Raw genomic sequence first — 108,079 nt, forward strand, 5'->3', positions numbered from 1 at the left:
ATATAAAAAAAGGATTTTCTTTGAATTATTGAATTCCACTTGAATTCCTCTTCCTGCTTTTCCTAATTTTCCTTATCTGTGCATGTGTCAAGCAATCAGCCAATCAGAGCAAAGGTCGTCATGTTTATTTTTCTTTTTAATTTCATTTTTCTCCATGGATACAGATCATTTCAGTCAAAGGAATTTAAGTGGGAGTCCCATTGCACCACCATTGCACTAAAAATCAATATGGATAAAAACATACATTTGCATTGCGGCATACGTTTTGTCAAAGAATATACACCATAAAAGTATTGTATATACAATCAGGCAATATTTTCATCACTACTTACGCCTATGAGGTAAAAATATAAAATCTTCAATAATCGATTAATTGAATCGATACTACAACAAAGCATTCAGCAATGAATGGCCGTCCTTAGCTAATGATTGACTTCGAATTGACGTTTTTATTTAAAAAAAAAACTACAACCACTCATGTTATTGCTTTCCATGTTGATCTAAATAAATAATCTTAAAAATATATATATTTTCTCGAATAAGCAAATCGTGTAGCTGTACAATGACGAAGCGGTCTAACCCATTTATTGAGGACTTCGTGCAGCAGAGCAAAGTTCACGTTGGAATGAAACAATTCAACAATAACGAAGACAGACTTCAGAAAGTGTACGGTAGGTTGTAAAATCATTTATTAAATTGGTCGCATCGACACGGATGATATCGGTATCTAGATTCTAGATGAAGTTACTTAGAGAAAGTTGGTACATTGCCTTTAGTCAGTAAGCCTATTGTTTTGATTTTTATAACGGTTTTAGAGTACCCCTACGTTGTGTGTGGGTAGTCTCGCCAGAGTAGAGTTGTGCCGTTCTCGAACGTTTTCCGTTTCCTGTGCGAAATATTTTCTAGCGAGAACATTTCCCATACAAAACGGAGAAAATTCTTGAGAAAGGCACAACTCTATGCCCGAGTGATCTATTGAGTTATCGAATATTTTCTAACACTAGAAACGTACAGTCAGCTGCAGAGAAAAGGTACCACCGCAGCATACAAACTTCTATGCAGGGGTGGTACCTTTTCTTTGCAGCTGACTGTACGTATAGATATTGCCATGCGTAAAAATTATGCATGTATTAACCGTTGATCACATTCTCTTTCAGAGAAAACCCTTAAACTACTGTTCCGAGGCGCAAAGATGCCCACAAAGACTGTTAGCGAGATACCAACAGAGAATGAAGGCAGAAAAGATGGTTTTAAGCAGTTGTTCCTTGGGAAAAATGGTCATCTCCAACAGACTGGTGCTGTGGTTGGTTCTAATAGCAATAACCAGTGATTGTTCATTTTCCGGCAATTTTGGTGCAGTATTGTTGGTTAAAAGGATCTGTATGCCCTACTCTATAGTTCATTTTTTTAGCATTAGAAATAAGGTAAACAATCTTGATGTGTCTTTTAATTGAAAAAAAAAAGCGTTTTTCAATTAAAAGTCATGTCAAGATTGCTTACCTTCTTTCAAGTTCTTTCTAATGCTAAAGAAAACGAACTATAGGTGGAATAGATAATAAAATTAGGGTTAATAACAGTAATATTAACCTTAACCAATCCTCTGCCTAGAATTTTTTTTAAGAAAATCCTTTATTTTTACTATGCTGCACCAAAATTTGCTGGAAAATTAATGATCACTGGCAATAACACCCTATACATATATGTGATGTTACTGTCATACAAAGTATATGAAAGATAGTAACAGAATGGAAATTCATGGGATACTTTGTTTCTCCTGTAAGGATTGAAAACATGCATGATTCTGAGTAGAAATAACATACTCCCTATGGTCATGTTTTAACCTTTTGGATGCCAATGACTGATATATCGGCACCGTAGGTTTAATACCAAAGACCGATTAATCGGTCACAGAGCACAGAGCAACATAGACCTACGTGCATGTGCATTAAATTCAATTTCAGTTTTGACATTTCAATGACGTAGCGTGTGAGTGACAGCTTTTGTGTTTGACAAGGCGTCGAAAAGGTTAATTTATCACCACTTGTTGCGAATTTCCTACTTTCCGCACTTGTATCGTAATGTACTATTATTGCACACCTCACACAGTTTCACCTGGTGGTCTAGCATGAGTTGTGTTCTCGCGCGCGAGTCCATACTTGAAGTCGCGCCGGAAAGTAATTTTTATAATTTTAGTTGACTTTATTTTAAGTTCTTTTTTATGTCTGTATCTATGTTTATTTTTTCTCTATATCTAGACAAAGCCCATGATCCAGAAGTGTCTGTGCGGGGCCGTGTCGGAGGACCGCTGCTCGTACTGTGAGAAGGTGCTTTGCGGGGCCTGCCAGCATTCCTGCGAGCGCTGCCAACTCGGCTACTGCAACCACTGCTGTCTTACAGGGTAATATAAGACCAGTATTGATAAGAAAAAAAGAACTAGGGGCCTATATATTAGTATTTATTTAATATTTGATAAGTAATAAAACAAATAATAAAATAAAAGTTACAAACTGGACAGCTTTTGTTTGAAAGGGACTTCCACTTGTATTACAAGTTACAAGCTTTTGAGAAATGGGCCCCTGACAGCGAACAAGTTAACTAGGAAAAATTAAGTGAAAATGATTGGACACAAGAATCTAAATTTGACCCGTGTTTGGTCTCTTTTGGTCTCTTACACTGGGTACACTACATTAGGGAACATACCCATACTTTGTGGCCCTTTATAAATTAAAATAAATACACTGATGCAAATTAATTAAATTGCGTTAGTGTTGCCACTTGCCACCCGCGAGTTTAAAAAGCGCTAAACGCGAGCGTTATTTGAATACGCCTCGAAAAAGCGCGAGATTTCCCTAGCTATAGTCAATTTTTTTATTCGGTAGACTAAAATGACATTTCATATTATGAAATGTTATTTTATCTTCATATTATGAAATGTCATTTTAGTCTACCAAATAAAAAAAATGACTTTAGAGGATATTGACTACGTGACCAGGCGTGGCTCACTCCGCGATTTCGTCGTACATGCATGCATACAAGTACCTACAAGTACATGCGGCCCATACCAATTTTGGTGTCTAGCCATAGTAATTGCCGCGTACCGCTACGGAACGGACGCCTGCTCGCGCTTGCGCCACCTAGCGGTCATATCTGTCGTAACAGACGCGTTTTGCTAGAGAGTGAATCTTCTGTACCTAGTACTATTATTTATTCTGTGACGCGACTAAAACCTAAGCCCTCCCTCGCTTTAGTGACCAAACGTGGTATTTTGACGACCCTCCCGATGATATATTATAACCTTGGAGCTACCGATTTGACCCGCCTGTATGTTCAGCATCAGCAAAAATAATGGCTTCAGGCCTATACTTTATGTAGTTACCGTGTATATACTTTAGTAATTTTTATTATTGTTTCAGATCTGAAGGCTCGGAGATATGTGTGTCCTGTTATAATTAATTTATTTCTGTTGGTTTTTGACTTGATTTAGAAGCTGAAGATACGTTTAATGTTTAATATTTTATTTTGTTACCGACATATGATTAGAAGAGACGAAAATATTTTAAGTTCAATTAGTATTAAGATGTTTAAAAAAGAAGGTTGTGTCTTGGCCGACATACAATAAACAGCATTTTTGTCATTATAAATTAGCATGGGCAAATTACTAAGCACTTGAAGGGCCGATGATTATGTAGTTTACCCTAATTAGTGACTTTCATTGAGCATGTCTCTATTATGCTATAGAAAAATAAGTAGAGTCAAGGAGGAAACAGTGACTCAAAAAAATAATAGCCGGGTTCAGTGGCTCACTCAACCTAATTCCAACATTAGAGAGGCTTTTCTAATAATAAAACTTCCGTGAGACACAGACATTTTAGATATATTAAAAACGGGTCACTCACGTTTTTTAAGTCGAAAACGCTCGACATGTTTCACTCCGTACCGAGAAGTGTCATCGGGAGCTTGCGTTAACGGTGACGGACCGGCGCAGACTGCGGGACGCAGCGCGCCGGTGACCCGTTACACGCGGGGGGGTGAGTGACCCGTTTTTAAAATATCTAACATGAGAGATGCTTCCCTGGTAATACAGCAGAAACATTCAGTAATCGAACAAATTAAAATGGCCGAGCAATGGTTATTCTAACACGCAAGGGTGCTACAGTGTAAAGCGATATTTGGGGATTGAGCCACTGTTTGCGTTGAGCCACTCTTCCCGGATTGACCCTAAGCTTAGATTGCTCACTCCATACTTCAGTGACATTAATTATTATATTAGTATGACTCTAGGAAGATGACGATGGATGACTATTTTTAATTAACATTCGGGTAATTTAGCAAAATATACAAAAGATACTTTAAATTGACCAATAAGAACTGCGGGCACAGCATGGTTCCATTTTTATCGCCTATCACTATGCCCGTCACTTTCGCACTTACCCACTTGTGAGAACGTGACAGGCATGGTGACAAGCGATAAAAATTCGACCGTACTTGCTCGACTGGATGCTAGATAACACAAATTAAAATTAATGCATGTGACTTTGAAATACATTTCTATTATTACAAACTTTGTTTTATTTTTGGAACACACTTCTATAGATAATACAAACTATCAGATAAATAAAAGCTGGTGCCATTCATTTATTACGTAAGACGGAGGGAGGGCGGTCGACCCAATACCGTCTTTATCATAAGGGCGCAGGGGCCCGTGCCCAATTGCCGAACTTGAGAAAAATCAAAATTAAATTTTATCCCATACAATAAGTTACATTCCGTCACATTTTCTGGGGACAAAAAACAAGACAACGAAAATAATTTTGACCTAAGTAGGTACTAACTTGGTAGTTGGTACTTAGGATGGTGGGACGCTAGGCTAGAGGGTAACTTCTATTTAGTTTCACCTGTCCCGTTGTCGGTCTGTAATCAAATCTTGCAAGTTAAATTTGATCCACTTCCCGGTTTCCGATTGAGCTGAAATTTTGCATGCATGTATAAATCGGATGACAATGCAGTATGTATTATTATGACAAAGCTGATCTGATGATGGAGACAGGAGGTGGCCATAGGAACTCTGAGATGAAACAACGCAACCTAATTGTGTTAGGGATTTTTAGAATTGTCTCGATGAGTATTAGTTGTCTGTCGTAAGAAGCGATAAAAGCTTGTACCAAAAATGAAAATTTTGCCAAAAACTTATTTACATCATGGAGTCTCATAACAAAGGAAAAAGGAATACTGATTTGGTATAATACTTTTATTATCTTATTGTATTATGATGTAATTTGTTTTTACTGTATCATATAACAATAATACCAATTTATGTATCTATACATATAACATTAGGTATTTTATCTTATAAAGTCACAACAAAACCAAAATATAAAACGATCAAGATAAAGTATTTCGAAAAATACTTAAAAGTTACCAATAATTATCCCTTTGAGTTATATGTAATTTATTAAAAAAATAACATTATGCCTTAGACGATATTATTAATTATTATAGTTAAATTATTAACCTTTTCGACGCCGTGTCAAACACAAAAGCTGTCTCAGACGCCACGTTACCGAAGTGTCAAAACTGAAATTGAACTTTATGCATATGCACCTAGGTCTATGTTGCTCTGTGGTCTATGACCGATTAATACGTCTTTGGCGTTGGATCTGCGGTGCTTATATATATGTCATTGGCGTCCAAAAGGTTAATTACGCAGCTTAAAATTAGCATAAGCATTTTCTGTCGTATAATCTGCCCTGTATAGCATTTTATTTATTAAAAACAACTACTAAATCATTATAGAGTCGGACCAAGCTAATCTGCATTGCATTTGAACGTAAGTGTATAGTAATCTCATCATTAATGTACTTATAATTTATTTGAAAATATGACGTTCTATCAAAGTCGGTGCAAAGTTCGCTTAGACGGACTCTAATTACGTTGAAAAATGCACTTAGTCATGTGGACAAAAGGACCGTAGTGAAAATCCAATACCAACACAAGAAAAAATGATAAAAACGCAAAAAGGGCCTAAGGGCGTCCGATAGCGTGTGCGGATGCACGGAGCGGGCGCACGCACGCGGGTGCCTTTGTAGGTAAAATCGGGTTATTCCCACTAGTTACCACCACGTTGTTTCCAGTGGTAACTACTGGGATTTTTTATTCCCAGTAGTTATTAACACTGGTAATAGGTGAGTTTTTTTCCAGTAGGTAGTTATGTACCACCAAAATTTTGTTAGAGTTAAATACTAATAAGAACAGTATACCGCCGCACGCACCCGCGCCATTAAGCAACGCTCATACTAGTCATACTACCCATTTTTCGTTAACCCGCTCCGTGCAACCGCGCCAGCTAGCGGATGCTCTAAAGCCGCACGAAGCACATTTTCATTAAATTGTCCAATCAACCTTACAGTCTACCTAGGGATCGAGCTGAAGATAATCAGGATACTTTTGAAAATTAACCCTATTAAATATGACGCGCCATTTTAAACCTTATTGAAATCCATGATGGTCTATATTACGCTGCAACCGTGCGCGTCAGTTGACGTCTTTGGCGGTCTAAGGGTAAATACCGTATCATTCACTTATACACACTTCATAAGATCTTTTAAACGTTTGCAAAAAAGTAACTGACTTAATAAGCCAGCCCGATCCCCTTTAATAAAAAGAATGACCCATAAAACATTCTTGCTTAATAAATAACTATCAAATCGAACCCAACCCAAGTAACCCAACAAACTTACGAAGTAAAATGCGAATAATTACAATTTGGCTGGTTGAACGCACTTGTGCGTTCTCTGCTTGTGTCTCTAATAAGTTGCAACGTAAAGCCATTGGCATTGCATTTCCTTTGTGTTGTAAATAAATATGTTTTGTCTTATATTTATATGACAAAATTATCTGAGCTGATAGACGTTTACACTTTGTTTGCCGATTTATATAAAACATGACTAAAAAATGTTTGTGAGATTCACAAATTCATAATTGAGATGATACAATACTTATAACCTGTCTGAAATATATATTATACATATATAAAAAATAATATTGAACTTTGGGACAAAAAAAAATGTCATTTTCCCTATCAATTCAGCCAGTAATTTTTCCAGCCAGGTGTTTCATCGCCATACGGTGATGTTGCGCTTATAGTCTGTTCGGAAAGAAGAGAAGACTCTTATCTTTCCGCACAGTCTCTATATATATTATGTACAATATAGGGACCTACTACCCACCAAATTTTATCGAAAACCGACAAAAAAAATCAACAAAGTTCAAATTTAAAATCGGCCCGTGTCCCGATACATTATTTTATTACTTTTCGATTGTCGACAAATGATTGTCAATTTCATTATGGTCAGCTCAGATAATTTCGTTCGTCGGACGCCTATGGGCGTTTTCGGCGGATGGTTACGCGAACAGATAGCGGTAGAGGATGGTGGCCGCGACGCCCAGCAGAAGAGGCGCCAGCCATGAGGTCCACGCACTGAAAAAAAATAAGAAAAGAGAGATAAGTGGTGTAGATATTAAAATAATTACAATGTAGAAAATTTATGTACGACGACATCGACAAATTTATAGACTGTTTAGTTATTTAGTCATTTATTCAATATTGCATTGTCATGTACATAATAAGGTGTTACAATTTAAGAGGCCAGTTCATGACACATGAACTGGCATGAGTGATATTAAAAAATATAACACTGATAACTACTCCACTCTAGTCCTGTTCCTTATGTCATTTGCGTGACGTCAACTCTGCTGCCAACTTGTGGTCTATTTATCCCGTATATTCTTAACCCTTTGAACGCCACGCCTATCGTGCGCGGCGCGTCATCGTGAGCCTTGTCGTAATGCACGAGGGTTGATATTGGGCTGTAGCTGCGCGCGTCATTTGACGTCTTTGGCGGTCAAAGGGTTTAATTTCCGCTGTCGCTTGTTGTTGACCTCTAACTTCAGTATTGCTATCTTTCATTCAGTGTTAATATTTTGTTTTGGGTAATTTCTTTATTCGTATAATTTTCCACTACACAAAAAAAATGTAGTTTCTCTACCCAAAATAGATCCTAGTAATTTCTATGAACAGCAATGTTATATTTCCTTATTTTGCATCCATTTCTGCTTTAATGCCAACCAACCAACTATTTAAGCTACGACGCGCGTCGTATACTTGCCACGTCAATATTTCAATATTGATTTGACCCACCCCTTTCATTTACTATTAGATTAACTGATAACGCTGTGGCTTTTGATAATCAACTGTAGTCCTTATATGCAGCGATCAGAGCGCCTACCGCGAACCACGTTCGACGTGTTGCCTCTCTGTCGCACTTGTAGATTCGTACGTAAGTGTGACAGGGAGGTAACACGTCGAACGTGGTTCGCGGTAGGCCCTCAGAATATGAAACGAGAACGAGACAGTCGAATGTTATCAAAGTAGGTACTCACGAGTGTTTTCATTCGATAGCGTGACGTGACGGCATTTGCGTTAATTCTCATTTTGTATGAGATTTCGGTTTCGAAAACGTCCCGCTTGGCGCGCTGTTGAAAATCAAATTTCCATACAAAATGACACAACGCAAACGCGTGTGTCCGTCACGTTATCAAATGAAATTTACACTAGGGGTTCTGTTACTCTGACACGGCCAACAGCTTAGCAAGAACGGATTTCAACATACCTAATACCTACTATTATGGTCTGTTTTTTATTAACAACATACATTTGAAGTATCACGCCATACGTTATCTATGCATCAAGAAGCAAATGAGCGTTCCATACTGTTTCCTATTCATACCATCTATCCATATCCATACCATCCCATCCATTCAGCACCTACTTCATAGTAAAAAAAACCGACAGGTAAATGCAGGTATTAATATTAACGCCCCCCTTAGGGCAATTTCAGAATCGACCATAGTTTTTAAGTATACCTACAGGTTGCCCTCAAATATACTTTTCAATTTTTATACGCTAATATTATGTTTATAGAAGTTAATTATAGTTACTTAATATACCAAAATAAAGTATTATTATGTAAACATTAATTTATAAAGTTACGGAGTCGATTGTTACTATTCTTCTTCTTCTTCCAGTGCCATCTACCGGAGGTTGGCTATCATGAGGGCTATACGAACTTTAGACACAGCTGCGCGGAATAATGGGCGTGTGCTCTGTTTGAACCATGTACGGAGATTTTTGAGCCATGAGTTACGTCTTCGTCCGGATGATCTTTTCCCTTGGATCTTTCCTTGGATAATGAGTTTAAGGAGTTCATACTTCTCGTTTCGCATGATATGACCAAGGTACTGTAGCTTGCGTTTTTTGACTGTCTTTAAAACCTCGACCTCTTTATTTACTAACTGCAGCACTCTTTCGTTAGTTACTCTATCCGTCCATGATATTTTCAGGATTCTTCTGTACACCCACATTTACTATTGCCGACTCATAATAATGGCTGTTAAGTTATTAAATTATATATCTATGATCGGTAATAGCTTTCTTATGGTTACTATTACCGATTCCTCTGAGCCGGTGATAAAATAAGTACGATATATATATATATATATATATATATTTTAAATTGACCTTGTGACTACAAACTAGTTTGTAATTATGTAACATAATAAAATACATATATACACGCAGTTTCAAGTAGCAAAGCAACGCAGCGCAGCGCAGTTCAAAGTTTTTCATGAATGTTGTTACTACAAAACATCGGTCCTCCAAAATATCATAACTGTGGTTAATTTTTTTTGTGGTTTTTTTACAGCGTTAAAATAAGAAATCTAGATAATAACTTGTACTTATTTCAGTAATAGATTTTTAAAAAGACTAATTGTTTGAGTTTAAACGGGTCCATAAAAATTCTTGTGTTGGTATGTTATAATAATTTTTTTTTTAAAGAATGAAAAATTCAACATTACATTGTGGCCGTTACCGACTTACGGATCGTTGATAGATGCTACAAATAAAAGTGGTGACGCTATCACCGTCCTATATTAATTTAAAGTTTTATGGTTTTAAATGTCTTTTTTTTAGATAGAGAATGTCTTGAATAGATCGGTAATACCTGCAGGTTTTCGAGGGGTCGTTGATAACTGCATTTACCTTGTCTTAGATTTATAGGTGCTATGAAAATATGAATGGCGTTTAAATAACACTTGCAGTGTCTGGGCTATCACAATTTCTGCCAACTTAGCTTGATCTAACTCTATCTGTGTTTGTCATACATTTAAAGGCTTTACTGGCAGTGTTGTGGGGTATTCTGAAACACGATGACTCCTAATACTTACAATACTGCACGTGTAGAAATTCACATTTCCTCAAAACTGGCGATGGCGACAACTGTTATTTTTTGTACTTTAACACATTCACTGCCAGCGACCCGCTAGGCGGGTTCTCTGTACTTTACAGACAAAAGCGGACAGCAAAATAACGGTTTCTAAAGTGCTTAATTTAACAGGCACCGGAAGAGGATTACCAGGGGGTGAAATATTATCTTTAACCTTTTCGACGCCGTGTCAAACACAAAAGCTGTCACGCTGACGCCATGTCACCAAAGTGTCAAAACTGAAATTGAACTTTATGCATAGGTATCCACTTAGGTCTATCTTGCTCTGTGGTATGTGACCGATTAATCGGTCTTTGGCGTTGAACCTACGGTGCGGATATATCGGTCATTGGCGTCCAAAAGGTTAAATACATGTAAAAGGGGCATCGCGAAAACCCACGACAATTCGCCAAGGATTGAATAAGAAACAAGTAAAAAAAGAAAGATAATTGTAATAAATATCTATGTGATAACTAAAAATCGCTGAGTATACATGGGGGTAAGGGGACACATTTTTGAATATTTATTGGTCATAGGCTCATAGGGATAATTAGTAAAAAAATTGGTTAAACAAAGTACGTGTAAAGTGTAAAAACAGAATGCCCCGAAAACCACTCTCTCGGTGCCCATTATTTTTTAAAGCGTACTTTATATAAATTAATTTAAAAATGTAGCAAAAAGTTAACAAAAAATGCCAATTTCAAACATACAACATAACTAAACAACCTAAAAAATAAAGCCAAATTAGAAAATAAATTTTGAGCAACTTTCTAAAAAAGCTAACAGATTATTACTGGCAAAAGATCATAAACATGTGCGTATGATTGATGATTCCGAAAATAAGAAACACAGTCTGTTCCTGCCAAAGCTAATTAGTAATTCTCAAATTGAAAAAAGAAAAATGCATAAAAAAAATAAAAAAGGTACCTAGCTTGGGTGCGGATTTAAACTCAATAAATGATTACACAGTTTATTATAACGTTTACAATATTTTTCTATTTTTGTATATATTATATGTAAACAAAAAAAACTCTATTAAACTATAAAGTAATTAAAAACAAAGCACCAAAACTTTACTCACTATGATTACATTTTGTGACATAGACACGATATAATGACATTTATTAGGTATAATACATTATAGTTTACTAAAATATATATCTCTGGCTGGGCTCTGAATAAAGAAGCAGCGGCTATATTTGACTAAAACTTTCAAAAAATTATATTCTAGATATGATTTGACCACTTTATCACCAACTTGACAATTATTGAGTCTTGATATTAAACTAATTGTTAATTTTATAATACATTTAAATCTAGTTATATTAATTTAAAATGAGAAAACCATAATGACAAAGTAAAAATCAAAAATTATAATCAGTAGATATTGCATACCTTAAACTTTGATTATTTAACATCAAAAAGTGAATGAAATTGCCACTTGTATATGTTAGTAGGGGGCGTATCGAAATTCAGTACATATATATGAATGTTGTTATTTGCAATCATTTCAGACTTTCGTACTGTTTGTTTGAACGCTTTTGGTCCCATGTGCCTCATAAATTTAAAATAACAATCGGCACTAAAAAGTTGTCGTAATAACGGTCAAGTTGGTAAAATAAAGTTCTGATAACATGTGGTGCAATGTGAATAGCTGCTTATAACACTAAAATTCGAGATGATGATGATTGTTGGCAGAACACATTTATAAGGGCACTCTAGTGGCTATAAAAGCGAACAAAATACATTATTTGTGCTAATGTTTTACCTAGACACATAATTTGACGACCATTGATGTCAAAAGCAGAAAAAACTTTCGATATGTCCTGCCGGGCTAGCACATGATTGGCGCGTCAGTATCTCGCGGCGAGATAGAGTACCCGTCCCTCTTTTATTAACATAGTTGGAGAAGGACGGTTAGTCTATCTCGCCACGAGATACTGTCGCGCCAATCATATGCTAGGCCTACTGGCCGTCATCAGTAGATGAGATGTGATAGTAATCACCCCCTAAATCTACTTTTAAGCATCTATCACCAAATATATAGACAGCTACTAAATATATGTAAATTATTCATACATTATAGAAAGCTGCGCAAAACAGATCTATATTGATCACAGTTTTTTGGAATAAGTAGTTAAGTACAATAAAATGAGCAATCGTTTACTAAAAATAAGTATGCTTATTGCAAAAACATGTGTAAAGTGCATTAGGTATTGCAATGGAAGCTAGAATGTGTATGTTTGAAACCAGCAGTGCAATAAAACTATGTAAACGCCAAAAGACGTCAATACACGTCAAACGCGTAACTTTAAACATTCAAATCGTATAAGGATAGTATCTACTTAACAAAATATAGATTCTGTTTACCTATGTTCCCAAATCTTTAAAACCACCGAATATTTTGCTTAAGACAGGTTTACTGCGACGTCAGTACCCCTTGTGTAAATTTCATTCGATAGCGTGATGTGACAAACGCGTTTGCGTTAAGTGTCATTTTGTATGGGATTTCGAGTTTCCAAAACTTCCCAACGGCTTGGCGCGCTGTTCAAAATCCCATACAAAAATAGACATAACGCAAACGCGAACGATCGTTACGCCTCGAATGAAATTTACACTGCATATCGCCTTAAAACTATTTTTGATGAATTTTTATCGAACTCATCGATTACTTTTTTAATGTATAAACAAAGGAACCTAAGTTAAAAACCAACTAGGTCCACTATGTGTATTCACTTATACAGATAGGTACTGGGGTTAGAAGGGGGTCAGTGACCTTAATCTAAATACGGGGAGGGGGTGACGTACCGCCCTATTTAGGGCGATCGTCCGAAATCTGACAGTTTTTCTATCTATATACTTATGTATTAGCGGTTTGTAAAACATGAATGGATAGTATATTTTCATCACACTTGCTCGTATGTTTATAATTATTTACGATGTACGAATGTTACAAAATACGAGTATGTCAAAAATTACACTATGTAAAAATAAAAATAAATAAATAAATATTGGGGGACATCTTACACAGATCAACCTAGCCCCAAACTAAGCAAAGCTTGTACTATGGGTGCTAGGCGACGATATACATACTTATATAGATAAATACATACTTATATACATAGAAAACATCCATGACTCCGGAACAAATATTAGTGTTTATCACACAAATAAATGCCCTTACCGGGATTCGAACCCAGGACCATCGGCTTAGCAGGCAGGGTCACTACCCACTAGGCCAGACCGGTCGTCAAAATGTAAAATGTCAAAATGTAGGTCATAGAGGTATATAACAAGAGACGACATCTCGAACAAAATGTTTCCGCACCTCAGAGAAGTGCATGCACTTCTTTGCTTTTAGTACGTCACCGACCACTGACGAGATGCCACACATGTACAGAAAAAAAATGAAAATTAAAAAATGCCTTCGTGCGTGTTAAAAAGTTGCAACAATAGCACAAGAAAATATAATAAAAGGGATGGAATAACATTTCACCGCTAAGCAATGGAATAACTGTTGATTTACTATTATTTAGTTTTCAAAGTAAATGTTTGGTCGTAGAAAAAGTATTGTATGCAACGTTGTTTAACTGACTCAAAAAATACTCGTGGCGTCTTTATTAACAATTTTCGGCTTCGCATGCATGCATGCACTTCTCTGAGGTGCGGAAACATTTTGTTCGAGATGTCGTCTCTTGTTATATACCTCAATGATGTAGGTAGGTAAGTATTTGAAATAGGTCTTGAATTTTTATAGTGACGCTTTGATTCTCTAGGATCGATTATTATGTCACAAAGTAATACCTACGTATAGTCAACCTTACAAAGATGCTTATAATTTCCATCGCCCCATTTCAATGTACACATTAAATTGAAACATGCGTAACTTAGTAACATCATAACTGTATTAATTAATGTATATTTCAAAATTTATTTCGTTTCGTTGCAAGTGTGATAAAAACAATGTGTTACGGAATAAGGTGATGTTATTGAAACCTTTCGTCTGTGTTTTATTAGGACGATCTCATTTTTCAATCAGTTTTTTGCATTAACCCTTTTAACGCCACGCCTATCAAAAATATTCAATATTTTCTCTTAAATGTCTCATGATTGGTGCCGTGCTCATAGCCGCGCGCGTCTTTTTACGTCTTTGGCGTTCAAAAGGATAGCCAAAATTTAGAGCGCGTTTTGAATATCCTAAGCACACACGAAAGGTTAAGCACCACCCCACACTAGCGTCTCCCGAGCGTCGGCGCCTAGTCAGCGCTTTGGACAATGGCGTCGCTGCGCAGTTGCGCCGACGTTGCGCTCAGCAGCCATAGAGTTGGCTAGACGCCGACGCTCGTGTGGGTGGCTCTAACACGGATACAGTGTCTTTAGGGTACAGTGTCTTTAGAGTACGGAGGGTACAGTGTCTTTAGGGTACGGAAGGTACAGTGTGTTTGGGTACGGAAGGTACAGTGTGTTTAGGGTACGGAGGGTACAGTGATGGCGTGATAGGGTGAACTACGCGATGACGCACTTGCCCTGCTCCTGCGGCTGGTCGTTGCTCCACTGCGGCGCGTACGCGCCCTTCGTCTGCGTCCGGTCCGCCTCCACCAGCTCGCCGATCTTGTATTTCTTCATTAGGGCTCTGGGGACAAAGGGGAGATTTCATTTTGGGAACAGATCAAATTATGTATTTCATTCAATATTTAGATGTGTTGCAAACGGATTGAGTAGTTTGAAGCTAGGCGACGCTCAGAACTCGACACGAGCTAAATGCCAGACCACCTGTGGCCATCAGCATCACATATAATTACGTCGGAGGGGTGCTGACCAGCAGCGAGTGTGGCCGCACATTTGCTGCAAAGATTGGCTACGTCAGTCACCTGAGAGCGCACCAGCGACGCTCTCAGCAGTAGAAAGCAGTCGCTGTGGCCGAAAACGGCTAGATGATGATGATGAGTAAGTGGTTGGGCAATGGAACTGTCAATTAAGTATTTTGGGATACAAAAATCGGCCAAGTGCGAGTCCGAATCGCGTTCCAAGCTTCCAAGGGTTCCGTACATTAAGTCCAAATCACGCTTGACAGCACATTTCTAACAGGTTTTCCTTTCATCTATAGGTAAAGAACTATTTAGTGTATTTTTTCAAAATTTTAGGGGGGGGGGGGTCGGACAGACAGACACACGAGTGATCCTATAAGGGTTCCGTTTTTTTTCCTTTTGAGGTACGGAACCCTAAAAAGTAGTAAGATGACAAAATAGCAATGAGAAGAGCAAAATCGATACGTTATGTTCAACCATGTGTTACATCATATCATCGACATGATTACCGCAATAAAAGTACTAAGCTGTATAAGCAACCCACTCATTTGAGTGGTGGTTAGGTTATTTAACCTAAGGGTCCTAAAGTGAACTTTATGCTTTTGTAAATACGATTCACGAATGGTGAACTGTGTGTCAACGATGGCGCATTTATTAATCAGGTAAACATGATTATGTTAATGGGTATAACCAGAGATGCGATTTATTTGAAATACTTCTATTTAAAATGCAAATACAAAATGCAAAATACCTATTTTGTATTTTGCATTTAAATGCCTTTTAGTAAAAACCATTTTGTATTTTATTTGAAATACTTTTCGAGACGTATTTTGCATTTTTAATATTCATTTCAAAATGCAAAATACTTTGTGATTAAGTTTAGCCAACATTACCAGTCAAACAAAATGAAATGAACGAATGACGCTTGTATTGCCGAATTTGACCGATAGAGGCGCCTGCTAGCGCCTGGCGCCAGCGGTATTGTTAAAAAGCGTAATAAATAAAAACTGATGTTTTTTTCACTTTTTAACAATACCAGTCCAGTTGTTAATTAATAAAAGAAAAGTGTAATAATAATAAAATAAGAACTAGATGCACAATCAACCGAAATAAATGGCCACACAAGTCACAAAATGGAGCCATGGCTCTCTTTTCGTTAGTCTAGTTTTTTACATTATTTTAAGTGAGTATTATTTCCTTTATTTATTTCTCTTCTTAGGTTGGTTTTTTACAATATGTATATAAAATTTAAATATAAAAACACTTACAAAAATAATATAAAAAAATATTATAAACACATTATAAAAAACCTAACCTAGGGTGCCGCCAGCAGCGGGGCAGGGCCCAAGCTGCCGGTGGTCAGGGCCGCAGAGAGAGGAACCGACGGACTATTATTAATACCATAACAGAATTTATTGATACGCGTACTGATAAATATGACCAAAATGTCATGCATAAGGCGCCATGCCATGATATTAGACGTTTTTGTTCGGCTCGGCATTGTGTCTCTATTTCTCATGATAAATACCTAAAATAAATAAAAATATCTGAGATTTGCTCAAAAGGTATTTTATTTTGAAAAAGTATTTTGAAAATACCTATTTTGCATTTAGCATTTGAAATACAAAACGCAAAACTATTTGGTATTTTGCATTTGAAATAGTAAATCTGAAAAGTATTTTGCATTTTGTATTTAAATGCTTTTTTAAAACCATTTTGTACATCTCTGGGTATAACAATAGCTTAATTAGGTTTGTTTATAAGAGTAACTATCCCAACTTCCCTATTAATATTATAATACGAAAGTAATATTGTAATGCTTAAAACGCTGTACCGATTTAGATTTGGTATTAAGATAGTTCGAATATCGGAAAATAATGTAAGTATATAAGGACGTTCGCGTCGCGTGGGCGTGTGCACGGAGCGAACGCCCGCACGCGGGTGCTATTGTAATAGCAACGCTCATACTATTTTTCGTTAACCCGCTCACCCGCCCCATGCAACCGCGCCAGCTAGCGGACGCCCTGAGTTTTTCCTTACAGTTCCTTATGTATGTAGGGATACGGAATACCGTAAAATTTGCCTACTTTACTCTAGAATATTCTCCAAAATTACTTTTGCTTTGGGTTGCTAAGTTTCACTATCACTACATAGTATAAAACAAAGTCGCTTCCCGCTGTCTGTCTGTCCCTATGTATGCTTAGATCTTGAAAACTACGCAACGGATTTTGATGCGTTTTTTTAATAGATAGAGTGATTCAAGAGGAAGGTTTATGTATAAATTATTAACCCGTGCGAAGCCGGGGCGGGTCGCTAGTAAAATAAATAAATAGTTCACCTGGCATCCGAGCTGTGGCTGACATCTTCGAAGGGCTCCGTGGCGTCATTCCCCGCCTGCTCCAGCAGCACCTCCTCTCCTCCCGGGTGCTGACAACAAAACACCATTTTGAAGTTGTAACATAACAATGTAACAAATTTAACACGCTCATTGCCTCCCAGCAGCCAAACAAGACATACGCGCCAGGCCACAAAAAATCGTCATGTAAAGCTGTAGTACTAGTACCACGATCCCGACTATGGGGTCGACCGGCCTGGGAACGAAATCAGAAAATACCCGATAGACGGGTTTTCGGCACTGAATGTGTTAATTTATTTTAGGGTTAACTAGAAACACACTAGAAATGATCGTTTAACCCTTTGGGCCACCCCAGACTATAGCCTCATCCCCAACGTCAACGTCTAGTCAGCGCTATGGAAAATGGCGTTATTACTACGTTAATAAAGCTAAGATTGCACGGGTGAACGACCTCTGATAACGTGTATAAATAGACTTTAGACTAAGCTGAACTCCAAGAACAGATACGTGTTAGAGTGCGTGTTCAGATATTTGTGAGCACCTTGGCCGCTCCGATATTTCGGATGGCGGCAGCTCAGAATTAACGTAACGTAACGTTAATTCTGTGCTAACTTGTGTGCTGTAACGTAACGAGAAGTAGCGTTGCAAAATGCCGGGATAAAGCTAGGAAGAAGATTGTGACCTCGCTAAGGATCTCTAAAATGGGTCAAGACTGACTCTACATAAAAGAATAGATAACACAACTCATAGACTACTAACTAGAGACACCGTTTGAGAACGGTTCCTGCATTTAAATCGTAAGAGGACGACCGCTTCTCCATACAAATGTAGTTATACATATTAACATTATAGAAAATATTTGCACGCAATATGATGTATACATATTAGTTCCATCCCAGTGTCTTTACAACGTCGACGTCTAGTCAGCGCTATGGAAAATGGCCTCGCTGCGCAGTTGCGCCGACGTTGCGTCGAGCAGCAGCCATAGAGTTGACTACCCATTATACTTTCTTTACTCTTTGGAGTTGACTATGACTAGACGCCGACGCTCGGGAGAAACTAGTGCCTTTAACCATAGATATGCCCCTATTATATTGTCTCCTGATTTTTTTTTACAATCAAAATAACCTAGATTAAACATTCGTCGATATTTTTGTTAAAGTCCTGCATCGGGGCTATAGCAGTAGACCTTAGAGTATGTGCTTTTTATGTGCAAGTAAATGATTATGATTATGATGATTATTCCCATCTGTCCCCACCTCATATATGGCGGAGGCCACGCGTAGCGGGGACAAATGGGAATACGAGGCAAGTGATCTGTGACCTGTAATGTAACCCAACAGACATAGACATCCTCATCTCACAAAGCGAGCACGGAGTCTCGGAATTTCATTTCGCCGGCAGCTAAGGAATGTCGGGGCATTGATGGCTATATTATAGCTTAGCTTAGAGTTAAACTCAATCTGTGTCCTATATATGTGACGTTATCTATGAAAAGGGACCTTATTGTCGATGACGCTTCCTCCATTATTAACGATGCTTCGACATAAATATAACGTAAGCGCCATCGACAATACCTACCTTTTCATAGATAATGCCCCATATTATACTACTCTTTGGCCCCTGCCCTAGTGTAAATTTCATTCGATAGCGTGACGTGACATACGCGTTTGCGTTAAGTCTAATTTTGTATGAGATTTTGAGTTTCCAAAAGGTCCCGCTTGCCGCGCTGATCAAAAAATATTATTAGAAATGCGAATGTAACTCTATCTGTCTGTTATCTCTTCACCGCTGAATCGATTTAAGTAGATGCAATTCGGTATTTATATAGTTTACGGCCCGGAAAAGGACATAGGATAGTTTTTGTCTATCATCATTATCATTATTTTACGCAGACGAATACGCAGGCAGAACTAGTCTACCTAATATACGATTAAATGGGGCAGTACCACACTATAATATTTTCCTGTTTTGCTGTACTTTATTAACTTTACATTATTGTATTATATATTCACTTTTCGTATGATTATTTATGAATCTCAATGTTCATCCCTAAGGTCCCAAGGTCCATTTTCACCACAGAATAATTTATTTCTCATAGAATATAATAGCGGTAGGTACTCAAGAGGCCATGACACCCAATAAGCAAGATTACAAGCTAATTTAAACTTTATCACAAAAGAATATGGTCTGAATTAGACATTCATCATCTTATGCTCTTCTACAGGCAACACAGACACCGCATCATGAAGCGTTTACATACAGCACGATGATACCACACACACACACACACACACACTTAGGTGCATCTTTACTTGTAAAATGCTACGATTTGATCATGAGGGGCCCGTTTCTCAAAAGCTTGCAACTTGTAATACAAGTGGAAGTCCCTTTCTAACAACAGCTGTCAAAAAGTGACATCCGCTTGTATTACAAGTTACAAGTTTTTGATAAACGCACTGGGGCCGATTGCATAACAACTTGTAACTAATAATATTAGGTCGTAATTGTGGGCGCAACTTGCCGTGTTCCCATACTAAATTAGAACGGGAGCGCTTATATATGTGCGATGAGCGCGATTGTCTTATATTCTCCGTGTAGTATGTTTTAGTTGAGGTATTCTGTGCTCTTTACCAACCATCCATTATGTCTTTAATTTAAGGTTCAATAATTGACCGCATATTTTCTACACAACGTTTAATGGCTATTGTAAAACCTATCATAGAGAAATATAGTAAGACAAGAGTGCTCACTCCATACATCAGTTCAGACTATTAATTTCAGTGCCTACATCTAGCATCGAGTAGCCGAACTATCAGTACTGCTACTTGACAATAGATGTAGCTCCTACCGGAAAGTCTTATCTCAACAGCATAAGACTTTCCGGTCGGTGCTACATCTATTGTCAAGTAGCAGTACTGGTAGTTCCGCTACTCGATGCTAGATGCTAATAGTCTTTTTGATACTAAAACTGATGTATGGAGTGAGCACTCTATGTATTTTTTTCTCTATGACCCTATTGAAATGGAATAAAGTTTAGAATAGATACGTTTATGCGAACGTATGGAGTGTATGTATGACGTTATATTCAGTGTGCGTGTTAACTTTGTAATAAATACGAATTTAGATGCACGTGCCATGTTTTGTTCGAGACAGAATGTTGGCGTAGTTTTTACAATGCATATCGACGGTGGAAATTTCAAATGTCGTAAGGGACATGTTGTCGTATGTCCCTTACGACATTTGAAATTTCCATCGTCGATATGCTCTGCTCTGACAGTATTTTTTAACCGACTTCATAATTCAAAAGGAGGAGGTTCCAAATTCAATTGATGTTTTATAATATGTTTGTTACGGCGTGGTTACGGCTATTTATTGACTAAAGAAAACTACCAAAAAAATGAAACGTATTTCATAACTTCCTGTTTAGGGGAAAACCGTAACACAGGGAAACAAACACGTCTGTAGCATATTTTATTTTTACACACTATTATTTAGCTTTATATCCCTTTGTATATATGGTGCTTCAAATCTTGTAACTTATATTTGAACTTGAACCACTTCTCATGTCTCATTGAGCTGAAATTTCGCATACTTCCGTATTTGCGATGACAATGCAATAATATGCTAACACGGAGCTGATCTGATGATGCAATCGGAAGGTAGCCAAAGGAACTCTTCGTTGGGAAGACATAAACACATTGAGTTTAGGCTAATTTGAAAGATCTCGAGACCTACTTGATAGACATGCAAAGTATTATAGTCTCGCAATAAAAATGTGTATCTAAAAAAAATTTTCACTGTTACTTGTTACAAGGTTTTACTTAACTTGCATTGTATGTATGTAATTACGGGTCAAATCTTGCAAGTTAAATTTGACCCAATTGCCGGTTTCTGATGAAGCTGAAAATTTGCATACGTGTGTAAGTCGGGTGACAATGCAATGTTATGGTACCATGGAGCTGATCTGATGATGGAGACAGGAGATTGCCATAGGATATTTTTGATAAAACAACGCAACCTAATTGTGTTTGGGGTTTTTAGAAATGTCTCGATGAGTTAATACTAATTGTCCGTGGAAAGAAAGAAAGATAAGATAAAATAAAAGATAGTTTATTAAAGTAGGCATATTACATTACAATGCGCTTATGAACGACAAATAAAGTTAACAAAAGTACAGTCAGCGATAAAAGCTTACTAGCTTTTGGTACTCCAAAAATGTAATTTTTGCATAAAACTTATTGCACATATTCAAGATATGGATATTGAGTCAATGATGTTTTCTTTGTTATAACAATATACCTACGTGACGTCAACAAGTCAATGAGATGAAGGTTGTGTGGTGACCTTCGACCTTTTGACGAACAGTTAACGATGTCATATTTTCTGTTGTCATTGGTTAAGAGCAAAGACAAATGTAACTCCGTATAACTCGTATAATATGAATAAAGTCTAAGGAAAAAACGTGTCTCGGATCGGAGATCAAGAAAAAGTCATTCAGTCAGTCATTCTCGGATAGTGAAGTCATTCACCTTTGACCTATGCTCGGCTAGATGGCGCTGACGACGCCGTTCAAGCAACGAATCGATGAAACGATGAAGCGATGAAATATAATTTTAACAGTGAAAGAACATGGGTCAAAGAATCGCCGCCCCAGCCAAAAGTTTTGGAAAATGGAACACACAATGAAATGATAGTCCATAAACCTTATTACAAAAGGCATAAGGTCCACCGATGGACAGTTAAGACTTAAGTGTTGCTGTTTGTACACTCGGCCAAAAATGTGGTATACCACCCTATGGTTGAGGTTCGTTTGAACGTCATGAGACAACAAGGTCGATTTAATATTATGTCAGTGACAATTGTCAACCTTAGCGATCGTTAGATCTCGCAGAAACTCTTGTCAAAACTGGTAGACCACTTTCTTGGCCCACTGTACCCCACTTCGGCATTTGGATTAAACAGTGTGTCATCATAGATCCGTCATAGATCAGCTGCAAGTTTTATTGTTTTGTGTTTCTTTATATTATGACATAAATTAATGATTAATGACAAAAACACTTTAAAAAAGCTCAAGTCATTTATCTTACTTTATATAATATGTTGTAATATTTGGGACATAAAAGTCTATCATTAGGGCTCATTTAGACGATGCGAGAACTCGCATGCGAGTTACATTACATTGCGGGTTTTGATCGGTTGGTTGAATTGGACGTAACCAACAGGCCGCTGAGGCCGCAATGTAACGAAAATCGCATGCGAGTTCGCGCGCCGTCTAAATCAGCCCTTAATCCTACACCATAAAATGTGCCTTCTGGGCTCCAAAACTAGTTTTTTTTTAAATGATTAAATTTTATTTATGTTGTAGTATGTTGATATATGTATATAACGATTTAAAGTACACCATCCCTACTATGATGTTGTAAAACTTGAATGAGGTAGTCATATAGTTTCAGTCTATGTATACCACATGTATACATATATAAATACCGGACAAATGCAAGTTGGACTTGCCTACCGAGGGTTCCATACTTTTTAGTATTTGTTGTTATAGTGGCAACAGATCTATCCCGGTTCATGAGATACAGCCTGGTGACAAACAGATGACCTGTGAGTATTAATAGGGTCCCGTTTTTACGCTTTGGGTACGGAACCTTAAAAACTGATATATTGTTAAGGTATTTATAAAGTTAGTACAGTTGAACTGAAGTTTTGTAGGTCATATTTTAATAGGTCAATTACTTTATATTGTAATTACATATTATGAAATAAATAAATATAAATCATTTTAGTATTTAAAAAATATTTATAGCAAATGGGCAAATCTGTACTTTTTTCTATCATAAAATCATAATGTGCAGTAATAGTAACATAAAGTATTGCAAATAGGGACATTTTGTGAATATTTAAACACATTACTCTCTTTTGCATCATGTAAAAAGGTGACTGAAAGGATTGTGCAAATGATATTTAATTATGCAAAACCATTAATATTGGTGCATACTATACTAATCTTGAAAAATAAAAACTAGATAAAGATATGTCTTATAGAATAGAATAGAATATAATTTATTCGTAAGCACAGACAATACATAATATGAAAGAAAACACAAAATAAGATTAAAGTGCCACGAAATGGCCTCATGCAGCATGTTGCTGGTGGCTTCCAGCGCTATGACTTATGAGCATGACTATAACAGTTGCATATGCGAAACTTAGTTTAACTTGTTTAAGTATCCACAAATAACAAAGTAAAACAATACTGATAAGATAAGACTCGCAATTTACTGAACACTTGCAAGTAACGAAACTTATTGAAATCAAAGAGCATATAATCGCTACATTATTGAAATGGACTTTGCCCTAAAATTACACATATGTTATATATAGTTTTTTTTAAGCAAACAAGTTCTTGAATATGCATACTGATGATTTCGCACGCCTACTCGCCTGCTAGTAAAAAAAAACTTAAAAGTTCATTCACTCACCTCATCCAGGAAATGCGTGACATCATAGACACCGTTGTGAATGATCATGACTGCATCTTCACGAGTGTTTCGGGATTTCAGCTCCTCCCTGGTAAATAATTTCACATCTTCGCTGCTCATCGTGGTTTAGGCCCTTTTGATTCAGCTAAAGACTTTAAAGTAACTAGATTTGAAATGGTCGCGCGATAGCGTCTCGTTAATAAAAAATATGATGCGGGTGAGAATTTTAAGTAAATAAATTAATATTGCAGGAATATCCGCACCACGCGTGCACTGTAGCCTGCGTTCGTTTGACACTTCAACTTCACTTGGTTTGACAATGACACCACTTTCTCGAGTGACGTGTAAATTTGATTAGTAGGGTACCGCAGTAAACGAACTAAAACCTTTGGAGGAACGTTGTAATTTATTTATTTATTTCTTATTTTATTAAGAGAAACATGAACGTTGATCAGTATCCTTTTACTGGCTGGCGCAATTTTGATCTTTTATTAGGCCAAAAACTATATTAATCAAGAAATATCCGGCAACCTAACTAAGTACAGCCTAATTTTAATTTTTTGTACGTTTTTAGGCCACATCTGTACAAACGGTGTTGTGTTGTTTTTAGGGTTCCGTAGCCAAATGGCAAAAAACGGAACCCTTATGGATTTGTCATGTCTGTCTGTCCGTCCATATGTCACAGCCACTTTTTCCCGAAACTATAAGAACTATACTGTTGAAACTTGGTAAGTAGATGTATTCTGTGAACCGCATTAAGATTTTCACACAAAAATAGAAAATAAAAACAATAAATTTTGGGGGTTCCCATACTTAGAACTGAAACTCAAAAATTTTGTTTTCATCAAACCCATACGTGTGGGATATCTATAATAGGTCTAGGATAGGTCTTCAAAAATGATATTGAGGTTTCTAATATAATTTTTTTCTAAGCTTATAGTTTGCGCGAGAGACATTTCCAAAGTGGTAAAATGTGTCCCCCCCCCTGTAACTTCTAAAATAAGAGAATGATAAAACTAAAAAATATATATGATGTATATTACCATGCAAACTTCCACCGAAAATTGGTTTGAACGAGATCTATAGTTCGTTTTTTTAGCATTAGAAAGAAGGTAAGCGTCTAAGCGATCTTGACGTGTCTTTTAATTGGAAAACGCTATTTAAAAATCAGTAACTATTACTTATGAAACCAGAAGAATATTTGCCATTATTTATTTAAAAAACGTGCTTTTCAATAAAAAGACACGTCAAGATTGTTTACCTTATTTCTAATGCTAAAAAAACGAACTATAGTAAGTAGTTTTTTTTTTATACGTCATAAATCCCCTAAATACGGAACCCTTCATGGGCGAGTCCGACTCGCACTTGGCCGCTTTTTCTTTTAAGAGACATGAGTGAAATGACACAGAGGAACTGACAAATTCAAAAACAGCAGTGGTGTACCGTATTTTTGTACAGAACCACAATATTAAAAATAATTTTAGCTTGACAAGTACTGGTGTTGCTATGAACAATATTTTTGATTTTTGCTGAGGTCTCGTTGGGATTGCCATGTGTGTTGAATGACTTTGAAAAATTAAATGATGGTAAATTTTTTATCGTTATTTTGAGTTTGCGCATTGCTATTTGTGCATTCTCACTCAATGAATTTGTCAATAAATAAACTTAAAAATAAATGTTGTTCTCGATTAACGACTGGCACTCTTTGTTATTTTTCCGCCGTTCATATCCAACCCTAATTTATCTGTGCACTTTCGTTCTCTCCATTCACCGCTCTCAACGTTCTCGTTCAATCCATTCCTCTCCTTCTGTCACTGCTTGCGCTGTAGTGGGACTGTCCGGTTAGATTTTCTCATCGGCCGACATTTAAAGCCAATTAACTAGTAACGGATAACTGTTTACTACGTATTCATGTTTGATATAAATGTATATAGTGAATTGAGACGGGATTATAGGTTTCTGTAACTGTGCGCGGCGTTAAATCGATTCTAGTGACTGTGGTTGCACCCGGTTAGAGTGCGTGTTGTGTTACAGTCTTTTGGACGCATTTTTTTGCTTTCCTCTAGCGCTGGTACTTTCGTTTTCGCTAGATGACACCTAGGTAAGGCGATCGCTGTACTTCTGGAGAATCGATGGGAATTTAAAAGGTAAAAATAACTGACTACCTTGTATTTTGTTTGTTAGTATTTTTAGTGGTCGCCGGTCGGTCAACCGACTTGAAATGGAGTACAGTTAGTCGGGACGGTCGACGACGCTAAGTTAATTTTGAGCTTATTAATTGTTTGCGAATCAGCTGTTGATATATTTTTGCCGTTTTTGCGTGCTATGCCAACTGCCTGCCTTAATTTTTAAGCTGCATTTTATGAGAAAGTAACTAAAAAACCTGTTTTATTTTACTTGTTGTAACTTTAAAGCTATGTATAATATTTTTTCTATGCAGCTTATATTCGTATTCTGTATAAGTACTTCTGATAATATATTCAAAACCATAACAGTATACCATCTCTAATATTTCATTAACTAAAGTCTATTTTTTTATTCGGTAGACTGAAATGACAGTTAATAGTATGAACATGAAATGTCATTTCATACTATTAACTGTCATTTCAGTCTACCGAATAAAAAAATAGACTTTATTTACATATATTATACTAAAACTAGCGACCCGCCCCGGCTTCGCACGGGTTAATAATTATACATAAACCTTCCTCTTGAATCACACTATCTATAAAAAAAAACCGCATCAAAATCCGTTGCATAGTTTAAAAGATCTAAGCATACAGACAGACAGACAGCGGGAAGCGACTTTGTTTTATACTATGTAGTGATGCTCACAAGTTATAAGAAGGGTGTTCTATAGTTTTTACAAAGACAAGCTCAATCACAAAAGTTACATTAGAATGAAGGCTCAATACAGTGCCGGCCCGAGCCCTTGATTAGGGTAGAGCGAAATCGGGTTTTGCCGCCCTTCATTGAAGTTATCAAGCATATTTTCCACCCCCCCTCCCCCCCCTTTCACGCCACACTCGCGTCTTTAAAAACTTTTTTTTTCTCATTTGCCATTTTGGCGCCCCCCATGCCATACGGCGCCTAGAGCAGCCGCTCCACTTGCTCTACCCTAGATCCGGCCCTGGCTCAATAGCAACATTTTCTTGGTTCTCGGATTGTTTCTGTGCAACTCCCAAGTAACAAATTGACATACAAACTTATGTATATTGTGGATCCTCTTGTTTAATAAAATGATGGGGCCTGACAAAAAAAATACCTAATGTGCTCAGCGAATTCTAGCGCTTAGATTTTCTGACAAGACAAGCCATTTCTTATCGGCAGTGGTTTGGTATTTATACTGTTATGCTGTATAACTTATCTTCATTCTTTAGCAGGCTAACTTCACACACCTTACTTAATTCAGTAACTGACGACAGAAACACAGCTATAGCTCTTCACACCTTACTTAATTCAGTAACTGACGACAGAAACACAGCTATAGCTCTTCACACCTTACTTAAATCAGTAACTGACGACAGAAACACAGCTATAGCTCTTCACACCTTACTTAATTCAGTAACTGACGACAGAAACAAAGCTATAGTTCTTCACATCTTACTTAAATCAGTAACTGACGACAGAAACACAGCTATAGCTCTTCACACCTTACTTAATTCAGTAACTGACGACAGAAACACAGCTATAGCTCTTCACACCTTACTTAAATCAGTAACTGACGTCAGAAACACAGCTATAGCTCATCACACCTTACTTAATTCAGTAACTGACGACAGAGACACAGCTATAGCTCTTCACACCTTACTTAAATCAGTAACTGACGACAGAAACACAGCTATAGCTCTTCACACCTTACTTAATTCAGTAACTGACGACAGAAACACAGCTATCGGTTAGACATGGTAGAGATATCAGCATCTCACTGTTACATGAATTTAAACCACATAAATTATAAATAACATTATGGAAAATATTTTTATTTTTACACAATGTACTAGCTCGGTATATCAAAAGCGCTGGTGGCCTAGCGGTAAGAGCGTGCGACTTGCAATGCGGAGGTTGCGGGTTCGAACCCCGGCTCGTACCAATGAGTTTTTCGGGACTTATGTATGAAGTATCATTTGATATTTACCAGTCGCTTTTCGGTGAAGAAAAACATCGTGAGGAAACCAGACTATTCCCAATAAGGCCTAGTTTCCCCTCTGGGTTGGAAGGTCAGATGGCAGTCGCTTTCGTAAAAACTAGGGCCCATGCCAATTCCTGGGATTAGTTGCCAAGCGGGCCCCAGGCTCCCATGAGCCGTGGCAAAAATGCCGGGACAACGCGAGGAAGATGATGAAATTATAAATACGATGATAGAATTGCATTTAAACAACCTTGTTATTATTCACACAAAATATACCCTATGTTCTTGCTCGGGGCATAAACTATCTCCATACAAAGTTTTGTCCAAATTGGTTTAGCGGTTTAAGCGTGAAGAGGTAACCGATAGACAAACTTTCGCATTTATATTTGTAGGTATATATAGTATGGATATTAGTCGGGATTTTTTTACAAAGTGGCCCATTTTCATTGATCTCAAGTGTACTACAGTTTTCAGTATTGTCATTATACCAGGAAAATCTATATAATTATTAACCACATTAAAATGCCTGTTGTGCTTGTTTGGTCTATAAATACACTGTAACAGGATACACTCATCATTTAATACTCGTTTATGGAGCATTGTTACATCCACTTATACCTTCCTAGTCCCAATGTCCTTTAAAAAGGACAAAATCAAATAAAATTTCATCTTAATCGGTTCAGTGGTTAAAGTGTAAAGAGGTAACAGACAAACAGAGTTACTGGTCGCATTTATAATATTATTAATACCTATGGAAATAACACACTTTCTTATTACTATATCACTCTCTCACGCTCGAAGCGGAGCGATCGGCGGGGCGTGCAGTGTGGCGTCGGGCTCAGGAGTCATTTGAGCAGCGTGCACTAAGGCCACTACTATACGTTTGCATTTGTTTAACATGCACGCCGCACGCCCCGCCCCGTTGCACGCCCAACTCGAGCGTCCACTCAGGCCTTACACTAAGACAGGCAAGGCTAAGTAAAGAAAATGCAAGATAATGTGTAAAGAAAGGACGCTTAGCACGAGTAATTTCGTACATCGACCCGCCTGTTCCTATCTCTCCGTGCCCATGATGCCAACGGTCAATGCCTCTGTGCGAGCGAGACAGCAATACGACTATGCGCGTGAGATAGAGATAGTTACAGGCGCTATATACTACATACATACCTTGTCCGTACGAAGTTCATCGTGCTCATAGCGTCCTTATTTTAGTTACCAATCCTTATTTTCAACGAACTGCAACCCCATTAAGGTTCCGTCACGCAGGCGCGTTTTCCGGGCGGGGCGTGAGCGTTTTATATGTAAAAGCGGCGCGCTCCGCTCACGCCCCGCCTGTGTGACGGAACCTTTAGGGTTATGCACGTAGTTCGGATGAATTCGGCCACTTTTTTCGCTGCGTTATTTTATTTGCAACATGGCGCTTATATTTCTTTTCGCTTGTCACCCAGCCGCGTAGCCGGGGCCGTGTCAAGATGATGGTGGAGACCATTTTGGACTCCTCGCAGGACTTTGGTGAGTCTCCCAGCCCCATGCCCCATCCGCCATAAGATTTGACCACGCACCTTACTTTCTAACTGGACGTTCGTCAACTTAGAGGATATAATATAACCTAACGGAGTAGCCATTAACAAGTCTTCCTCTCTGTCGAAAATAGGCGGCCAATGGTCATACACAATGTATGGACTTACGTTTATCTGACATGGCTATTTTTACGGTACAGTACATAAATTACAGAAAAGGCGTCTCCGTTTGGTTATATCCTCCAAGTTCGTCAAGGCCATGCGGTCAGCAAACTTTTAGGGCCCACTATCGTCTTTTGAGCGTCGGCGTCTCGTCAGGGCTATGGAAAATGGTGTCGCTGCGCAGTTGCGCCAACGTTGCGTCGAGCACTGCACCTTAAATAGTTAACTTTACAACTATAGTGCGTCAAGCAAATCTTGTCAGTAGCAATGTACTGCAAATTAAAGTAGGGTAACACCATGTAACACTCAAAGGGCAGAATTGCGCTAAGAAAAGCAGCAATGTACATCGAACCAAAACGTGTTTATTTTTCCGCCCTTCATACGTCAGTTCGTGTGAATTATCATAACCTCAAATTTTAGTAATGTTTACCGTCAACGAGTATAATTGTACATTGTGGGCACCTTAGCTTTGCTTGAGGTCATGCATAATCTTGGTATTTAATGGTGACAGCAGAAATTTCTCTTGAAATAGAAACGATTCAGAATGTAAACAATAAGATGATGGCTGTCATTCACGATCCACATTCCACAGATAACACACAGATGACACGCGATTTTGGAATTATTCGAACACAGTGTTGCTAACCCGCGATTTTTCAAATTTGCCGCCTTTTACTACTGACAAGATTTGGTTGATCCAGTATATGTTGTACTTACAAGTTTAACATGTCTCTATGAACTGGCATTCGCTAAAGCTTTCTTTTGTCACCGTAAAATCAATTAACATGTTGTCGTCAACAATATTCGCTTTCAACTATTAGTAGAGTTAAACCAAGATAAGTCTGCGACGATTTTGATAGCACTGAGAGACACATGTGAGACACATGACACATGAGTTCTGTGTAGGTATTCGCACATTAGCTAAAGATCATCACTCAGAGACTGATTTCTGATTGCTTAGTAAACATCTTAAAACTTTTGTTAGTATGCTAATAGTGAGAGTCGTTAGTTTATTCAGCTGATATACGGGATGTATTTCTTTAGGTGTACTCGTCATCGGTGATCGATGCCGGTCGGGCACCTGTCATAATGACCCATTTTACGCAATCTTTTGATTTTGATATAACCTCTCCCAGGCATGTCCAACGGGGTGCTGCCACAATGGAAGCGCGAGCTCCTCCAGCGGCGCGCGGCGCGCGCCCGCCCCGCGCCGCCCTCCGCCCCCGCACCCCCGCCCGCGCCTCCACCGGAAGAAGACGAGGAGCTCCGCTACGGGCCTGGCATCGTCAAGCGACTCAAATCCCGATACCTGTCGCTTGCGCTCAGAGACGCCCCGAGGCGCAGACCATCAGTACTTAGGCGAGCTGCCTCCCTCGAGCATTTGTTAGATGAACGTCCCCCGCCCGCGCCCCGCCCGCAGCGACAGCGCCCCGTGTCGCTAGCACCCGCTTGCCCCGCCGCGATACCGCCGCGTCGCGATTCGGTTAAACGCGCCCGCTCAGTTGACGCTCTGAGCCGCTTGGAGCGCGAGGAACCGCCTCCGTCCCCGCCTCCGCCACCGCCTATCGCTCCGCGTCCGCCGGCTGTGCGGAACGCGCGCCCGCCGCGCCGCCCCGCTCCTTTACTACGCGAAACCGAACGCCCTCCGCCCGATGTCGTCAAATCTACACTCAGGAAGTTCGAATCCGCCCCGACTCGGCGAACAGCCCCCGCGGCGCGGGTGTCGGCTGTATTGCGGGGCTTCACGATTTCCACTTCAGAGCCAAATGACCGCTCGCCTAGCCCGATTACTGACGTGTCAATTATCGAGGACCCAGAGAGCCCTCAAGAGACTAAAACGGTCTCTAGAGCCGCTTTAGACGGGATAGCACAAGCCGGTTCAACAGTCAGGTATTCTTTCGAGGCTCCCAAGCGCGGATCGCATTTACCCTTAGTGTCCGCTTCAAATCCAGTGCTGCTAGGTCGAGCGAGGCTGTCGCCTTCTCCTCGCCGCGTTGGCGTCATCAGACCCATGCCAGCGCCGACGCTCGAGCGCTCCGTCTCCACTCCCGCCCCTCTGCCAGAAGACATTGACAAAATAGAAGTTCCCCGCATCGTGACTCCTCCACCTTCACCCATAGTGGAACCTGAAACGCCTAAAGAGAAGAAAGAAACGCCCTCAGCCTTGATCGAGCCTATACCTCGCTCTCCGCCCGAAGAAATAAAAGAAGTCATAAGCTTTACGCCCCCCCGCGTGATTACCCCGGAGCCTAAAATCGAAGAGATCGAAATCAAAACCCCTGAGCTCAAGACTCCCGAGCTGAACGGTCACGTAGAAAGGAAAACCCTTAAGACGTGGAAGAGTTTGGACGTGGAGAAAAAGGAGCCAAAGGAGAATGGAGACGTGAAGTCCTGGATAAGGGGGGGTAGTCCCGCGGCCGCGAGGAGGGGGCGGGTGCCGCCGCCCGCCGCCACCTCGGTGGTCTTCAACTTCTCTGGGAGGAAGGAGGTGCCGGATTACATTGAGAACGATGGAATCATTCTTCGGAATAAGCGGGACAAGATTAAGGTAAGATCTTTTTAAATGAGATTAAGGGTGATCGTCCATCTGACATAAACATAGCCTATAATAGAATTTACTCAAGTTAAACGCTCATAGATATCAGGTGGGCGCTTACCTTTAATGCTGAAATGGACTTCATAAGGCGGATCTCCATATCGGATGCGGATTCTCCGGCGTGCGAGCAGGGCATCGCTATATTCGCGATAGCGCTGTCACGCTCCAACACCGAAGTGTGATTTCGCATTAGTGTGATAAACCCCGTAAGTCATTTGAGAAAAGCACTCACGGACTGTGGGGTCTCAAACAAGCTGTTATGAGTCTGTTTCGACATATATATGATGACTGCAATGCGAGTTCGCACGTTTGTTTTTTAAAGTGTTCATTTTCAGGATTGATTAATCATAATCAGTTATTTCAAGATAAGAATTAAATTTGAATTAATCAACACATTATAACATTTATAGATATAACAAGCGTACAATTAAATAAACAACTACTGTAAAATAAGCTAAAAGTAAATCTATTTACCTATAAAAACCCCGTAGCATAAAAGTAACCAATTCACCTTTGTTTTGAAGAACAACTAATAATTGAATGTATAAAAAAGCCACTTCTTACTTCGTTGCAGTCGTATCCGATATCGGATCGGACAAACTGAACGCGATACACTGTATAAAAAAATGTAAATATTCAAATATATTTGGTCAAACCAACTTGTCAGACAGCAAGAACCAGGAAAACTATACTCATCCTTTTCTTTTGGGTGCTAGTACTAGTGTAAGACAAAGATAGTATGATTCTCTCTGTCTATGTTTGAAATGAGACAGTCCTTTGACAAACTATACCTATTCGCATTTCGCTTTCAACATTTATTAAAATGTAATTAGATCTGCCTCATGCTTTATCATTAGCTTCCGTGGCGACCTAGTAACGATATTGCCGCTGAATCATTATTGCATTGTTACGAGTGTTATAATTTATAAACTTGAGATATTGTTTATTCGACTCCATAAGTTTATAGCTAAAGAAGAGGCTTTCCATGTAGATTTTCGTACGTTGATGCCTGTTCCTATCTATGAGTTTGTATTTATTTATTCTATTTATTTTGTTTTTTATTTTTTTTATTACACAGAAGTTACAACTGGACTGTCATTTTACAACTTTATTGTTAAGGACAAAGCTCCACAAAACTACATTTGTTTGAATGTGGAGTCTTTCTAAATATACTTAAATTTATATTATCAGTAATAGGCTTACATTGGGACTTGGGAGTTATAATACATAAGTAGGTATGTCATGAATAGTCTATGGGGTAACCTTCTCTTATAGAGCTATAGAGTATTCAAGAGGTACCTTTTAAGTAGGGATGTAACGATACATGATTTTGCCGATACGATACCGATATTTAAAGTAAATAATCGGCGATACCGATATCGATAGCCTGGTAGTTAGTTAATAAATGAAATAAATAAATAATTATACCCTTTTTATGCATGAAACATACTTATGGTTAATAGACACTCGATTTTAAGAAGTGTGAAAAACTGAAAAATAAAAATAAGGATAAATATACAATTCCTATTAGCAAAATAGCACGATTATAGTAGCTTCACTGTTACGTTGAGTAACTAATATATCGTAGTAAACCTTACGTAAGTTTTGACACATCAAGTTAAAATGGAGGTAAAAAATTTCTTGCCCAATAAAATATCTTACTGGGGGTTGTTTACATTTTGTTATGATATCGGGTGTATTTAAATCGGCGATGCCGATATATCGGTCTGCCGATTATATCGGCCGATATATCGTATCGGTATCGTTACATCCCTACTTTTAAGACTGTTTTTATATCTACTGTATGTCGAGAACCGGGAATTTCCGGTTCCGGTACTGTATTTGTATAGAAAACCAGTACCGGGAGCACTCCCAGTAATCAAACATAAGGCAAAACGATTCGGCCAGTAAACTTTTCTTCTTAAATCTACGTTAAAAGATCGGTATAGACGGTATAACATTATAATTTAATTTATAGCTGATAGTTTGACATCGACTTTCGTAACACCACTTTCTTTGAATCGAAATATACATATCAATATTTATGTGTAGGAGTTATATAATGGACATGTTTTACTACATTTTTGTATAATAATTATAACTGTAATTTTCTAGTCAATTTCAAGACTACGATAATATCTGGTTTTATTTATTTAACATTTAAAATCATTCAATCGTTTTGCTGAGTATGATCTAGTTAACTGTAATAAATAACCTAATAATAAATTAAAGTGACGAATAAAACCATTCCAATTGTCCACGAAAACTGTGAGTAAAATGATGATTCTATTCTCATCATTTTTCGAAGAATAAAGCGAACCTTTGCGAACTGGTGTGGTGAAAAAGGGAATATCCTTTGGTCTGCTTGAATCATAATGACCTTTACTGGCTTAGTCAGGTGATCATATGTTCGACATTAAGTCGAATAACGGCACAAGTCGTGACATCGCCGTTCCGTGACGTCACAACGAGACTTGTGCTCAAGCAATGAGCGGAAAGATGGCAGATCTAACTGCTATTTCATGTCATAATCCTGGGGGCCAGTTTGACTCGTGAACCATCAGGTTGACATGGCCTAAGGCTAAGTAAAATACATTGCGTGCTGAATTATTTAGAAAGGAAGAAATAGAATGGGTAATAAAGTACAGATGTAGTGAATAATTGTATCCATCGTATTTTTCGGAAACGTTAAAATGAAAGATAATTCATTTGGGCCTATACTATTTAACTACCCGTAGAATATGTGCTTCTATCAAATGTGTACAGTGTATAATTTTGAGACTATTTCCCTATGCGAGTAAAAGTGAGCTAGGTATAGCAACCCCGATACCGTCGGGCGATCTCGGTCAAGTGTATACACTTGCATATAAACATTGGATAACTATATTACGCAAATGCTGACCGCGCGTTTACTAAAACAACTCTTAAGTGAACCTAGACCTTAAGTCAATGCAATAAGATTTATTGTCACTCAACGGTGTTGACGTATCTAGGGTATCGTCTTGGGTCGTCCCATTCGTTTTTCGTCAAGTTCTTAAATTAGTCCTATTCTGCTTTAGTCACCCATTCTACATTCGTCACAATCGTCAGTGGTTTTCAATGTAGAATGAGTGACGAAAGCAGAATAGGACTAATTTAAGAACTTGACGAAAAATGAATGGGACGACCCAAGACGATACCGTATCTAGAACGCGGATTTCAGGCAGGTAGATGCAATTATTTTATTTTCTTCACAATTGGTCATAATCATAAAGGTGTTATTAATTTATTATTTATTATAGGTAATATACCACTTAATTCGGGTGGTTGCCAAAGTAGGAACACGGTGGTTTTTAGGGTTCCGTACCCAAAGGGTAGACACAGGACCCTATTGCTAAGACTCCGCTGTCCGTCTATACTTTTTGTGCCGAAACTGACTGAAATAGCAAGACACGTTCGAACGTTTCCGTTAAAATACGAAGGAACATAATTATGCACTACATCTGTACATACATACATGTTTCCATTCTACAAATCGATGGCACCCAGTTAAGCCTTCAGCCAGTCTCTATTAATATCTTCCCTATTGAAAATGAAATTATACAATTCATGTTTTGACCCATTTGTTTTTCAAAACAACTACTCGTATGGATTTATTGTTAAACTGTGTTATCAAACACGTGTCTCGAGCTCACGAGGTGTGTTGACACAACACACACATTTTAAAAACAAACACAGATGGGTCATAACCAATATTTAAAACAATACATCGATACTTAACACATTCAGTGCCAAAAACCCGACTACAATCGGGTATTTTATGATTTCGTTCCCAGGCCGGACGACCCGATAGTCGGGATCGTGGTACTACAGCTTTATATGACGAAATTTTTGTGGTGTAGCGCGGGTGTCTTGTTTGGCTGGGTGGCAATGAATGTGTTAAAGCAGGCGTGGCTCACTCCGCGATTTCGTCGTGTCGCTACAAGTACATGCAGCCCACACCAATTTTGGTGTTTAGGCATAGTAGTTGCCGCGCACCGCAACGGAACGGACGTCTGTCGTAATAGACGCGTTTTATTAGATAGTGAACCTTCTGTACCTAGTACTATTCTTTATTCTGTGCTTAAAGTAAGCTAGCTAAGCATGAAGTAATTTGTACATTGGACCCGCTCTATCTCTGTCGCTCGCACGTAATTATGTTGCTGTCCCGCCCATTGATGACGGCGGTCAATGACTCTGTGCGAGCGGTACAGCAATATTACGCCCGTGCCCGTGCGATAGAGAGAAGAACAGTCGGGTCAATGTACGATAATCTTCGTGCTACTTTAGTTAGTTTGCTACACTATACGTAATTATGTTAGATCTGGGCGCCTGGCAGCTGTTCATCGGTGGATTGTATTCTTTTGCTTCTTAACGAATTACTAAAACGGTCTGGTGTCAGGTGTCGGAGAGAATCATACTGTGAAGTCTTACGCTATTACTAGCATCCAAAAGAAAGGGATGAGTATAGTTTTGTTCATATTTACTGACAAATTGAGTTTGCCATACTATAGATAAAGTATTTTCCGCTCCGCACCGCGCCGTCTTTACCGAATTGCAATTCGCCGCGCGCGCAGGGCCAATTTCTCCGATACCTAAACTTTCACCCGATAGAAAACTACGTATCCGTTGCGCAACCGATATGTGCGTGTCAAAAGTCAGGTGTAACTATTATGGCGGTGTTAACTTGTTTTGACGATGTTTTATTAATTCATGATTTTTTATGAAAAAATACTTTTTATTATATAAAATACAAATAAAATTAACCGGGGTTAAAGGACAAGCATTCCGCCGCTGAACTGCTATAGAGACCTGTTGGACCTGGTACGGTCAAGGAATTTAGCGTCAGTACCATTTCGTACCTGGTCACAGCGACAGTAGTATGAGGTCCCTAGCTACTTTCGTATTGAATGCCACTGTGACAAGGTAGGAAATGGCACGGAAATAAAATTCTTGACCTATAATAGCCTCCTAAGGCCCAAGGTCCTACATATAGTACTTCTTCAGTTCGATGAAATTTAAACCATATTCAATTGGAACCGAGTTGCATTTTTTTGTTTTGTTAAATTTTCAATCAAATAAGAATCTCTATTCCCCGCACTATATACGTTCAAATTTCAGTGGCAAATTTTGGGATTTCATTTGTATTGTTGGGCCTCAGGAGGATAGAACGGACGCCCTCCCATTGACTCAACAACTCAACGGTAAGCGTTAGACCCATGAATCTAGTATTTTAGCTGGATCAGGCATGAGGGGTGGGGGGAAATGACCGAACGGGATAGTCTTATGTATCTTTCAGTAGGAGTAGCAGCGAAAGCGCTATTATTGTTTGGCCTTAGGATTCTACCATCTATGGTTAGACCAATGAACGGGTATTTTGACCCCGACATTTTTCCCACGCACCAAATAAAAGGAAAATAATTAGATGTGAAGTTCATGAACGTACAATTACAATTCTCGAAGGGAAAATGGAGCGAGATTGAACTTGCGATCCAACCGGTTTATATAACTGAGATCGCTAGTTAATAGGGTGGGGGGGGGGGGGGGGGCTAAGGAACAATTATACTACATTTTCATAGATAAGATATTTGTTGTGACTTTATCCTGACCATAATTTGCTGTTTTTCAGCGCATCGTAGTGTTTTATGATTTATGATATGTGTAGATAAATTTCGTTATCAATATTATCATTGACTTGCAAGATTATATTAAATTGTTACGGCGTTATTCATAAACGTCTACCAAATCCAACCTAAATGACAGTTGACAGAAGCCATTGGCAATCGTTTGTCCCTATCTGTTCTAACATTTGTGTCTCATAGAAAAATACTGAATTTGACAGAGATTTGCTTTTGTATACTTTTATCATAATATCATTGGTAGAAAATGCATATTCTACGGAATGTTCAGTACCTACCCCTAGTGTAAATTTCATTCGATAGTGCGACATGCATGACGTACGCGTTTGCGTTAAGTGTCATTTTGAATGGGATTTTGATTTACCAAAACGTCCGCGCTGTTCAAAATCCCATACAAAAAAAGACATATCGCAAACACGAACCCTCGTCACGCTATCGAATGAAATTTACACCAGGGGTTCTTAAAAAAAATGATGTTAGCTCGAATGTTGTGAGATTATACTAACATTGAAACATTAACATTAATTATTGATTATTAACATTGATTGATTCTTGTATTTTCAATGTTTTGATGTTAGCTGTCAGGAAAGTAGATGACGTCACTCGCGTTTGTCAGAGCGTGTCACTGCCGCTGTCGTGATTTATGTGATTTTGAGCGAGACAGGCGGCCGGCAGAGCGAGAAATTAATATTTAACCCTTTCGGCGACTAAAATGTGCCCTATCGCGAATAATACAAGCAAATAAGTACGTATTCTTCATTCTTTATTGCACCATGGTAATTACAGTCAGCAGCGGAAGTTGCTAAGCGGGCGAGGTGTTCAAAATGATCTTGACGAGACTTTATTGTTAAGAGAATAAGAGCGTAACAAGAAGTTAAAACCGTATAAAAAAGTATCTCATGGACCCGGAACGAGTATGGCAATTATTGATTGTAGAAAGGTTCAAGAGTCTGTCTAACTTGAACAGAACGAAGTGTCATTGCAATAATTCTGTCTCAGCTAATTCTGAATATACTTCTTCATACATAATTCGTTTATAATCATGTGTTACAAAAGGTCTTACAAAGACCTTTTTACGGCTAGTGTTCACATGAACCCTGTGTAGCAATATACTTTACGTCACCCTAGGCCCGTAGAAAATCTCACTTCCTGGACAAGGCAAGACGTAAAACTTTAGACAAACCACGGGCGGTAATTCGTAAAGCCCCAGATCGCATATTTATTACAAACTGCGAACTGGAGCTTTCACGAATTCACCTCCGTAGGTATGTAGTGTACTATAACCATTATTATGCTAAACATTAAATGTAAACTATTTTTTATATAGCATGCAATGCAACATGACGCGGCCCGTCCAAGTATAATACATAAAAATTCACTTAAATAGTATTGAGACCCGCAAATCAAACATACCATTAAACATGTCAAAGAACTCTATAATATTTATGAAAATCAAGACACATATAGCCAGAGAACTTTCTCAAATAAATATATTACATTGATTGATTGTACCTACTACGAAACGTAACATGCGTCCCGCCCACTCGTTGTGTGTCCAATAGCTTGACGAGTACCGGAGATCCACAAAAATACTAGGACTATAGGGGGGAACATAAACTGTAGGGGGTAGCACTGGTGCCCCCTGATTATTGGCGCGAAGTTTATGCTTCTAATGTAGCCCACAAGATGGTAGAATTTACAATGCACAAGAAAACGTACATGATCAATAGAGGGCAACTGCTTTGGCTTGAAGTGTCAATGTATAGTTTATGTTTCCGATTCAGGCCACAAGATGGCTCCAACCCGCACGGGCCTTCCTCTCGCGTCGAATGCTCTATCTCTATAGTATTAAAATAAAAATCGGCCTTTTCAAGTTCGAAGGGTCGATCTTCGAATTTTAAACTTCACGCCATTTTCAAGTGACAAATTGGTTTGCCAGATTTTGTGGCTTTCTATAGAGAAGGGTCCTTATGCTTCATATGGTCAAGAAAAGGGTCCTAACTGGTGTATACATTCGTTACGAGAGCCCACTACTCGTGTCCGCCTTCAGAGAACGTCCCGCACTTGACCCCCATCGCCTTTCGCTTTCGATCGACGCGCGCGCATTCTTGGACATCTTTCTCCGAAAACTTGAACTCCACGGCGGAAAATCGACCCCGTCGCGTTGGCTGTAGGGTTGAAATTTGATTAGTGATAATTGTACCATCTGTCGACGTTAACTGATGGGGTTTAATGTATAAAGATATATCAGGTGTTAGCTTTGAGTGTTGAAGTTAGTACTTATATATGTATAGCTTATAGCAAAGCAAGTAGACATAATACACTATGTGTAAAGTAAAAAAATCACCTTGGTTGCTGCGTTTGAAGAGTCCATTTAGTCAAATGAGGAACCTCTTAAATTGTTTATACGGAACACAAATGTGGCTTTCCAGTAGAGAAGGGTCCTTATGTTTCATCCCACCCATGCTTACCCTTTTCTGTTCGAAACGTCCTTATGCACACTCAGCAGCAGAAGTTGCTAAGCGGGCGAGGTGTTCAAAATGATCTTGACGCGACTTTATTGTTAAGAATATAAGAGCGTGCCAAGGTAATTTTGAACACCTAGTCCGCTTAGCAATTTCTGCTGCTGACTGCACATGAGACATACTTAGCCCTGCTCTGACGGTTAGCCACAAATAACGAAAGCGCATTATATTTAGATTTATTATTAATTTATTATTATACATTTCTCCAAAGTCATCGAGAGATATTCAAATTCAAAGTTACGTAAAATGCCGTTCCTACACACGATTAGGTTCAATGACATGTGTATTTATTATCCGACTGTCGAAGGAACGAAAGTTATGATTTGAATAGGTGGGTGTACACTTTTTTCTACTATTAGGATCGAAAGAGCTCGTGATTCTGAGTAGAAATACCTAACATAAAAAATCCTAAATCTAAAAGAAAGTGTGTTAAAAACTTTAATTAAAATGGCCCAGGCCCAGGCCCAATTGTTAATTACAGTGGAACCTCAATTTTAAACAGGATCAAATAATGCAACAAATAGGGTCATTGCGCTAGTTTTCGTCCACTTGACGAAATTTGAATATAAACCTACATTGCTGCATAAATTTGGACTTATTGCAATCCTTAATGTCTAAACTACATACCTATCTACATAAAAATTATATTTCGTAAGTAGAAAATTAAAATAAAATATATTATTTGCTAATCCGTCAAGTGGACGAAAACTAGAGCATGGACGGAAACTAGCGTTGAGTAAAGTTAAATTAAATCGAGTAAAAATACTCCCGGCATATCAAGGATACGACTCCGCGACAGATGCATTTAAAAAAAAATACTCGTCAAGCGGGCCTTGCACCTGCCGCGCTAACCATTCACTTCGTGGTTTATTATCGCTTGTATCCTGGGTGGTATCTTCCATACTGTAGGACGAAAGGGGACGAACATTTTTCCATACAAACATAATCCCAATTTTCCTCTCTGGATATTGACATTATGGAAAATATTTTTTACATGTTTGAAAAAAGCAACTAAAAAAAAACTACATATATTTTTTTTATATAATTTGATATAATATAAGGTTTTTACCGACAAAAACAAACTGTGTTTTCTTATTATCATAAGAATTTGGGGCGAAAAAAAAAACCGTACAAAATGTTACATGCTGCTAACTAATAAAAATTAAATACTCGAAAAAAATCCATCGAAGGGGCATAGCTGTGGTTAATGTAGGTATATCTTAATATCTGAAACACTCTGTCCTTGAACTTTAAAAAAACTTGATAGTATTTATCTTGCATTTATAATCGCGCTATATAAGAACCATGTCGCATTAAATCGTGTGTAATATCGTACACCGTATCATTAACCAAGTTAAAGCGACAAGGTGCCGATTGATAATCTAAAATGGCGCCTGCGCAAGTGACATTCTCTCATAATTATCAACAAAAAAGTCTGCGCCATTCTCCGGGAAAAGGAACCTTAATTATAATTATAACAGGCGATTTAAGCGAATAATTTAGTTTATATTAAGGCCAATGTGGGCAAAACAGTCTATTAGAGAAGAAGAAGAAAACCTTAACAAATTATGTTAAATAAACCTTCCTCAATAATCACTCTATTTATAGGTGAAAGGTGAAAACCGCATGACAATCCGTTCAGCAGTCAAACATCAAACAACATCAACATCAAACATCAACATTTATTCAGCAAATAGGCCACAAGGGCACTTTTACACGTCAACATGGAATTTACATACAGCAAAAAAAACACACATCAACAATTATAAAATACAACTAAGCCGCAAATATCAGATCAAACTATAGTATTACATAGAGATGTATACCTAAAGTCTCTAAATTTCAAATTACAAAAAACGCTATAACAATAGTATAGAAAAAAACACAAAGATACAAAAACTATAATCTAAAATTATTTTTCTACTCCAGCACTTAAATGTGTCAATTAAATGACTGACAGTGATATCTAAAGCAATGTCATTTGAATGCTTTGTCTATAGGCTCATAAGATGACTGCTAGCAGTCATCTTATGAGTATAATACAACTGCTTTATTTTTTTTAAAGATACAAGTTCCGATCATCTTGATTGAAAGAGGTATGTTTTCATTTACAATAATGACTCTTTTTTTTTTTAAATAATAACTCTTTTTTTTTTAAATAATAACTCAATTTTTTTTAAATAATAACTCTTTTTTTTAATAATAACTCTTTTTTTTTAATAATAACTCCAGCTGTCATAGAAAAAGTAATGTATGCAACAGCTCATAATTGGTTCTTAAAATTCTCGGGTCTTATTTTACAAAACTCGAATACGTCTCGTTTTGTAACTTCGACCCTTGAATTTTAAGAACCCTTATTATATCACTGTTGCATAAACTACTATTAGAGATGTAAATGTCTCTAAGTGTCAGCATAACTAAAAGATTACAAATATATAATATCAAATTATCCTTAGAGGTGTATAGGGTCTCCAAGAGTCAAAATCCTGTATACCTAATTAAAACATTCATTAAGAAAGAAAATGATAATAAAAATAGCATACAAGAACCGAATGAGGTGTGTCCATGTAATCATCCTCAAAAATAAAGTTACTAAATATAATAGCTCGTGTTAGCTTAAATAGACCAGTCTCCACAAACAGCACCCGTTCACGAGTATGACGCGTATCTCAGCCATCGCCTCTCTCAACCTTCATTTGGGAAAGTGGCGACAGTTTTTGAGTTTATCGCGACCATACAAACACACAAACAGACAGACGCGGCGGGGGACTTGGTTTAATAAAGTCGAGTGAAACAGATAATTACCAAAGTGGTAAACGCACCCTTGACTTTCAAATGCGGTTTCAATGCAATTATTAGTATTAATGAATGACACGTAACAGAATTACTGTTCCGGTCTACGATACACAGTAATTGTGCTTGTACTTAAATTTAATTTTACTAAGGAATGTCTACGGAATAAGAAAGACGTTTGCCAACTGCCACAGTAACCTACATATTAAATAGTACTTATACTGAAATGTAATGTACCTATTGTGTTATCTGGCTACCTCATACTGATGATTGACACGCAACGCTCGGGGCTAAGAGGGTACCTTAATGTAGATCATTTCACCAAGAAATCTGATTTGCGCACATGCCATTGGATCGTTGACCATTTTTAAACGTAGAATTAGTTTCTGCCCGCGACTTCGTGTGCGTGGAAATCTATGGCGTGGAATGATGATGATGATGATGATAAAAACTATCCTATGTTACCCGGTCACTACACATACAGTGCCAAAAGTTCAAAACCTAAACCCCGAAGCAGTGGCGTAGCTAGGCGTGGGCGAATGGGGCCTTCGCCCACGGCCTCGCACTTAGGGGGGCCTCGCAAAGCCAAGCTTTTTATTAATGGGAAAACACATTGAAAAGGGCCTCGCAGATGTAGTTTTCGCCCACGGTTAGATTGGTTTACGCTACGCCCCTACCTCGAAGTGGAGCAGTTACTGCTCCACTTAGTACCTATCCGCTGGAAATCACGTGAAACCCCACAATTCTGTTACCATCTGCCTAAGCCCGTTGAAATATTGATCAACTCGCAACTAGGGCGTCCAATCTCGAACGGTTCTCGATACCGGCAGTGAAATACGATATTGGCCCTCAGTACCGGATTTTTGGAATTAAGAGGAAACGAGACGTAGTCACGTGACCGCTTCTCAAAACACTTACTTTAATACTTTCTTATATTTTCTCCAAGGCCGCAAACTTTTCAGCCGCTTCAAAATCATCACTTATAAAAGTAAATTCTGCTACGTAACATGAGGACACAACTCGAAAACAACTTTGGGGATAAAATGCAACTTTCTCAATCTCATCAGTATTTGAAGAATACAGAGAACCTTTACGAGCTTGTGTGGTGAAAAATGTGAAAATACTATTAACGGCCTTGTCCTACAGTCGGTTCTTGAGTGGCCTTCCGATTTCAAAAGATAAGGTTTATCTCATCGGTATCGACATCTGAAGTTGTTCGCTAACCTCTAAATTGCTATGAAGCTAGTATAGGTAAGAAGTTTCGTCACTCGTGTGAAGAAATTTTGATCACGGCATGTTGTGACATTGCGTTGTGTGTCTTGCTAACTTCACTGACTAACTTTGGACAGGCCTAACTCCTTAAATGCCCCTCTTTTGTCGATATCACTAGTTACTGTTATAAAGAAAGAAAAGGGACTTAAGGGACGTACTTTATTGTAATTATAAATATGTGAGACCAAGAAAGGAGTGCTGAGGTGTCGAAAGATAGAGAATAACATGCTGTGCCGACCCCACATAACGTAGGATAAGGGCAGGGAGAAGAAGAAGAGGTGAGACCAAATCACATCGTCTCCGCTGGCTTGGCCACCTAGAAACATATGGAAGAAGATCGGGCAGTCAAAAGAGCATACTTGGGTCGGCCAACTTGACGGTCGTCCTGTGGGTAGGTCATCCTAAGTGTCGGTGGGCGAAAAGAGTGAAGGTAGATGTCCGCACAAAATGGCGAAGACTCATTATGGGTCATCGCGCCAGCCAAATAAGTAATAAAATTGTATTGTGGCTTAGCTTATGTTCTCTTTGTGATATTTGCTATAAAATTTGCTTGCATCCTTTGGCTATAAAAGTATGGCCCTAGACTATGGGCTTCAGTTTTTATGACCATTTAATTCGGAGGTAGACATAAGTTGGAATACGCGTGTTGTTTTTGTTGTCGACGTTTGATAATGTAGCAGTAATGTTTTGATTGTGATATCCGGCTTCGATAACGGCGGTCGGAAAAACCGATACATTTATTGAGATTTAAATTTGAAAAATAAAAAGCATTACATTCGTTCTTCTTCTTATTCGCTTAAGTAGTAGTAAATGAAATCGCGCTCTACAAGACTTTTCATTGTGTATTTACGTAAATCTATGGATTACCATCAAATACGAAAGATGACATAAAAATACAACATAACAAGTATAGACAATATGTGAAGTACCAATTAATAATCTAAATAGAATACCTTTACCCAACATTTCGCGATATTGTCTGCGCTTGTCCCGTATATTAACGCGAATTTTCTGAAGATTTGCAGGTATAAGAGATTTTTCTGTCACAACGGATGTGAAATGAAAACTACTCAGTAAAATAATGATAGAAAAACATTGAAAAAATGTAGGCAATCTACCTACGATATAAAATGCGTTTGTAGGGGACATATCATGGAATGTCCCCTTACTCAAAGTAAATATGGAGATCTTGCAAATGTGTACCGAAGGGGCGTCACAAACAGGTGCCGTGACCAGGATATCGCAATCCTAAACCTGCCGCGCGGCCTTGTATCGAGCGAATTATGAGCCAGAAGTACATTAATTGATAATATATCTGGTGATAGCTTATCGGTGATAAGGCCGACATTGAGCAAGCTGTCGCGCGTGAGTCGAGAATGAAAGAAAATATAAATAACTGAATAAGCGCTTTAGCGCCACTTGCACCATTCCACTAACCCGGGGTTAACCCGTGAAACCTGGAGTTACCATGGTTACCATGGTTACCAGTAGAATATGACACTGGGTTAACGGTTTAACTGCTTAACCCCGGGTTAGCGGGATGGTGCAAGTGGGCCTTAGACTACTAAAACATGTCAAGGAACATTTCACGAGACAGCTACTCCATATAAAAATGAAATGTCATAGGGACCATCATTCGACGTGTACGAGTAACGCGTAAAATTATGGATGTGAGTGCGGGGTGGTACGTATCATTTCAGTTGAGTTAAACATGGGCGGTTATTATGAAATGGTGCAGGGTGCAACTTAGTATTTTCAGTAGCGCTGTTCACGTAATAGAATTTCTAAAAGTAAGTACCATCGCTTTAAGGGCCTTATGCCTTTTGTAATAAGGTACACCGATGTCACAGAATAAGCAAAATTATTATCATACAGAACGGCCACGCACCGCCCCGCCCCGACTCGCATTACCTCGCCCCACGACTGGCCGCGACATGAATCTGGCGGACTTCTGGCGTCCTCTCAGTAAAGCGACTTACCCACACATACAATGACGCGTGTACAGACGTGCTGCGCACACATATAAACGTAAATGATTGTTGATGTATGGCGTGTCCGCCCTGAGGGGCTACCGCGAACCACGTTCGACGTGATGCCTCCCTGTCACACTTACGTACGAACTTACAAGTGTGACAGAGAGGCAATACGTCGAACGTGGTTCGCGGTAGGCCTTCTGTGCCGATGTACAGTTAATACGAGTGTTGCTGTTTGTACTCAGTAGCAGCGCGTCGCACATGCTTATTGGGCAAGTCTGAGTTTATACGGCCTGATTTTTAATTATACCTACACTTATAAGAGGCGTTCCTCAGATTAGGAAAGCCGGTGGGAATCGACCTCTGTGTCCGAATGTCCGCCTTCGCGTTATGCGTCCGATACGCCCCCAAAGATCGATCGACATAATCCGTCACGTTCCCGTTATCAGATAGTGCACAAATAGCAAATATTTGTATACTAGCCTCTGCCCGCGACTACGTCGGCGTGAAATGATGATGATGATAAAAACTATTCTATGTCCTTCCCCTTCATTTAATCAGTTCTAACCAGACTGCAAAGTTTAGTTATTTGCCTGTCTATCACTCCAGAGGCAGACAACGAGATTTCGATTTTCTTGTTTCGCGGTAGGTTCTTTGCTACCTCTTCACGCACTCGCATCGTCTACTCAGTTACGGACTTTGAACCCTATAGCGAAGGTCATAAGGCACACCAACAGCCTTAGTAAAACCTTACAACGAAACTCGCACCATTATCCCCAGTGTCATACGCGTAGCCCGTCTCGCTCGCTCGACAGCGAAGCACGCGCGTGCGAGCGGGACACGTGCGCACAATCAGAGCGGAAAGAGATGCGCTCACTCATCCTGCCCCGCCCGTGACAGGGTAAAGGCCACGTTTGTGTATATTACACAGAGGCCAATTCAAACTTACATTGTGACATCAAAATTATATCTAAATGAGCTCAGTCGCCCGTGCGTCTAGCACGCGCCAATACATGTACGGACAAGTAAGAGTGAAATGCAATACCGAAACCGGATTATGTGGCGAAAACCGAAGGTTCGGTTTTCCCCTAGTTTGATTCTTCGGCAGAAACATGGTTTTTATGCCGAAATCTATTACTGAAAATACAGTTTCGTAACCGAAACCGAACCTTCGGCTGAAACATGATGTTTATGCCGAAACCTGTATAAAGCTAACGGACTGTACTCTATTTTCAACTTTCGGATTTTTTTGAAGTGAAAACTTCTTTAGCGGCGCTGGACACTTTTTGAGATGGGGAAAAAATGATAAACTCGAGACAACGTAAGGCGATCACGTGACCGTAAGGGGCGTAAGGCGATCACGTGACCGTAAGCCCCGTAAGGTGGTCACTCATCATTTAAATGGCATTTAAATCAATAAAGAAAAACTCAATGTTAATTGACATTTATGTTGCGGACTCCTTTTGATTTGTTAGCTGTACGTCCAATACGCAGTTCGTCCAAATGATATTTCAATTCGCATTTCGTCCAACACGTATTTGGTCCAACATGCATTTCGTCCAACAGCATTTTGTCCAACGCGTATTACGTCAACACGTATTTCGTCCAACAGCATGTCGTCCAACATGGATTTAGTCCAAAACACATTTTGTCCAGTAGGCATTCCGTCCAACTCCATGTAGAAGTCTTGTCAAGAAATAGTATTTTTCGATACAAGTGCGAAAAAGAGGAAATTCGAAACGAGTGGCGATAAATTAAAACACGACCGAAGGGAGTGTTTTAAATCGACACGAGTTGCGAATTACCTATTCGCACGTGTATCGAACAACGTTTTACAGTACATATGGCACTTTAAAGTTTCGACATACGCACGAAAAGTGCTATTTTACTCACTAGTGCGGAAAAGTAGCCCCATATGTACTGTAAAATAAATTATGCGTCTCTCATTACTGCAGCCACGGTTCATGTATGAAAATTCGAACCGTTTGTCTGAGTTACGTACGCCTTTGTACGACACACCTGTGCGTGAGCGGCGCGTTTTCGTGAACCTTGTAGAAAGGCACGAAGGTTGACATTGGGCTTTGGGCTGTAGCCGCACGCGTTAGTTGACGTATTTGGCGGTCAAGGGGTTGATGGAATGGAAACAAAGATTTATTGATTGTCGAACGAGCGAGCGAAGCGAAGTTCTTCCAATTCCAATCAACTTGGAACATATATACAAAAACTCCATTTTGTAATCCAAATACCAACTCGGAATTGCTAATTAACAAAATTCAAGGTCACGCCGATTTCACGCCGATCATTTATCGGCGGCGGCGGCGTGGCAAAAAAGGCCGGCGGCGGCGGCGCGCCGGCGCGGCGCACACGTCTAGTGCATTAATTAGCACGTGAGAACTATGCAACAGCAAAACAATAACTACCGAGCGGTGCGCCGTCCGCCGCCGCCGGTGTGGCGGCACCGTGCCGCGGCACGGCGCCATGCCGTCGCACCGTACACGGCACCGTACACGGCATCGTGCCGTCGCACCGTGCACGGCACCGTACACGGCACCGTGCTACTTCACGACGCCGTGCCGTTACACGGTGGCCGGCGCCGCACCGTGGACATGTGGCCGGGCCCTAACAACTCGTTAACGGCTCCGACCGTGGGTCCCAGTAGCACCATATCATCGGCGTAGCTGATATTATTGACCATTTTCTCATTTCCCATATCCTCTTAATAGACGAATCACGAAATAGACGAACTCCGTAATGATGAATCGCGAAATGGACGAAATGCAGAGCGACAAATCGCGAAATGGACGAACTGCGTATTAACGAATCACGAAATGGACGCATCACTTATGGACAAACTGCGTAGTAGACGAATGGACGAAATGCGATTTGGACGAACTGCGTATTGGACGTCCAGCTAACAAATCCTCCTTTTCAAGACTCTTTACCTATTCATATATTCCTATATATAAATTATTTGAACATATTCAAATAATTTGACGTTGTCATGGCAGTATGTAAATAAACATGTCAATGAAAAAGTGTGATCTTATTTGAGAATGATAATAAATATAATAAATAAATAGAATACCTCCGCTAAACGTATGTGTCGTGTTACCGGGCGTCGGTAACATAGTGAGGTGAGTTTTCACTTCTATCGGCACTCCCGGAGTGCAACCGTTGTTGCTTGTTTTAGGGCCACCCCACTTGGGCCAAAAAAAAATGCATGGAATTTTCCGATCATATCCATAACAAATCCAGCAGGCCTATTATGGATGGCTTTATCCACGTGACAAAATATTCGTCACTTTTAAACATAGCGCGATTTTCAAAGTGACGCATGCTTACCGTTTTATCACGCTGTCACATCGACAAGAACGACCATCATATCATTCATATCCATACAGATCAATTGCATATCCTGATATTACAACCAGTCACTTTTATGGAAATTGCATATATTTTATGGAAATTGCTTGTATAATTTGTCCTGTACATGTCCCTCCATCAACAATTATACAAAGACTGTTCCAGACATAGCTATATATTATTATACATCTACATATGTGCCGCAAGGGGTGTCTGCCCAAGGGTAGGGGCTGCATGCGATCGGTACTCGTATCCAATACACTTAAATAGTAAGAACGAAATGAAAAATGAAAAGTATAGCAAGCTTTTAGCTTGTATAAAAATTAAATTTATAAACAACTCATTTTTTTGTTATTAATTTGTCTCCTAAAAACTAAACCGACACTCGCCGTTTCTAACTAAAATATAGGCTATCCACCTCGCCTATCCATAGATATCATGATAAATACTATTACAACGATGACACACAATCCTGTTTCTTCCAAGTAAAAGTTAAACTTATGACTCATGCCATTTATCGAAACTTATCGAATATTCGTCACTTTAGCCGTTTCCCGTCGCGTAATTAGCCGATAAATAGATAAAGTGAATCTAAGTATCACAGCCATCACAGCTGACGAAATTTTCTTTATATTTTGTCCCGGTTTTTTGCCACCGCTCGTTAAATTAAATGAGAGGCTATCATGACACATGTTTAATTTTATAACGAAATATATTGAAATAATATAGAAAATGAGCAATTTATCATAATGAATCGGACACAAAAATATATGCAAATGATAAAAAAAGACTTGCAAGCCCTCGAAAACACACGCGCCCTCGGTCACATGAAAATTTGTCAAACACAAACGGTTGGAACATGTAGGCAAGTATGTATGTGTATTTAACACAATTTCCGCAGTGCACCGGAAAACTATCATACACAGTTTCTTTGCCATAGTGTGTTATTAAACTTATTAATCATAACAATGCAGTTTACGTAACCACGTCGAAGCGGGTGATTCCGCGGAAGTTGGTTAGGCTGTGAGCACACTATAGAACATTCCGTAGAATATGGAATTTCTACCAATTATATTGTAACTCCAGCCGGGCTAGCATATGATTGGCAATTTGGCACATGATACTGTCGTGCTAATCATGTGCTAGGGGTGCTGATAGGTTATATTATAGGCGTACAAATTGTACAGTTGCTCTTTAGTCGCGCCTATAGGCAGGCGCGAAATATACACATGCCAATGATTAATACAAAATGTAGTTCACTAAACTTTTAATTCGTGGCACGTTCTCACTTTGAATTGTTCGGGAACTACTTCACTATTTGCAATGGGGACCGTGCGTGTTGGAGGCTTGGAGGATCTGCCATCTTGTGGCCTAAATCGGTAACATTAAGTTGACATTGACACTTCACGTTAATAGCAGGTGCTGCGCCCTTACAGTTCATTCACGCTTGTGCGTTGCAGGTTCTGCCATCTTGTGACGTAAATTAGACCTTTATCCTTGACATTTACATTTCGCGCCGCCGGGGCTCTTGTGCTGCCCCCTACAGTGCATGCACGCTCCCTATACGGAAGAATGTCTGTGGCGGGCCTTATATATATAATTGCGACATGATTAGCTTTCTATGGCTCTGTAAAAACGCGCGCGCACAATATACGCCAAAAAAACCGCTCCCATACATCATCGAGTTATTGTCTGACGACTAACTGATAATCTAGACACGATAGTCGTTTTAGAGTGGAAAACGATTTACTTCCAGCTTAAAACGGGGCTAATTTTGGATTTTGGAATCGGTTTCGGCTTAAGGGCATGTCAACTGCCAATATCCTCTGCGCCTAGAGCGCCCAGACGTCAAAACTTGCCAATAAAAATGCAAGTTTGACTTGTCAAAACAAAGATTCAAATTAGAATGGAACAGGAGACCTTTTTATAGGTCTGTGGGCGGCTAGAGGTTATTAAGCTGCTCATGTTGTCATTCTCATAGGTGTACGAATATTGAGCGAACTATCTATAAATATGCGCTCCCCCGCATAGCGTACTTACATACGGACGGACTACGAAGTGAGTCCTCAAAACATTGACCTGTGCCCCGTTTATCAAAAGCTTGTAACGTAAATTGTAATACAAGCGAATGTCACTTTTTGACAGATTTTGTTAGAAAGGGACTTCCACGTGTATTACGGGTATGCAAATATGAATTGTATTAGAACAAATTAAATTATTTTCAGAATTTTTTTTTATTTCAAGTAGACACACTTACACACTACTATATAAATTATAAACTTTAAATAAATGTCATATACTGAAAAAGTGACCTAGGCCTCTAGTGCCCCAGGCTGGAATCGAACCAGCGTCCTCTGCTATCGCGGCAGGTGCCTGTGCCATTCGGCCACTGGGCCACAGGTCGAATTTTTCCAAGTATATGCACTTCTTACTGAAGGCTTATGGCGCCCCCTGGCCACCTCTAAGGTAGAACAGTATGGTTCGACCTTTCTAACAAAAAGCACAGAATGGCACAGGCACCTGCCGCGATAGCTGAGGACGCTGGTTCGATTCCAGCCTGGGGCACTGGAGGCCTTGGTCACTTTTTCTTAGTATATGACATTTATTTAAAGTTAATATGAATTGTGTCTAAACTACTGTCTACGTTTCTCTATTAATCTTCTGCTGTTTTATTTCATGTATGGTGTAAATTGATTAATTTTAAATAAAGTCAAATATCGTATAGAAGGGATTAGTAGAAATTCATCCGTTTCACAAAAGCTTCAATAATAAGTGTTTTTAGTACATTCAAAGCAACTCATTTGCCTATCGGACATAATCTAAATCCACTAATCCGCGTATAATACGTGCAATTATTTATACGACACGTCCAATCTGACGGCTCAATCACAAACGGTCTTATGTCACACACTACATTCATAAATAAATACACAAATTAGCACTTTATTACAAAGGTGTAAGGTCGAATGTCTATATGCTTATGACGAAGACGGGTAATGTGGCTTACGAATCTTTTAAGTAGAGTTCATTGCTTCTGGTGTTCGATTTTGAATTGACTGCTAAAGTTAGGACGCTTTGCACAAGGAATTTCGTACATTGCCTCTCCATTTCCTATCTTTATCGCACACGCATAATTATAATGCTTCCCCGTTCGCACAGTGGCATTGACCGCCGGCATTATCAATAGAACAAGGCTATAACAGCGAAAATCGAAGTTCGGAAATTGCGGGCATCTTTCTTTGTCACTCTAATTACGCCTTCGTTGGAGTAAAAGAGATAGATCCCCGCAATTTGCGAATTTCGGTTTTCGCAGTAAACCCCCAGCAATAAAATTCTGTCCGGGCTGTGAACTTCGTTCCTCCCGGTCCCTTAAACTAGCAGTAACATTTATTTGTAATTTTTCACCTGCCTTCTAATTTCATCTTTTACGTGTTATAACCGCTCGTTGACACGTGAACAGCTGACTCGTCGTTGTTTGCAATTTCAATAATCGATCATGCATACTTGCGCGTGGCCTTGGATTACCGCGTGCTGATTTGGGGCATTTGATAAATACAGCCAGGATTAAAAGTGCTTCACATTTTTTTTGATAGTAACTTGTGTTTGACTTGTAAGTCTTTAAAAGCGAGTACCTATAGCGTCCGATATATTGCTTTTGCCCCAATAAGAGCTCAGACATGCAAATGTGTGTCGTTTGATAGTATAAAAGGGGACTGTAAATAATCCAGACGGTTTATGTGTGGACACGAAGGGTCGCTAAACTACTAAAGTATACTATCAGAGTGTCGTTTACGAACAACGTACTGTTTGAATACTTTTGAAAATACTACGAATCAATACGAAGAAAATAGAAGTACATTTTTGACTTAGATTATTGCACTGTTCATAATTGTCATCACTTAGTCAAGCCAAAGAGAACTGGTTGTAAATGTTGTAATAGAGAGATAAAGTCTGTCAAACGTCAACTTTTGACAATCAGAGTTACCGCAAAATCTACAGCGCCCCTTCGTTTAGCTGTTAAATTCGAAGCACGAAATTGTCTTACATTTTACGCTTCTTACTCAATCAAATATCTTTGGTCAAGCGTGGTCAAGCTCTTTCTTTCTGACTGTTTCTGATAGACGTAAGTATACAAATATGAGAGTTATTGCCGTATGACGATTTCCCAGCAATACATATGATGTCTTCCACATTGACCATAAGGTCAATGGTCAATGGTTAAGGTAGGTATAAACCTATAAATGTTTATGTACCTATCCATCAAGTGCACTAAGGAAACATGAGCCTGCCGCCGACACATGATACCGTTAGAATCATGTACATTCGTGCGTATAATATATAAGGCTTGTTTTGCAAAAACCACGCACGAGTCATGGAGCGTATGACATGTAAGGTTTTTAAAAATTGACAAATTGAAATACTTTTAAGAGGGGGCTTACGCAGAATTGCAGTTTGTATACTCTTATACGTTTTAATCAAGGGCAAATGCTTTGAAAAAATCACTCGGATACTAAACTATATTAGCAAGGGCAAACTCCGAGCAAAACCTTATTAGGTTAAAGTATGCTCGATAGAAAAAATCACGAAAACATGTATAATTTTCAGTCAGTTGTATATCTTTAATCTGCATATCACATCTATTTAATTTAAGTATAAAATAGCTCGTTATATAGCCGAGGGATATGACTTGACAAGCAAAATTTACAACTGAAGTAGACTATGTGCCGAAAGAGAAGAGTCGTGAAATGTATGGGATCCAATACAATCTCTCTTCTTTTTCCGCATAGACTCTACATAGACGGGTAATTCTGAGTTATTGAGGTAAAACTTAATTCGGATAGAGAGTATATGAGATGAGTACTTGTATATATACGAGTATATACGCCGTGTAACAGCATGAGGGCAAAAACTGAGTGTATTATTTCCCGTTAGTCACGACAAACGGCCTGGCGATAATTGGCCGGCACACTTTGTGTGTGTCATGTTTACTTTGATACGAGACCAAACGGTGGTTCACTGCGCTCTCTATACAGGGTGGCTTGTACTTCTTGTATTACGATTCCATACGGTTGTTTACTGCCCTCTATACATGGTGCTCGGGAGCTGACCCATTCCACAAGAATGTTTGCATGTAAATTATTTCCCACCATGCACGAAATAAAGTTAATAAAGCAACAGAAAATTATCAGAAAAAGAGTAACTCAGCAGTTATTTTTTAACAAAATTTATAGGTATTTAATATACCGGAAAAAACTAAAAAAGTAGGTGACTTGACCGTGACTCATATTGTGCTGTTTCATATAAATTCCTAACATGGTAAAAAAGTAGCCTAAAACGCGTGATTTGTGCACACGCCTATTTAGACCCGATAGTACAAGGTTTTCAGTATGACCTACAACACCTTCATATTCACCCCTCAGGTATGGTCAGACGTCAGACATAAGTGACATAACAATATCACTCTGTATAGGTCAATTATAAGTAAGATCCTTAAAAAACATTTTAAATTATAACGTGAAATAATAATAGAAACATTATCATAACACAACGTATGGGGTTTCCTCCATTAACTTCCTGCTCTATTCGGTAATAAATAATTAATTAAATATTATTCTAGCTCCTATAACAGTACATCCTCACTGTGATGATTAATATTAATAATAACCTACTCATTTACTTAATATCAAAGTCCATTGCGATGACAACGGAATGCGCGTACTCTGTTATATTTCCACTTTAATGTCAATTTGTGAATCACAAATTCTCTACAGACACCTGCTATAATATGTTACACAACAAAGGCCGCAAAAATATCTGACACGATCTTATTTGTAGAGCCATAAGAGCGTGTCACATGTTTTTGCGGCCTTCGAAGAGTAATATATTATTGCTGTAGACTGTACACACGTTATACTTACGGCGTTATTCATTCTGTAGAAGTTTATTTTATATGTATTTTTGTATAACATCGGTGGACCTTATGCCTATTGCAATAACGTTTACGAACTGTCAGTTAACTGTGTGGGCGATGTTACCAGACATAAATATGTATAATTGTCTATGTTACGAAAATATTCATCATCATCATCCTCATATCAGCCCTTTATCGCCCACTGCTGAGCATAGGCCTCTCTTCTAGTACGCCACTTGTCCCGGTCCTGAGCTAATCTTCATATTCATGCTAAGTTTTATGTAATTAAAGCATGTAAGTATATCGTTTGGAAATGAGAGCGAACTTCAAATGTATAATGGCGGCGGGTCCGAAGGGTTTCTTAATCCTTTAACACGTTCACTGCGACTCAAAATAGTGCATTAAGAGGTTATGACAATAGAGGTGTGTTCAGATATTTGTGAGTACCTTTTCCGCTCCGATATATCTGGCGGCGACAGTGCATCACGCGCAACGGAAACATTCTTACATTTCTCGCAGCCACAGATCCAAGGATCGGGGCGATCGGCGATAAAGGTGCACGTGCCGCGTTATCGCATGCGTGGGCGCACGATTAGGAGCATTCATCGAAACACAATGTACTTGGAATTTTCTGAAGTGATTTTTGAGCTGACCCTTAAGGCGTGCGTGAGCGAAATGACTGAGGCACACGCGCGGATATCATGTTTTTTTAATTTAAATTTACCTCTTAAGACCCAGCGTACAATTTTTTGTACATACCTATTCCAAAAAAAAATTTGAACTTTCATTGAGTAACTGGAGGGTTCCAAATTCAAAAACAAAACAAATATTTCTGGGTCTCAGGAGGTAAATAGATGAGTTTGATCAAAAGTAAAAGTGCGCATTTTTAGCTTTTGTGCAATAATTATTACAAGTTTTTAAGGTGTATATTAGACCTGACCCTATGATCGTGATTTTTTTCTAACGAGTCAAAGTCAAGAAATCAGGTTACGAATCGATGTAGTTACTGGAGACAGGCCTCAAGATTGCTACTTAAATTATTGGTATTATGATTTAAAAATTAAAGCGGTACGATTTTCAATAACTTCTCTGAACCTACGGCATCTTAATCTGTTAAACAAATGGTATTGTTTCTTTAATGCTACGGTTTGCTATGCTACTGTTCCGTGATGAGTGATTTAGAAAGCCTATTTTAAAAGCAATTTTACCATCCTATTATAAAAATGGTTTGAGGCCCGTGGAAGGCCATATGATAGATAGTTTTTATTATCAATCATAGTCATTATCATTCCACGCGGACGAAGTTGCGGGCGGAACCTTGAGATTTCTATGGACAATTAAATATAAAAAACAAAATGTTTTTCGAGTCATTCAGTTTGACAAATGAAGTGTAGGCGAGATCCAATTTCATTACACAAATACCAACCACTCACCGCAACTATCTAAACATCATATCTTGCACAGTCGTACTATTGCAAAAGTGATCTTAGCGGTAACCAAATTAAGTACACTCTCCAACGGGCGTTAGACTACTATAGGGTATTTGCACAAAACTATGTCTCACCACGCGTATAAGTTACATGGAAACGTTTAAGAAAGTACGCGGAATCACCAAGGGCATTTCAATATGGCTTTAAGAAAGTTCGATTTTCATATGTCGTCCGATCGTTTTTCCACTCATCCTCCATCAGATATATCGGTGCGGCCAAGGTGCTCACAAATATCAGAATACGCCTCTATTGTCAAGGCGTTAGAGTGCGTGTTCAGATATTTTTGGGCACCTCAGCCGCTCCGATATATCTGATGGCGAGTGTAGAAGCGGTCCGACCGGTCGAGACCGGGCATTCTTTGTCAAAAAAAGTAGAATCGTTCTCGACATTGCCTCTCTTAGCTCTTGTCCACCGTTCCATTTTAGACCTAACCTAAACTGGTTTAAGGTCGTTTTTACTGTTGATTATTTCAGTGTTTATGGTCATAGACAGCTAGAAATGCGACTTGAAATTGATACACTTGTATAGGTACTTTACTTATAAATCTTATAATTAGCTGAGCTTTCTTACAAACATGTTTGTGGGTTGATGCGTGGTCTGATTACTGTTGACATGTTGTTGGCACTAGTTACTACTAGTGCTAATGACTACTGTCATTGGCACCTTTTGCTGCAAAAAGTCACCACTGCCATAAAAATGAGACTTTGTCCGTACACGTATTAATGCGAGCGAGACGCCCGTGCGAATGACAGAACTGATATGATTCCAATATCATTCAAATATCGTGTTGATGTCAGGTGCACGTGCACGAATTGGCTTGTTAGTGTAATCAAGTAATCAATTACGATTGTATTTGACACGCTAATGCATTGAATCATAAATATTTGCATTAAACTACGATATTTAATAATAATTATGCTTTAATAAAAACAATTACATTAAAAACTTAGCAACGACAAAATTGAGCTAATACCTAATTTCGATTAGATATCCTCAATATAACCATTTTAGTGTTCATCAATAAATAAGCAGATGCGCTGGCAACACTTGAGTTCTCATCATGGCGGCTGTTGCGGGCGCGCTGTGTGGACCGAATAATGAATTGTTTTATTTACCTACAAACAATAGAATTCCACTAAGAGTAACCTAGATTGTGATGGAAAGTAAACATCACAACCATTTTATTTAAAATTGCACACAACACTTTTTTTCAAATTTGTTTTTTTTTATTATCTTTTATATCTCATGAGATTTTTCGATCTTATTAATAGGAGAAATAAAGTTTCCCGCAATTTCCATACATTTTACGTTATTCCATTCCGTTACCTTTATACAAAGTATATGAAAAATGGTAACGGAATGGAAATAAAATTCTTATTTTATATTACTAAATTAAATCCTTTTTTACTTCCGTCTTGTCTGATACGGATCTCCACAGTCTCCAATTCTCCCTCAATTGCTCAAAGGTTAAGTGGAAGAGTTCCCTTCAAGCGATAAGTTCGCCTTTGTAGTTTGTACTAATGACGTGCGTTATTTTCCTGTTTTTTTACAATAAAGTAGTATACTACTACTATTTCACGTTCTAACAAAGTATTTTAATGTTTCCAGGCGTCCGACCCAGGCGTGGTGGTGCTCCGCCCCGAAGCCCTGACCCGCGACTCGGACTCGGACGAGACCGACGACTGCGGCCCCCCGTCCCCGCTCGCCGTGCGTTTCATCAACGACAACGTGTTGATCAACGGCCGCTCGTCCATGCCAGGCAAGGTCGACCGCTGCCGCGCCGCCCGGGTGAGTAGTACCCCCAGCGCCGAGAACGACAACGTGTCGTCATTGATAACTAACTGCGGCCCCCGTCCCCGCTCGCCGTGCGTTTCATCAACGACAACGTGTTGATCAACGGCCGCTCGTCCATGCCAGGCAAGGTCGACCGCTGCCGCGCCGCCCGGGTGAGTAGTACCCCCAGCGCCGAGAACGACAACGTGTCGTCATTGATAACTAACTGCGGCCCCCGTCCCCGCTCGCCGTGCGTTTCATCAACGACAACGTGTTGATCAACGGCCGCTCGTCCATGCCAGGCAAGGTCGACCGCTGCCGCGCCGCCCGGGTGAGTAGTACCCCCAGCGCCGAGAACGACAACGTGTCGTCATTGATAACTAACTGCGGCCCCCGTCCCCGCTCGCCGTGCGTTTCATCAACGACAACGTGTTGATCAACGGCCGCTCGTCCATGCCAGGCAAGGTCGACCGCTGCCGCGCCGCCCGGGTGAGTAGTACCCCCAGCGCCGAGAACGACAACGTGTCGTCATTGATAACTAACTGCGGCCCCCGTCCCCGCTCGCCGTGCGTTTCATCAACGACAACGTGTTGATCAACGGCCGCTCGTCCATGCCAGGCAAGGTCGACCGCTGCCGCGCCGCCCGGGTGAGTAGTACCCCCAGCGCCGAGAACGACAACGTGTCGTCATTGATAACTAACTGCGGCCCCCGTCCCCGCTCGCCGTGCGTTTCATCAACGACAACGTGTTGATCAACGGCCGCTCGTCCATGCCAGGCAAGGTCGACCGCTGCCGCGCCGCCCGGGTGAGTAGTACCCCCAGCGCCGAGAACGACAACGTGTCGTCATTGATAACTAACTGCGGCCCCCGTCCCCGCTCGCCGTGCGTTTCATCAACGACAACGTGTTGATCAACGGCCGCTCGTCCATGCCAGGCAAGGTCGACCGCTGCCGCGCCGCCCGGGTGAGTAGTACCCCCAGCGCCGAGAACGACAACGTGTCGTCATTGATAACTAACTGCGGCCCCCGTCCCCGCTCGCCGTGCGTTTCATCAACGACAACGTGTTGATCAACGGCCGCTCGTCCATGCCAGGCAAGGTCGACCGCTGCCGCGCCGCCCGGGTGAGTAGTACCCCCAGCGCCGAGAACGACAACGTGTCGTCATTGATAACTAACTGCGGCCCCCGTCCCCGCTCGCCGTGCGTTTCATCAACGACAACGTGTTGATCAACGGCCGCTCGTCCATGCCAGGCAAGGTCGACCGCTGCCGCGCCGCCCGGGTGAGTAGTACCCCCAGCGCCGAGAACGACAACGTGTCGTCATTGATAACTAACTGCGGCCCCCGTCCCCGCTCGCCGTGCGTTTCATCAACGACAACGTGTTGATCAACGGCCGCTCGTCCATGCCAGGCAAGGTCGACCGCTGCCGCGCCGCCCGGGTGAGTAGTACCCCCAGCGCCGAGAACGACAACGTGTCGTCATTGATAACTAACTGCGGCCCCCGTCCCCGCTCGCCGTGCGTTTCATCAACGACAACGTGTTGATCAACGGCCGCTCGTCCATGCCAGGCAAGGTCGACCGCTGCCGCGCCGCCCGGGTGAGTAGTACCCCCAGCGCCGAGAACGACAACGTGTCGTCATTGATAACTAACTGCGGCCCCCGTCCCCGCTCGCCGTGCGTTTCATCAACGACAACGTGTTGATCAACGGCCGCTCGTCCATGCCAGGCAAGGTCGACCGCTGCCGCGCCGCCCGGGTGAGTAGTACCCCCAGCGCCGAGAACGACAACGTGTCGTCATTGATAACTAACTGCGGCCCCCGTCCCCGCTCGCCGTGCGTTTCATCAACGACAACGTGTTGATCAACGGCCGCTCGTCCATGCCCGGCAAGGTCGACCGCTGCCGCGCCGCCCGGGTGAGTAGTACCCCCAGCGCCGAGAACGACAACGTGTCGTCAATGAAAAATTTTATACCTACTAAAATTACACTGCTATGGTATGCAGTGATGACGATATACAACTGAAAATTAAACATGTTTTCGTGAATTTTTTTATCGAACCAACTGTATTTTTTAAAGTTTTGGTTGGAGTCCGCCCTTGCAAATATAGTCTAGTTTCCGTGTGATTTATTTCATGTCAATCGCCCCTGATTAAAATGCGTAAAACTTCAACATAAAACTGCAATTTGGCGTTAGCCTAATAGTTTCCTCTTAATCGTAGTTACAAGTGGAATGAAATGTCGATATAATACCTTCACAATATATAGAAAGGTAAACGAACCTAATAATGACCCTTACACCATATATTTAACGCATCCGTTATTTCACTTCTACATACCTTTACATTAGTAACCCGAAACGTTCTTAGTTCATTTAAACGCTCACATAGTTTTCATCAATAAGCATCACAATTGTTTGCATACAATTATCTACTTTAGTCATTCTTGCTCCGTAAGAGAAAAGAGTCCAATTTGAAAACGACATTAAATACATGCTCTCATGATAAAGCTATAGTATTTAGGGTTCCGTACCCAAAAGTAGCCGTTTATCCCGTACCCAAAAGTAATATCATGAACCGTTGTTATTTCTGTTGCCGTTATAACAACGAGTACTAAGAACAGAATAAAATAAATATTTAAGTGGGGCTCCCATACAACAAACGTGTTTTTTTTTGGCATTTTTGTTCGTTATGGTATGGAACCCTTCGTGCGCGAGTCTGAGTCGCACTTGGCCGGTTTTAATCTCTTCTATGTACTGTATAGTGTTTAATTACACTAATATCTATATATCAAAATGTCATATACGAAAGTAAACTTACATGTACATGATACCTTTTTCTTCTGTGTCAAAAATACGGGCCTACCGACCCGTGAAACGTGCGAACAACGCATGGGACCGTGCCGAATTAACAAATAGTAGGAGATCACTTACGTTTTGAATCGTAATCTCACGCTGACATAGTTCTATCTTGGGCTGGAGTTCTGTTTGGAGAAACAGTGTGGTTTATAAAGGGCCGTCGTTTGAAATTGATCTTTAATTGTCTGTTGATAAGTTTTAGTTTTGATCAGCCGCTAAAAGTGCTTTTGAAGTAAATTGACCTGGCAATTGTTTTGATACGATGCTATCCAGAGGTTGCCAACGATTTAGAAAAATGCCTTGGATTTTTGTATTTCGTTTTAGAAGTTTTTTTCCTTTTTTTATTTAGGACGGATAGGGACAAACGATTACCAACGGTTTGTTAATTTACTTTATAACACATCGGTGGCAAACACCTATGGAAGCCTGCAACTACACCTATAGGATGTTACGTGCGCGTTGCCGACCTTTAATTATTATTATTATTAGAGATGCCACGAATATTCAGCAACTATTCGGTATTCGGCCTATTCGGCCACTTTGCCGAATATTCGGTATTCGGCCGAATGTTGCCTACTATTCGGCCGAATACCGAATAACTGTTGCACCTACTTAAAAAGAAAAATTGCACAATAAAAATAACCAAAAACTGTGTAGGTATATTAAGAATGTGTTCTTGGTAAGTTGTTAAATACAAAGACCCTTTTTTGAGCATTTGTTGATTAATAAACATTTTATTTGTTATGAGTCTGTTTTGTTTCACTCTATTCATTAATGCTGTTCAATAAAATTATATCTTAGCTAACGTCATCTAACGTTGAGCTTTGTTAGCGATCAGTTTTCATAATAATTGTGACTCAAAATGTTCGCATGTCATGCCGAATATTCGGCATTCGGCCGAGAGAGGGGCCGAATATTCGATATTCGGTATTCGGCCAAAACCACTATTCGGGGCATCTCTAATTATTATGTTGTTTTGTGTTGAATTTGACAAACGATCATGAATAACAATAACAATATCTTTATTTAACAATAAAAGTTTCACAGGTTCATTGCAGTGAACCTCGCACTAGGCATGGCCTGTATTAAGCATTAGCAAAGGAATGAAAGGGGAGTGTGTACTTGTATGTGCGTAAATAAACTTGTTGTGAGGAGGTAGTGAAAAGTGTGTGAATGAAATCTAAAAATGTAATGAATGTAAAAGTTGGTTTAGATTGAAGTGTTCTAATAACGACTTTAAACGTATCTGTTCCAACAACACCGTCCTCGAAACGTCGGAGGTAAATCTTAAAACTTAGATACGCTATTAAGTCCCGTTGTATAATTTAATAATGTGTAAAAATCGTGAATGTTTAAATCAGTGTGTCTGTTCCAGCTCAAAATACAGTTCGATGACTCGCTGACGCGCACGTTCGAGTACCCGTCCGAGACGTCGCTGTGCGAGGACTCGCCGCCGCCGCCCCAGCCCGCCCACCAGGCCGCCCTGGCCTCCAACACGCATATAGGTACGAGCACTGATAATCCAACCTCTAGACTGAGCTTAGGCCAATTCTTTCATGAAACCGATGCTGCCAAAAATACGGGGGTGCGGGGGGACGAGGTGAGCGAATCCCGTGCCGTGATTGGTCCGTTCAAAGACACGGACCAATCACGGCACGGGATTGACTCGAAGATGGAGTAACGCTACCGTATGTGTGGCAGAGGGGGTAGCGCGACTATGCTATGTCTAGAGGTTGGATTGTCTGTGGGTACGAGTAACAATACATGTAGGGCCACACGCATATAGGGCCATCAGACCAATAGGGAATTTTCGCGAAAGTCTGCATAGGGGGCGCCACTCCCACAATACGTCACAATCTAAGGCTCTACCGCAAACAAGAGAGTCGATTTTTTTATCGAATCTCTCTATTACTCTTTCATATTCGAGCGATAAAGAGGCAGATAGCTGAGTTTCGATTTCGCGTTTCCCGGTAGGCCCTTTGTAAACAAACCGCCTTGATGTATCAATGTCATATTTGACTGTCTGTGAAAACTTGTCAAAAAACAGTTTAAGGTACAGTATGTATAAGTTACTCTATGGTATACTTAAGTCACTAGTGCTGCACTCTGGCGGTTAAAACGTTGCAGTAATACTCCCTATGACATTCGACTGGCCAATTAAAGTTGACATTCTGAACGTTAGCTCCACTTGCAACACAGTTAAACCGTTAACACTGTCAGATTGTACTGGTAACCAAGGGTACTCCAGGTTTAACCGGTTAAACCCGGGTTAGTGGATGGTGCAAGTGGCCCTTAGAGCATTTAATAACCGGAGTCACCTTAAGAGCTTACCTCTCTGCCGTAAACCTTGCACAATCGTGCATACTTTTGTATGGACTGACGTTTATCTAACACTAGTGACCCTTCCTCTTGAATCACTCTATGTATTGAAAAGAACCGCATCACAATCCGTTGCGTAGTAGTAAAGATCTAAGCATGCATAGGGATAGACAAAGGAAAGCGACTTTGATTTATACTAGCTAGTGATGGCTATTTGTACGTTACGTACAAATAGCCATACATTTGACGTGCCACTCCCCCGCTAAAATCGGCAGACTGTTTTGTACAGAAAATGACAGACAAGGCCTCTCCAGTTACTATATGCTCTAAGTTTTGAACACATTCTGACATTGTAATAACACTAATAACGATTGTTTTAGTTTAAATTTACACCAGTGGAAATCGTGTTAGTTTAAATGAACATACGTCAGTAAAATTTATACAAATAACGTTTTTTATTTGCATTGCGAGTTTTTAATTTGGCAAGTGAGTTTTTTGCTTTTTCACATTTTACATTAAGGATAATTCTGCCAATTCCATCGGCGGGGAACTTCGTACACGAACGTATCATTTTTTAACAGTCATCGGTTGAAGAAAGCTTTAAAATACTTAAAGGCAGAGAAAAAGGGGCACTTTCTTTGGATTTTTGCGTAAAGTGTCATTCTATGGAACTTGCTATGTAAACAAAAGTCACTCGCAAATTCATATTTTTTAACAGTTTCAATATTTACATAGTAAGTTCCATAGAATGACACTTTACGTCTTCATTGCTCTAGAATGTATGTACCTATAATTATTAATTTATAAGTGCTATCATAACATAGGTATATTAACACGGAAATGTGCAAAAAGTTTTTAATATTATTTATGTATAGTGCTGCCAGCCATGCGAACAAAATGCCAAGCGAATCTGTGTTTTTTATAAAGTGCACTCGCCATCAGATATATCGGAGCGGCCGAGGTGCTCAAAAATATTTGGACACGCATTCTAACGCCTTGATAATAGAGGCGTGTTCAGATATTAGTGTGCACCTTGGCCGCTCCGATATATCTGATGGCGGGCAACTGTACAATAATGTTATGTACCCACGCAAAGTTGTTTATTATTAAGTTTCACGCCAGTATTGTGAATCAATATAGTGATACCTTTTGCTTGAAAAAGTCACATGGGCCATAAGATTTTTTATGCCGAATGGGTTTACATACATGCACGAAACATATTTTAACACTATCACTGCCAAGAACCCGCTAGGTGGGTTCATATTGCATTGGGATTAATAAATAAATGTTATATTTTATATAACACGAACATTTGCAAACGAGTAGGTACGTTTTGCACAGGGCGCACGCTTTTTAGGGTCCCGTAGCCAAATGGCAAAAAACGAAACCCTTATTATGGATTCGTCATGTCTGTCTGTCTGTCTGTCCGTCTGTCCGTCCGTATGTCACAGCCACTTTTTTCCGAAACTATAAGAACTATACTGTTGAAACTTAGTTAGTAGATGTATTCGATGAACTGAATTAAGAACAAAAACAATAAATTTTGGGGGTTCCCCATACTTAGAACTGAAACTCAAAAAATTTTTTTTCTTCAAACTCATACGTGTGGGGTGTCTATATGGATAGGTCTTCAAAAATGATATTGAGGTTTCTAATATAATTTTTTTCTAAACTGAATAAGTTGCGCGAGAGACACTTCCAAAGTGGTAAAATGTGTCCTCCCCCCCCCTGTAACTTCTACAATAAGAGAATGATAAAACTAAAAAAGATATATGATGTACATTACCATGCAAACTTCCACCGAAAATTGGTTTGAACGAGATCTAGTAAGTAATTTTTTTTAATACGTCATAAATCCCCTAAATACGGAACCCTTCATGGGCGAGTCCGACTCGCACTTGGCCGCTTTTTTGTATGGTGTGTTTTTACTCGGGGTGCGCGCGCTACAATTTTATTCGCGTTTTGGAAGTTTCTGGTCTGGGGTACAATAATTAGAAGATTTATTAGACACAGTTGAATCTTAAAAAAATCACGCACCCAACTAATAATTATGGAGGAGAATACATTTTTTATCACTGACCGACCAAACTCTTACACTGATTTTGTTTTCGCGATTTCGGGGTTGGCCCCATAGTAAAAGTTGTTCAGAGTCAGTGTGACTTACACATTCACCCCTCAGAATATGATTAATGATAACAAAAGCACCATGTAATGTTACGGTACGGTTTCGAAGTGCCTTGGTGAATTTAGTATTCACTAATTATTTCAGTTAAAAATAATCTATGTATCTTAGTATCCACAAGCCTTATTGAGCTTACTGTGAAACTAGGTCGATTAGAAGATTGTTCCATAATATTTATATATTTACATTTATTCTTTAGTGTACTCGCGGCGCGTGGTGGTGCTCCGCCTGGCGCCCGCCATCCCCGACGAGACGTTCGTGTGACCGACGCTTTACACCCCCCCCCCCCCCCTACCCCCCACCTGTTAGCTAGAGGACCAAAGTAGTCTACTCTAAATAAATATCAATGCAAGGACTATTTACAACTTTAAGGATTACAGGCTGGCCGTAAAAACGTTGACTAAATATTTTTAGGCATAAATACTTTTCTTACTTACAAGTTACAAAACTTTCAAAAAGTGTCATTAAAAATAAAACTACAATCATTTACTGAAGCCTAATAGGTACGTTTGTATTATATTTAAAATAGTCTCCTTTTTCTTTCATACATAGGCGCAAACGTTTGTTAAAATTATCAACAATATGCCACAGTAAAAAATCTTTGTCAATGTATTTTCGATCCATCCTGTACTTTGCGAATTTACTTTGCTGTATATACTTGTATGTAAAATGAAAGTATCTGCGTGAATTCGGCTGCTAATTGTATAATATTAGATAGTGTGCTTTTAAAAACCGTAGGTATTTGCCATATCATACCGTACCTGCTTTTTAGGGTTCCGTAGCCAAATGGCAAAAAACGGAACCCTTATAGATTCGTCATGTCTGTCTGTCTGTCTGTCTGTCCGTCTGTCCGTCTGTCTGTCCGTCCGTATGTCACAGCCACTTTTCTCCGAAACTATAAGAACTATACTGTTGAAACTTGGTAAGTAGATGTATTCTGTGAACCGCATTAAGATTTTCACACAAAAATAGACAAAAAACGATAAATTTTTGGGGTTCCCCATACTTAGAACTGAAACTCAAAAATTTTTTTTTCATCAAATCTATACGTGTGGGGTATCTATGGATAGGTCTTCAAAAATGATATTGAGGTTTCTAATATCATTTTTTTCTAAACTGAATAGTTTGCGCGAGAGACACTTCCAAAGTGGTAAAATGTGTCCCCCCCCCCTGTAACTTCTAAAATAAGAGAATGATAAAACTAAAAAAAATATATGATGTACATTACCATGTAAACTTCCACCGAAAATTGGTTTGAACGAGATCTAGTAAGTAGTTTTTTTTATACGTCTTAAATCGCCTAAATACGGAACCCTTCATGGGCGAGTCCGATTCGCACTTGGCCGCTTTTTTATTATCAAACGCGCCTCCTTTTTGCACAGTGCGAGAGTGTTGCCTAAGCCCAGTAGCCATATCACAGTATATCATCGTACAGTCACCACAAGGGTTTGTTACGCCGTTTAGGGTCCTAGCTAAATCAGTTGTTCCATCACAATCACGGAACGTGACTGTATATCGACACACGCCAAACGGAAAGAAAAAATGTATAAGCTACAAAAGTCACGCTACCATTTCTATATGTTATTTAAGTTTCAATTGGCGTTATCTATCAACGATTGTCATCTTGGTTAGGCCCCCAGGGATCCTCAAACTGCGGCCCGCGGACCAGACCAAGCCTGCTAGTCTCTTGGCCTCCGGGAAATCTCAAGGCCATTTCAGCTTGCTAAATGGAAGCACGAATTATACAATTGGGAAATTCGAATACCTAGAATCGCTGCTCTAAATTATTATGTAACGAAAACAATTATTATAGTTACCCTTATATTATTTTATTAAGAGCTAAAAATACCAGGCCAGTTAACACTAAAGAGACACCGCATTATGAAGCGTCCCTGTCCCGCTATATACCGCACAAGACGCTATTGGACGCGTCACTCAGTGCCCTATGTGTGGCGACTGCGAGTTGACTTTTAAGCCCCGTCTTGTAGTACGGCTAAGTAGTACGCTAGTAACTTGTGTATCTGTCCCATAGCGTCCGCGTCTCTGTCCCGCTACACGCTGCACAGACGCTGTCGCACGCGTCACTCGGCGTCCTATGTGTGGCGACCGCGAGTCGTATTATATGCCCCATTTTGTAGTATGGCTAAGTAGTACGCTAGTAACTTGTGTGTCTGTCCCGTAGCGTCCGCGTCCCTGTCCCGCTACACGCCGCACAAGACGCTGTCGGACGCTTTCCAGCTCGGCGTCACGAGGCACGAGCGGGAAGAAGAGCATACAGGTATGTGGTATTTACAGATGTAGTATGGTCATGCTACTTTAATCAGCCTCGGTGCTTTTTGTACTGAGGCTGACTGAAATAGCAAGACACGTTCGTACGTTTCCGTGAAAATACGATGGAAAATAATTATGCACCACAACTGTATCTTGTTTTCAGGATTTTCGTAAGGTTATCCTATAGATAGGCTAGGTTTGTTTTATCCACTTGACCGTCCGGCCCGCGAGACTGTTTTCCTCTCAACCGTCCGGATTTTTTTAGCGTCGCACGCCCCGCGCTGCACATCCACAACTTTCTACAAAACCCTAGCGTACACTGCCATCTATATTTTTTTACAGCTAACTATTTAGTTAGGCTACGTTGTTGCATCAAGAGAATTAGTAAATAATGCCGAAGAATTCCGTTAGATGGCTCTGAAATCAATTCTTTCTTCCACCCCTTTGGATAGTAAGGTAGCCGCGGACGGTCAAGAGCATATTTTTTTCGGATACTATGCTATCGTCGGACGGTCAAATGGTTATGGCAGTCCTAAAAAGTTACGCGTTTCTAAACCAAACAAATTTGACTATCGAAAATGCGGACAAACAATACATCATGACATAACTTTTTGGGAAACAATAGAGACCTTATTGCACATGATGCATAAAGGGCCCTTCTATATGGAAAGCCACAAATTTACTGAGTGAACGTGTGTTACAGTGAACGCAGAACGCACGGAGCCCACGGACTCTGAGGACGCGCGGCCGTGCGCCGCAGACTGCGCGCGCACGTGGAGCGAGTCGCGCACACACGCCACCGACCTGCTGTTCTGTGAGTACACCATAGTGGACCCTGTGTCCATGTGACAAGGTTCATATTGCAGTGAGCACAGCCCGCACGGAGTCGGGTACACTATAGTGGACTGGACCTTGTGTCTATGTGACAAGGTTCATATTGCAGTGAGCACAGCAGTCCGCAGCACGGAGTCGAAGGACCTGCCAAATGTACCTGTCAAGCAACTTTGGCAGTAGAAAAAGGTGCGAACCCTTCTCGCCTACATTTTTTAAATTTGCCGCCTTTTTCTATATACACTACACATAAAAGGTTTATGACCTCTGACTATGTGATATTTTAGAGCAGCGGTACGCAACCTGCGGATCGCCGGGCTTTAAGGGTGGCCCGCCAGGTGATACTGAGATAGATTATTTTGCCACACAAATTTCAGCTTTAAGCAAATTCATCTTGCGGCTACAAGGCAACACCGTCTTTGTGGCCCTATTAAAAAAAGGTTGAATACCGCTGTACAGTCGCCATCAGATATATCGGGGCGGCTAAGGCGCTCACAAATATCTGAACACGCCTCTGTTGTCAAGGCGTTAGAGTGCGTGTTCATATTGTGAACACCTTGGGCGCCCGATATATCTAGTCTAGAGTCTAATGTTGTCTGCTCTATCGACCTTCTGTAAGTGGAGTATATGTAAACGCAAAAGTCAGAAGCGACGAAAGAGTATGTAGACCGACTTACCCGTTAATACGGTCTTCACCAGACTGACCTTTAGAGTGAAAAGAAAAGCCGTTTCTTTTTTCATGTTAAGTATTTAATTAATTATTTTTTACATACAAGACACTAAAGTACTTAAATGTTAACCACAAACATTAATAACTTTTATAATATATTTTACAGTAAATATGGTGCTAGTTTACTGCACTAGTGCTATAATTGGCACATTACGTGACTATGTCGAAAATTTAAAGTGCCATATGTATTGTAAAACGGTGTACTATACATGTGCGAATAGGTAATTCGGAACTCGAGTCGATGTAAAACACTCTCTAGTCGTGTTTTAATTTATCGCCACTCGTTGCGAATTCCCTATTTTTCGCACTTGTATCGTAATGTACTATTAATGTCTAATTTGTTTTTAACCTTTTTTTTACTTTTCAGAGTGAAATCGCAGACTCGAGCCAGCAAAGCGGTGAAAAAAAAACCAGTGAACATTCCTATAATTCGTATATGACAAGCATATTGTGGATAATTTTGATACGGTTTTGACGCAAGTCTGAGTATATGTACTTAATGTTAAACTTTTATATGTACTTACACTTATATCCATTGTATGAGCTGACGTGGCAAGCAATTATTGGCCTTATTGTATGTGTGCTATGATATATAATCGCTAGCCTTTTGATTTATAATGTACTTATGCTGCGACTATTTATAACTTTAAATCGCCTGTGCTTTGTTTCATACGCATTTTGATTGAAAATACAAAATGTATTCTTAGTAATTCTTTTAATTTTCTACCTAAACACAATTAAATTAGTTTTTGTATGACATGTAACACTTTTTTGATTTATAATTCGAGCATTAATGTGCATTTTGTCCTCGACTTATATCAGTCCTCGCTTGCGGCTCTGCTCGGTAAATTGCCTCGGGTGAAATGGTATTATGCTCTCTTTATTATTATAATCTCTTTTATTTATTATTTTTCTTATGTTTAATATGAACTAGTAATTTAGTCTATGGTACTAGCGAACATGGACGCTACATTTGAACCCATTCAGACTTAAAGTATGAAATGTTGAAAATAGACACGCTTAAGAACCGGGTTTGCTTGGCGCAGGTACCTTACTATTAAAAAAACCGGCCAAGTGCGAGTCGGACTCGCGCACGGAGGGTTCCGCACCATCAACAAAAAATACAGCAAAAAAAATCGTGTTTGTTGTATGGGAGCCCCCCTTAAATATTTATTTTATTTTTAGTATTTGTTGTTATAGCGGCAACAGAGATACATCATTTGTGAAAATTTCAACTGTCTAGCTATCGCGGTTCATGAGATACAGCCTGGTGACAGACGGACGGACGGACGGACAGCGAAGTCTTAGTAATAGGGTCCCGTTTTTTACCCTTTGGGTACGGAACCCTAAAAAGGTACCCAAAAGTATAACGCTTGAATACATCGTTATTGTGTTTAGGTAGAAATTAAAATGTTTATTATATGTATAAATATTTTAAAAAAACTGTCCATATTGACGAAACTATTATTAAAGCGGCATTCGAAATACAGTAAATTGAATACACTGCGAGTGATAACAAATTTGAAAACAATTTTGAAAATTCGGATGCTGCCAGATTTTTCTATTAGTAAACAAATATAAGAAATGTATAATTGTCTTAAATCTAAATGAACTTATGCTATTTATAATTAACTGATTATCCTAACTTGAATACTCTTATTATTTCTATGTCAACATCAAACATGCTCAATCGACCTAAAATCCAAATGTTACTTTGAATCATAGATAAGTAAAAATTAAGATTAATTTTTAATGTAAAATGTGCCTACTCTGCTCGCCACTGGGTAATTGCCGAAGTAACAGTTTATATATTAAAACTATATCACAACCTAATTTAACACATTAATTGCCACCCAGCGAAACAAGACATCAGCGCCAGGCCACAAACATTTCGTCTTATAAAGCTGTAGTACCACGATCCCGACTATCGGGTCGTCCGGCCTGGGAACGAAATCAAAAAATACCCGATAGTCGGGTTTTCAGCACTGAATGTGTTAAGAGACAGAAAGTGGTCTGGAGCAGGGATGTTGCGGATGCCGATTTTTTGACATCCGCGGATGCGGATGCGGATGCGGATTTTTTAAGGCTCACATCCGCGGATGCGGATGCGGATGCGGATGTCAAGCATCCGCCAAGATAGCACCATAAAAAACGTCAAATATTACATTTTAGTAATTTTTATTTCAAAAAACCTGCCAAGTGCGAGTCGGACTCCCGTTCCAAGGGTTCCGTACATTAAGTCCCACTCACGCTTGACTGCTGATTTCTAATAGGTTTTTTTGGTTAATGACTAAATTACCTAGCAGTCTAGCACTTACGCCGATGCTAAGGCGTTTCTGTACCGACCTGTTCCACATCCGCATCCGCATTAAATCCGCATCGATTTGATGCGGATGCGGATGCGGATGCGGTTGTTGAAAATAATGCGGAAGTTCCGCGGTTGCGGATGCGGATGCGGATGTTCGCAACATCCCTGGTCTGGAGTTCCGAGTTCAGAGTTCTGCGTTCTTTCGAATGTATTATCATGCCGCGATCAGAAAGGGATTAGAAATAACAGATTTCCATACACTTACGTCAAAATCAATATGGATTGACAGCTATCTCAATCCCTTTCTAATCGCGATTCAGTAATACTACGCTCAGAACTCAAGAACGTACGAACTCACGAACTATTTAAGTGTTACAACACGATAGTAGTGATGGTTACTTTAAATCGGCATATATATCAACATACCTACCACAATATTTTAACATTTTGGAGAAAATTGGCACATTTTACGTTACACAAAGGAATACTGGTAAAATGAACTAAAACTAACACACGGACTGACTAGTTGATAACTTTTCAGCATAACTCTATTTTGGTCTAGAAAAAACTAGATGATGAAAGTGAGATGGTTACTGTAGTTAAACACTATACTTTTCATTTCGACTATGAGGACAGTCAAACACAAGAAAATTGGCTTTATTATTATAGGTATATTTCTTAACACAATTTTCTACCCGGCTATGTATCAGCCTATGAAAGGTGAACTTTCCGAACAGGAGAAGTGAAAAATAATTGGTTTGCAATGAATATATGAAAGTATAATGAATTCGCTTATCTTTTTACAACACTTACTAATTACTAATTGAACATATCTAAATACGGACTGCTAATAACTAATAATTAATATTTATGTATATGTAGTCTAATGACTGATGAAACATGTCAATTCAAGAAAATGCTACTGAACATATTACACAGCTGGGTCTGAATTCTTTTAGGTGTCTTTTCATTGAGAATAATACATAATAATGTAATAATTTTGTCACCACATCAGCTCATAAAGTCTATTCTTCAAAAAATGATGACAAAATTGCATTGAAGATGAATTTTATAATAAATAAAACTAACAGTCACTTAATCAAGAGGCCTTTACCAGCTGGTGCGGTGAAAACATTTTATGCAACTAAGTATAGGTAACTACAAATATTCCAATTATAACTAATATATTTTTCGAGCGGTCTTTTAACTAACACCATAGCGATCTCTGTAGGTACTTTACTGAGTATTTGCTAGTAGATATGTGCAATTTTCAACCAAAAGGGTACTTATTGTCGGTTGTCAATAAGGTGCTATTTCCGTATAGCTTGAATTTGAAATCAACCTTATCAACAACCGACAATGTGGTACCTTATGGTTGAAAACGTCACAAATGCCACGCGTCGATATAGACATGAAATAAAATTGTACGCGCCATATTAAATTTAGAACTAACTCCCTATATTTTACCTGTGTGTGTAAATTGTCTGTCGCCTCTTAAAATGGGGTTGGCAACTGACAAAGGTTTGCATAGATGGCGCCAGCGTAGGTTGGTTCTATGAAATTTGGCTTAAAGGCAAAAATTTGACAGAATTTTTAACAGCCTATGCTGGCGCCATCTGTATAATACTCCGACCGGTCAACCCCTGTACCTCCATTGCTAATATTATAATATTTATAATTCCTAAAGAACGACTGATACTTTCAATATTGACTGATCGTAAATACGACATTCCTTAGAATTCCGAGTTTTTATATTTGCCTCTCGCTCGCGCCTACGGAAGTAAACCTATACTCATTTATAACTTCAAAGCCTGTACAAAGGCGGCATTTATTATTATACCGAGTTAGGTTTAGTAAAACTTTGTTTAGTTTAAACTAAGTAATATGGTAATGTGTATAGGTATGGAGAGAGGCCACACACACAACAGGCCCGATGTACTTTTTAAAGGACAAAATCAAATCAGATTTTGAACTGTAATGGAATAAAAGAAGGCCTCGAATTCAAAATTGGAAAAAATGTCTGGGACTGAGGTGGTTCAAGACATGAAAAAGAGCATTCTAAAAAGCTAATCCCATAAAAAAACGCCCTTGGCTGTATTTGAAATGTTATTATGATACATATTAGAGATGCCACGAATATTCGGCAACTATTCGGTATTCGGCCTATTCGGCCACTTTGCCGAATATTCGGTATTCGGCCGCAACATTCGGCCACTTACACCTACCTAAAATATAAATTACACAATAAAAATAACCGCAGACCACTAAATTTAATGTTCAATTTTTTTTTTATTTTTTTTTAACAAAATACAAAGTACAGTGTACTTATAACTAAAGTTTCGCCAAACTGTAAAACAGTTTGTTGGCGATGCGCTCAAATAAACTCAAACTAAAATAACTACAGTACTTAGGTAGGTAGTTACCATACATCAACAACACAGTTGCCTGTAATAAACCCTGTTTCGACGCAAACATATATACCTACTGTCGTTCGGCAAGTATAGTTTGTAGCTTTCTAATAGAGCCCGAAGGCTGATCCTATTGTCTATTGTTAAGTAAAACCGCTCGTGCCACGTGCCACAACCACCTGCATAAAAAATCGGTACTTCGGTTACTGAGTGCCGGCGAGTCGAACGCTACAGAACCAGTCTAAAATGTGTCATCGAGATGCGTAACAAAGGCGCGTTATCGGAGAGCGCACCTACACTGGTTTTTTGAGCGTTGGACTAGCCCGCGCTCAGGTGCCAAATAGAATAATTAGGACCCTTTTTTGCAGGTAAGTAGCACGTGCGGTTTTACTGAACAATAGACAATAGGATCAGCCTTCGGGCTCTATTAGAAAGCTACAAACTATACCTGCTGTGCCCCGCACGGCTCGCGCTAGTTGTATTGATATCATTTGTTACGATTACCATCTATTTTAGGTCAAACCAGGGTTTACTATTGGATGCAGTTACCTGCTTGTGTAGTCTTTATTTACATATAACTAATTGATATGCTATTTAATATGTAGTATTAAATATATTCATTTCTTTTAGGACTAAGTTTTACGGTATGTGAGATCTTGTACTTATCTAGTAACAGTTTTCTGAGTTGTAATTTCAGACTGCCTATTCTCAACTTATTTTCGTCAAGCAATAGTGGGTACTCATTATAAATCTTTGGAATCATATATTCTCTTGTTCTTTTTCCGTAATCATTTTTAACTGAGGGTTGCAATAACTTAATTGTTTTAGTTGATCTGGTAGTACGTTTACTTATTTTTCTTACTTTAAATTGTTCACTATAATACCTACACAAAACATCCAAATACACACGTTGAAAAAAGTAGATCGTAATTATATCTGAGCTCTTGTTTCGTATTTTTATCAACCAAATACTTGATTATTCTTAACTGCAGTTGCTTTATCCTGTCCAGATACGATTTAAAGGTAAGCCCATAGCAACTGAGACCATAGCTTATCAATGCGTCAGCGAGTGCAGGGTAGACAATGTACAGTGTGCGTCTGTTAACTATTCGATTTAAATGGTAGAACTGTCCCAGTATAGAAGTTAGTTTGTTGCATACTTGATTAATGTGTAGTTTCCAGTTAAAGTGCTTGTCAATGATAAGTCCTAAATATCTAAATTCATTAACTATTTCTATTTTATCACACGTGCAATTACATTTATTTATATATAAACATTGATATGAGTGTCCTATTACGTTAATATCGTTAGGCAATATCGTTTTCGCTACTTTATTATATGGAGAAAATGTTTTCTTGGAAAGTTGTTAAATACGAAGACTGGTTTTTTGAGCATTTGTTGGTTACTAATAATTTTATTTTTATCATGAGTTTCATTTTATATGTATATTGACTCTGACTACATTCACTAGTTCTGAGTAAGAAAAATTAAATCTATTTTATGCCGAATATTCGGCGCTTCGGCCGAAAGAGGGGCCGAATATTCGGCATTCGGCCAAAACCACTATTCGGGGCATCTCTAATACATATGACCACCCCTATGACTACAGTCATAACTACCCCCATGACCAACCTCAATGCCACACCCAAGACCATACCCATGATATCTGTCGCTACGTTTGTTTTTATATATTATTTCATTTATTTATTCTTGCTCTTAGGTTATATACTATATGGATATGAGAATACAAAAACGAATACCACTATTACTAGACAAATTATCAAAACACGATACAAATTGCAACACTGATAAAAAAATGCATATTGAAAGGGGTTTTAATGCGTTTAGCAACGAGTTCTTAACTTAAATAAACAAGAAATTGATATTTTTAAATAGTAAACCTAGTATTTGAAAATGAACTGTGATTAGGCGCGTTCGCTCATGATATCTATATAATTTTTTCTTGTGTGTTCAGGCTTATTTAGATCTAGAAATGTGGTTTGGGAGGGTCTTGAACCCTATGAGATGGTCCCCTTAGCCGCCACCCGCTCTTGGTGTGTGAAAGTCTTTTTCCGCTAGTTTCATTCGCCTTACTTCAAATTTTGAGATCTGTGTGCAAAGAGAATTAAGGAATTAGATTAGATGGCAAAATTTTGTTGCAAGTTCATACATTTTCTACTAAACACAAGTAGCAATGTATGAACTCGTACTTAAAGTAATCAAAACAGTACCCCTGGTGTAAATTTCATTCGATAGCGTGATGTGACGTATGCGTTTGCGTTAAGTGTCATTTTATATGAGATTTTGAGTTTCCAAAACGTCCCGCTTGGCGCGCTGTTCAAAATCCCATACAAAAATAGACATAACGCAAACGCGAACGCTCGTCACGCTATCGAATAAAATGTACACTAGAGGTTCAGGTTGACTCCTGCTTTATCTGAACGAGATATTTCGGTCGCTTTAAACGTTAGGTACAGTCAGCAGCAAAAGTTGCTACGCGGGCCAGGAGTTCAAAATTATCTTGACGCGACTTTATTGTTAAAAGAATAAGAGCGTGTCAAGGTAATTATGAACACTTCGCCCGCTTTGCAACTTCTGCTGCTGATTGTACTCTTAATTTTTCTGAAAGATTGTTTGAAAATCGTCAGACCAAAAATGACTTCCTTTTTCAGAAGTATTAACCCCTCGATCGCTCGACCGATCGTTAATTTCAGTCCAAATTGTCTGGGACGGATACGGGACAAGGCAGTTGAGGGGTTAAAAGATATTTGTGACATTTTTGTCTATCAATCGTAACAGCTCTCGCTATATCAAGAATCCTAAAATATCAGAGTATATGGTGAAACGCCTCAGCACACCGTAGGCGGTGTGCTCTGGCCTTAAGGCGTAACCCTAGATTGAATATACAGGATGTCTCAGAACTACCACGTCACAGTGACAGCGGAGGTAGGTCAACTCAAGAGGAACCTGACCAGCCTAACATGACCTCAGTAAAAGTTGCACAGTTTTCGAGTTATTACCGAATGTATTAATTTCAACTGAAGGGAGAAATTCTATTTTTTTTTTGTAAAAACGCGAAAACCATGCAACTTTTACTGAGGTCATGTTAGGCTGGTCAGGTTCGTCTTGAGTTGACTACCTCTGGTGTCACTGTGACGTGGTAGTTCTGGGACACCCTGTATATTCAAAAAATTGAGATGACACGTGACCCCTGGTCGAATCCGATCACTTTATTTATGACACTTTATTTCTCCTACATTATATACATAATTATTATCTTCTTATAAATGGTAGCGTCTCTGTAGCCCAAAATAAATTTAAAAAACCTAAGGTCTGGGTTTCGAAACACTAAGTACTTAGTTTTATATTCAGTCAGTTTATTTTGAATCTATATGTATAGTGGACAATTTGACATCATAAATGAATTTTGATTCCGTTGAGGTAAAAAACTTGTCTACTTATTTATGGTGTTGACTTTTAGTTAAGTTAGTTTAGGCACGCTTTAGTGTCATATACATGGCTCTCATACACACCGTCTTAAAATATATAGTTGGAAAATATATAGTCAGTGGATATGTAGGTATGAACCTTTTAACCCCTTACTGCATGTCATAGAATAGATTTGTTTAAATTTGAACTTAAATAGCTGTCAATAGAGTTGAATATCATATCCGCCATATGATATGGTTTCGTATGCGGTAAAGGGTTAACGCCACGCCTATCGTGCGCGGCGCGTCATCGTGAACCTTGTTGTAATGCACGAAGGTTGATATTGGGATGTAGCCGCGCGCGTCAGCTGACATCTTTGGCGGTCAAAGGGTTGTCACGATATTACGGTTGAAACAGACGGATGAACTTTGTTTTTCTGTAATTTTGTATTGATTTGATAATGTTTTTTAATTAACCATGTTATCTAACTCGTTTTCATTATTTTGACGTTGTATCCGTTACTGTTACTTGTTACATGTTGGTTAGTATATTGCGACATAAAACAGTAGAAATTAAATAAAATGGAACTAAAAAAAATCCATACTAAATTGCTGCCGTGTTTAATAATTTGACGTCAAAAATGCGACGGTTACGTAGGAAGTGGCGCCCTCAACAATTTTCTACAGTTTCTTGTCGGACTGTACATCACTGTTTTTAATCGAACTCAAGAATAGCAGGTTCTTTATTCGGATTTTTGCTATTTATATATTTATATTATATACAGTATACTTATAATGATGTAATTATGCCAGAGTAAACTGACATTTGCGGGCCTGTATTGAATTTTGGTGCGTTATATTATATTTTCTATGCTTGTTATGAATTTCTACTTTTATTTGCGGAGTAGACCGTGTTTATATTTGTTGGTTATTATTTCAAAATGATCTAGTTTTACTTTGTATAATTCTGATTTCACTTTATGTACCCTGTAGTAGGTATATGAGTTCGCCATCTATCGCCATTCATTAGTAAACATTTTAGTTTCGCTACTCGCCACTAGGTGTTGTTGATAACCATTATAGTGAAAATACGTTATATATTTTGTCAGATTAGAATATGGCATACATAGCAATTTGCGTACATTATGTATATACAAATTTCGTCGAAAACAAAACAGAAACAGCAATCTGACAATCTCCTGTTACAAGTAATGTTCGCTCAGTTGAATTGTCAGATGACAATTGTCAGAAACAACGGTGTGTGTGAGGGCAGGCCCAGGGCCATACTTGCCAATGCCTAGTTTAGTATTTTGTGCATTATAATGACATGAATGTTTGTGTTACGATTATGACTAAGCGCTTTTGGCGGTTTTGTATTACATTAGATGACAATGACAGTTCAATAAATATTTAACGTAAGAATGTTTGTGGTTTTATTTTATTGATTATTGACCCTTATTAACCTTTTCGACGCCGTGCCAAACACAAAAGCTGTCACGCTGACGCCACGTCACCGAAGTGTCAAAACTGAAATTGAACTTTATGTATATGCACGTAGGTCTATGTTGCTCTGTGGTCTGTGACCGATTAATCGGTCTTTGGCGTTGAACCTACGGTGAGGATATATCGGTCATTGGCATCCAAAAGGTTAAGCTTTTGAACAAATAGAAAAATATTAAATCATAAACCGAACGTCAGCGTATTTTAAAAGGAAAATACATTACTATGATACAAGTTCAAGGTAGGTATGGAAAGGTAGCGAATTTATAAACAATCACCAGCAGTGCCGCCTGTTGTCTTGCGTCTCTGTCGAAAGACGAGAGGGCAGTCGGCAGTCAGTAATAATGATGAGTAAGGCGGTAGATAGGAAACTGCAGAACACACCATTTATTACTGTTCACCGCCCGCACAACGTTGATGCGCATGTACACAAATACAACGAAGGCCGCAAAAATATCTGACACGATCTTATTTGTAGAGCCATAAGAGCGTGTCACATATTTTTGCGGCCTTCGTAAATTAACGTATTATTGCAGGTGACTGTGCCTAAGTAGGAGCAGTAGCCGGTGTAAATAGCGTGACGTGACGTGTTATATGTCATATTGTATGGGATTTTGAGTTTCCAAAACGTCCCGCTTCGCGCGCTGATTAAATTCCCATACAAAAATAGACATAACGCGCCATCGCTCGTCATGCTACCGAATGAAATTTACACTAGGGGTTCTGAAGATACAGAACAATAAAGCAATACGACAGTGTTACTTGTTGTTGTTGTTGTCTTCTACTTCTTTGTTATCCTCTGTATTGTTATGAATTTGTTTGATATCTTTCCTATTCCTCCCCATATGTAGATGTTGCGTGTAAAACTACAATATAAGCAGGAATAGGTAGTAGATACAGAACATTATAACAATACGTCAGTGTTGCTTGTTGTTGTTGTCTTCTACTTCTTTGTTGTCATCTGTGTTGTTATGAATTTGTTTGATATCTTTTCTATTCCTAATCATATGTAGATGTTGCGTATAACTACAATATAAGAAGGAATAGAAGATACATAACAATAAAACAATACGACAGTGTTTCTTGTTGTTGTTGTTGTTGTCTTCTAATTATTTGTTGTCCTCTGTGTTGTTATGTATTTGTTCGATATCTTTCTTATTTCTCCTTATACATAGATAGTGCGTATAACTACGATATAAGCAGAAAAAGAAAGATACAGAACAATAGGTTTCTCCTTTTCGCAGTATTGTCTTGGTCTAAACTTAAATAGGGAGAGAAGCACAGTACAGTAACACTTGAAGTCATGTCATATTCTGTAGCCTTACCACGAGCTCCTCACTGACCTGCCACTGACATATTTCGCTAACGTCAGCGTAACTTACTTTACTACTTACTTTCTAATCTTTCTATAGGTACATCTCGTTCGTCATCTGCCAGTACACACACGCACACGCTACCATAAAACCTCACAACTATAGTCCAAAGCTCCTAAATATAATCGTAATTTTTTCGTCCGAGATGTGACTTTTACTGTTTTTTTTGTAGTTCTAAGGCAAGGTATGTTTATATATGGAAGAAAAAACGTCGGAGTAAACCAAAAGGAACATTGGTATTGATACTTAATTTGCTTTTGAACTTGTGGACCATAGTTGCAGTATTGGACTACAGTTGGAAGGTTTTACAGCTAATATGTCAGTATCATGTCAGTCACAAGCTCGTAGTAGCCGTACTGATACATTATACCTAGACGTTTGAAGATAAAACAATACGCCAATGTTTTCTTGTTGTTGTTGTCTTGTCCTACTTCTTTGTTGTGTTTCTTGTTTTGTTTGTTGTCTTTCATTCCTGTCTATACATAGATGTTGCGTGTAACTACAATATAAGCAGGAGTGAAAGATACAGAACAATGCGTCAATATTTCTGGTTGATGTCATCTGTTCCTTTTCAGTGTTGTTTTGGTCTAAATGTAAATATGGAGAGAAGCATAATATGTTACAAAGCTTATAATTAACTTGCCCTCTTAGTATATAGGAATGTTAGGGTGACCCACAGGTCAAATATTGGAAGCTAAATTTCACCCTCTTATTTGATTGAGCTGAGATTTTGCATGCTTACATATGTAAATCGGATGACAATGTAATATTATGATTACATGGAGCTGATCTGATGATGGAGAATGGTGGCCATGGGAACACTGAGATAAAACAACGCATATTAATTGTGTTTTGGGTTGTTAGATTTTTTTTCTCTCAAAATAACCAGAATAGAATTGTCTCGATAAGTACCTATTAAATTAGTTTTCTGTGGAAAGAAAAGCACAGTCAGCGACAAAAAATTACCAAATATGAAATTTCGCCAATAACTTATTGAAGTCATGTAATATCTGATAAATTATAGGGGAAACTGGGGAGGGTTGATCACCCCTTTTGTTTTTAGCATACATTTTCTTAACTATTTGTAGTATTGAAAAACTTTATAGACCATACGATTCAGAATTTATCTCTTCATTAATAGTTTGAATTAGAACAGATTTGTGCAATAAATTAGATCATTATTTAATGAAAACCCATACTGTTGACTTTTACCATGTGTCCCCTATGTAAGGGAGACTTGTTTACCCCTGGTCGGGAGCCTTGATCCTAGGGGGATCAAGTGACCCTGGTTCTTGGGACACATGGTAAACATATTTTTACCATGTCTCCCCTTACCAGATTCTCATTGATTATATAACTCGGATCGCTATTAGCAATGCATCTATAATTTGTAAAATACACAGCAAACATATATATATTGCATCTCCCATGCTTTGAAGTAGTATTTCCGGTAATCAGATGTCTAAGCCGAAGGGATCAAGTCTTCCAGATTTGGGGACACTTGGTAAAAAGATTTTAAGTGGTAATGTCATATTTCGAGGGTAGTATCTACATTAATTTATTCACTTTATCTACAGAAAATTAATATATGAAGATATCAAACACATATTAATCCATAATCTTATACTTTTAAAAAACAATGTAATCGTATTATCCATAAAACAACATAAAATAGGGAATCAATTTTTGTACCAAAAAAAAAACAAAAATCTAAGTTATTAACATAAAATTTCTTGTAACAAGCTAATTTTTTTAAAGTTCTTATGAAGGTATTTTTAGCGTCAGATACCTACAGCAATTTTAATTTTTTTTACCCATCACTGGTCGTTATTGTTTAGTATAACAAATAAGTTTAGAAATTTACTGCTCACGTTTCGAGGACGGTGTTTGAGCTGCATAATCCTAAAATCCTTTCTATGGACCGTCGGTTCTATAGTACATAAGGTCGGAAAGCCATTGAAATAGCATTTCATCCATAATAAACAAATATCTTCGGTTGAAAACCAAATATCGTTATAAGTGTTTTTTGTCGACTGAGTAACATCCCCTGTGTGTAAAACGTTTAACTTGATAAAAAAGACCAAGTACGGGTAGTTCGTAAAATGTTGATGTCAACTTTAGTCAGTCTTTTCAAAGGCCACAGGGATAATTCCGTTTTCGGAGTCGGTTGTATAATTAAAAACTGAATTATACGCCATTAAATTCCGTTTTAATAAACAATAATGAGTCAAAAACCTTGAAAGTTTAAATCAGTGTTTCTCTGGTCGTACTTTTGCGGCATGATTTACTAAAGAAAAGAAAATATTTATGATAGTTCTATGAATCATTTTGTAAGTAAATTTATTACAATGTATACTTGATCGCTTTGGGGGTGACATGATCCCGGAATCATATCTCCCCTGAAGAAAAAGACAAAGTCTCCCCATACATAGTAAGATTATAAAACGTGCCGTACTCGAAACATGTGTTCGCGTATATCAATGTAATCCAAGTTAATCATCACTTCAATAAACAACAAATAAAATAAGCACACTCACTAACATAATTTCCATCTCATATTATAAAATAAATCCGGTTAAAGCTTATCGAAAATTGAATATAGTACGCAGAAAATCTTTCACCGTCCGTCATTTTTGAACCACTGACTTTTCCGATACAGTGCCATGACAGAACGTGAAGTTAGGAACGAATGAATGAGTGTTACCAGCGCAAAAAATTGTATCTCGTTTGGTTTGATTAAAAATGAAGTTTACCAAGTGTCCCCTAGGGATCGACCCTCCCCACCCTCACCTACCTATAAACAAGGGATCGGATACCGGTATTTTTTCTATGGGAACGGAAACGGTATTTTTTTCGTTCTTTGCTAATTACTTCATTTCTAATTGGGCAATCTAATAATACAAAGTCGTTACCTAAACACATAACTGAGTCCTACATTTCGAGTATAAAATAATTCGAAAAATATGGTTATTTCGATGTTTTTGCAAAAAACCGGTTCCGATCCCTGCTATAAACATTTATAGATAAACAATACGTCAGTTTTTTCATGCTGTTGTCTTGTATTTATTTGTTGTTGTTTGTTCCTTTGTGTTGTCTTCTTGTGCACTTGTTGAAGTATTTCCATATCTTTCATTACTCTTGGCCGGATGGTAGTAAATGTAACTACAACCAACCAGCCAAGGGTCTAAAAGATAATGAAACAATACGTCTGTTTCTTCTTGTTGTTGTCTTGTATTTGTTTGTACCTTTGTCTTGTCATTTTGTGCTAAAGCAGTGAAAGATGCATAATCACTTGTTGAAGTATTTCAATATGTTTCATTACTCTTGGCCGGATGGTAGTAAATGTCATGTAACTACAACCAACCAACCAAGGGTCTAAAAAAGATAATGAAACAATACGTCTGTTTCTTCTTGTTGTTGTCTTGTATTTGTTTGTACTTTTGTGTTGTCTTTTTGTGCTAAAGCAGTGAAAGATGCATAATCACTTGTTAAAGTATTTCAATATCTTTCATAACTCCTTGGCCGCTTGGTAGTAAATGTCATGTAACTACAACCAAACAACCAAGGGTCGAAAAGATAATAAAACATTACGTCTGTGTTTCTTCTTGTTGTTGTCTTGTGTTTATTTGTTGTTGTTTGTTCCTTTGTGTTATCTTCTTGTGCTAGAAGAGTGAAAGATGCATTATCACTTTATTAGTGCAAGTGAGTATTAGTTGCCTGTTGAAAGAAAAATACAGTCAGCGATAAAAGCTTGTAGGTATCAAAGATGTTATTTTTTATACAAAAAGATATTTTCTCAAACATATTCCAAAATGTATGCGTTAATGTCACGAAATGAAGACATGAAGTTGCTCATTTATGGCTTCTTACATTACTTCTTGACCTAGGCCAGGCGTGTCTCACTCCGCGATTTCGTCCCCAATTTCGGCCCTAATTGGGGAAAGCCATAAGCCGCTCGTGGCGCTGTCGCCACCTAGCGGCCATATCTGTGCTGATCGTAACAGACGCGTTTTGTTAGAGAGTGAGTCTTCTGTACTTAGTACTATTATTTATTCTGTGCCTAGGCCAAGAAGTAATGTAGGGAGTTAGTATGAAACGTACTTTATTGTCCGCTGCTCTAACTTTTTAAATTGGCTCACTAAGATTAGACCCCTTCGGCCGTGTACGTAACCGACCTTTCGTAACTGGTAACGAAGGAAGAAAAAATGATCTTTGTACGATACTGGTTTCGAATAAAGATCATTTTTTTCTCGTACGTAATCAGTCACCATCTTTCGAAGGTGGTTCGTAACCAGTTACATAGTAAGAATTAATTTTCTTCATACGATCCTTCGCCTAGACTAAGTAAGGACTAGATTACATAACGAAACTGACTGACTGACTGACATATGAACGCACAGCCCAAACTGCTAGTTCTAGAGATTCCAAATTTGGCACGTAGGTTCCTTATAAGGTCTAGGGGTGCACTAAGAAAGGATGTTTCAAAATTCACCCCCTAAGGGGGTGAAATGGGGGTTCAAAGTTTGTTTGGGGAAAACCTCATTTTTTAGTAGTCTTAGTACGCCGGCGAAGCCGCGGGAAAAAGCTAGTTAATTACAAAGAAAGGCTTAATAGATCTATATTATCATTTAATTATAATTTGGTGCACCTAGTACACTAGCAACTGTATAATGAATTAAAATAAATGCTTGGCGCATAATGTAATGATCCGTTTAAGGGCATAATTTAGTATCGTATTCCCGATTTAGGATCAACTCGTCACACCAAAATTTTGTTCTAACCGGTCATACTGCAGAAAGCAATAATATTTGTTTCAACCCGTCACAAGTAAATTTAGTTCTATTAAGTCACATAGTAATTTTGTAGCTATTGGTCACACTGAAAATCTGTTCCTATTCGTCATTCCGTCAATAAGTTCTAACTGGTCACAAGGAGGATACAGACTATAGAGTCTTCTTTTGAAACTCATTCATGGATATAACAGTTAGTCTAGTCTATAACAGTAAGGAGTTTGAAGAGGTTTCATATCAGTATGTTACCTACGCTCAATGATGATTAAAACATTTTGACTCAGTTACGTATGAGGAATAGATAGTCTTTTTTCGTAATTTCAAATAGAAAATTTCTTCTCTCGTAACTATGGTTACGTACGAAGAAAAAATAATCTTTATTCGAAACCAGTATCGTACAAAGATCATTTTTTCTTCCTTCGTTACCAGTTACGAAAGGTCGGTTACGTACACGGCCGAAGGGGATTAGACTGACAGAGGAAATATTACATACAGCCAACGACCACTCTCTCTATAAGCATATTTACGATATATTTTTTTTATTATGTTGTATCATTTGTTGAGTGAATCGGTCCTAGCTAGAAATACGGGCGGCCAGTTGCTCTTTGTCGGATAGAAGCTATATCGCCGCTATATACTTACTCAACCTCGTATCTGCAACACTCATTTGATGACAAAAACACCCGTATTCCGAATGAAAGAAAAGCGACATTTCCATCAAATGATTGTTGCAGATATGAGGTTGAGTAAGTATACCGACGATATGTGACGTGCAAAAAAAAAACTAAAGTACTATACTACTACCTTATAAGTGGTTTTAAACATGGTGCTCGAATAGCTTTTTCAAATGTCAAGTTTAAAAAATATAAAACGGTGGCAATTTACATTTTTATTTTCTTACATTATTTGAGAAAAGCACTATACAATCCTTGGCCGCAACAGGGATTGCAGACTCGCTTTATCCGGCCTCGTCCGACTCGGCCGTCTACCGCAATCTCGTCCTGCAATCCCTTACTTCATGGCCTATGCAGTAATGTACTATTATTTTAGGTCGGTTCTCAGTTCTTCCCTTTCTAGGGCCTGTAGACGCTGGTCTTTTGCCTTCCCCTTGTTCTTTTCTACCCTGCCCTGTTAATCTTCAAAGTTTGACTTCAGGAACCGGCGATATTTACGATGAAGGGGACGACAATAAAAGAGATTGGCCCAGCAATGGAAACCACAATATTACTGATCCAACTTCTCTTATGATCCCCCTGTAGAGTCCTCAAAGAGTAGTATACTTAATATATAAGAGTCCTTCAGTGATGGAACATCACTAATTCAAATTTGTCACTTTGACAGCGAGATGTAGATGGCATCAGAAAATGGAAACAGAGTTAAATTGTTAGTTAAGTCTGAATATATGTACGTACAAGTTGATAAATAAAGACAACTGTGGTTTTAAACATCAAGTGTTTTAAATTGAGAATCCGTACACTGTGGACAACGGCTGCCGGCGGGCGGTACTTCTTAATTTACTTAGTTCCTTTTTTTCCGTTGAGTTCCGTTGCGGCGTTCTATTTTGTTATCCTCATGCTTCTTAGGGAGGAATACGAGATGGATTTGCGCAGGCAAGTCACAACAGAACTTAGTATACCTACTGACTGAGTGGGCGAACCTAACTTATACACCCCCGACTTCCTTCTGCGTTGAGCACATCCTTTGAATATTCACATTTTGGTACCTGGCAAGAAGAATAAAAAAGTGAGAACATATTAGAGTGAGAGCATATTAGAGAACCCGAAAAATGTATTCCTTCTTCATCACTTACCTATTCACTCATGTTTTCTTAAGATATACCAACAATTAAGTTTTCACCTCAGCAGCTCGAACAAGGGTACTTTGCTACTTAAAAACAGTGAGCAAAATCGTATTTTGCTCACTGTTTTTAAGTAGCAAAGTACCCTTGTTCGAGCTGCTGAGGTGAAAAATAATTTAACACTCATCTCCAAAACAAATCAATTTTCCTATCCTATATATATCCTATATATCCTATTTTCCTGTTTTGCTATGCTGTCCTATGTGTAATAGTGTAAATGTTTCTATTGTCCTTAGCTAGATATAATTACGGCGGTGGCAGAATAACAGCGTCCGTTGCTGGAAGTCTTTAGGGCCGCTGTGCCCCATAGTCTTTTGGCACAGACATTAGCCGAGCCACCTTCCCTTTCAATTAGTTTGTAAGCATTATTGTGTACTTTTATTATGTACCTACCTATGTTCAAACTCTTTGAATAAACGTCTTTTATTATTATTATTAATTTATTCAGTAAAATAGATATCGCTTGCATGGGACGCACGCAGATGCAGCACCCGCCAGGGAGTACGGCTATTTGGGAGTTGAACAATCTAAAATGAACTAGATTATTGGGAGAATAACTTACTTTAGTACTTGTATGTCTTTCCCATCACGGAACAATTGTGTTTCTGACCTTTGGAAGGCGTGCGCAGAGCCGAAGCTAACACGTAGTCGCCCTTTTGACACTTTAATGACATGTAAGGGGTACCCCGAGCGGATGCTACCCTTGACCCTTGCCCGTGTCATGGGACGCACGCAGAGGCACCACCCGCCAGGGTGTAAGGACTATTGGAAGTTGATGGAATCTAAAATGAACTACAGCGAGGAAATGTCGCCAGCACCCTTGGTACAATGCCTCAAGGGCATATTTTATATTTAAGCTAGTTTTTAATTTCTTTTAGTAATAGGTACCACTGTATATACGAGCAGGGCGTGATTAACCCTACGGCAGAGTAGGCAACTGCCTATGGGCTCCGCCTCGGCTAGAGGGCCCCGGCGGCCCGGCGCTCGTAAAAAAAATATTTGTTCCAAATAGCCAAAATTCATAAAAAAAAATTATGGTACCTACTCATACCTAATGTCCAATATCAGTTTCTCAGACACAGAAACATTAGATGATTATGAACCTAAATTATGTTATTTTATAGCTTTTAAAGTCTGTAATGTCGAACTCGAATTTCCTCGGCCTCGCTGCGCCAAGCTCGGCCTGCGGCCTCGCTTTTTAATACTCGTACAATGGACATTGGTTGGCGTCTGTGCTTTAGCTGAGCTTATCCTGAAACACGGTTTTGACCTCGCATGAAAGCACGCCTCACTGGGGAACTTCGGATTTTTATGCCCGGCCCGGCCTTTTTAACACGCTTTCACAATTATTTCACAAAAAAATTCACGCTCGCTGCGCTCGCGTTTTTTGCTGCTTTTCAGGTTGACTCTGTACCTACATGCTAGCTTGACTGGTGAATGCATGAAGTGTCATTGTGTCATTTATACATGGAAAGTCTATATTATTACGTTAATTTTAATCATGTGGCTCGGCGTATGGTCGGACAATCGCTGTTCAGCCTGGCAAAATATTTAACTACCTATTGAGAAAAAAAGGGCTCTCCCCACACTAGACGCAAAAAGGAATCGGCAAAAACTGATAGAAAAAAGCTTTATGTCCACGCAATAAGAGCGAAAAAGACATCGCTCGGTATGTTCGGATCGGCTCAACTGACACCTGAAATTAAAATCGCAAACTTACATCCTTGTACTTACTGAGCAACTTCTGAACATTATGTACATATGTAGAATTGACTGTAAGGGGGCCCCGAGCATTGCACTACCTAATAGGGTCCCCGACATGCTTAATCCGGCCCTGTACTTATACGAGTATCTTGTTTGTAAATAAATGATTATTAAAAATGGAAAAAAATTAACTAGGTTATTGGTTGAAAGCGATGGACTAAATACTGTAACTTACTTGTTATTGTTATTGCTTGTGGATATCGCAGTTGTGGCCACCGTCGTCTTAGAGTAGTCGATGCAGCAATCCTGACAGACAACCGTATTCATGTATTTATGTTGAGGAAAACCAACAGCTAATTTACAATAGGATATACAAATACAGAAATACCGTAAAATGGGGGTGAGTAGGGTTCGCGGGGAGAGTTGGGTTATGAATGGGGAGAGAAGGGATGAAAGGGGGGTGAAGGGGGGGGGAGATGGGTTTTTAAGGCTACTGCTACAAAAATAATGTATTCCAATTTAAAATGGAGCTATAGTAATACTCATAATAAAAAAAATCGATCCAACAATCTTCCAAAATCACCTTTGTATGAAAACCCAACTCACCCCAAATACGAGGGACTACGGGGTGAGGTGGGATTTCCTGTTTATCGTCAAAGTTATGAAATGGAACTACCCAAAATAAAATATTGTAATGTAGTTTCTATACTTATCCCTACTAATATTATAAATGCCAAAGTGACTGTCTGTATGTCCTGATTTAGTTGAAATTTGGTGTAGGTAGAGATAGTTTTAGGCCCGAGGATTTCATAATTATTTCATCATCATCATCAGTCGAAGTTGCGGGCAGAAGATAAGTATGATAATAAATGCGAGCGTATTTCTATTTTATTAATGCCTGTTACGTCTTCAAGCTTAAACCGCTGAATCTAAATAGATGACATTTAGGAGATAGTTTGAGTACCGGGCAAGGACATAGCATAGTTTTCGTTGCGGAAATCATAATAAAAGCTAATATGTAACTAAATAACAAATTCGCACCAACCTTTAATTCAGGTACCTACATTTAATATTTTTATTTTTTTTAAACATTTAATATTATTTTCACAATAATAAAAAGTACCTACGGTATTAGAAAATTTAGCGTCAATATAAAAAAATCATATAAGGATAGTAATAACACCAAATTTCACATTTGCTATAAGCAAAAAACTCAGGAAAATTTGTTTCTCTTTCGCTAAGCAAAAATTAATTACATATAAGCAATTAATTTATGAAGTGCTAGGAATAGTTAGATATATTTACAAATTTAACTTACGGTCCAGTAATAGCCACAGTAAAACTTCACATATATTTAACAAAACTAGTATAAGCACTTGTAAAAATAGTTTGAAATAAAAATTATCTAGAAAAGGAAACATATTGAGCTCTCAAAGTTACAAAAATCAATGCACTTTAATTCACTTTTGCGCCAACGAGTGAAGTTTTTAAAATCAACAAAATCAAACTTTATGAATTGTAAGCTATAAATTATATTATTATTTGTGTTTCCATGTACATCTATTCTGAGGCTTGTATTGTATTGTATTGTATAAACACGATTAGCACAAGAAAGTAAAAAAAAAACTTAATCACCAATTTGTGTTGAATTTTGCCGTCACTTAAAATGACTCTTTTTAATTTGCAATACTATTGTTAAGTTAGATTAAACAAAAAATATTTAACGATCACCATTAAAAAGAAAAAGCCATTTCATCAACTTGAAAATTTCGACAAAACGATCGCGAACTCTTAGCCAATTCTGCCGACGACCAAACAACTTCAGCTCTCGACGACGACTAACGCAACTCCACCTACTCTCTCGCTACCTGAGGCTCTAAAACCACAATACCCAATATCGGCAGTCACTAGTATTCCAAACTTTATCACCATGCCATAAGGCGGTAAAGTACCCAACTGAAGTTGGTAATACGGCAGCCAAACAAGATGAAGTTCTGAAAAAAAATCCATTGGAAGTTGCGTACATGGTGTGTTCGGGCTCGAGATAGAATCACCCACGCACGGAATTTTCATTTGGTTTCCATACGGAATGACAGGTGGGGACGGGACGGCGCTCTACAAATGCATAGCGCTGTCCCGCTTGCACATGTCATTCCGTACTGAAAATTTGCGTGTGGGTGCGGCTATAGGTTCCTTTTATAATTTCTCTGAAATCGGATTGCGATACATTAGAGTAGGTTGTGTTGTGATACTACGTACCTATGTGATTTATATTATATAATAAGAAAATTAACAAATTTACATTAAAAATACATTAAACCTACCTACCTACCTATGTGACGTTTTTCATAATCTTATGACAAGAATTTCATCTTATATAATAGTCGAGAGTGGAAGCCCTAAACGACGGCGTTGCATGAACAAAAGATTACCTTTGGCAGGATTGGTCCTTAGGACAGGGATGGATTTAAGAAGTGGAGCCACCAAGATTTTTGATGTAAATTTTTAGGGGGGGGGGGGGGCGGGGCTCTCAACTTAATCTTGATATCTATATCATTTTAGTTACTAGGCCAAGTTTGGTATCGTTTTCGTATAAATCGGGGATGCCGAATTCATTTATGATATCACTAGCTGTTGCCCGCGACTTCGTACGCGTGGATTTGTTATTATATATTCTACATTAGCTTAGAACAGGGGTCTCCAAACTGTTTTATCTGAGGGCCATATTGCGCCTCAGAATTTTCGCGCAGGCCACCGTCGCTGTCGCTGTCGGCGGGCCGGGGTTTGGAGAGCCCTGGCTTAGAACATTATGCAGCAAAAGATTGCAGTAGGACGGTTGATTATTTGTTAATTATTAATATTATACAACGCATGAGACTTGTCTTTCACAACCTACGAAGTGTCAAGCCCCTAACTGAATAAAATTGTTCTCGATATAATCCCTCTCAATCCCCTTAGAAGATTTTCATGTCCTCTATCTGTTTAATAAAACCTACTACCTAACTACTTATTTACGAAGTTTGAAGTTCCTAGCTTTAAATAAAATTTGAACCCTATACAAACTTTCAACCCCTTTTTCACCACCTTGAGATATGAATTTTCAAAAACGCTGAAATTCGTTTTTTGCCGTTTTAAAATAATATGTTTTTACGGAGTTTCAAGTTCCTAGCTTAAAATAAAATTTGAACCTTTTTAACCCTGTTAGGGGATGAATTTTACAAGACGCTAAAATTACTTTTCCTGTCTTCTAATAATATCCCCAAATAAAAAAAATCATGTACCGCGCTCGAAAACATGTTTGATATCCATACAAACTTTCAACCCCTTTTTCACCGCCATAGGGGATGAATTTTCAAAAACGCTGAAATTAGTTTTCTTGTATTTTAATTTAATATGTTTGTGCAAAGTTTCAAGTTCCTAGCTTAAAATAAAATGTGCACCCCAAGACGAACTTTCATCCCCTTCTTAACCCCCTTAGGGGTTGAGTTTCCAAAAACGTTGCAATTACTTTTCTTGTAATCGGCTATCATGCCTTTCTAAGACGTTTCAAAGCATTTGTAATGGATTCAAACTTTCAACCCCTTTTTAACCCTGTTAGGGGATGAATTTTACAAAACGCTGAAATTACTTTGCCTGTCTTTTAATAATATCTCCAAGTACAAAGATTCAAGTCCCGCATTCGAAGAAAATGTTTGATATCCATACAAACGTTCAACCCTTTTTTCACCACTTTAGGAGATGAAGTCTCAAAAACGCTGAAATTAGTTTTCTTGTATTTTAATAATATATCTTTTTACGAAGTTTCAAGTTCCTACCTTAAAATAAAATTTGAATCCCATACAAACTAAAACACATAAAATATGAAAAAAAAAAACTTTTTTTAAATTCCTCGGGTGTGAAAAGGGACGTGGAAATTTGTATGGGTATTCAATAACCGCTGAACCGATTTAGATAAAATTTAGTATAGAAATAGTTTGAGTGCCGGGGAAGCACATAGGATAGTTTTTATCCCAAATAAAAAATCCCTTAAAATGGAAGGTAAGGATTGTATGGGGAATCAATAAACGCTGAACCGACTTGGATGAAATCTATGTCTACATCTTTGATTTAGTTGAAAATTTAATGATACTAAACTTGACTTAGAAACAGAATTATTAACCTCAGACGTCGCAAACGCCTAACCCCCCCCCCCACCCCCCACCTGCATCAAAAATCTGGGTGGCTCCACTTCTTAAATCCATCCTTGGGTCCTATCTCTTGTTCTAATAAATAAATCTCTTGTTCACGCAACGCCGTGACCTTTTTTTTGTTCTGAGCACACTCGACTATAACCAAGAAAGCCTTGTGGAACATTAAGTCACAACCAAAGGTCACAACATTATATGAGTAACAATGTACAGTGAAACAATGAGCATAGAAAAATATATGTATTTTTAATAAATTGAACTGAAACCTACTCGTCTTAGCTAACAATCTGAAACAAATATAGATTTAAGCTAGGAAGTACTTTGACTACCGGTCTGGCCTAGTGGGTAGTGACCCTGCCCTGCCCTGGCAAGGGCACAAAATAAATAATAAGGGCATTTATGTGTGTAATACCCATTGAGGTATACAAGAGACGACATCTCGAACAAAATGTTTCCGCACCTCAGAGAAGTGCATGCACTTCTTTGCTTTTAGTACGTCACCGACCATTGACGAGATGCCACACATGTACAGGAAATTTAAAAATGCCTTCGTGCGTGTTAAAAAGTTGCAACAATAGCACAAGAAAATATAATAAAAGGGATGGAATAACATTTCACCGGTAACGTTACGGCTTACGTAGGCGGATACGCGCGAACGCGGCGCCTCGCGGCGCGGCGCGGCGAGGCGGCGGCGCGGCGGCGGCGCGGCGAGGATGAAACAAACAAACCGTTGATACGTATAGGTATGCCCTACTCGTACGTGAGCGATTTAACGCGAAGCGGCGCGGCGGCCGCGCGGCGTTCGCGCGTTGTTCGCCTACGTAAGAGGTAGCGTAAGCAATGGAATAACTGTTGATTTACTATTATTTAGTTATCAAAGTAAATGTTTGGTCGTAGAATAAGTACCTATTGTATGCAACGTTGTTTAACTGAGTCAAAAAATACTCGTGGCGTCTTTATTAACAATTTTCGGAGTCGCATGCATGCATGCACTTCTCTGAGGTGCGGAAACATTTTGTTCGAGATGTCGTCTCTTGTCATATACCTCAATGGTAATAACGCAGATATTTGTTCCTGAGTCATGGATGTTTTCAATGTATTTATATAATATCCTTGTCTGAGTACCCACCCACAACACAAGCCTACTTGAGCTTACCGTGGGGCTTAAGTCAATTTGTGTAGGTATAAAACTGTCCTATAATATACACCTACCTATATAAGTATACATATAACATGTACCGTATTTACGAGTTACACAATAACAAATAACTATTTTTTACCATTTTTCAAACCATATGGAGTTTTTTTTTCTTTTTTTTTGTTTTTCTTTTTAGGTTTTTGTAACTCAACAGAAAAGTAATGCTAATTGGGATTTCGTGTTTATTCCGGTCCGAATGAGTAGTTCTCCATACTTAACATTTTTTATCAAAATCTGACGAAAACAAATCGCCAACAAAATAAATATGAAGGTGTGGGAACACTAGATTGACATCGTGTGTTTTAACGGAAACACAGAATTGTTCTGATAAGAACAGTTTGCGATCGACTGACAACTCTGCGATTAAACAGAGAAACAGGACGTGCCCTGAGAAGGGCAGTTTGCGTGCTCTGAAAAGAGCAGTTTTATATCGTCCTGAGAAGGACGGTTTAATATCCGGAGCCTGCAGCATCCCCGTCGGACTCGTCGTGTCTTCAACCAGCGAGAGCGTAGCAGCGGAGCGAGACACGGCGCACGACGGGACGATGTTGACTCCACGGCGGCCGGCGAGCGAAAGGACCGCAGCTCGTCTGCTTCTTTCATACCTCCCGAAGGGAGGTATGAGATGCCTTTCCATCCCTTCTGGGGATTTTTGGCGGTGTCGAATCGCCGCCCGTGACTACGGGCGGGTCTATTTAGTGCCCTTTTTCTAAGGGCGGGGGCTTCATGGCCATAGCTAGCCATGCGAGTGGCCTGTCATGGCAATTTGTGTCCCTCGGTGGCCTGTCAGTGGCTTAATGGACTGCGGGATCCTTAGCCACTGTCCGGCGTTCCTTCTTCATGCGCCAGGGCTCTAGGGAGCTGGCGCAGTCTGCGGCGATTTTCCGGCGGGCGTGTGTGCAGCGGCGCGATGCCCTGAAGGTGGTGGTGTCTCGAATGGTCGGCGCGCTCGAACATATTTGTTGAGAGGTGGCTCACGAAGGCGTCCAGGCTCTGCCATTTCAGGCCTCGATGAATGTCTACGTTTCGCACGTAGCGGGGGGCATTTACTATGGTGCGCAGGGCCGCATTCTCCTGCGCACGCAGTCTCTTCTTATTTGTTTCAGCCACCAGGGCGTACCATGCTGGAGCTGCGTACGTCAGGCGGGACCGTATGTAGGTTTTGTAGACCCCCAGCTTCGTGCGACGGGGGAGGCTGCTGCAGAGCACTGGACGGAGCAGGGTTCGTGCGCATTTCGCGCGCCGGACCACCTCGTCCACGTGTGGCTTCATGGTGAGCCGCCGGTCGAGGGTTACACCCAGGTACTTGACCTGGGGCAACCACTCGATCTGTTCACCGTGCAGGCGAAGCGGCGGAGGGAGCTGGTTGGTGTGGCCGGAGATCAGCGCCTGCGTCTTGCCGACGTTCACCGACAACCTCCACCTGGAGAGCCAGTCGGGGAGAGCGTCGAGGGACCTCTGGAGTTTCTTGGCAGCGTGCTTGAGGTTGATGGACGCGGCGAAGAGTGCCGCGTCGTCCGCGTAGAGGCCCAGCTTGACGTCTCCGACAACCGGGAGGTCGTCAGTGTAGAGGGCGTAGCAGGCAGGCGAGAGGACACTGCCCTGGGGGACGCCCGCGTGGATCGGGTGTTCTTCCGAGACGACGTCTTCTACTGCTACTCTGAAGCGGCGGTCAGTCAAGAAGGAGGCCACCACCTTGACAGTCCGCCTGGGTGCTTCGGTCTTCGACAGTTTGTAGATGAGTCCCTCGTGCCACACTCTGTCGAAGGCCTTCTCCATGTCGAGGCAAACGGTTGCTGTATATTCCTTCTTGTTCATGGCCGCCGTCATGAAGTGGAGTACTCTGGTGAGCTGCAGGGTCGTTGAGTGGCCGTCTCGAAAGCCGAACTGCTCCGGTCTAGGCTCGATGAAGGGCTGGAGCTTGCCCAGCAGGAGCCGCTCGAACACCTTGGAGAGGGTGCTGAGCAGAGTTATCGGCCGGTAGCTCTCCGGTCTTCCTCTGTCCTTTCCAGGTTTTGGCAGCATTATCACCCGACCAAGTTTCCACGGTGTCGGGTAGTGCCCCGAGCGCATGATCCCATTGAACAGGCGCGTCACCGCCACGACGGAGCGCAGTGGCAGGTGACTTAGTGCCGTGTTCGGGATCTGGTCGGGGCCCGGGGCTTTCCTGGGTTTGCAGCGACGGAGAGTTCGCTGCACTTGGCCGGGCGTGAAGAAGACCGGGTCGTCCTCTGGTCCCAGCGGCCGCTCGAAGAATCTCTCCAGGTGTTCTGTGACTGCTCGGTGGTGTTCGTGGTTCTGGACTGGGTTGGGCTGGAATTGTCTGCTCAGACACTCGGCGAAGATCTCCGCCCTGTCCTCCGCTTTGTATCTGGGCAGGCCGTCGGCGTCCTTGAGCGGGCGAGTCGAGTCCCGCGTCGTGCCGAGTTGTCGGCACAGACGGTGGATGGAGGGGACGACACCGTCTATGGACGCGATGTGGCTCTCCCAACTCATGGCTGCATGGTCGCTGAGCTCCTTTTGCACCTTCTTCACGAGCGCGTTGAGCTCCGCTCGAAGGGTGGGGCATCGTGAAGTCTGCCATCTTCTCCTCAGGACGTGCTTGCGCTTGATGAGGTCCAGGATCCTTTGTGGCAGGAGAGGGCGTCTCCCGTCACTCCGGATGGTGTGCGCCGCAGTGTTCAGCGCGTCCTGTATGTCGGAGGTGATGGCGAAGGCTGCAGTCTCCACTTCCTCTGCTGAGGAGACCGCCATGGTCTGAGGTTTCCCCTCCATGGCTTCGACGTACGTCTCCCAGCAGATACGGCGTCTGGGTCGGGCGGTGATGGCTTTCACCGGTAGGTCGTCCAGGGTCAGGAGCACTGGGCGGTGATCCGATGGTAGGTCGGGTAGAGTCTCCTGAGTGATGGCTGCGGTGATGTTCTTGTGTACCGCGAAGTCGATTGTATCGTGCCCGTGCACGACGTCGTAGTGCGTCGGCTCTTCGGGTCCAGACACCTCGAAGTTGCGGTCCACGGCGGCTTGGTAGATGACGCGGCCAGCTGCGCTCTGCCTCGACGCGTGCCACGCTTGGTGCTTCGCGTTCCAATCCCCGGCCAGGATGGTCGGCATGGGGGGACTGAGAAGCTTCAGCAGGTCTCTTTGTAGGGCGCCGGGTGCTCCTCCCGGCCTGTAGATCGCGTAGAGCCGAAGGTCGTGTCCCGAGACTCTAATGTCGACTCCCAGAGCATAGAGGGAGTCGAGGGGCTGGTATTCGACCGGCTGGTGGACGATGGACCTCCGGACTAGGACTGCGAGGCCCCGGTAAGCTGTGCCATTCTGCTGGAGCTCCTCCTTCCTGTAGATGACGTAGCCGGGGATCTTCAGTGCGGTTTCAGCGCGCAGGAGCGTTTCGGACACCAGCATCACGTCCACGTTCTGCGCTGTGACGAAGTGGCGCAGGAGCCCGATCTTCGACCGTAGCCCCTGCGCGTTCCAGTAGACAACACGCAGACTATTGAATTTTAGTCCGCGTGTTGAGGGCAGCTGTGAGCGCCTGGGCCACTTGTGCGAGTTGCGCCACGAGGGTGGCGAGGTCGGGAGTGGCGGGGGGCGCGATGTCGGTGTCTGGTGCTGGAACTCTTGATGGTGGTGGGGCAGTGGAGGTGGAGGATTGGGCTGGCACTGCTTGAGTGGGGGCTGCCTTCTTCTTCTTCTTTTTGGACTTCGTCTTTGCCGTCTGGGGTCCGGGCTCCTTCGCCTGCTGCGGTCTGTTCACCCCCCTTTGGGTGGGGGGGTTCGCCGACGCCATCAGAGTAGCTGGCGCCGACTCTTCCACCGTGGGCTTGGGGACCGTAGCGTTGGTAAGGGGGCCGGGGCGAGACGGGGCCAGGAGGGCAGGTCTCCCAGCTTTCCATAGCCGGTAAGCCTTTTTATAGGCCGGGCAGTTTCGATGGTTTCCCGGGTGTGGGCCCCTGCAGTTTTTGCAGGTGGCTGCTTGGTCGCGGGGCCTTGTGCACTGGTTCGCGAGGTGGGGCTCGGCGCAGCGTACACAGGCGAGTTCACGGTGGCAGCCATGCGAGGAGTGACCAAAGCCCTGGCAGTTGTGGCACTGCGGGGGCCCCTTCTTGCCCCGCCATGCCTCCACCTTGACTCCTCGGATGTGGAGAAGCTCCTTCACCTCGTAGATCTCCGCGTGTTCCCGAGCGGGCCCCAAGAGCTGCACGAAGTAAATGCAGCCCGGGCGCCCTGCTCTCGCGTTTATCTGCTTCACGTACTCCACGGGGTGTCCTAGCTTCTCCAGGGCGCTCATGATATTGGAGATGGGAGTTTTCTCCGGGAGGCCCTTGACGGCCACCTTGAACCGCTTTTCGTCGTCCAGCCCATAGACGTTGTAGAGCGGTTTGATGACGTCGGTGGCCACTCCCTTCTGCTTGGCTTCATTGATGGCTGCTACCGCTGCGTCCTCCAGTCTTGCCAGATGCCGGATCACGAGGCGATATTCCGCCTCGGTGCGGGGCTCGAAAAGGACGCCCTCTCCCTTCGGCGTGGTGAAGGGCGACTCTCCGAGCTCCTCTGCGATGTCTTCCAAGACCTTCGGCCAGTTTGGTAGGCAATCGGCGACGATGGGAGGGTATTTTGATTTCTTTTTTTTTGTTGTACCCTCCTCATCGTCACCGCAAGGCTGCTGGGTATCACTGCTCTTTTTGATACTATTTTGGGTGCTGTTTGTTTTTTTTGTGGTGTCATTATTATTCTTTTTTTTTCCAGCAGCCTTGCTGCCGGTGGTCTTGGAGCTCGCGTCTGCTGCGTCCGAGGGGAGGGCGGCGGCGGTGGCGTAGCTCGTGCTGGGTTCCGCGGTTGACGGTGCGGATGGTGTGTGCGCTGGGGCTGTGGCTCCCAGCTTGGCTTCGGTGCGTGCGGGGTCGCTGGTGTTTGGGCCCTTAGTTGGACCTTGCGAGGGCTGCGGCTCGGTTCCTGGACGGGGCCGGAGTCTCGGGTCTGTTGGCGGCGATATATTGTTGCAGACCCTCTTCGGGTCCTGCTTGGTGGGGGGGCTGCATTCCGGTTTCCTCTTGACCGCCGATAGTTGGAGGATGGCCGGGTGTTCCTCAAGGAAGCGCAGGAGAAGCAGGTCTTCCGGGAGCAGCTCCACTTCCTCGCCCAAGGCGTGCTCCCGCAGCCTGATGCAGGCCGCAGTCCATGCTTCCATCACTGGAGACATGTATCCGACTTGCCCCAGGCGGGCTACCAGGATACGATCATGATCCAGTAGCTCGCGAGGGGAAAGTCGGTCTAGAGCTTCCTGCGGGATCGGCGAGAAGGTGCGTCCGGGGGCTGCCTCTGCTGATTGCCACGGCTTTGGGGAGCCGTTGGCGGAGTCCGTTGACAGGGCGTCGGTGAAGTCGGCGAGTTCGGCGTCGATTTCCGTGTTTACGGCGTCGGGCTTCGGTGTTGCTGGCGTCGGTGGTTGTGAAAACCCGCTTTCCAGAGTACCCACCTGCCCCGCCGAGGCGTGGGGGTTGGAATCTGTCAGCGGGTTTTGTGCGGGTACTTCTTGAAACTCGCGTTTCGAACTACCCACCCTATCCGAGGGGACGGGGGGGGTCGCGAGCTTCTTTGGTGCGGCTGCGGGTGGTTTGGAAAAACCGTGTAGATGACTACCCGCCCGCCCCGAGGGGTCGGGGGGGTGCTTCGGAGGTTTCTGGTCCATTCGGGATCAGTCGGTGTTTAGTAGGCGGGACCTGCGCGACGCATTACTGCCGGCCGTGGTCCTGAACTGCAGTCCCCTGTCCAGGCGGGCCGTTGTAGCGGAGCCTGGATAAACTTCCACAGTCCAAGGCGGTCGGTAGCGGCTGCGGTGGTCAGCTGGCTTCCCCTCCGGCGAGGCCGGGCGCGATCCGGCGAAGATTTTCAAAGAAAATGCTGGCAGGATAAGCTGGTGCTGGTGCGGGTGTGTCCGAGCGAAGTTCCGATGGCTTTCCGCAGCCGGCGCAGAATTCAGTTTTATTGAGAGCGACTCGCGCCGCGCATGCGCAGTGGCACGCGCGCGCGCACACTCTTCCGCGCGCCCCGCGCGGGGAACTATCTCTGTCTCACTCTATTGTAAATATGTCTCTTTCTTTGATTCTTGTATATATACCGTGTTTTCTTTAAATAAAGGCTATTCTATTCTTGTACTTACAAACAAGCGTTTAAATACTAACCTTCTGATAACAATATTGGCCCCAGTCTGCCATAAAGGGTAGTAGGTACACGGAAAGAACATGTCTAGTCAACTTTTTTCAAAAATGAGATTTTAACCTTTTCCACGCCGTGTCAAACACAAAAGCTGTCACTCAGACGCCACATGATTGAAGTGTTAAAACTGAAGTTGAACTTTATGTATATGCACGTAGGTAGATGTTGCTCTGTGGTCTGTGACCGATTAATCGGTCTTTGGCGTTGAACCTACGGTGCGGATATATCGGTCATTGGCGTCTAAAAGGTTAATCTCAAAATGTAGAGCTCTCAATGAACTTTTTGTTACAGCTTCTGTTAGTTCTCTAATTATAAATATAACTCCTTTTTTTATCGCTATAAAAACACCCACACACGAAAATTATATGGTTATTGTAGATTGTTAACCAAGGGGTGAAAAGGCACTGTTTATGCCGAGGTAGTCAGGTGCTCGAACGCAGTGAGCGCCAATAGTCCGAGGCTGAAATTGTGCCTATACGCCGAGTTAAACACTCTACTTTTCATTTCGAATACAAAGAAAGTAAAATGCATGTGATTTAAAAAAAATATGACTGTGTATAAATTTTTATGCTGTTTCTCGAGGGCACTTTCAATTAACAATTTAGGTAAAATAATCGTTATTTATGGAATGGAGAGTTAAAAATCTGAAAGGAAATTGTATAAAAAACAAGCAACAACGGTTGCACTCCGGGAGTGCCGATAGAAGTGAAAACTCACCTCACTATGTTACCGACGCCCGGTAACACGATACATACGTTTAGCGGAGGTATTCTATTTATTTATTATATATTATTATCATTCTCAAATAAGATCACACTTTTTCATTGACATGTTTATTTACATACTGCCATGACAACGTCAAATTATTTGAACATAGGTAAAGAGTCTTGAAAAGGAGTCCGCAACATAAATGTCAAATAACATTGAGTTTTCTTTATTGATTTAAATGCCATCTTATGAGTGGCCATCTAAACCTTACGCCCCTTACGGTCACGTGATCGCCTTACGCTGTCTCGAGTTTATCATTTTTTCCCCACCTCAAAAAGTGCCCAGCGCCGCTAAAGAAGTTTTCACATCAATAATTTGATAAATTGAATTGATAAATCTTGTGATATGATATTATGTTTTGCTAAGTTGTTTTCCTATAATCTGTAGACCTCAATACCTACGAACGTAGACGGCGTAGCCCGTAGCCCGTAGCGCGTAGCGCGTAGCAAACATCTTCATGTCTTCGTTTCAACGTAGACACTAATCCCCTTTCATAAACACGCTAAAAACCTCAATTAGCTAATAATTGTTTGTCCTAATCTATCATTTTGACTTCTGTATTTGTAAGAAAGGGATAAAACATAATTTGCCTAAATCAGGCCCGTTAAGTTTTATGAATAAAGGGGTAATTCATTTATTTTTAAAGCTTATTTATCAAAATCCGTCTAAGTTAATAGGCTACATGACTAATTTTGTTTTATGGTATCAATCGATCGGGTTTGTTTTTAGGATCAAATGTCTATATGAACTAATAAAAAGAAACTAACTAATAAAAAGTAGTAGCAATTAAAAACATTGTATTATGTATAGAGTTATAGGTGACACAGCTCAGGTAAGCAGGAAAGCACATCAAATATTATATGTTGGTAATTAATAATAATCAATCAGATTTATATAATATGTTTTCCCATTTCTTTTAATAACTTTATTTTCTTTTCCTTTTGTAAGAATTTGATATGTTTTCTGAAAGAGCTACGATTTTGTATGATTCCATGTACATATGTATATTTTCTAAATCAAATTTCTATTACACCTTATGTGTATAATTGCATGAATTCTATAGTAATTTAAATTGTATTTTTTTTCCCTTATTTTCTCGTAATGCATGTTAATTATAAGATGTAATTATTTTTGAAAAGATGTGTCCCGCCGAGTTTGTTGCCGGTCCCATATTGGGATACCCTCCTCCAATTGAGGGGGATTTAAATCTTCTCGGGGCAGAGGTGTAGGGTTGGAGCCGGTCTACCTAGCTTTATTTGACGTTCATAAGCGCATTGTAATTATGCCTACTTGAATAAACTATCTTTTATCTTTATCTTATCTTATGGGACCCATTGCATTAAAGTAACACAAAAGCCAGAAATTGTAGTCAAAGGCCGACAGTCGCACTTCACTCGCGAAACACCCTATACAAAACGGCCAGAGGCCGTGACGTCATCGCCCATCTTGTAGTATGGACAAAACAAGAAGATTGCGTTTTTGTCGGTGAAATATTGCGTTTATGTATATAGTTGCTATACAATATTTTTTTGGATGAAATGTAAGGAATCGAATGGTACCCTTACTTTTATTGTTTTTGGAAGTTAAAAAAAACTTAAATTTTGAAACTTTCAGGTCCTGTAATTTTGTAATTTTTCAATATTTTATTTTAATATCCACATTATTGTGATAAATTGCTCGTTTGCTATCTATTTTACTAGATTTTGTTATAAAAATTCAACATGTGTCATCATCCCTATTGTGCACCGATTTGAACAGAGTAAATGAAAGTGTCAATTGTCATTATTAACGTGACATTTCCATAGAAATTTGACATCAATGATGGCATTGCCACATTTTGTCATTGCAAACGCCACGCAGACTTATCTTGGTTCGACTCGAACCGATAAAGTATATAGGTAAGTATATAAATAGGTATAAAGGTTATCTTCAGGTTTTTATTATTCATTCATCATTTGTTAAATTACGAGATATACAGGGTGCTTCCTGTAATAGGAGCAATAAATTAAACTAAAGGCTGTACTCCTTAAACTGACCAACATTTGTTCAGCAACTTTTAAAAATTATGAATCCTTTAGACTTCCTCTTTTTCATACAAAATAAATATTGCCTTCAATGTACGCTGACATCAGTGTGTTTGACGTTGCTTGACACGCTTTAAACATAACAAAATTTGCAATACATTGCGTCTTAGAATAAACTTTAAAGTGTAATAAAAATCAAAACAAGTTATTTTCAAAAGTTGCTGAACAAATGTTGGTCAGTTTGTGGAGTTATTGCTCCTGTTACAGGAAACACCCTGTATAATAAAACAAGAGTACACAAAAATGATTTTATTTACTTTTAAACATTCACCATAAAAATACATCGAACATTTGCTTACATTAAAAAAAAAAAATTCGTACATATAGCGAACATTATGTTTATTGTTAATATCGATTTAGGGGAGAGTAGGACAAGATGGGTACCTAATTAATATAAATCTACTAATATCTTTGGCACTATAAATATGTACTGACTTATCTTGACGTCTTACGTCAAAGTCTAAGTAGGTATACCATTATTTTTTGCAAAAATACACATTTGCTAATTTAACATGCGACTTGTCAAGTTGTCAATTTTGAGTCATTTAATGTAGGTAATATCTGGGAGACTGAACTTTGCTCGGAAAACATATAAAAACTCAAAAATGCGCGTTTTCCCAGAGACAAAACCTAGCTAGATCGATTTTTCGCCCCCGAAAACCCCCATATAGCAAATTTCATCGAAATCGTTAGAGCCGTTCCCGAGATTCCCGAAATATATACCTATACATATAAATAAATAAATATGCAAGAATTGCTCCTTTAATTTATTAACAAGAATGGCTCGTTTAAAGGTATATTAATTTATAAAATACAAGAATTGCTCGTTTAAAGGTATTATAGATATAGATTTAGTATAAGTAACCGAAAAAGGAATAGAGTCTGTGCGGAAAGGGAAGAGTCGTGGATTGTATTATTGTATTGGCCCCATACATTCCACGACTCTTCGCTTTCCGCACAGACTCTATAAGGAACCTGCGCTAAAGAGGGTAGAGCCAGGTAGGCACATTTTACGGTACCTACATATTTATGCTGCACGGATAAACATGTCGTGAAACATAAAAATTACATAAATGAGAGTATTTTTTTACAAATTTTCTCTCAAGTACAAAATAAGTACAACATGTCAATTGGAATTACTTACTCTATTGACAGCTGTTACAAATACAAAATGATTTATTTCACAAAACAGGTTTTACAATATCAGTTTATTGTGGGATTTATAGGCATTTTCACTTAAAAGTGTACCATTTACTTCTTTTCGAAAACCCATTCAACTTTTGGGTTATTTCTACTCCGAACCACGAGGACTATCGGTCTAAAAAGAAAACAAATGTGTCCCAAACAAAATGTCAGTTTTGTAACGCATTATCACATAAATTTTGTATTGACCGTTACAAAACTGACACCCAAAATTTGCATGAAAAACTGGGGACACTTTTTTCTTTGTCTCATTCAATAGTACTCGTGATTCTGAGTCTAAATAACCCAAAAGTTGATGGTTTTTCGAGAAAAGTAAATGGTACCATTTTTTCTGAAAGCCCCCCTTTGCCTCAGTGACCAAAGTAGGCTGAGCCTGTATATAGCGAGTACGGTTTACGATTTGCTAGAAGTACTCAGAACCCCTAGTGTAAATTTCTTTCGATAGCGTCGAGCGTTTGCGTTATGTCTATTTTTTTGTATTGGATTTTAAACAGCGCGCCAAGCGGGACGTTTTGGAAACGTAACGCAAACGCGTACGTCACGTCACGCTGTCGAATGAAATTTACCCTAGGGGTACAGAACAGTTCCTATAGCAGAAGTGGAATAACAAGACAGGATAACATTGTTATGCAGGCAAATATACTTGGTCAACCAGATCTTGTCAGTAGAAAAGGGCGGCAAATTTGAAAAATGTAGGCGCGAAGGGATATCGTCCCATAGAAAATTTGAATTTCGCGCCTTTTTCTACTGACATGATTTGGTTGACCATCTATATAAAATCAATAAAAAGGTCAAAGGTTAAATCAATATTATTGTACCTACCTATATTTTATATGTCTATTGTATTGTGCAAAGTTCAAAAATATATGATTTTATGAATTTGTGTGCCATGTGGCGAAACATAGTGTTACTATATTTTATATGTAAGACCTACTGTTGTACATACCTATGTTTAACAAATAAATAATTTGGAATTTGGAATTTGGAATTTGAAACAAATAATTTTATATTCAGTAAAGGGCTAAATTGATAAAGTCAAATAGAGTCAGGGGCAGTTTATTTTGACTGGTCCAAAGCAGTGTAAACATTAAAAAGTAACATTTTGCCTAATGTTTTTCTTACTTCACCCGACTTATTTTGACAAAGATATGTAAGTACTCGTATATGCTTTGTATAGCCTTAAGAACAGATATTAACACGTATTATTCAATAGGTATGACATTAAGTACATATAGTATCGCCAAGTGATAACTGCGGACAGAGGTAACATTAGACAATAGTACATTACATACCTAGGGAGGTGAATTCGTGAATGCTCCAAATCGCAGGTGTTTGTGGCCCGAACCGAAGGTGAGAGCCATAAATATGCGATTTGGGGCTTTACGAATTACCGCCCGTGGTTTGTCTCAAGTTTTACGTCTTGCCTTGGCCAGGAAGTGAGATTTTCTCTTCGCGTAGCGGGGAGGGTGACGTAAAGGAAATATTCCCCAATTAGGTTTATGAAGGGTACACGGAAAGAACATGTCTAGTCTCTTTTTTCGGAAAATGAGATTTTCATCTCAAAATGTAGAGCTCTTAATGAACTATTAGTTATATCTTTTGCTACCACTGTGTATATGTAACACAACTTGTTTTTTTTATTTTAGTTTAAAAAGTCCTGGACACGGAATTTTGACATTTGTTCCAAATTTTAAAACCGCCTTTACTCAAAATGTTACTAAAGTGACTAGACATGTTCTTTCCGTGTAGTAAATACTTAATGTCAAGTGTTTCTTTTGAAATAAAAACGACACAACCAGTTTTTATCACATACAAAGATACAATAGATTTACAATAATTTTGCATTCAGCAATAGGATTATCGTCGACAATGGATAGACAGTCTAAGACAGGACGCAGTGTTGTCGAGATTCGAGATGCGTTCGGAGTAGCGGCTTGCAATCCATATCCGGTTACCTGAATGGCAGAAATATATAAGTTCAATTAAAAAACCTTTGAAAAACCCGGCTGCTTGATTGAACCTCGTAAAGCCGTTTCGATATTTGGTCGATCGACAGAATTCATTGTACTCTGTATAGTTAGCAATGTATCGTATAGCATGCAAGTTCTTGATCCGTCTTTTAAATGGGGCTTTATCTCCGTCCGACTTTATACCATTTCCCGTATCAGTCAACAAAGATTAGCTTTGTCCGGCATTTTACACTGAAGTTTCGCTTCTATTGCGCATTTCGTAATTGGCATGATGGCGGTCTCCGCATTAGACGGCCGCCGCTCCCGTGTCCCGTGTGCGAGCTCATCGTCGCTTACGTGCATAGCTTTGCTCACACATCGGAACGAGCCAATTCCAACTAAAAATATAACATCAAAGTGATATCTAAACGATGTTAGTCCCCGTGCGTCTCACTCTCGCCCATACATGTACTGACAGGTAGGTACGAGAGAAATGCACGCGCGTCATAGATCATTTAGACGTGGTGATGTGAATTTGCTTCCAGGCCGGTGATAAACAGTATTAAAGAAAGCTCAGCCGAGTCGTGGGGGGCCGCGGTTTCCGAATTCCGAGCGCTCGATTTTGTGTGACTCCCTTCAATCAAAGAGAATAGATAGTATAGAGGGTTACTGTCATAGTAATTTTTGTAGTCACAGTAAATTTATATGCATTTATAAATGATTTTATTATTTTTATATTATTTTGACCCATGTTCTTTCACTGATACTGTGTTATAA

General features: G+C 39.9%; 3 protein-coding genes across 3 annotated transcripts; 2 read left to right on the plus strand and 1 right to left on the minus strand.

Moving 5' to 3' along the window:
• Positions 1–526: 526 nt before the first annotated feature.
• Positions 527–3,608, plus strand: LOC134661367 (apoptosis regulatory protein Siva-like). The gene is made up of 4 exons (XM_063517407.1): positions 527–671; positions 1,158–1,303; positions 2,256–2,398; positions 3,414–3,608. Exons 1-4 carry the CDS (start codon positions 563–565, stop codon positions 3,451–3,453), a joined length of 438 nt encoding a protein of 145 aa, XP_063373477.1. The 5' UTR covers positions 527–562; the 3' UTR covers positions 3,454–3,608.
• Positions 3,609–7,348: 3,740 nt separating this feature from the next.
• LOC134661542 (cytochrome b5) lies at positions 7,349–24,265 on the minus strand. Its single transcript, XM_063517674.1, has 4 exons — positions 23,975–24,265; positions 17,469–17,557; positions 14,845–14,955; positions 7,349–7,477 (listed from the first exon to the last, which is right to left on the minus strand). The coding sequence occupies exons 1-4, from the start codon at positions 24,092–24,094 to the stop codon at positions 7,402–7,404; spliced, it is 396 nt and encodes a 131-aa protein (XP_063373744.1). The 5' UTR covers positions 24,095–24,265; the 3' UTR covers positions 7,349–7,401.
• Positions 24,266–25,795: 1,530 nt separating this feature from the next.
• Positions 25,796–69,612, plus strand: LOC134660709 (serine/arginine repetitive matrix protein 1-like). Its single transcript, XM_063516491.1, has 7 exons — positions 25,796–26,121; positions 29,555–29,618; positions 30,925–32,336; positions 58,977–59,156; positions 63,367–63,496; positions 68,675–68,770; positions 69,467–69,612. The coding sequence occupies exons 2-7, from the start codon at positions 29,579–29,581 to the stop codon at positions 69,610–69,612; spliced, it is 2,004 nt and encodes a 667-aa protein (XP_063372561.1). The 5' UTR covers positions 25,796–26,121; positions 29,555–29,578.
• Positions 69,613–108,079: the final 38,467 nt, after the last annotated feature.

The sequence above is a fragment of the Cydia amplana genome, chromosome Z, assembly GCF_948474715.1.
Source record: "Cydia amplana chromosome Z, ilCydAmpl1.1, whole genome shotgun sequence".
NCBI lineage: Eukaryota > Metazoa > Arthropoda > Insecta > Lepidoptera > Tortricidae > Cydia > Cydia amplana.

Excerpts from the sequence above, each read along its gene's own strand:
- LOC134661367 (XM_063517407.1), top strand. The coding sequence starts at position 563 with ATGACGAAGCGGTCTAACCCATTTATTGAGGACTTCGTGCAGCAGAGC. Across the intron at positions 1,304-2,255 it reads TCCAACAGACTGGTGCTGTG|ACAAAGCCCATGATCCAGAA; the intron begins GTTGGTTCTAAT and ends CTCTATATCTAG. Across the intron at positions 2,399-3,413 it reads AACCACTGCTGTCTTACAGG|ATCTGAAGGCTCGGAGATAT; the intron begins GTAATATAAGAC and ends TTATTGTTTCAG.
- LOC134661542 (XM_063517674.1), bottom strand. The coding sequence starts at position 24,094 with ATGAGCAGCGAAGATGTGAAATTATTTACCAGGGAGGAGCTGAAATCC. Across the intron at positions 17,558-23,974 it reads TCACGCATTTCCTGGATGAG|CACCCGGGAGGAGAGGAGGT; the intron begins GTGAGTGAATGA and ends TTTTGTTGTCAG. Across the intron at positions 14,956-17,468 it reads AGCCACAGCTCGGATGCCAG|AGCCCTAATGAAGAAATACA; the intron begins GTGAACTATTTA and ends CTTTGTCCCCAG.
- LOC134660709 (XM_063516491.1), top strand. The coding sequence starts at position 29,579 with ATGATGGTGGAGACCATTTTGGACTCCTCGCAGGACTTTG. Across the intron at positions 32,337-58,976 it reads ATAAGCGGGACAAGATTAAG|GCGTCCGACCCAGGCGTGGT; the intron begins GTAAGATCTTTT and ends TAATGTTTCCAG. Across the intron at positions 59,157-63,366 it reads ACCGCTGCCGCGCCGCCCGG|CTCAAAATACAGTTCGATGA; the intron begins GTGAGTAGTACC and ends TGTCTGTTCCAG.